Source organism: Balaenoptera physalus (assembly GCF_965194825.1).
Source record: "Balaenoptera physalus genome assembly, chromosome: 7".
NCBI lineage: Eukaryota > Metazoa > Chordata > Mammalia > Artiodactyla > Balaenopteridae > Balaenoptera > Balaenoptera physalus.
In genome coordinates, this window is record NC_138886.1 from 101,451,055 (window position 1) to 101,589,182 (window position 138,128).

The 138,128-nt window shown below is 42.8% G+C and overlaps 1 protein-coding gene and 2 pseudogenes across 3 annotated transcripts; 1 reads left to right on the forward strand and 2 right to left on the reverse strand.

Annotated features, from left to right (window-relative positions):
• Window positions 1-2,691: 2,691 nt before the first annotated feature.
• LOC309664207 (synaptosomal-associated protein 23 pseudogene) lies at window positions 2,692-4,808 on the reverse strand (annotated as a pseudogene). The gene has a single exon. The product of its transcript is annotated as a synaptosomal-associated protein 23 pseudogene (transcript).
• Window positions 4,809-31,949: 27,141 nt separating this feature from the next.
• LOC309665229 (NUT family member 2G-like) lies at window positions 31,950-61,282 on the forward strand (the record flags this gene model as incomplete). Its single annotated transcript, XM_082471420.1, has 8 exons — window positions 31,950-31,953; window positions 32,526-32,962; window positions 56,026-56,303; window positions 57,257-57,359; window positions 58,438-58,578; window positions 59,082-59,351; window positions 59,757-59,873; window positions 60,395-61,282. The coding sequence occupies 8 exons, from the start codon at window positions 31,950-31,952 to the stop codon at window positions 61,187-61,189; spliced, it is 2,145 nt and encodes a 714-aa protein (XP_082327546.1). The 3' UTR covers window positions 61,190-61,282.
• A 10,310-nt stretch (window positions 61,283-71,592) lies between these two features.
• Window positions 71,593-91,061, reverse strand: LOC309665230 (V-type proton ATPase subunit B, brain isoform-like; annotated as a pseudogene). The gene is made up of 14 exons (XR_014268455.1): window positions 91,052-91,061; window positions 90,239-90,294; window positions 85,844-85,942; window positions 84,649-84,742; window positions 84,440-84,517; window positions 83,830-83,969; window positions 83,396-83,495; window positions 82,915-83,026; window positions 82,146-82,269; window positions 80,396-80,546; window positions 78,523-78,605; window positions 77,141-77,245; window positions 76,167-76,296; window positions 71,593-74,220 (listed from the first exon to the last, which is right to left on the reverse strand). The product of XR_014268455.1 is annotated as a V-type proton ATPase subunit B, brain isoform-like (transcript).
• Between the last annotated feature and the right edge of the window lie 47,067 nt (window positions 91,062-138,128).

Below are 138,128 nucleotides of genomic sequence, written 5' to 3' on the forward strand. Positions count from 1 at the left end.
TTTGTTATAAAGAGGCAGAAAACTTGGCTGAATTGTGTTCCTTCATTCTGGGTGGAAAATAGAACTTACACGCAATAAACTTGGATATGGAGCTGAAGAGATTTCCAAGCAAAGCTCCTTCCTGCTGATAGTAAAATGCCCGAGGAAAGAGAGAAATTGAACAAGGAACTACTAGGCAAAAAGGAACCAGCCCTTGATTATTTGGAAGGTTTCAAGCCAATCCAGATTACAAAGTATGAAGAAACGAGGAAATTCAGTTTTGGGAGGAAGTGTGCTGGGGAGAGAGGGCCAAGGTGTGGCTGGAAAACGTGTTGCAGAAGAGATTATGTAGGTGACTCCTGGGTCCAGTCAACCATCTCAGCAGAAGCCCGGAATAGAGATGGGGTTATACGGGGAGATTCAGTGAAGAACTCTTTTGCCTAATGGAGTAGACCCCCTTGACACACACCAAAGACCAATGTGGTTTTTGAGAATGTTACATCAGCAGAAACACTGCCAGCTTCGACTGAAGGGAACAGAGACAGGAAGAAATGAAGGGAGACTATTAAACTCCTGAGATTTTACAAACAGGATGTGGGACTGATAGAACTACTTGGCTACAAACATGGGCTGACCTTCAGGAAAAAGGATGAACAGTTCCAAAGACAGAGTGTGGACATGGAAGTAGAGCCCAGAGACACAGGCTTAGGGCCAGGGGCCAACAAGGCCACCACCATTGGCCCAAAGGACAGGGCATCAAGCCACAGAGAATCTTCTTTGAAACCTAATGGGATTTGTCCTGCTGGGCTTAGAGTTGCTTGGTGACCCCTTTCCATTCCTAGATGAAAACGAGAATGTCTGTTCTGTACCTGTACCACCACTCTATTCTGGAAGAGAAAGTGTTACCAAGTCTAAGACCATACTGCTTGCTGCACGACAGACCAATAATCAAGAGACGAGTTGTAGGGGCAAAGAATAACGACTTTATTTGGAAAGCCAGCAGACCGAGAAGATTGTGGGCTTGTGCCCCAAAGAACCATCTTGCCTGAGTTAGAATTCAGGCTCCTTTTATACTAAAAGGGGAGGGAGTAAAGTCAAACACTTCCTAGTTCCCATCAGCCTCTGGAGGGGATGTGTTAATATTTTCCTCCCTGCAGTCATTCACAGGTGGGCCTGATCAGGATGTTTCCTGTGAGCTAAACAAAGGTATTTTAGCTTAATACTCATTACCTGGAAAGCAGGGTTCCCAGAGATGGGCCATTATGTATAATTTAAGCTTATAGGCAACACCCCTTTAGTGATTAACTTGTAATAGAATACAAAAGATTCTTCCATATTACAAAAGGTTGTTTTCTAGTTTCACAGGTCCACAGGTGGGGAGACAGTTTTTCCAGGCATGGACCATACTACCCAGAGTCTCACCCATGCCTGATTTAGATGATGAGATTTGGGACCTTTTATGTTGATGATATTTAGGTGAGAGTTTGAGCTTAGAGTTGATGCTGGGATGGGTTAAGGTTTTGGGGGATATTAGAATGGGGTGAATGTACTGGGCACATGAGAGGGATGTGAATGTTTACTATCATGTAGGAGCCGTTACTCTTTATTGCTCTTTTATTCAGAGTTTTACTAAATTTTTTTGTTTATTTTTCATGTGAACTTTCGAATTGGTTTGACTAAAGCACCTCACCACTCACCAAAACAAAAATGAAAGCCAAAACTGTTGTTATTTTAATTGGGATCACATTGAATGTATACATTAATTTAGGAATAACTAATATCTTAATGATACTAGGTCTACTTAAAACCTATTGTTTAAGACTTATTTACCTGGCTAATTTATTATTGATTCCCTCTTCCCTTCTATCCATATTTCTTTTTTTTATTTATTTATGGATCTTTGCTTTATTCAGTTTGTCAAATAAGAGCTGACAAAATTATTGCTTTCCACCCCCCAAAAAGTAGTCACAGAAGCACATCACTTATTTGAAAAAACAGTTTCCTTAGCTACAAAATTTAATTGTAGGGATCAAACAGTGGTTATTGGTCAAACCAATCAACATCAATAGCTTTGAAGTGTGCAGAAGCTAGTTTTTAAATAAAGGTGACAAATACCAATCAAATTCTTATAACACTGTTCAAGATCTAAACAAATGTGATTCTGGAAGTTGAATACAAAAGGCTAAGAGAATGATAGTGCAGTCATCAATAAGTAAACAAAGACATAATTTTCTAAATCATTTTTAGTTAAACAGAATACATTCTAGTTTTAAAAAAAGTTTAAAGCTACATAAAACTCAGTAATCTAACTATTTTCTACCTGAGATCAAAACAAGTTTTTTTTTTCCTATCTAAACATAATTCTTGGCATTGAGGTAAATCTGAATTCATGTGATATACTTTGTCAAACTTTTCAAAAAATTTTAAGCCCTGCTGTAGAGAGAAATTCTCATATTATATATACATATTTACATATTTTTTCTTCAAAGACTAATGACACATTTATGAGGTTAATAGGTCTGTAATGGGACCATGATACTATTTTTTTTAATTAATTAATTTATTTTGGCTGCATCGGGTCTTCATTGCTACGTGTGGGCTTTCTCTAGTTGTGGCCAGCGGAGGCTACTCTTCATTGCGCTGTGCCGGCTTCTCATTGCGGTGGCTTCTCTTGTTGCAGAGCACGGGCTCTAGGCGTGTGGGTTTCAGTAGTTGTGGTGCATGGGCTCAGTAGCTGTGGCTTGCGGGCTCTAGAGTGCAGGCCCAGTAGTTGTGGCTCACGGGCTTAGTTGCTCCATGGCATGTGGGATCTTCCGGGACCAGGGCTAAAACCTGTGTCCTCTGCATTGGCAGGTGGATTCTTAACCACTGTGCCACCAGGGAAGTCCAAATGATAGTACTAATAATATGAAAATAAAAAGCCATTCATTTATACCATGTATTCCTATATGGTGCAAAATGAAATGGGATCGTAGAATTTATGTACATAAATGAATCATGAAGAGTTCAGAAATTAAGCTCACTTTAAGAAAACTCATTCTATTCTTTGTTGAAGCAGAGGTTGCACAATTGTGATGTATAACAAAAATGTTGTGTATATAGACTCCAAAACCAAGCATTGGCCTAAATTGGCAATAACTGCAACTTAAATAGAAATTAAACCCAACTAGATCTTCACTATGGTTATGCAACTTCTGGCTTTAGGGTCTGCAGGTTTTACTGAGGTAACAACCTCTTATCTCTTGCCTCTCCTCCTTGTGCCTGCCCCCAGTGCCCCCAGCTTCCTTTTACATGGCTGTCTTTGGCAATGCTTCCAAATTTTGAAAGCAGAAGAACCTGCTAAGTAAATGGAGAGAATGAAAAATAACACTATATATGATGTATGAAAACCAACCTAAGAGTATGGACTGAGAAAGAAAATACTAGAAGGAAAACGAAGCAGCAGTCTACCCTCAAGGGAAAAAGATAAAATAAAAGAATAAGGGGGCTGTTACTCCTAGATCTTCTTCCACATCATCTCCCAATTAGAAGAGTGTGGAAACAAAATTTCAAACTCTGGAAAGGTAATGACTTTGAAGGAGGAGCTAGGGAAATGAATAAATGATAAAGAAGTACAGGGCTTCCCTGGTAGCGCAGTGGTTGAGAATCTGCCTGCCAGTACAGGGGGACACGGGTTCGAGCCCTGGTCTGGGAGGATCCCGCGTGCCGTGGAGCAACCGGGCCCGTGAGCCACAACTACTGAGCCTGCGCGTCTGGAGCCTGTGCTCCGCAACAAGAGAGGCCTCGATGGTGAGAGGCCTGCGCACCGCGATGAAGAGTGGCCCCCGCTTGCCACAACTAGGGGAAGCCCTCGTGCAGAAACTAAGACCCAACACAGCCATAAATAAATAAATAAAAATTTTTAAAAAGAAGTACAGCAGTAGCTTTAGCTGTCAATGAGTTTCTTTGCTCTGGCATTGGCATTGTCAATACGATCTTTGTTGGTGTTAGCCTTTTCTGTGATCCGTTCTATTTGTCGATTTTGAGCCTCAATCTCATTGCCCACGTCCAGGGCCATGTTTTTTAGATTTCCTAGGATACTTCCCACTTGATTCAGGTTCTCTTCCATTTCATCTTCCCTGGCATCATTTGTTATACAATTACATGGGCATATACAAAGGCCACAGCACTAGTTTAGTTCTGTTAAAGTCTTCTCTGCTTCTCTCATGTCTTTGTTTATTTGGTCCATGCCTTCTTCTGTGTGTTTTAGTTGTTCCCCTTGTTCATCCAGCATAGTGATAGTCTTGATTCCTGCATCCTGAGACTCAATGTCTAAACCCAGGATTCTCCTCGTACTTTCCGGAGACTCATCAGTAACCTGGTTAGCCCTCAGCTGAATTTCTTCTGCTGACAGATTATCCATGATGAATTAAAACTCTTGATAGGTGCAGAAACTGAAATGTAGATATTCAAGCAGTTCTGGCCACTCCCTTCTGGCCGCAGCAGCTTGGACACCTGCAGGCCGGACTCCCACCCATATTTCTTGAAATCCTTCTCCTTTTTATGTCTAGTCTGTTCATTTATTATCTCAGTTCTAGATATTCTAAAAGATATAAAGTAGAATCATATTCTGCTCTCAAGCTGTCTATAATTTCATAATGAAGATAAGGTATCTGCATTTATAATTCAAATCTGAGAGATAAAATAGTAAGTATCCCACAAAACAGAAAACCTTCTTTAGAATCTAAACAGCCTATAATGAAAAGCAAAGCTCTCCACTCCCCTTTCCTATTTATTGGACTGTTTATTAGAGTAGTGCACCAATGGGCAGTGGAAAGTGGATGTGTATGAACTTTGGAATAGCCAGACCTGAATTAATTGCCTAAGGGGTAAGGGCTAGGTAAGGAAACTTGAGTCAAATTTTGGAACCAGTTCTCTTGCTTTCATAATGGACATCCCCATATCTTCTTTTTAGAGCTGTTGAGGGATGAAAAGAAATACACTTTGTAGCATATCTATTATATAATGCATGCCCTTTAAGTCATACTGTCTCCTCTGGTACACTTCTCATCTAAATTCAATGAGCCCACTGCAATGGACACAGCCCATCAAGGAAAAATGTTTAATTTAAAGGTACCCTGAGAACTGTATATCTGTGTGTTGTTTGTATATCCTTCTTTAAAGCTATAAAAAAAACACTTGAAATTTCAAAACATTAAGTATCATGACTAAAAATAAAGTAAATAGAACAAAAAAGACTTATGTTCTATCAAATACAAGTTTTCTTCATGCAGGTTTTGTACATTGCTTTAAACATTCGTCATACTTTTGATTTTTTTGCTATTGTTCTTTTATGAAAATGAAGTGATTTCTTCCATGTATCTTCTCAATTGTTGTTGATTACAAATGTATCTTTTTATAGTGCAAGTCTGTCTAGAATAGAATTCTTTAGCACAGGCAAAAGTGACACAAGTATAAATGCAGATTTTCTTCTGCAACTCAGCCTAAGTTAATGTAGACTATTAATCCATAGCTTCTTACCAGAAGTGCATTAAGGGAGTATATGTCTAGGATATAATTATACTGCAGATCTGTTGATGATTGTAAAACTATTGATCTCCCTTCATTCATTTTATTTTATCTTCTTAAATTTGTGTGGATTTAACCATAAATCCAAAAGAAAAGTTATTGCTGTCAGGGTTGGGGCTGTGTAGTAAGTATATAATAAATTGTTCCTGTGGACCACAAACTTCTTGAGACTTGATCTGCTGAAGTGACAAATGGAAAGATAGCATCTATTTTAAATATTAGCTGCTAGTGGGAGAGGCAGGATCAAAACCACAATGTCCACTGTGTGTGGGGGGGGCGGCCTTTTTAACAGCTTTACTGACATATAATTCACATACCATAAAATTCACTCATTTATTCAATGTTTTTCAAGTACAGTAACAGAGAGTGCCAACGTCATGATTAACTAGTTTTAAAACATTTTCATCACTCTCCCAAAGAAACCTATACTCACCATCCAGCTACTCTATATCTGCTATTCCCTGCCCAGCTCTGTCCCTACTTATGCTAATTAGTAATTATGAATACACTTTCTGTCTTTAGACATTTGCCTTTTCTGGAAATTTAATATAAATGGAATCATCTGTGTTCTTTTCTGACTGGACTCTTTTACTTAGAATAATATTTTCAAAGGTTCATCCATGTTGTAGAATATATCAGTACTTCCTTATTTTGCTGATTATTTCAGTGGATATACCATATTTATATGTCCCTTTGTCAGTTGATGGACATTTGGTCGTTGCCATTTTTTTGGCTCTGATGAATAATGCTGATATGAACATTCATATGCAAGTTTTTTCTATGGACATATGTTCTAACCTTTCTTGGGTGTGTATTTATGAGTGTAAATTGCTGGATCATATAGTAATTCTGTGTTTAACATTTTGAGGAACTGCCAAACTCTTTTCTAAAGCAGATGCATCGTTTCATATTCTCATCAGCAATATATGAGGATTCCAATTTCTTCACATCCTCACCAACATCTGCTTTTGTCTTTTTTATTTTAGCCATCCTAATGGGTGAAAAGTGGTATCTCATTATGGTTTGAATCTTCAGTTCCCTAACAACTGATGATTTTGAACATTCCTGTGTGCTTGTTGCCATTTTTATATTTTCTTCAGAGAAATGTCTACAAATACTTAGTCCATTTTTAACATGAGTTATTTATCTTATTACTCAGTAGTATAAGATCTTTATGCATTCAGAATATGTCTGCTATCAGATATATGCTTTGTAAACATTTTCTCCTCTTCTGCAGTTTGTCTCATTATTTTTTTGATAGTACTAATTATTTGATAGATAGAAGCACAAAGACTTTTAATTTTGATGAAATCTAATTTATCTTTTTTCTCTTTTCACTTTTTTGTGGTGTCCCATCTAAGAAGTCATTGCTTGACCCAGTCATAAAGATCTATTTCCATGTTTTCTTCCAAGATAAAAAACTCTTTTTGAAAAGGAAACAAATAAAATATTCTTTTATATACAAATAATAAAATAAACCTCATTCAAATTTAACTTGAAATTTTCTGAAGTAGGAATTTGAGGTTACAGTTATTGGCTTAACATTTACAGAACAAAGGGAAATTCTCCATATTTAACTTCTTTAAAATGGTCCAAACTTTCCGATAAACCTAAAATGTGAAGTTGTTCTTCTTGATAAAGTAGACTGGTGAATTATTGATGTATAAAGGACAATAGAAATCATGTATTGTGTATTAATTTACTCTACTTTGGAAAAGTCATTATAAAGAATTCAAATTTGTAAAGTACTCTGCAAACATTACTCAGATCGCTTTAAACCTTTGTAAAGCCAATGTCTCTCATTTCTGTTATTGCTCTGACTTGAGTACTGAGGTAAGGAGACTGAACACCACATGCAAAAATATAAAGTGAGTCTGCCTTTACAAATCAAGAGCGTCAGCCCTACACTGGTCAATGAGTGATGACCACAAGAATGCTTTAGTTCTTAGAATTGATAAATTTTGACTCACTAAATAGAGAACCAGTTGAATGAACATGAATGAGGCTCCTGGCATAGTACGTCCTTGGATGTAGGTTGATCATTGGGAGGGGGCCTTCCAGGAGGAGGGAATCAACCTTGGGGTAGGGAACTGCATCAGTGCAGGGGTGGGGGTGGAGGGAAGCCCTCTTAAGTGACAGGAGCAGAGGCAGGGGTGAGGAGAGAGGTAGGGAATACAACTAGGCTGGGCACATGTCAGAACCACCACGAGACACAGTCTTAAATTTTATGAAGGAAGAATTTGAAGGCTACGTTTGCTGACTCACCATTTATTGAGCAGCCCCAAACTCCCTTGGTTAAATAATGTGCTGTGACCCAACTTGATAGTTTTCTCTTCAATAGGCAACTTAGGTAGAGGGATCAGTAATTTCCCATCAGTGGCAGGAAGTGCCCACCCCAGGGAGACACGGAGTTTGGGAACAAAAAGGGCAAGCATGTGGTGCTCCCACTTTCTTCACTGCCCCCAGGGTGCTCAGTACGCAGTGTCCTCACTGAGCCCCAAGAGCCTGTCCTTAACCCAGGTGTTCAGGCAAAGGAGGAGTGGGATAGATGGTCCCCTGAGACCCCCTGGTTCCTCCAGCGCACACAGAGGCCCACCTGCACAAAACCAAATCACTGTCACGCTTGAGACTTTGGTGGTATTGATTATGAATATACCTGATGCAGAATGCTATACTAAAATGGTAAAGAAATGAATTTGAAGCACTTTAGAAGTAAATGTACTAAAACATTAACCTCATTTATGGGAGCAGGGTTTTCAAAGGACATGTTTCCGTTTAAATACATTTTGTATTTTCCAAATATTTTATAATAAGCATGAATTACTTTTATAATTAGACAAAGTTAGTTTAATAGTTTAAAAATTATAATTTAGGAGGGAAAAATTAGGAGGTTGGGATTAACATACACACATTACTACATATAAAATAGATAATCAACAAGGACCTACTGTATAGCACAGGGAACTCTACTCAGTACTCTGTAATAACCTATATGGGAAAAGAATCTGAAAAAGAATAGATATATGTATATGTATAACTGAATCACTTGTTGTACACCTGAAACTAACACAACATTGTAAATCAACTATACTCCAATATAAAATAAAACTTTAAAAAAATTATTACAATTTAATAGTTACATTTAGTATATAATTAGTATGGTTAGAAATATAATTAGTGTAGTTAGAAAATGTTAGCTTTTAAAATAAATAGGCAAGGAAACTCTATGTTATTTCAAATTTCCCGAACTTTTAGCATATAATAACCCATGTGAATAAGTTCCCACCCATGGCTGAATTAGGTATATGTTCTGATGTTTGCGGCATTTCACTGTTAGTATTCCCAGACTCTACATTGTCCAAGATATCATCATTAGTGAACTGCAAAACTAGAAATTGAACCCCATTTTCTGATTCTAGATCCCATTTGATAGACTTTCCTGAGTCAATACTTGTATCCTGATTCAGATATGTTTTATTCATCTGTTGGAATAGGCTGAATTAAATTGCTGCTGGTGATGGGGATTTATTGTCACCTAGTAACACACAGGTATCTAAGACCACGGGCGTTATTTATTGAGTCAGGAATAACTGAAAGTGAGGTGATGCTGGTGTTATATGAAGAATATAAAAGTGTAAGGAAATTACTCTGTATTGATTGCACCTTGGGGAGACACAGACTGCTTCACTATTTCAAATCGTTATTGCTGAAACAAGACTCCAGTTCATTAATGCCCTACTGCTTGCTAGATTTCTTCTAACCAGGGAACTATTTGAGCATCTCCCAGGCAGGACTCCCACATGCTGCAGTGTTAAATAATGAACACACAAATGGTTTTATCTTCCCATTTACTAAAGATTTTATGTTCTTTCTTACAGTAAATATAAAGACATACTTTTTTTACGCTTCATAGCTTAAAAATATGTTGGTATAGAGTAGACAACAAGATATTGTTATTATTGATCCCAATTCTTGTTATTTATGATATTTGCTTTTAAACTAGCAATGCTTTACTAATCAATATATGTGATACATAAAATAAACTATTTCAGCTTATATTATTTTCTCTAGTACTTCAATTAGATAATTGGAGTTGTGAGTAGCTCATATTATACTTTTAATATCCTGTTTTTTCTCACTTTGATAATCTGATTTCCAATTATTTAGCTAATTTAGGAAATTTTCTATGCTATTTTCAAAATACATTAATAAATAACTGCTAATCACTTTTTCCATCGACCAGTATTTTTCATTAATTGGGATTTCTGAATAGTACAGTGCCAACTGAGGTACTAAATAAAGCATTCAATAAATATTCATTGTATAAATGAATAACTTGATTATTCTGAGGTACTAGAGTGCCATCTGAATAATCAACTTTTCAAAATTATTTTCTTTTGAAAAAATATTAATTTCTTTTCAAAATTACTTTCTTTACATTTCAATGTGTATTTTGTGCAATCTAACTTTCACGTATTACTTTATTTTTTAATTAAATGTATTATACTAAATGTTGAATTTTTCCAAGCGATTATTCACCATGCATTGAACCTGCTTACATCAATAAAATAATACAACTGGAACAGTCAATAAATTTGGGAGTCATTTTTACATTAAAAGATTTCCATATATTTCTAAGAAAGTGAATGCAGCCATACTTTCTTTGTTCACAAGTCATAAGAAACATAGTAATAATTTACTTATGAAACTAGAATCTCAGGCTGTAAAGATGCCAAAGAGCATGGTATGACTGTGGCTTGTGAAACCATATCCAGGAGGAATCAGTTATGACACTCTCATACCTCTCCTCTTCCCTGTGCCCAGGACGGAAGTGCTGCAGTTTGAGAGAAATGTGAGAAGTCCAGGAAACAGTGCAGAAGAGAAGCTAATCCACTTAAAGTCTCCACATCTAAATAATGAACAATCAAAAATAAGAATAACCTCAGAAGTATTTGAAGAGATTGAGAATTTCTTTAGTGTGTTTTTTAAAGAATTAGTAACTGCAAATCATTGGGAAAATATGGAAACAATATTGTTATCAAAAGAGAGGCTCCATGTTTTGATGTAAAACTTAGCCCTACTTGAAAACAATTAGGGAAGAAATGTCTCTTCCTGGCTGAGAGTGGAATGCAGTTGGTCACGGCAGACCAATGGCCCCAGTAACAAAAACTAGTAAAAGTAGAATAAATTATAAAAAAAGAATATGTATTTAAAAGCATCAGAGATATACAGAAGCAACAGTACTGAATGAACTAAAATTTCAGAAGGCAAAAACTTCCAGAGGCGAGCCGACGATAGGCAGTGTTTCCCCTGTTATCAGGGTTTGGCCGAGCAAAGGGCTGGGCTGCTGCTGGAGAAAACAAAAACTAACAAAGATTTTAGCGGTCACATGGAGCTGCAATAAAATAATTGGAGACTCTGGGGACCTCAAACATATGAACAATTTTCCTAGAAAACATTTACTGATTTCTACATGAGAGGTGAAAAGGCATATTATAAAAACTTATAAAAGGCAGAGTAAAATCTCCACTAGTTTCATAATCTTTAGGAAAAAAACATTTCCCTGTGCCCTCCATCCTAGTGAAGGTGAACAGACCCAGAAAATAAAACAGACTGGGAAGAAAGTTCTAGAGAGTGGTGAATTGACACTGAGGAACACAGCTGTGTTTCACTTGGACATATTTTGTGCTTTTGTCAGAAGGCATCTTCCGAGGGACAGAGTAGTTGGGAGAGATTCTGACACTTAGCAAAATGCCTTTCAGATTCATCCATGTTATTATGTGAATCAACAACTCATTGTTTCTTATTTATGAGCGGTATTCCATTGTACAGGTGGACCACAGTTTGTTTAGTTTCTCATCTCTTCAAGGATATCTTGATTGTTCCCAATTTTTGGCAACTGTAAGCAGTCATGTACAGGCCATTTTTGTGTGAATATAATTTTTCAATTAACTTGAGTAAAGCATAGGAGTGAGATTACTGGGTTGTAACATAAGCATATGTTTAACTTTACAAGAAGCTGTCTTCCAAAGTGGCTCTGCCATTTTGGATTCACATCAGCAGTGAATGAGAATTCCTGTTCTGCATACTCACCAGTATTTAGTGTCATCATTTTATTGTTTTAATTTTACTAATTCTAACTGTGGTATCTCATTCTGATTTTAATTTGCACTTCCCTAAAACCAGTGATGTTGTGTTCCGTTGATATTTTTATTCCAGGCTGGTTAGTGTGGTGCTTGGGATGGAGGTTGGATGATCGTTGAATTCTCTGATTATTTAATTAAACCTCAGTTTTAAGCAGTCACTCTGAATCTGGGTCTTGGGAGATGGACCTCACTCGTGTTCTTGTCCCTCCTCCAGGTTCCGTGGATTTCCATCAGCCCCCTCCCCTATGGTTTGGCCACTCTTCCCTCTGAAGATTGAGGTTTTATTCATTTGGAAAGATAGGGGAGGTGGATCTGGGTAGATTTTCAGTGGTGGCCTCCATTGTTCTTCCCCAGCTCCCCAGACTGCACGTTTAACTGATCTTCCTCCTTTAAATTAAGATCTTTGTTCTTTAGGATAAATAAGGAGGGAGGGGTCTGGGTGGGGTTTTGGCAGTGGCTGCTGTTCCCTCTGCCAGCCAGTACCTTTCTCAGCATTCTCCCCATCTTCCCTGTGGTTGTCTGGCGGGGTTTCCAGAGGGAAAAGACTGCAAGACGGCAAAATCCCACCCTCATATCAGCGGCTTCACACTCTCAATATAGCCCATGCTTCGACAATTTGTTTAAAATGTCTTGTTTAACATTTCTACCTATTTATATGTTATTTGGCAACTTCTGTCTCAGGTAAGCAAATGTTCTGGTGCTGTTCTCCCTACAGATTCTCGTCGATCAGCTGTGTCTTCAGTTCTCTTATAGTCTCATGAAAATTAGTTAGCTTCCAGTTTTACAGCTTTTTTCTTGTTTTAAGGATGGGGGCAATCCTCTTTCTAACTCCTTACATCACCAATCTAAAACCGAAGTCCAGTTTTCAAATTTTGAAGCTGTTGGCTGATAGACTAAGCTACAAATCTTTAAAGGGCAAAAATGAGTCTCTCTTAAACCCATCTTTTGTGTTTTATTTTAAATAATGTACTTTTAAATTCGAGAATATCTACTTTAGGGCTATGTTGTTTGGAGAATCTAACAATCTGTCAATTGAAAGCTATTGAGGGCCCAGCCTTAGAAAGAAGGATGAGGGAGAGGTAAACGAAATCTTACCCAAACTGAAATTTACTAATTGGATGGAAGCAACCAGACACTTATGGTTTCTGTCTAATAGAAGAAATGGATATGTAATAGAAGGTACCATCTAGATCCTCAAATGTTCTTTTATCCAAAATCTGTGACATGCGATTAAAAATTACAAGACATGCAACAAAGTAACATGGTGTGGCTAAACCCACAAGAAAAAAGAACAGATAGTAGAAAAGTTCAATGGATGATCCAAAAGGTAACCTTAGCAGACAGGACCTCTAAGTAATTATGATTAATATGCTAAAAGAATAGAGAAAAAGACACAAAAATGATTGAATGGATGATTTTATCAAAGAATTTAGACATTCTATAGAAGTAAAACCCGTAACTTAAAATTGAAAAATGTGATATCTAAAATTAAGAACAAAATGGATAGCTTTAAGAACAGATTGAATAGAACAGGATTACTGAACTGTTCGATAGAAAATGCCCAAAGTATGGCATTTCTTGAAATGAATTCAGGAGAATTTTTTTTTTATTTTATTAAGCCAAATGATAACTCTTTTTAAAAAGTCTGAAATACCTATCATGAAACGTGATGATAATTACATCTAAAACTTTTATCTATTTCCTAGTAAGTATTATGATTAAAGTAATCCACAAACCCATACTGACAGTGTTAAATTAGTTATAAGTAAAAATATGATTGAAGAATCATTTAGCTTAGAAACCTTAAAAACAGCAATAGTATAATACAAAAAATTACACTTGGTAGAAATAATCAGCACAAAATAATATTGATGACAGGTAAAATTTACATGGTAAGATTTTAATTTGGTAAAATGTTGATAAATAATTAAAAATTCTGACAATGTTTAAATGTTTAAAATGTTTTTAAATTAAATTAAATTAAATTTTTTTATTTTTAATTTTTTTAACGTCTTTATTGGAGTATAATTGCTTTACAGTGGTGTGTTAGTTTCTGCTGTATAACAAAGTGAATCAGCTATATGTATACATATATCCCCATATCTCCTCCCTCTTATGTCTCCCTCCCACCCTCCCTATCCCACCCCTCTAGGTGGACACAAAGCACCAAGCTAATCTTAAATAATTGCACTTAGTTAACAACTACAGACAAAACAAAATGCACATTGAGATAAGATAGACTTAGTAAACTTTGGTCATTAAATTAAATTTTTTTCTATAATAGTAATTCACGAAGGAATTGGAACCAGTGAAATTACTTTTAATGCAATTTTTAAAATGCAGAAATTAGATTTTATCTACAGTGGAAATACATTTAAGGCAGACAATATTAATTGAATATTTTAAATGAAATAAAATGTCAATTTTGATATGATTTTGATTAAAGTTTTGTATTCTTTTGATAAATATGAAAGTAGTGGGGTCAAAATATGAATTGCATGAAGATGACAGGAGCAAAGCTACGGAATCAAGATATTTTATAATATCAGGTTTTCTAATCTTTTGCCTTGAATTTTGGAAGGCTTTCATCCTTCTCTGAGAAGCAAACAGACAGACAGTTCACTTACTTTTGAACCCTAGCTCTGAGTACAGGAAAGCCACTTTATTTCAGAAGAAACAACAACAGCACACTTCTCCAATTTCCTTTTCCTTTAACAATCTTTTAAACTCTCAAATGATTTAAGTAATTTCTTCTAATGTCAATAAGTTACTGTGAAATGGCCTCAATTCCAAAACTTCTGTATACTTCTCTAGGTTTGAGGAAATCTCGATGTATATTCTGGTATTAAAAATGACAAAATTGGTGAAACTTATTTTATAAAGTAATTATATATCTCACTAGTTATATGATCTTAAGCAATTATTAAAACCTCTTGAGCCTCTATTTCTTCATTTGTAGTACAGACTGAATAATACTTAGCTCATACATTTCATGTGAAGATTAACTAGAACATAATTTGTAAGTCACTTGGCATGTAAATATTTGATAAATTATCATTTGTCTTCTTTCCAGTAAGAAAAATTGTGAACCAAAACTAGTTCATTAATTTTTTATTTAGATCAACTTCTATTCAATTTTGCACTCAAATGATCTTTATATTCAAACTCCAAATTCAGTATTTAACTCAGGTCCCATTGATAAGTTACGTGGTATACTATACATTTAACCCTGAGTCGGGTGGGCTCTTTAACTTATAAGGAGTGAAGTCAGTCTTGCTATTTCAGTGAGCATTTGTTGTAGGACACATGTGTCAAGGAGGGAGACAAAACTCATGCCAGCAGAAGGATAGCATGTCCACATGGAGACTGGTTGTTTAATGAGGGAACTGTGGGGATCCAACAGAGCTTAACAGACCTGGGTATCTCATTGTCCCTTCATGGTGGGAGACATTTTCCATAGTGTACAGCCTTCAATCTCTACAGTCATATAATAAACTGTTAGCATGGTTGTTCAGTCCACTTTTTCAGTATAGAATGTGCTAAATAATGTGACAGGTTGAAACAGAGAAGTAGATTTTTATTTCAGAGAGGTGTTTTTTTTAAAAAACATTCCTAAGAATAAGATAGAATACATGAAAGAATATGGGAGGTGGGAAATAAGATTCTCACACCTCTTAGGAAAAGCATTTTCTGGTGAGAGAATTGTGTGGATGTGATGACTGTTTTTCCTGAGTGGCAAGATGATAGCTGTTGCTTCAACAATGTCAGGCATCAATGAAAAGGTGGCACTGATGTGTGGATCACCGTCACTGTTGAACAACTATTTCAAAAAATTGTAAGAGGCAGCAAACTCCAAAACAGTATTATTAGCAACACATTATAGCTCTTAAATTACAAATTTTGATGACAAAATTTAGGGCAAAGACAAAGGAAAATGAAATCCAGAGACTGGAGTTTTGATTTTAGCTATATCATCTTAGGTTAGTCTCTTAAACACACCGGCTAATCTTCTTTATCTGACTAATAAAGGAATTAGAGCAGACTCAGTTTGCAAACTCAAATAATTTCAAGTTTCAGGCAGGTAAAATCAGCAATTGATAGTTATTTGACAGCCAAGGTGAATTTTCACAAACATAGAAAAAGCCAATTTCTATACCTGTTAGGAGTCAGAATGGTGACTGGGGTTACCCTGGTGCTTGCATAGTCAAAATGCATTTAGAAGTGTGTGTCTTTGTATGTGCGTAACTAATTAAGATATCTTCAGGGGCATAGCATTTTATGATAAAATCCTCTTTAGAATAAATTTAAGTTTTAAAATTCTATGATTTTTGTAATGTTATCTCTAATTTGAACATCATAATCAGAGGAGCTTTTTTTTTTTATAATTAACTTTATTTATTTATTGTTGGTTGTGTTGGGTCTTCGTTTCTGTGTGAGGGCTTTCTCTAGTTGCGGCGAGCGGGGGCCACTCTTCATCGCGGTGCGCGGGCTTCTCACTATCGCGGCCTCTCTTGTTGCGGAGCACAGGCTCCAGACGCACAGGCTCAGTAATTGTGGCTCACGGGCCTAGTTGCTCCGTGGCATGTGGGATCTTCCCAGACCAGGGCTCGAACCTGTGTCCCCTGCATTGGCAGGCAGACTCTCAACCACTGCGCCACCAGGGAAGCCCCAGAGGAGCTTTTAAGCTGACTTCTCTTGTTTCAAATTTCATAACACTCAGTATTTTAAGATTTTCCTCTTTCATGGAAATGATAAACAACAAACAGATATTAGAGGACTTTTGGAACAGCTGTATGCAAAATCATGCTGCCTCTTTATCTAGAAAAAAATCAGGATCAATGTGAATACTGCTATGCCTGATTTTATTTCATTTTCTAGGAATTAATTTTTAACAGGTTTTTTAAGATATAATTCACATACCATAAAATTCCTCCATTTAAAGTACAAACTCAATTTTTTTTTAGTGTAGCATCAGAGCTGTGCAATCATAACTACTGCCTCATTTTAGAATATTTTCATCACCCCCCCAAAAAATACCCGTATCCATGAGCAGTCATTCTCCATGCCCCACCCCTAGCATGCCTAGCATCTGGCAAACACTAATCTACTTTCTGTATCTATAGATTTCCCTATTCTGGAAATTTCATATAAATGGAATCATATGGTAGGTGGCATTGTGTGTCTAGTTTCTTTCACTCAGCATAATGTGTTCAAGGTCCACCCACGTTGTTGCATATATCAGTATTTAATTCCTTTTAATTGTAGAATGATATTCCTCTGTATGGGTATATCACATTTTATTTATTCATTAATCAATTTATGTTTCCACATTAGTTATATGGGTAATGCTACAATAAACATTCATGTACAAATTTTTGTATGGATGTATGTTTTCATCTCTCTTGGGCGTATACCTAAGTGTAAAATTGCTAAGTCATAGAGTAACTCTATGCTTAACATTTGAAGAAACTGTCAGACTGTTTACCAAAGTGGCTATACAATTTCACAATCCAACCAACAATATACTAGGCTTCTGATTTCTCCACATCCTTGCCAACACTTGCTTTTTTTAACATCTTTATTGGAGTATAACTGCTTTACAATGGTGTGTTAGTTTCTGCTTTATAACAAAGTGAATGAGCTATACATATACATATATCCCCATACCTCTTCCCTTTTGCCTCTCCCTCCCACCCTCCCTCTCCCACCCCTCTAGCAGGTCACAAAGCACTCAGCTGATCTCCCTGTGCTATGTGGCTGCTTCCCACTAGCTATCTATTTTACATTTGGTAGTGTATATATGTCTATGCCACTCTCTCACTTCGTCCCAGCTTACCCTTCCACCTCCCCGTGTCCTCAAGTCCATTCTCTATGTCTGTATCTTTAATCCTATCCTGCCCATAGGTTCTTCAGAAACTTTTTTTTTTGATTCCATATATATGTGTTAGCATATGGTATTTGTTTTTCTCTTTCTAACTTACTTCATTCTGTATGACAGACTCTAGGTCCATCCACCTCACTACAAATAACTCAAATTCGTTTCTTTTTCTGGCTGAGTAATATTCCATTGTATATATGTGCCACATCTTCTTTATCCATTCATCTGTCAGTGGACACTTAGGTTGCTTCCATGTCCTGGCTATTGTAAATAGAGCTGCAGTGAACATTGTGGTACATGACTCTTTTTGAATTATTGCTTTCTCAGGGTATATGCCCAGTAGTGGGATTGCTGGGTCGTATGGTAGTTCTATTTTTAGTTTTTCAAGGAACCTCCGTGCTGTTCTCCATAGTGGCTGTATCAATTTACATTCCCACCAACAGTGCAAGAGGGTTCCCTTTCTTCCACACCCTCTCCAGCATTTGTTGTTTGTAGATTATTTGATGATGGCCATTCTGACTGGTATGAGTTGATACCTCATTGTAGTTTTGATTTGCATTTCTCTAATGATTAGCAATGTTGAGCATCCTTTCATGTGTTTGTTGGCAATCTGTATATCTTCTTTGGATAAATGTCTATTTAGGTCTTCTGCCCATTTTTGGATTGGGATGTTTGCTTTTTTTGATATTGAGCTGCCTGAGCTGCTTGTAAATCTTGGAGATTAATCCTTTGTCAGTTGCTTCATTTGCAAATATTTTCTCCCATTCTGAGGGTTGTCTTTTCATCTTGTTTATGGTTTCCTTTGCTGTGCAAAAGCTTTTAAGTTTCATTAGGTCCCATCTGTTTATTTTTGTTTTTATTTCCATTTCTCTAGGAAGTGGGTCAAAAAGGATCTTGCTGTGATTTATGTCATAGAGTGTTCTGCCTATGTTTTCCTCTAAGAGTTTGATAGTGTCTGGCCTTACATTTAGGTCTTTAATCCATTTTGAGTTTATTTTTGTGTATGGTGTTAGGGAGTGTTCTAATTTCATTCTTTTCCATGTAGCTGTCTAGTTCTCCCAGCACCACTTATTGAAGAGGCTGTCTTTTATCCATTGTATATTCTTGCCTCCATTATCAAAAATAAGGTGACCATATGTGTGTGGGTTTATCTCTGGGCTTTCTATCCTGTTCCATTGATCTATATTTCTGTTTTTGTGCTAGTACCATACTGTTTTGATTATTGTAGCTTTGTACTATAGTATGAAGTCCGGGAGCCTGATTCCTCCAGCTCCGTTTTTCTTTCTCAAGATTGCTTTTTCTCTTAGGGGTCTTTTGTGTTTCCATACAAATTGTGAAATGTTTTGTTCTAGTTCTGTGAAAAATGCCATTGGTAATTTGATAGGGATTGCATTGAATCTGTAGATTGCTTTGGGTAGTATATTCATTTTCATAATGTTCATTCTTCCAAACCAAGAACATGGTATGTCCTTCCATCTGTTTGTATCATCTTTAATTTCTTTCATCAGTGTCTTACAGTTTTCTGCATACAGGTGTTTTGTCTCCTTAGGTAGGTTTATTCCTAAGTATTTTATTCTTTTTATTGCAATGGTAAATGGGAGTGTTTCCTTAATTTCTCTTTCAGATTTTTCATCATTAGTGTATAGGAATGCAAGAGATTTCTGTGCATTAATTTTCTGTCCTGCTCCTTTACCAAAATCATTGATTAGCTCTAGTATTCTAGTAGCATCTTTAGGATTCTCTATGTATAGTATCATATCATCTGCAAACAGTGACAGCTTTACTTTTTCTTTTCCAATTTGAATTCCTTTTATTTCTTTTTCTTCTCTGATTGCTGTGGCTAAAACTTCCAAAACTATGTTGAATAATAGTGGTGAGAGTGGACAACCTTGTCTTGTTCCTGATCTTAGAGGCAATGGTTTCAGTTTTTCACCATTGAGAACGATGTTGGCTGTGGGTTTGTCATATATGGCCTTTATTATGTTGAGGTGAGTTCCCTCTATGCCTACTTTCTGGAGGGTTTTTATCATAAATGGGTGTTGAATTTCGTTGAAAGCTTTTTCTACATCTATTGAGATGATCATATGGTTTTTCTCCTTCAATTTGTCAAAGTGGTGTATCACACTGATTAATTTGCATATATTGAAGAATCCTTGCATTCCTGGGATAATCCCACTTGATCATGGTTTATGATCCTTTTAATGTGCTGTTGGATTCTGTGTGCTAGTATTTTGTTGAGGATTTTTGCATATATGTTCATTAGTGATATTGGACTGTAGTTTTCTTTTTTTTGGCATCTTTTCTGTTGTGGTATCTGAGTGATGGTGGCCTCGTAGAATGAGTTTGGGAGTGTTCCACCCTCAGCTATATTTTGGAAGAGTTTGAGAAGGATAGGTGTTAGCTCTTCTCTAAATGTTTGATAGAATTCGCCTGTGAAGCCATCTGGTCCTGGGCTTTGTTTGTTGGAAGATTTTTAATCACAGTCTCAATCTCAGTGTTTGTGATTGGTCTGTGTATATTTTCTGTTTCTTCCTGATTCAGTCTCAGAAGGTTGTGTTTTTGTAAGAATTTGTTCATTTCTTCCTGGTTGTCCGTGTTATTGGCCTATAGTTGCTTGTAGTAATCTCTTATGATCCTTTGTATTTCTGCAATGTCACTTGTTACTTCTCCTTTTTCATTTCTAATTCTATTGATTTTGAGTCTTCTCCATTTTGTTTCTTGATGAGTCTGGCTAATGTTTTACCAATTTTGTTTACCTTCTCAAAGAACCAGCTTTAATTTTATTGATCTTTGCTATTGTTTCCTTCATTTCTTTTACATTTATTTCTGATCTGATCATTATGATTTCTCGGAGGATTAACCAAGATGGCGGAGTAGAAGGACGTGCTCTCACTCCCTCTTGCGAGAGCACCAGAATCCAAACTGGCTGCTGGACAATCATTGACAGGAAGACCCTGGACTTCACCAAGGAGGATACCCCACGTCCAAGGGCAGAGGAGAAGCCACAGTGAGATGGTAGGAGGGGCGCAATCAGAGTAAAATCAAATCCCATAAATGCTGGGTGGGTGACTCACAGACTGGCGAACACTTATACCACAGAAGTCCACCCACTGGAGTGAAGGTTCTGAGCCCCACGTCAGGCTTCCCAACCTGGGGGTCCGGCTACGGGAGGAGGAATTCCTAGAGAATCAGACTTTGAAGCCTAGTGGGAATTGATTGCAGGACTTTGACAGGACTGGGGGAGACAGAGACGCCACTCTTGGAGGGCACACACAAAGTAATGTGTGCATCGGGACCCAGGGGAAGGAGCAGTGACCCTGGGGGAGACTGAACCAGACCTACCTGCTGGTGTTGGGGGGTCTCCTGCAGAGGCGAGTGGTGGCTCTGTTTCACCGTGGGGATAAGGACACTGGCAGCCGAGGTTCTGGGAAGTTCTCCTTGGCGTGAGCCCTCCCAGAGTCTGCCATTAACCCCACCAAAGAGCACGGGTAGGCTCCACTGTTGGGTTGCCTCAGGCAAAACAACCAACAGGGAGGGAACCCAGCCCCACCCATCAACAGTCAAGTGGATTAAGGTTTTACTGAGCTCAGACCGCCACAGCAACAGTCAGCTCTACCCACCACCAGAGCCTCCCATCAAGCCTCTTAGATAGCCTCAACCACCAGAGGGCAGACAACAGAAGCAAGAAAAACTACAATCCTGCAGCCTGTGGACCAAAAACCACAGTTACAGAAAGATAGAGAAGATGAAAAGGCAGAGGGCTATGTACCAGATGAAGGAACAAGAAAAAAACCCAGAAAAACAACTAAATGAAGTGGAGATAGGCAACCTTCCAGAGAAAGAATTCAGAATAATGATAGTGAAGATGATCCAGGACCTCGGAATAAGAATGGAGGCAAAGATTGAGAAGATGCAAGAAATGATTAACAAAGACCTAGAAGAATTAAAGAACAAACAAACAGAGATGACCAATACAATAACTGAAATGAAAACTACACTAGAAGGAATCAATAGCAGAATAACTGAGGCAGAAGAACGGATAAGTGACCTGGAAGACAGAATGGTGGAATTCACTGCTGCGGAACAGACTAAAGAAAAAAGAATGAAAAGAAATGAAGACAGCCTAAGAGACCTCTGGGACAACATTAAACGCAACAACATTCGCATTATAGGGGTCCCAGAAGGAGAAGAGAGAGAGAAAGGACCAGAGAAAATATTTGAAGAGATTATAGTCGAAAACTTCCCTAACATGGGAAAGGAAATAGCCACCCAAGTCCAGGAAGCGCAGAGAGTCCCATACAGGATAAACCCAAGGAGAAACACGCCGAGACACATAGTAATCAAAGTGGCAAAAATTAAAGACAAAGAAAAATTATTGAAAGCAGCAAGGGAAAAACGACAAATAACATACAAGGGAACTCCCATAAGGTTAACAGCTGATTTCTCAGCAGAAACTCTGCAAGCCAGAAGGGAGTGGCATGATATACTTAAAGTGATGAAAGGGAAGAACCTACAACCAAGATTACTCTACCCGGCAAGGATCTCATTTAGATTTGATGGAGAAATCAAAAGCTTTACAGACAAGCAAAAGCTAAGAGAATTCAGCACCACCAAACCAGCTCTACAACAAATGCTAAAGGAACTTCTCTAAGTGGGAAACACAAGAGAAGAAAAGGACCTACAAAAACAAACCCAAAACAATTAAGAAAATGGTCATAGGAACATACATATCGATAATTACCTTAAACGTGAATGGATTAAACGCCCCAACCAAAAGACATAGACTGGCTGAATGGATACAAAAACAAGACCCATATATATGCTGTCTGCAAGAGACCCACTTTAGACCTAGGGACACATACAGACTGAAAGTTAGGGGATGGAAAAAGATATTCCATGCAAATGGAAATCAAAAGAAAGCTGGAGTAGCTATACTCATATCAGATAAAATAGACTTTAAAATAAAGAATGTTACAAGAGACAAGGAAGGACACTACATAATGATCCAGGGATCAATCCAAGAAGAAGATATAACAATTATAAATATATATGCACCCAACATAGGAGCACCTCAATACATAAGGCAACTGCTAACAGCTATAAAAGAGGAAATCGACAGTAACACAATAATAGTGGGGGACTTTAACACTTCACTTACACCAATGGACAGATCATCCAAAATGAAAATAAATAAGGAAACAGAAGCTTTAAATGACACAATAGACCAGATAGATTTAATTGATATATATAGGACATTCCATCCAAAAACAGCAGATTACACGTTCTTCTCAAGTGCGCACGGAACATTCTCCAGGATAGATCACATCTTGGGTCACAAATCAAGCCTCAGTAAATTTAAGAAAATTGAAATCATACCAAGCATCTTTTCTGACCACAACGCTATGAGATTAGAAATGAATTACAGGGAAAAAAACGTAAAAAAGACAAACACATGGAGGCTAAACAATACGTTACTAAATAACCAAGAGATCACTGAAGAAATCAAAGAGGAAATCAAAAAATACCTAGAGAGAAATGACAATGAAAACACGACGACCCAAAACCTATGGGATGCAGCAAAAGCGGTTCTAAGAGGGAAGTTTATAGCTATACAAGCCTACCTAAAGAAACAAGAAAAATCTCAAGTAAACAATCTAACCTTACACCTAAAGAAACTAGAGAAAGAAGAACAAACAAAACCCAAAGTTAGCAGAAGGAAAGAAATCATAAAGATCAGAGCAGAAATAAATGAAATAGAAACAAAGAAAACAATAGCAAAGATCAATAAAACTAAAAGTTGGTTCTTTGAGAAGATAAACAAAATTGATAAGCCATTAGCCAGACTCATCAAGAAAAAGAGGGAGAGGACTCAAATCAATAAAATCAGAAATGAAAAAGGAGAAGTTACAACAGACACTGCAGAAATACAAAACATCCTAAGAGACTACTATAAGCAACTTTATGCCAATAAAATGGACAACCTGGAAGAAATGGACAAATTCTTAGAAAGGTATAACCTTCCAAGATTGAATCAGGAAGAAACAGAAATTATGAACAGACCAATCACAAGTAATGAAATTGAAACTGTGATTAAAAATCTTCCAACAAACAAAAGTCCAGGACCAGATGGCTTCACAGGTGAATTCTATCAAACATTTAGAGAAGAGCTAACACCCATCCTTCTCAAACTCTTCCAAAAAATTGCAGAGGAAGGAACACTCCCAAACTCATTCTATGAGGCCACCATCACCCTGATACCAAAACCAGACAAAGACACTACAAAAAAAGAAAATTACAGACCAATATCACTGATGAATATAGATGCAAAAATCCTCAACAAAATACTAGCAAACAGAATCCAACAACACATCAAAAGGATCATACACCATGATCAAGTGGGATTTATCCCAGGGATGCAAGGATTCTTCAATATACGCAAATCAATCAATGTGATACACCATATTAACAAATTGAAGAATAAAAACCATATGATCATCTCAATAGATGAAGAAAAAGCTTTTGACAAAATTCAGCACCCATTTATGATAAAAACTCTCCAGAAAGTGGGCATAGAGGGAACCTACCTCAACATAATAAAGGCCATATATGAGAAACCCACAGCAAACATCATTCTCAATGGTGAAAAACTGAAAGCATTTCCTCTAAGATCAGGAACGAGACAAGGATGTCCACTCTCACCACTATTATTCAACATAGTTCTGGAAGTCCTAGCCACGGCAATCAGAGAAGAAAAAGAAATAAAAGGAATACAAATTGGAAAAGAGGAAGTAAAACTGTCACTGTTTGCGGATGACATGATACTGTACATAGAGAATCCTAAAACTGCCACCAGAAAACTGCTAGAGCTAATTAATGAATATGGTAAAGTTGCAGGATACAAAATTAATGCACAGAAATCTCTTGCATTCCTATACACTAATGATGAAAAATCTGAAAGAGAAATTATGGAAACACTCCCATTTACCATTGCAACAAAAAGAATAAAATACCTAGGAATAAACCTACCTAGGGAGACAAAAGACCTGTATGCAGAAAACTATAAGACACTGATGAAAGAAATTAAAGATGATACCAACAGATGGAGAGATATACCATGTTCTTGGATTGGAAGAATCAACTTTGTGAAAATGAGTATACTACCCAAAGCAATCTACAGATTCAATGCAATCCCTATCAAATTACCAATGGCATTTTTTACGGAGCTAGAACAAATCATCTTAAAATTTGTATGGAGACACAAAAGACCCCGAATAGCCAAAGCAGTCTTGAGGCAAAAAAATGGAGCTGGAGGAATCAGACTCCCTGACTTCAGACTATACTACAAAGCTACAGTAATCAAGACAATATGGTACTGGCACAAAAACAGAAACATAGATCAATGGAACAAGATAGAAAGCCCAGAGATTAACCCACGCACCTATGGTCAACTAATCTATGACAAAGGAGGCAAAGATATACAATGGAGAAAAGACAGTCTCTTCAATAAGTGGTGCTGGGAAAACTGGACAGCTACATGTAAAAGAATGAAATTAGAATACTCCCTAACACCATACACAAAAATAAACTCAAAATGGATTAGAGACCTAAATATAAGACTGGACACTATAAAACTCTTAGAGGAAAACATAGGAAGAACACTCTTTGACATAAATCACAGCAAGATCTTTTTTGATCCACCTCCTAGAGTAATGGAAATAAAAACAAAAATAAACAAGTGGGACCTAATGAAACTTCAAAGTTTTTGCACAGCAAAGGAGATCATAAACAAGACGAAAAGACAACCCTCAGAATGGGAGAAAATATTTGCAAATGAATCAACGGACAAAGGATTAATCTCCAAAATATATAAACAGCTCATTCAGCTCAATATCAAAGAAACAAACACCCCAATCCAAAAATGGGCAGAAGACCTAAATAGACATTTCTCCAAAGAAGACATACAGACGGCCATGAAGCACATGAAAAGATGCTCAACATCACTAATTATTAGAGAAATGCAAATCAAAACTACAATGAGGTATCACCTCACTCCTGTTAGAATGGGCATCATCAGAAAATCTACAAACAACAAATGCTGGAGAGGGTGTGGAGAAAAGGGAACCCTCTTGCACTGTTGGTGGGAATGTAAATTGATACAGCCACTATGGAGAACAATATGGAGGTTCCTTAAAAAACTAAAAATAGAATTACCATATGACCCAGCAATCCCACTACTGGGCATATACCCAGAGAAAACCGTAATTCAAAAAGACACATGCACCCGAATGTTCATTGCAGCACTATTTACAATAGCCAGGTCATGGAAGCAACCTAAATGCCCCTCAACAGACGAATGGATAAAGAAGATGTGGTACATATATACACTGGAATATTACTCAGCCATAAAAAGGAACGAAATTGAGTCATTTGTTGAGACGTGGATGGATCTAGAGACTGTCATACAGAGTGAAGTAAGTCAGAAAGAGAAAAACAAATATCATATATTAATGCATGTATGTGGAACCTAGAAAAATGGTACAGATGAGCCAGTTTGCAGGGCAGAAGTTGAGACACAGATGTAGAGAATGGACATATGGACACCAAGGGGGGAAAACTGCGGTGAGGTGGGGATGGTGGTGTGCTGAATTGGGCGATTGGGATTGACATGTATACACTGATGTGTACAAAATTGATGCCTAATAAGAACCTGCAGTATAAAAAAACAAACAAAACAACTAATACTAAACTTTCATTGGGTTATTTGTATGGAAATATGTTAATATAAATGTTTCAGACATTACATGAAATTTCTAAAAATCTTATATTTGTATTTGTATGGAAATATGTATGGAAATATGTTAATATAAATGTTTCAGACATTACATGAAATTTCTAAAAATCTTATATGTTCTGGTATAATGTTATAAGTAATAATCCTAGTTATTACTTTAAAATGTATATCTCAGAAATAACTAATTTTCTTGTCAACTGCATTATTATGAACTTTCATCAAATCTTTTACCGTGGTCATTTTTAAGTCTTTTGTCATTTACAGACAGTTGTGGGTGTACTCTGATGATTTTGCAAATATGTTCCTATAAAAGGGTTTCATCTTCAAGAAATTCATGGTAAAGACTCTGACAAGTACAGGTTTCTGGTAACTGACTGTACTGCTGAACTGAATGAATAAGCATTTTCAGAACGCTGATGAAAAACTGATGAACTCATAAAAGTGCCAACAAAAGATCAAGATGAAAAAAAACAATTACATGGGACTGAGTGAACTGATGAGGATGAGTATAATTTTTGTGACTTTCTGTCTGAATTTAAAAAAAAAAAAAAAAAAAAATCCCACAAGGACTCAGAGGCAAAGAATATACAAATCAATTTTCACTGCAAAGTAAAGGAGCTGTTACAGTGGAGGATTACTGGACTGAACGTCAATATTATGACATAGTATGAGTGTGTTTCATGTTTGGTAATTGCAATCATTGTTGCTTTTGTTGTGGTCATCCATGTACAATGCTTGGTGTCAGTCTATTTATCTCTTGTAAAAATAAAAAAAAAAAAAAAACAGTAGGTCCTTTTTCCTAGCAAGCCTGAAGTTTCCTTTAAAGAAAAATTCTAGCAAAGAATTCAGACCTGGGAAACACTCTTAAGATACTGTCTCCTGACTCCGTTCCTAGAGTTTTTCCAAACGCATTTACTCTACTAGAATATTTTTTCTCAGTGTATTTAATACATGGAGGTTTTTCAATAAATGTTGATTCACAGGTGTTTCCTTTGTACGTTTTTTTTTTTTTTTTTTAATAACTTTGAGAGAGAGTGGACAATCTGGGTCAATTTCAACACAGCAGGTAGTATGGGAACAATTTCACTTTCCCTCCCTCCTTTTTTGTAATATCTTGCAGACTTTCAGTTGGCATTAAAAACAACAACAACAACAAAAATAGTAGCGGGATCAACTTACTGACCTGACTTTGTAATACTTCCCAAAGAAACTTCAATCATCAGATCCTCTTTCTGGTCAATTGCAAGATTAGAGCATTTCTCACTCAACAGGATGCCTCTGAAGACCCCTCACATCTAACAGCACTAAGCGCCTCCCAAGTGCCCAGACTTGAAAACTCCACAAGACACAAACATTGTATCTCTTTGTTTCTTTAACGTTTCCTGATTGAGTGGAAGATGAACTGTCTTCTGAGGCTTGTGATGCATGTCCAGAGTTGTTTTTTCTCAGTAGTCAATGCCTGCCCGCAGCCTCTGTGCAGGAATAGTCAGAGACCATGATCCAAAGGACTTTTAGATACTCCCTTCTGTGACTGCTCTTCCCAAATTACATTTGGGCTAATTTGATTCTCTCTGTCTCTCGGGTGTAGGATTTTGAAGTATTACAAAAGTGATTGCAGAATTGGGACTGGCTAATTTTTGCACAGTGCAATTTTTGTATCAGGGGCCTTGAGAAGAGTCCTTCAAATACTGTATCAGAATTATGAGTGAGAATCTTGTAAATAATTGGTTGAATGACTGAACAAAGGGAGGAAGCAACAAGGAAGCCTGCCTTTCTCGAGTGCCTGGGTACAATATTTTGCCTCACCATCCCTCTAGTATGAAGTTATTGGTTGAAAATCATCTGAGTTTTCCTTCATTGTAAAAGCTCCAGTACTGAGCGATATTCCCAAACTGTTTATTTTTTTCAGTCCCCGACAGGAGTTTCTTTAGATATAAAGTTCACCATGATGTTGCTTGAAATATTCTCACCTTATCTTCTCATCTTCTTCTGAGTCAATTTTTCCTGACAAGGGGCAAGGAACTTCTTAAGCACCAACAGGAGTCTTTTTCACACTGTGGAACAGTCCTTCTAAACCTCTGTTTCCTTCCCCAACACCCCACAATCAGTTGGAGTTCTACTGCAGCTACAGCAGTGAGAGAATCTCATCTCGCAAGAGATTTGGTTGCCATCCTCTGAGGTTTTCAGCCTTCATCTCCCTTGACAAGTTTCCTAACAGTCCTCTCTTCTCACAACACAAAACACGAATACTCTTTCATATCATTTTGATAGTGGTAAACTGACTGACATGGATTCTCAATATGAAAATCATAATCAAACAAGTTTTGTAAAAGGAATGCTACCATGATTCCCATGCAGATGGGGCCATATGCAACGATGAGCCTAGACTGTAAAGAGCAAGTGTATGTAATGCAGACAGGAAATTAACAAACTTGTAAGCAGGGCTTGCAGGCTAGGATTTAGATGGAAGTGGGCTTGTCTGAATGGGGATTGGACACTGGTGGATAAACTCTTGGCATTGTGTCAAGGTGCACATCCATCTCATGGGTAGTGGACTTTTAACACCTAGAAAAACCAGGGCTCTAGGATGTTTAGTCCCTTTAACATAAGGAAAGAGAAGATTTTCTGCCTTCTTGTTCCTTACTTCTGTCCTTACCCCTACTAAGCCAAGATGTTCAGTGCTATATGATGGCTCTTCCAAATCCATTTCCTCCAAAGAGCCTGCAGATTTTGTGTATGTTTACAGTTGTGTTTTCTGTTGGAGCCAAGGTGCACACTTGAGTCTCATCACTCCAAGTTCTCTTTCTCATAAGGATGAGTAACTGATAATAGCTTAGTATGTTCTGATTTTTTGGTAGTGTTGCCAGATAAAATACAGATTTCGAGTTAAATGTAAATTTCAGATAAACAGGGAAAGAATTTGCAGTAAAACTATGTCCAAAATGTTGCATGGGACAAAGTTGTACTAAAAATGAATTCATTGTTTATGTGAAATTCAAAAGTCAAATTCAGTTAGGCATTTGTTACTTTTCTTTACTAGATCGAGCCACCCTATTCTTTCAGGTGCTTTGAAATTTAAGAGACTAGAAATTCTTGTTCTAGGAATCTAGTGCAGAAACAGAGGAGCCACGATACCCGTACAAAGACAATCATTGGAAATATCCTCAGATATATTGGAACATATATGAATTTTCAACTAGAAAAAAAATGAAGGCATTTTAAAAACTGAAAACAGATTGCCTTCGTTTTTAGTTGCATGACGTATCTCTGGGAAGATTTTAGTGAAAGAGATAACACTGGTTTCCTCCGGGAAAGAGGATTGGGTTGACAGGGGAAAGAGGTGGGAGGAGGACTCGCCACTGCATATTCCATTTTGCACAATTTAATTTTGAACCATGAGAAGGTGTTGCTCGCTTAAAATATTATACTAAAATCATTTAAAAGGTAAAAAACTAAATGTTTTACAACCATGGAATACTATGAGAAAGACATTTAGTGAATTCTGGTCTTGGACATGGGGGCTGCATGACGGTTTTTTGATGGACGGGGGCTTTCCAGCACAAAGGCTCATTAGTAAGGCTGGTCCTGCTGGATGTTGGTTGGAGCACAAGGACCACTCCCTTAGGAGTGATGTACATACAGCAGTCAAAGACACTGGATCTGCTGAGACAATCCTAATTTCAAATACTCAGTTCCATGTGGCCATAAATACCCAAGTGTTTATCAGACTAACAGTTCTGAATTTTGTTCAGAAAGTCTAGTCTCTGTTGAAGTAAGTCAAGAGCCAGGTAGGAAGCAGAGTGTGTTGAGGGACACAAAACTAGGTTGATGGAAAAAGAAGTGAAAGGAAGGGACTGTCAAGTCCAACCTCGGTGCCGTGAATCAAGAAAACAGTCTATAAACTGCGTAAAGAGGCACAAGCCAATTGTGTTGCCACTGTGTGAGGTGGAAGGAACTTCCGGTTCTTGCCTACCTGCCAGAGCCCTCGTGGAATGTCTCCCCACCCCCACCCTACCCAGACCCACGTGCCCTCTGCCCCTCCCCCACTGCAGAATGTTTCAGCCACATTCTACTGTTATGACTCAAACCTGCCCCTCCTTCAGTTGGATCCTGAGCGTCGTTGAAGCAGGTCACTCTCTGGGTCCTGGTCTTGACTTTTCTCATTGAGGCTACCAGGCAGCAGTAGTCCGTGCCCAAGCATGCAGGATGGCTTCAGAAGGAGGTAAGCCTATAGTCTGGGGGTGTGTTCTCAGAGACCCTGCCATCCCTCACATCCTTCGGGTTCACAAGTGACACTTCACGGTGGGCACACAGTTGGACTGAAGTAGAGGGAGAAGAGAGCACTGGACACACGAGGACATTTCACCTGGGGAGACTGGGGAGCCTGAAGAAACCTGAGACTGCACTGGGGAGGAGGGGTCATTGGAGGCGGATCAAGAGGAATTGCCCTGGCTATGGAGAAAGGATGGCAGCAGGCAGGTTAATTCTTTCTAGAAGGGAGACAAGCCACTTTGAAACGTGTGTGTAAGGATGTGTGTGATGTCCTGGTGGTGACACAGGGAGGGTCATGAGGAAAGCCTAGACCTGTCTTGTGTTCCTGAGGCACCTGAAGCTTGCCTCACCATATCTTTCTAAGGGATTTGAACAGGAGCATACTGTATCTAAGGGGGCCGTGGGGAGAGATGGTCTTGGTGAGAAAACTATTCAGTGGGGCTGTGTGTGGCCACACCTGCAGTGAAGTGCCCTCTCCGAGAGCTAGGCAGGAGGTTACTCTAACTGCCGCAGCCCACACCTCGTCCACTGCTTCCAGCCCAGAGCTCACTTCTCAGTTCAGGCAACTGTTGCTTGGGATTCAACAGGGGATGGGCAACCGTGTAACTTCAGCCAAGAGAGGGCTCAGGTCCCTGAGTTGTTCTGAATTGTTCTTCCTTTTGTGGAATCGCAGTTCTTCAGACTTACTTCATCTCATCCAGTATCTCATGGTGGACCCTCAGGCTGCCTTGAGAGGAAGAGTTTGTTCATATTTCCTGTCACTCCTTCATGGACAGGGGACAGATGTGGAGTGGGGTTGTTTCGGGTGGAATGTGTGTGAAGGCTGCTTCCTCTTTTAAAGGGGGAAGGGGCAGAAAGAAGATCTTCTGTGTTATTATTACACGTCCTATGACACCTGTTCTGATTAATTAGGTGCACCGTTTTGTGTACCTTGTTCTCCTGAACAGGGATGTGTTCCAGACAATTTGATCGCCATGGCAACTGGCTTATGCCTGCTTCTCAGATTTTCTTTCCGTTATTGGGAGCTGGAAGGGGAAGGACCACAGGCGGTCTGTACTCCCATGACCAATGTAACATGACAATTCCCTGGCCCTTGTTTAATCCTCTGCAGCCATCACTGGCTGTGAAATGACAGAATCTAAGGGACACGTGCCTACCTCTCACACACCACCACCCCCACCCCCGCCTCCTAGGAACAGAACTCCTGAGTGATGACAGTGACTCTGGGCACTGGGGAGGGGGTGGCAGGACGTGGCCCATGTTACGTGTCTGCTGTGGGTTGTTCTGAGAGGCAGGTGCATTCTGGGCCAATGTTATGGGTTTGTATCGGGATTCCATTAGAGAGATATTTTCCAGCATTTTGTTTTGTTTTGTGAGGCTAGGAAAGAAAGAGGGGATTTATACTGAGCATCAGGAAAAGGAGGACTGAGGAGGAGGTGGGGCCCTAATATTTTACACAATACCTGTCCACAAAGGGCCTTTGGGTGCCTAGAACTTACCTTGGAGAAGGTCCCTACCTGCTAGTACGCCGGCTGAGGGGCATTTCTCACAGAGCGGATGTCCACCCAGTTCCAGGTCTTAGGAGACAGCCTGTGAGGCTTAGGTGCCAGGGGGTGCCTTAGGGAGGCTCTCCAAGTCAGTGCTTGCTGAGGCGATTTCTTCTCGGCAGACAGGGGTCAGGGACCTTGGTGGATGGGCGCGGGGTCACCAGTGGAATAATTCTCAACTGGAGGTCAGGGCATGAAAATCACTTGAAGACAATTGCACGCTGCACAGTTTCCCTTGCCAAGTGTCCCTCACCTGTGGAGATTTACACTCTGATGCCACAGAAAGCCTCAGTCCCACTTGCCCATTCTCCTCCTCCATTCACTCCTTTCCTTTGCCTCAACAGGATGTCCAGTGCTGGGAACGGATGTGACCATGAACCCCGGTGCCTCCTTGTCTACTTTCACGGCAGTGCCCTTCCCTCCACCCATTCCTGGCGCCCAGCACCGGCCACCCTGGCAGCAGCACCTGCCACGTCCCATCACCCCAGCATTCCCTCCTGGCAGCAGCCTGCTGCTGCCAGCTTTCACCAGGACGCCTTTGGTGGCTAATGGTGGCCGTGGCCCCAGTGCCCCTGGGGCTTGCAACCTCACTGTCCAAGTCAGGTCAAAAGGGAGGACAGTGGAGGCCCCCCAGACTCAGACCTTTGTCGTTGCTCAGGCCCTCCTCAACTGGAGCGCTCCAGGGGCCCTTAGCAGGAGTGCTGAATGTCCTGCACCCGTATTCTTAGTAACCCCTGTGATGGGGACCGTTGTGACTGCTCCAGCTGTTGGAGGAAGTCAGGCTGGCAAGGGAGGCTGGACCCCAGGCTTTCCTCCTCAAGCTCCACCACCAGCTGCCCAGCTGGCCCCTATCATTCGCCCAGTGAAGTCTGGGCCATGGCCACATGGCACTTCCAGGGAGGGCCGCCTGGCCACCAACCAGTCCAACGCCTCGCAGGATGGCTCCTCTAACACCCAGAGCGAGTACAGTAACTTCGTACGTAGGCAGCACATCAAGCCCCTGGCCCGGAGACACCTTCGCCTGAGTCCTGATGCAGAAGCTTTTTCCTGCTTTCTCATGTGAGTGAACGCTCAGGGGGTCCTGAGCTTATGGGAGCTTTTAGATAAAGAGGAACTGGGGATGGACTCGCACGTTAGGTTTCTAGGGCTACTGGAAGGAAGGTGTGAGGGCGATGTCCATGCTATGAGAGGGCACATTGTCGGTCACATGGGTGGGCCTGCCAGTCCGTGATATCAGGACTGAAATGTGCCCTATCTCAACGGGCCCCACCACCCTGTGAGTCTGGCCAGCTTGCTCTTCCATGATTCTCATGGTAATATGGACTGAAGACTTGCAGTCAGAGAGGGTCGTGGTGTAAGGTGAGGAGCCAAGGAGTGGATGCCGCACTCTCCTGTGGTGCCGTGTGCTTCATACAGGACTTGAGTGTACATGGCCAGGGGAGGTCACTTCAGAGGAGGGGGAGGAGCACGGGGCCCAGGAGAGCGCTTTATGCATGCCTCCACTTCGTTGTGGAGAATTCCACTAGGAACAGGGTGATGGTAGAGCTCTCCTAAGGGCGTGGGCTCTCTCCCACTAGAGTTGTGAGCCTGGCAAGCCTTTCCATCCTAAACCTCCGGACCCTCGTAAAAAGGGGACAATTACACTTCACTCAGAGGACTGTGCCGAAGAGTCCTTGGGCTAATCTATGAAGTGTTAGCAGATTGCTTGGCACATGCCACGCCTCATTGATGATGATGATTTTTCTGATGAAAATGCAGCCTTGAGGAGGAAAAGAGCTCCCCAAGGCACAATGTCCCAGCTCTAGCCTGGGAGTGGGTGGTCGTCCTTGAGTGAGTGTGAGGCGGTGACAGCAGTGGCCGGGAAGGCTTGTCTTTGCCCTCCCAGACGCCCGCCTCTCACCCTCCTGTTGCTCAGTCATTCTGGGTTGAGTGATGTGTGGTCCACATGGGCGGGTGGGGTCAGGCAGGTGGGGGCTGGGCTGGGCCGGGAGACTGACCCCGAGGGCTTACAGCTCAGTGCTTCGATCCGTGGACCGTCTGAATCCCACCGTGCTGCTGGAGGAGGGACTGCGGAGGGCCGTGCAGGAATGGCGGCGCTTGAGCAACCTTGACCGGATGATCTACTACGACAGGGCGGAAAAGTGAGTCAGCGTCCTGGGCCCAGGGGCTGCGTGGAGGGTGAGGCGAGTGGGTGAGGGCAGGGTCTGGCCGTGGCGGTGCTCATCAGAGAGGACAGAGGAGAAGGGCTGTCACCCAGCACAGGGGCCCCGCAGCCCAGGGGCCCTACTGTCCTCCAGAAACCCCTCCCTCACCTTGAGAGTTTGAGACTTCTGTCCTTCCTCCACCAGGAGCTCTGCCCTCCCCTGATTTTGACCTACCCTTGCCTTGACATGAAGGTCTCAGGACGGGGCAGGGTGAAGCTGTGAGTCCAGTAGGGGTCCCACTCCGGCCATATGGGCTGGGCCGGGGAAAGAGCTCCACCCGCCAGCCTGCTGCTTCCTTAGTGGTGGGTGGCTGGCGGCCACTAACATGGATTTGGGACCACCTCTCCTCATGAAAAGTGCCCTGAGTGGGTACCCTAGCATCCCTGAAGAGGCTGGGGAAGCCAGCTGTCGTCGGCCCAAGGGTCTCCGGCCCTTCCAGTGTTTGCTCCATGGTAATCCCCTTGGTTTAAGAAACAAAAGCAAACAAACGAGCGCCTCTCAGAGGAAGGGAAGGCCTCTCCTCTAAGCTCAGCATCCACATCGTCCAGCCTCTCCTGGGCCCTGTCTCCAGGTCTATGTTGCAGGACTCTCAGTCCTAGCCCAGGGTCCTGGATTCGGGCAAGGACCCCTGTGGGGAACACATGCCTGTTCCAGCCTCTGGCTGTCAGCCCTTCATGTGGTTCTGGATGGGGACGGGGGCATGAGGAGGGTGCCCCCTGGGTCAGCCATGTGTCCCGTTGACCTGGTTCAATTCAGCGACCTGGGTCTATGCTGTTGAATGCCCTCCAGTGCTGGTGAGGCAGGAAGGGTCCCAGATCTTGTTATCACTTCCAGGAGCAGCTCTCTGCTGTGGACAGCACCTCACAGGGCCTTGACGGCCCCAAGGCACATCCTGTCCCAGTGCCTCATTCTTGGCTGCCTTTGTTGGGCTCCAGAACCGAGGCCTTTTTCTCAGGGTGGCCTGTGCCTCCGTCACCCCCCAGGTTCATGGAATTTGCGGCCGAGGAGGAGATGCACATTCAGCATTTGCAGTGCATGCAGTGCGCGCAGGACCTGCCTCCTCCAGCCCCACCGAAGCTGGATCCTCGGGGGCCCCCAGCCCCGAAAGTGCACCTTCAGCCAGGCACCCAGGTTCCCACTGGAGCTGAAGGCACAGGTAACAGGGGCCTAGGGTTGGCCACCGTCCCCATGTGGATCCTTTTCTTTCAAGACAGGGGCATTGGTCTTTCAACCAAAACAGCCACCGAGGCGGGGTGTGGGGAGGTGGGGTCTCAGCTGCCCTTTGTCACTACGGGGTATTGACTTGGTCAGTTTTGTAACTCCTCTCACACCTCCCTGTCAAAGGACCCCACACGAAGTCTGCCTAAGAAGTGGGCTTGATGGGGAGACCCCTAGAAAATTGGAGGTTCCCCACTTCCTTACTTGTGACTCTCTTAGATGACCCCCTAACCTCCCCTCTCCAACTGTGCATGAGGCTTCAGATGGTCCTGACCCCTCCCACACCCACATCAACGTCCCCCAAACAATGCCCTCACCAACGTGCGCTCGGTGGTCAGGAGGTGGACCGGGAGTCCCTCACCTTCCTTCCCTTCCTCCTGCTCTGCCTCAGCCTGTGCTCCCAGGATGTCCGGCCCCAGGGCCCAGCCCTCGCACCCGAAGCCACACAGATCCCAGCGGACCCCGGAGCCCAAGGCGCCCAAGGAGATTCCCCCTGAGACTGTGAGGGAGTATGTGGACAGGATGGAGGCGCTGGTGGGGACCGTCCACTCAGCCAGAGGCAAGTCACATGCAGAATGTGGAAAGGACGGAAATGAGCTGAAGCAGGAAGAGGACGACACCTACTTGGACCCGTGTCTCTTGAGCTACATTGACGAGCTGCGTTCCCGGGAAGACTCTGTCACCAAGGTAGGCTGGGCCTGGAGCCTGGGGTCTACAAGATGCCAGGGCATGGAACTCTCAGCACCCAAGATCTGGGTTCTGCTCAGGCCGATGGGACTTAAGCTCAGCTCCTTGTTCCTGAGCCCGGTGTTAGGGGAGGTTTACGCAGATGTATGTGTGTATATGTTTGTGTCTGTGTGTATGCCTTTGTGTGTCTGTGTATGTGCATCTGTATATGTGCTCTTTTGTGTGTGACTGCGTATGTGCATGTGTGAGTGTGTGTGTGTGTGCTGACCATCCCCGCCTTGTGGAGGAGAGTGGGGGTGGGTCTCTGCTTTTCACTTTCCCTCCTGGTCTTCTTGTGTCACAGGCCACTCCTGGCCAAGGATGCTCACAGCCTCTTCTTTCTGTCCGAGGTGGAGAAAATCATTCAACCTCGATTCCTGGCAGAATTGTTTTCCCCAGACCCACAGCTGGATCTCTTGGCCCTTGCTGAGGAGCTGAAGCAGGAGGAAGGACTCAGCCCTGAAGAAGTGAGCCAGGGGAGGGAGAGGGACACTTAGGGAGCCAGGGGACTCCAGGGGAGGGGGGACCCCAGGTGATCCAGGGGACAGGGGAAACCAGGTGGCCCAGGGGAACCAGAGGAGGGGGGGATCGCAGGTAGAACAGGGGAGACAAGGGACACCCAGGAAGGCCAGGGCACGGAGGGACCCCAGTGAGCAGGGGAGAGGTAGAGCCCCAGAACAGGAGGCCCACATGGCTCTGTCCATCCCTTCCCTGCCTCGGAGGCCTGGCATGGGGAAGGGCCCTCTCTGGGGTGGGTGCAGCGCAAGGTGATAGGAAGGAGAGGATGGGGAGCCGGGAGCGGAGGGAAGGACACACAGCTGGGAATAAGGTGCAGGAGGATGGCAGGAATGCCACCGTGTCTGTATTTGGAGTCTAGTCCTGGGGTCACCCGTCCCCTCCTCCCCCCCAGGGCCATTGTCCCACTGCCCAGTGCTCCTCCTCTCACTCGTGCGCGTGGAGCCGTCACGGTCCTCCTCCCTCCTACCAGCTGGTGCAGAAACAACTCCTGGACTTGAAAGAGGACGAAGGTGGGCCGGGAGCCCCGAGCCACAGTGCACCCGGAATGGGCTCAAGTCCATCTGAGTCCCACGCCGGCCAAGATGCCCAGAGGCACGACCAAGACCGCCATCTAGGGGTCAGTGATGAAAACTGCCCACCAGAGATTGATGTTGAGGCTCTTCATAGGCCCATCCGAACAGACACTGGCCCGTTCGTGCTCAGAGTCTTTGTTCCCTGTCGAGGACGTCAGGCTGGCAAGGGAGGCTGGACCCCAGGCTTTCCTCCTCACGCTCCACCACCAGCTGCCCACCTGGCCCCTATCATTCGCCCAGTGAACTCTGGGCCATGGCCACATGGCACTTCCAGGGAGGGCCGCCTGGCCACCAACCAGTCCAACGCCTCACAAGATGGCTCCTCTAACCCCCAGAGAGAGTACAGTAACTTCCGCCATTGGCAGCGCTTCAAGCCCCTGGCCCGGAGACACTTTCGCCTGAGTCCTGATGCAGAAGCTTTTTCCTGCTTTCTCATGTGAGTGAATGCTCAGGGGGTCCTGAGCTTATGGGAGCTTTTAGATAAAGAGGAACTGGGGATGGACTCGCACGTTAGGTTTCTAGGGATACTAGAAGGAAGGTGTGAGGGCGATGTCCATGCTATGAGAGGGCACATTGTCGGTCACATGGGTGGGCCTGCCAGTCCGTGATATCAGGACTGAAATGTTCCCTATCTCAACGGGCCCCACCACCCTGTGAGTCTGGCCAGCTTGCTCTTCCATGATTCTCATGGTAATATGGACTGAAGACTTGCAGTCAGAGAGGGTCGTGGTGTAAGGTGAGGAGCCAAGGAGTGGATGCCGCACTCTCCTGTGGTGCCGTGTCCTTCATACAGGACTTGAGTGTACATGGCCAGGGGAGGTCACTTCAGAGGAGGGAGAGGAGCGCGGGGCCCAGGAGAGCGCTTTATGCATGCCTCCACTTCGTTGTGGAGAATTCCACTAGGAACAGGGTGATGGTAGAGCTCTCCTAAGGGCGTGGGCTCTCTCCCACTAGAGTTGTGAGCCTGGCAGGCATTTCCATCCTAAACCTCCGGTCCCTGGTAAAAAGGGGACAATTACACTTCACTCAGAGGACTGTGCCGAAGAGTCCTTGGGCTAATCTATGAAGTGTTAGCAGATTGCATGGCACATGCCATGCCTCATTGATGATGGTGATTTTTATGATGAAAATGCAGCCTTGAGGAGGAAAAGAGCTCCCCAAGGCACAATGTCCCAGCTCTAGTCTGGGAGTGGATGGTCGTCCTTGAGTGAGTGTGAGGCGGTGACAGCAGTGGCCGGGAAGGCTTGTCTTTGCCCTCCCAGACGCCCGCCTCTCACCCTCCTGTTGCTCAGTCATTCTGGGTTGAGTGATGTGTGGTCCACATGGGCGGGTGGGGTCAGGCAGGTGGGGGCTGGGCTGGGCCGGGAGACTGACCCCGAGTGCTTACAGCCCAGTGCTTCGATCCGTGGCCCGCCTGAATCCCACCGTGCTGCTGGAGGAGGGACTGCGGAGGGCCATGCAGGAATGGCGGCGCTTGAGCAACCTTGACCGGATGATCTACTACGACAGGGCGGAAAAGTGAGTCAGCGTCCTGGGCCCAGGGGCTGCGTGGAGGGTGAGGCGAGTGGGTGAGGGCAGGGTCTGGCCGTGGGGGTGCTCATCAGAGAGGACAGAGGAGAAGGGCTGTCACCCAGCACAGGGGCCCCGCAGCCCAGGGGCCCTACTGTCCTCCAGAAACCCCTCCCTCACCTTGAGAGTTTGAGACTTCTGTCCTTCCTCCACCAGGAGCTCTGCCCTCCCCTGATTTTGACCTACCCTTGCCTTGACATGAAGGTCTCAGGACGGGGCAGGGTGAAGCTGTGAGTCCAGTAGGGGTCCCACTCCGGCCATATGGGCTGGGCCGGGGAAAGAGCTCCACCCGCCAGCCTGCTGCTTCCTTAGTGGTGGGTGGCTGGCGGCCACTAACATAGATTTGGGACCACCTCTCCTCATGAAAAGTGCCCTGAGTGAGTACCCTGGCATCCTTGAAGAGGCTGGGGAAGCCAGCTGTCGTCGGCCCAAGGGTCTCCGGCCCTTCCAGTGTTTGCTCCATGGTAATCCCCTTGGTTTAAGAAACAAAAGCAAACAAACGAGCGCCTCTCAGAGGAAGGGAAGGCCTCTCCTCTAAGCTCAGCATCCACATCGTCCAGCCTCTCCTGGGCCCTGTCTCCAGGTCTATGTTGCAGGACTCTCAGTCCTAGCCCAGGGTCCTGGATTCGGGCACGGACCCCTGTGGGGAACACATGCCTGTTCCAGCCTCTGGCTGTCAGCCCTTCATGTGGTTCTGGATGGGGACGGGGGCATGAGGAGGGTGCCCCCTGGGTCAGCCATGTGTCCCGTTGACCTGGTTCAATTCAGCGACCTGGGTCTATGCTGTTGAATGCCCTCCAGTGCTGGTGAGGCAGGAAGGGTCCCAGATCTTGTTATCACTTCCAGGAGCAGCTCTCTGCTGTGGACAGCACCTCACAGGGCCTTGACGGCCCCAAGGCACATCCTGTCCCAGTGCCTCATTCTTGGCTGCCTTTGTTGGGCTCCAGAACCGAGGCCTTTTTCTCAGGGTGGCCTGTGCCTCCGTCACCCCCCAGGTTCATGGAATTTGCGGCCGAGGAGGAGATGCACATTCAGCATTTGCAGTGCATGCAGTGCGCGCAGGACCTGCCTCCTCCAGCCCCACCGAAGCTGGATCCTCGGGGGCCCCCAGCCCCGAAAGTGCACCTTCAGCCAGGCACCCAGGTTCCCACTGGAGCTGAAGGCACAGGTAACAGGGGCCTAGGGTTGGCCACCGTCCCCATGTGGATCCTTTTCTTTCAAGACAGGGGCATTGGTCTTTCAACCAAAACAGCCACCGAGGCGGGGTGTGGGGAGGTGGGGTCTCAGCTGCCCTTTGTCACTACGGGGTATTGACTTGGTCAGTTTTGTAACTCCTCTCACACCTCCCTGTCAAAGGACCCCACACGAAGTCTGCCTAAGAAGTGGGCTTGATGGGGAGACCCCTAGAAAATTGGAGGTTCCCCACTTCCTTACTTGTGACTCTCTTAGATGACCCCCTAACCTCCCCTCTCCAACTGTGCATGAGGCTTCAGATGGTCCTGACCCCTCCCACACCCACATCAACGTCCCCCAAACAATGCCCTCACCAACGTGCGCTCGGTGGTCAGGAGGTGGACCGGGAGTCCCTCACCTTCCTTCCCTTCCTCCTGCTCTGCCTCAGCCTGTGCTCCCAGGATGTCCGGCCCCAGGGCCCAGCCCTCGCACCCGAAGCCACACAGATCCCAGCGGACCCCGGAGCCCAAGGCGCCCAAGGAGATTCCCCCTGAGACTGTGAGGGAGTATGTGGACAGGATGGAGGCGCTGGTGGGGACCGTCCACTCAGCCAGAGGCAAGTCACATGCAGAATGTGGAAAGGACGGAAATGAGCTGAAGCAGGAAGAGGACGACACCTACTTGGACCCGTGTCTCTTGAGCTACATTGACGAGCTGCGTTCCCGGGAAGACTCTGTCACCAAGGTAGGCTGGGCCTGGAGCCTGGGGTCTACAAGATGCCAGGGCATGGAACTCTCAGCACCCAAGATCTGGGTTCTGCTCAGGCCGATGGGACTTAAGCTCAGCTCCTTGTTCCTGAGCCCGGTGTTAGGGGAGGTTTACGCAGATGTATGTGTGTATATGTTTGTGTCTGTGTGTATGCCTTTGTGTGTCTGTGTATGTGCATCTGTATATGTGCTCTTTTGTGTGTGACTGCGTATGTGCATGTGTGAGTGTGTGTGTGTGTGCTGACCATCCCCGCCTTGTGGAGGAGAGTGGGGGTGGGTCTCTGCTTTTCACTTTCCCTCCTGGTCTTCTTGTGTCACAGGCCACTCCTGGCCAAGGATGCTCACAGCCTCTTCTTTCTGTCCGAGGTGGAGAAAATCATTCAACCTCGATTCCTGGCAGAATTGTTTTCCCCAGACCCACAGCTGGATCTCTTGGCCCTTGCTGAGGAGCTGAAGCAGGAGGAAGGACTCAGCCCTGAAGAAGTGAGCCAGGGGAGGGAGAGGGACACTTAGGGAGCCAGGGGACTCCAGGGGAGGGGGGACCCCAGGTGATCCAGGGGACAGGGGAAACCAGGTGGCCCAGGGGAACCAGAGGAGGGGGGGATCGCAGGTAGAACAGGGGAGACAAGGGACACCCAGGAAGGCCAGGGCACGGAGGGACCCCAGTGAGCAGGGGAGAGGTAGAGCCCCAGAACAGGAGGCCCACATGGCTCTGTCCATCCCTTCCCTGCCTCGGAGGCCTGGCATGGGGAAGGGCCCTCTCTGGGGTGGGTGCAGCGCAAGGTGATAGGAAGGAGAGGATGGGGAGCCGGGAGCGGAGGGAAGGACACACAGCTGGGAATAAGGTGCAGGAGGATGGCAGGAATGCCACCGTGTCTGTATTTGGAGTCTAGTCCTGGGGTCACCCGTCCCCTCCTCCCCCCCAGGGCCATTGTCCCACTGCCCAGTGCTCCTCCTCTCACTCGTGCGCGTGGAGCCGTCACGGTCCTCCTCCCTCCTACCAGCTGGTGCAGAAACAACTCCTGGACTTGAAAGAGGACGAAGGTGGGCCGGGAGCCCCGAGCCACAGTGCACCCGGAATGGGCTCAAGTCCATCTGAGTCCCACGCCGGCCAAGATGCCCAGAGGCACGACCAAGACCGCCATCTAGGGGTCAGTGATGAAGCCTGCCCACCAGAGATTGATGTTGAGGCTCTTCATAGGCCCATCCGAACAGACACTGGCCCGTTCGTGCTCAGAGTCTTTGTTCCCTGTCGAGGACGTCAGGCTGGCAAGGGAGGCTGGACCCCAGGCTTTCCTCCTCACGCTCCACCACCAGCTGCCCACCTGGCCCCTATCATTCGCCCAGTGAACTCTGGGCCATGGCCACATGGCACTTCCAGGGAGGGCCGCCTGGCCACCAACCAGTCCAACGCCTCGCAAGATGGCTCCTCTAACCCCCAGAGAGAGTACAGTAACTTCCGCCATTGGCAGCGCTTCAAGCCCCTGGCCCGGAGACACTTTCGCCTGAGTCCTGATGCAGAAGCTTTTTCCTGCTTTCTCATGTGAGTGAATGCTCAGGGGGTCCTGAGCTTATGGGAGCTTTTAGATAAAGAGGAACTGGGGATGGACTCGCACGTTAGGTTTCTAGGGATACTAGAAGGAAGGTGTGAGGGCGATGTCCATGCTATGAGAGGGCACATTGTCGGTCACATGGGTGGGCCTGCCAGTCCGTGATATCAGGACTGAAATGTTCCCTATCTCAACGGGCCCCACCACCCTGTGAGTCTGGCCAGCTTGCTCTTCCATGATTCTCATGGTAATATGGACTGAAGACTTGCAGTCAGAGAGGGTTGTGGTGTAAGGTGAGGAGCCAAGGAGTGGATGCCGCACTCTCCTGTGGTGCCGTGTCCTTCATACAGGACTTGAGTGTACATGGCCAGGGGAGGTCACTTCAGAGGAGGGAGAGGAGCGCGGGGCCCAGGAGAGCGCTTTATGCATGCCTCCACTTCGTTGTGGAGAATTCCACTAGGAACAGGGTGATGGTAGAGCTCTCCTAAGGGCGTGGGCTCTCTCCCACTAGAGTTGTGAGCCTGGCAGGCATTTCCATCCTAAACCTCCGGTCCCTGGTAAAAAGGGGACAATTACACTTCACTCAGAGGACTGTGCCGAAGAGTCCTTGGGCTAATCTATGAAGTGTTAGCAGATTGCATGGCACATGCCATGCCTCATTGATGATGGTGATTTTTATGATGAAAATGCAGCCTTGAGGAGGAAAAGAGCTCCCCAAGGCACAATGTCCCAGCTCTAGTCTGGGAGTGGATGGTCGTCCTTGAGTGAGTGTGAGGCGGTGACAGCAGTGGCCGGGAAGGCTTGTCTTTGCCCTCCCAGACGCCCGCCTCTCACCCTCCTGTTGCTCAGTCATTCTGGGTTGAGTGATGTGTGGTCCACATGGGCGGGTGGGGTCAGGCAGGTGGGGGCTGGGCTGGGCCGGGAGACTGACCCCGAGTGCTTACAGCCCAGTGCTTCGATCCGTGGCCCGCCTGAATCCCACCGTGCTGCTGGAGGAGGGACTGCGGAGGGCCATGCAGGAATGGCGGCGCTTGAGCAACCTTGACCGGATGATCTACTACGACAGGGCGGAAAAGTGAGTCAGCGTCCTGGGCCCAGGGGCTGCGTGGAGGGTGAGGCGAGTGGGTGAGGGCAGGGTCTGGCCGTGGGGGTGCTCATCAGAGAGGACAGAGGAGAAGGGCTGTCACCCAGCACAGGGGCCCCGCAGCCCAGGGGCCCTACTGTCCTCCAGAAACCCCTCCCTCACCTTGAGAGTTTGAGACTTCTGTCCTTCCTCCACCAGGAGCTCTGCCCTCCCCTGATTTTGACCTACCCTTGCCTTGACATGAAGGTCTCAGGACGGGGCAGGGTGAAGCTGTGAGTCCAGTAGGGGTCCCACTCCGGCCATATGGGCTGGGCCGGGGAAAGAGCTCCACCCGCCAGCCTGCTGCTTCCTTAGTGGTGGGTGGCTGGCGGCCACTAACATAGATTTGGGACCACCTCTCCTCATGAAAAGTGCCCTGAGTGAGTACCCTGGCATCCTTGAAGAGGCTGGGGAAGCCAGCTGTCGTCGGCCCAAGGGTCTCCGGCCCTTCCAGTGTTTGCTCCATGGTAATCCCCTTGGTTTAAGAAACAAAAGCAAACAAACGAGCGCCTCTCAGAGGAAGGGAAGGCCTCTCCTCTAAGCTCAGCATCCACATCGTCCAGCCTCTCCTGGGCCCTGTCTCCAGGTCTATGTTGCAGGACTCTCAGTCCTAGCCCAGGGTCCTGGATTCGGGCAAGGACCCCTGTGGGGAACACATGCCTGTTCCAGCCTCTGGCTGTCAGCCCTTCATGTGGTTCTGGATGGGGACGGGGGCATGAGGAGGGTACCCCTGGGTCAGCCATGTGTCCCGTTGACCTGGTTCAATTCAGCGACCTGGGTCTATGCTGTTGAATGCCCTCCAGTGCTGGTGAGGCAGGAAGGGTCCCAGATCTTGTTATCACTTCCAGGAGCAGCTCTCTGCTGTGGACAGCACCTCACAGGGCCTTGACGGCCCCAAGGCACATCCTGTCCCAGTGCCTCATTCTTGGCTGCCTTTGTTGGGCTCCAGAACCGAGGCCTTTTTCTCAGGGTGGCCTGTGCCTCCGTCACCCCCCAGGTTCATGGAATTTGCGGCCGAGGAGGAGATGCACATTCAGCATTTGCAGTGCATGCAGTGCGCGCAGGACCTGCCTCCTCCAGCCCCACCGAAGCTGGATCCTCGGGGGCCCCCAGCCCCGAAAGTGCACCTTCAGCCAGGCACCCAGGTTCCCACTGGAGCTGAAGGCACAGGTAACAGGGGCCTAGGGTTGGCCACCGTCCCCATGTGGATCCTTTTCTTTCAAGACAGGGGCATTGGTCTTTCAACCAAAACAGCCACCGAGGCGGGGTGTGGGGAGGTGGGGTCTCAGCTGCCCTTTGTCACTACGGGGTATTGACTTGGTCAGTTTTGTAACTCCTCTCACACCTCCCTGTCAAAGGACCCCACACGAAGTCTGCCTAAGAAGTGGGCTTGATGGGGAGACCCCTAGAAAATTGGAGGTTCCCCACTTCCTTACTTGTGACTCTCTTAGATGACCCCCTAACCTCCCCTCTCCAACTGTGCATGAGGCTTCAGATGGTCCTGACCCCTCCCACACCCACATCAACGTCCCCCAAACAATGCCCTCACCAACGTGCGCTCGGTGGTCAGGAGGTGGACCGGGAGTCCCTCACCTTCCTTCCCTTCCTCCTGCTCTGCCTCAGCCTGTGCTCCCAGGATGTCCGGCCCCAGGGCCCAGCCCTCGCACCCGAAGCCACACAGATCCCAGCGGACCCCGGAGCCCAAGGCGCCCAAGGAGATTCCCCCTGAGACTGTGAGGGAGTATGTGGACAGGATGGAGGCGCTGGTGGGGACCGTCCACTCAGCCAGAGGCAAGTCACATGCAGAATGTGGAAAGGACGGAAATGAGCTGAAGCAGGAAGAGGACGACACCTACTTGGACCCGTGTCTCTTGAGCTACATTGACGAGCTGCGTTCCCGGGAAGACTCTGTCACCAAGGTAGGCTGGGCCTGGAGCCTGGGGTCTACAAGATGCCAGGGCATGGAACTCTCAGCACCCAAGATCTGGGTTCTGCTCAGGCCGATGGGACTTAAGCTCAGCTCCTTGTTCCTGAGCCCGGTGTTAGGGGAGGTTTACGCAGATGTATGTGTGTATATGTTTGTGTCTGTGTGTATGCCTTTGTGTGTCTGTGTATGTGCATCTGTATATGTGCTCTTTTGTGTGTGACTGCGTATGTGCATGTGTGAGTGTGTGTGTGTGTGCTGACCATCCCCGCCTTGTGGAGGAGAGTGGGGGTGGGTCTCTGCTTTTCACTTTCCCTCCTGGTCTTCTTGTGTCACAGGCCACTCCTGGCCAAGGATGCTCACAGCCTCTTCTTTCTGTCCGAGGTGGAGAAAATCATTCAACCTCGATTCCTGGCAGAATTGTTTTCCCCAGACCCACAGCTGGATCTCTTGGCCCTTGCTGAGGAGCTGAAGCAGGAGGAAGGACTCAGCCCTGAAGAAGTGAGCCAGGGGAGGGAGAGGGACACTTAGGGAGCCAGGGGACTCCAGGGGAGGGGGGACCCCAGGTGATCCAGGGGACAGGGGAAACCAGGTGGCCCAGGGGAACCAGAGGAGGGGGGGATCGCAGGTAGAACAGGGGAGACAAGGGACACCCAGGAAGGCCAGGGCACGGAGGGACCCCAGTGAGCAGGGGAGAGGTAGAGCCCCAGAACAGGAGGCCCACATGGCTCTGTCCATCCCTTCCCTGCCTCGGAGGCCTGGCATGGGGAAGGGCCCTCTCTGGGGTGGGTGCAGCGCAAGGTGATAGGAAGGAGAGGATGGGGAGCCGGGAGCGGAGGGAAGGACACACAGCTGGGAATAAGGTGCAGGAGGATGGCAGGAATGCCACCGTGTCTGTATTTGGAGTCTAGTCCTGGGGTCACCCGTCCCCTCCTCCCCCCCAGGGCCATTGTCCCACTGCCCAGTGCTCCTCCTCTCACTCGTGCGCGTGGAGCCGTCACGGTCCTCCTCCCTCCTACCAGCTGGTGCAGAAACAACTCCTGGACTTGAAAGAGGACGAAGGTGGGCCGGGAGCCCCGAGCCACAGTGCACCCGGAATGGGCTCAAGTCCATCTGAGTCCCACGCCGGCCAAGATGCCCAGAGGCACGACCAAGACCGCCATCTAGGGGTCAGTGATGAAGCCTGCCCACCAGAGATTGATGTTGAGGCTCTTCATAGGCCCATCCGAACAGACACTGGCCCGTTCGTGCTCAGAGTCTTTGTTCCCTGTCGAGGACGTCAGGCTGGCAAGGGAGGCTGGACCCCAGGCTTTCCTCCTCACGCTCCACCACCAGCTGCCCACCTGGCCCCTATCATTCGCCCAGTGAACTCTGGGCCATGGCCACATGGCACTTCCAGGGAGGGCCGCCTGGCCACCAACCAGTCCAACGCCTCGCAAGATGGCTCCTCTAACCCCCAGAGAGAGTACAGTAACTTCCGCCATTGGCAGCGCTTCAAGCCCCTGGCCCGGAGACACTTTCGCCTGAGTCCTGATGCAGAAGCTTTTTCCTGCTTTCTCATGTGAGTGAATGCTCAGGGGGTCCTGAGCTTATGGGAGCTTTTAGATAAAGAGGAACTGGGGATGGACTCGCACGTTAGGTTTCTAGGGATACTAGAAGGAAGGTGTGAGGGCGATGTCCATGCTATGAGAGGGCACATTGTCGGTCACATGGGTGGGCCTGCCAGTCCGTGATATCAGGACTGAAATGTTCCCTATCTCAACGGGCCCCACCACCCTGTGAGTCTGGCCAGCTTGCTCTTCCATGATTCTCATGGTAATATGGACTGAAGACTTGCAGTCAGAGAGGGTTGTGGTGTAAGGTGAGGAGCCAAGGAGTGGATGCCGCACTCTCCTGTGGTGCCGTGTCCTTCATACAGGACTTGAGTGTACATGGCCAGGGGAGGTCACTTCAGAGGAGGGAGAGGAGCGCGGGGCCCAGGAGAGCGCTTTATGCATGCCTCCACTTCGTTGTGGAGAATTCCACTAGGAACAGGGTGATGGTAGAGCTCTCCTAAGGGCGTGGGCTCTCTCCCACTAGAGTTGTGAGCCTGGCAGGCATTTCCATCCTAAACCTCCGGTCCCTGGTAAAAAGGGGACAATTACACTTCACTCAGAGGACTGTGCCGAAGAGTCCTTGGGCTAATCTATGAAGTGTTAGCAGATTGCATGGCACATGCCATGCCTCATTGATGATGGTGATTTTTATGATGAAAATGCAGCCTTGAGGAGGAAAAGAGCTCCCCAAGGCACAATGTCCCAGCTCTAGTCTGGGAGTGGATGGTCGTCCTTGAGTGAGTGTGAGGCGGTGACAGCAGTGGCCGGGAAGGCTTGTCTTTGCCCTCCCAGACGCCCGCCTCTCACCCTCCTGTTGCTCAGTCATTCTGGGTTGAGTGATGTGTGGTCCACATGGGCGGGTGGGGTCAGGCAGGTGGGGGCTGGGCTGGGCCGGGAGACTGACCCCGAGTGCTTACAGCCCAGTGCTTCGATCCGTGGCCCGCCTGAATCCCACCGTGCTGCTGGAGGAGGGACTGCGGAGGGCCATGCAGGAATGGCGGCGCTTGAGCAACCTTGACCGGATGATCTACTACGACAGGGCGGAAAAGTGAGTCAGCGTCCTGGGCCCAGGGGCTGCGTGGAGGGTGAGGCGAGTGGGTGAGGGCAGGGTCTGGCCGTGGGGGTGCTCATCAGAGAGGACAGAGGAGAAGGGCTGTCACCCAGCACAGGGGCCCCGCAGCCCAGGGGCCCTACTGTCCTCCAGAAACCCCTCCCTCACCTTGAGAGTTTGAGACTTCTGTCCTTCCTCCACCAGGAGCTCTGCCCTCCCCTGATTTTGACCTACCCTTGCCTTGACATGAAGGTCTCAGGACGGGGCAGGGTGAAGCTGTGAGTCCAGTAGGGGTCCCACTCCGGCCATATGGGCTGGGCCGGGGAAAGAGCTCCACCCGCCAGCCTGCTGCTTCCTTAGTGGTGGGTGGCTGGCGGCCACTAACATAGATTTGGGACCACCTCTCCTCATGAAAAGTGCCCTGAGTGAGTACCCTGGCATCCTTGAAGAGGCTGGGGAAGCCAGCTGTCGTCGGCCCAAGGGTCTCCGGCCCTTCCAGTGTTTGCTCCATGGTAATCCCCTTGGTTTAAGAAACAAAAGCAAACAAACGAGCGCCTCTCAGAGGAAGGGAAGGCCTCTCCTCTAAGCTCAGCATCCACATCGTCCAGCCTCTCCTGGGCCCTGTCTCCAGGTCTATGTTGCAGGACTCTCAGTCCTAGCCCAGGGTCCTGGATTCGGGCAAGGACCCCTGTGGGGAACACATGCCTGTTCCAGCCTCTGGCTGTCAGCCCTTCATGTGGTTCTGGATGGGGACGGGGGCATGAGGAGGGTACCCCCTGGGTCAGCCATGTGTCCCGTTGACCTGGTTCAATTCAGCGACCTGGGTCTATGCTGTTGAATGCCCTCCAGTGCTGGTGAGGCAGGAAGGGTCCCAGATCTTGTTATCACTTCCAGGAGCAGCTCTCTGCTGTGGACAGCACCTCACAGGGCCTTGACGGCCCCAAGGCACATCCTGTCCCAGTGCCTCATTCTTGGCTGCCTTTGTTGGGCTCCAGAACCGAGGCCTTTTTCTCAGGGTGGCCTGTGCCTCCGTCACCCCCCAGGTTCATGGAATTTGCGGCCGAGGAGGAGATGCACATTCAGCATTTGCAGTGCATGCAGTGCGCGCAGGACCTGCCTCCTCCAGCCCCACCGAAGCTGGATCCTCGGGGGCCCCCAGCCCCGAAAGTGCACCTTCAGCCAGGCACCCAGGTTCCCACTGGAGCTGAAGGCACAGGTAACAGGGGCCTAGGGTTGGCCACCGTCCCCATGTGGATCCTTTTCTTTCAAGACAGGGGCATTGGTCTTTCAACCAAAACAGCCACCGAGGCGGGGTGTGGGGAGGTGGGGTCTCAGCTGCCCTTTGTCACTACGGGGTATTGACTTGGTCAGTTTTGTAACTCCTCTCACACCTCCCTGTCAAAGGACCCCACACGAAGTCTGCCTAAGAAGTGGGCTTGATGGGGAGACCCCTAGAAAATTGGAGGTTCCCCACTTCCTTACTTGTGACTCTCTTAGATGACCCCCTAACCTCCCCTCTCCAACTGTGCATGAGGCTTCAGATGGTCCTGACCCCTCCCACACCCACATCAACGTCCCCCAAACAATGCCCTCACCAACGTGCGCTCGGTGGTCAGGAGGTGGACCGGGAGTCCCTCACCTTCCTTCCCTTCCTCCTGCTCTGCCTCAGCCTGTGCTCCCAGGATGTCCGGCCCCAGGGCCCAGCCCTCGCACCCGAAGCCACACAGATCCCAGCGGACCCCGGAGCCCAAGGCGCCCAAGGAGATTCCCCCTGAGACTGTGAGGGAGTATGTGGACAGGATGGAGGCGCTGGTGGGGACCGTCCACTCAGCCAGAGGCAAGTCACATGCAGAATGTGGAAAGGACGGAAATGAGCTGAAGCAGGAAGAGGACGACACCTACTTGGACCCGTGTCTCTTGAGCTACATTGACGAGCTGCGTTCCCGGGAAGACTCTGTCACCAAGGTAGGCTGGGCCTGGAGCCTGGGGTCTACAAGATGCCAGGGCATGGAACTCTCAGCACCCAAGATCTGGGTTCTGCTCAGGCCGATGGGACTTAAGCTCAGCTCCTTGTTCCTGAGCCCGGTGTTAGGGGAGGTTTACGCAGATGTATGTGTGTATATGTTTGTGTCTGTGTGTATGCCTTTGTGTGTCTGTGTATGTGCATCTGTATATGTGCTCTTTTGTGTGTGACTGCGTATGTGCATGTGTGAGTGTGTGTGTGTGTGCTGACCATCCCCGCCTTGTGGAGGAGAGTGGGGGTGGGTCTCTGCTTTTCACTTTCCCTCCTGGTCTTCTTGTGTCACAGGCCACTCCTGGCCAAGGATGCTCACAGCCTCTTCTTTCTGTCCGAGGTGGAGAAAGTCATTCAACCTCGATTCCTGGCAGAATTGTTTTCCCCAGACCCACAGCTGGATCTCTTGGCCCTTGCTGAGGAGCTGAAGCAGGAGGAAGGACTCAGCCCTGAAGAAGTGAGCCAGGGGAGGGAGAGGGACACTTAGGGAGCCAGGGGACTCCAGGGGAGGGGGGACCCCAGGTGATCCAGGGGACAGGGGAAACCAGGTGGCCCAGGGGAACCAGAGGAGGGGGGGATCGCAGGTAGAACAGGGGAGACAAGGGACACCCAGGAAGGCCAGGGCACGGAGGGACCCCAGTGAGCAGGGGAGAGGTAGAGCCCCAGAACAGGAGGCCCACATGGCTCTGTCCATCCCTTCCCTGCCTCGGAGGCCTGGCATGGGGAAGGGCCCTCTCTGGGGTGGGTGCAGCGCAAGGTGATAGGAAGGAGAGGATGGGGAGCCGGGAGCGGAGGGAAGGACACACAGCTGGGAATAAGGTGCAGGAGGATGGCAGGAATGCCACCGTGTCTGTATTTGGAGTCTAGTCCTGGGGTCACCCGTCCCCTCCTCCCCCCCAGGGCCATTGTCCCACTGCCCAGTGCTCCTCCTCTCACTCGTGCGCGTGGAGCCGTCACGGTCCTCCTCCCTCCTACCAGCTGGTGCAGAAACAACTCCTGGACTTGAAAGAGGACGAAGGTGGGCCGGGAGCCCCGAGCCACAGTGCACCCGGAATGGGCTCAAGTCCATCTGAGTCCCACGCCGGCCAAGATGCCCAGAGGCACGACCAAGACCGCCATCTAGGGGTCAGTGATGAAGCCTGCCCACCAGAGATTGATGTTGAGGCTCTTCATAGGCCCATCCGAACAGACACTGGCCCGTTCGTGCTCAGAGTCTTTGTTCCCTGTCGAGGACGTCAGGCTGGCAAGGGAGGCTGGACCCCAGGCTTTCCTCCTCACGCTCCACCACCAGCTGCCCACCTGGCCCCTATCATTCGCCCAGTGAACTCTGGGCCATGGCCACATGGCACTTCCAGGGAGGGCCGCCTGGCCACCAACCAGTCCAACGCCTCGCAAGATGGCTCCTCTAACCCCCAGAGAGAGTACAGTAACTTCCGCCATTGGCAGCGCTTCAAGCCCCTGGCCCGGAGACACTTTCGCCTGAGTCCTGATGCAGAAGCTTTTTCCTGCTTTCTCATGTGAGTGAATGCTCAGGGGGTCCTGAGCTTATGGGAGCTTTTAGATAAAGAGGAACTGGGGATGGACTCGCACGTTAGGTTTCTAGGGATACTAGAAGGAAGGTGTGAGGGCGATGTCCATGCTATGAGAGGGCACATTGTCGGTCACATGGGTGGGCCTGCCAGTCCGTGATATCAGGACTGAAATGTTCCCTATCTCAACGGGCCCCACCACCCTGTGAGTCTGGCCAGCTTGCTCTTCCATGATTCTCATGGTAATATGGACTGAAGACTTGCAGTCAGAGAGGGTTGTGGTGTAAGGTGAGGAGCCAAGGAGTGGATGCCGCACTCTCCTGTGGTGCCGTGTCCTTCATACAGGACTTGAGTGTACATGGCCAGGGGAGGTCACTTCAGAGGAGGGAGAGGAGCGCGGGGCCCAGGAGAGCGCTTTATGCATGCCTCCACTTCGTTGTGGAGAATTCCACTAGGAACAGGGTGATGGTAGAGCTCTCCTAAGGGCGTGGGCTCTCTCCCACTAGAGTTGTGAGCCTGGCAGGCATTTCCATCCTAAACCTCCGGTCCCTGGTAAAAAGGGGACAATTACACTTCACTCAGAGGACTGTGCCGAAGAGTCCTTGGGCTAATCTATGAAGTGTTAGCAGATTGCATGGCACATGCCATGCCTCATTGATGATGGTGATTTTTATGATGAAAATGCAGCCTTGAGGAGGAAAAGAGCTCCCCAAGGCACAATGTCCCAGCTCTAGTCTGGGAGTGGATGGTCGTCCTTGAGTGAGTGTGAGGCGGTGACAGCAGTGGCCGGGAAGGCTTGTCTTTGCCCTCCCAGACGCCCGCCTCTCACCCTCCTGTTGCTCAGTCATTCTGGGTTGAGTGATGTGTGGTCCACATGGGCGGGTGGGGTCAGGCAGGTGGGGGCTGGGCTGGGCCGGGAGACTGACCCCGAGTGCTTACAGCCCAGTGCTTCGATCCGTGGCCCGCCTGAATCCCACCGTGCTGCTGGAGGAGGGACTGCGGAGGGCCATGCAGGAATGGCGGCGCTTGAGCAACCTTGACCGGATGATCTACTACGACAGGGCGGAAAAGTGAGTCAGCGTCCTGGGCCCAGGGGCTGCGTGGAGGGTGAGGCGAGTGGGTGAGGGCAGGGTCTGGCCGTGGGGGTGCTCATCAGAGAGGACAGAGGAGAAGGGCTGTCACCCAGCACAGGGGCCCCGCAGCCCAGGGGCCCTACTGTCCTCCAGAAACCCCTCCCTCACCTTGAGAGTTTGAGACTTCTGTCCTTCCTCCACCAGGAGCTCTGCCCTCCCCTGATTTTGACCTACCCTTGCCTTGACATGAAGGTCTCAGGACGGGGCAGGGTGAAGCTGTGAGTCCAGTAGGGGTCCCACTCCGGCCATATGGGCTGGGCCGGGGAAAGAGCTCCACCCGCCAGCCTGCTGCTTCCTTAGTGGTGGGTGGCTGGCGGCCACTAACATAGATTTGGGACCACCTCTCCTCATGAAAAGTGCCCTGAGTGAGTACCCTGGCATCCTTGAAGAGGCTGGGGAAGCCAGCTGTCGTCGGCCCAAGGGTCTCCGGCCCTTCCAGTGTTTGCTCCATGGTAATCCCCTTGGTTTAAGAAACAAAAGCAAACAAACGAGCGCCTCTCAGAGGAAGGGAAGGCCTCTCGTCTAAGCTCAGCATCCACATCGTCCAGCCTCTCCTGGGCCCTGTCTCCAGGTCTATGTTGCAGGACTCTCAGTCCTAGCTCAGTGTCCTGGATTCGGTCAGGGACCCCTGTGGGGAACACATGCCTGTTCCAGCCTCTGGCTGTCAGCCCTTCATGTGGTTCTGGATGGGGACGGGGGCATGAGGAGGGTGCCCCCTGGGTCAGCCATGTGTCCCGTTGACCTGGTTCAATTCAGCGACCTGGGTCTATGCTGTTGAATGCCTTCCAGTGCTGGTGAGGCAGAAAGGGTCCCAGATCTTGTTATCACTTCCAGGAGCAGCTCTCTGCTGTGGACAGCACCTCACAGGGCCTTGAAGGCCCCAAGGCACATCCTGTCCCAGTGCCTCATTCTTGGCTGCCTTTGTTGGGCTCCAGAACCCAGGCCTTTTTCTCAGGGTGGCCTGTGCCTCCGTCACCCCCCAGGTTCATGGAATTTGCGGCCGAGGAGGAGATGCACATTCAGCATTTGCAGTGCATGCAGTGCGCGCAGGACCTGCCTCCTCCAGCCCCACCGAAGCTGGATCCTCGGGGGCCCCCAGCCCCGAAAGAGCACCGTCAGCCAGGCACACAGGTTCCCACTGGAGCTGAAGGCACAGGTAACAGGGGCCTAGGTTTGGCCACCGTCCCCATGTGGATCCTTTTCTTTCAAGACAGGGGCATTGGTCTTTCAACCAAAACAGCCACCGAGGCGGGGTGTGGGGAGGTGGGGTCTCAGCTGCCCTTTGTCACTACGGGGTATGGACTTGGTCAATTTTGTAACTCCTCTCACACCTCCCTGTCAAAGGACCCCACACGAAGTCTGCCTAAGAAGTGGGCTTGATGGGAGACCCCTAGAAAATTGGAGGTTCCCCACTTCCTTACTTGTGACTCTCTTAGATGACCCCCTAACCTCCCCTCTCCAACTGTACATGAGGCTTCAGATGGTCCTGACCCCTCCCACTCCCACATCAACGTCCCCCAAACAATGCCCTCACCAACGTGCGCTCGGTAGTCAGGAGGTGGACCGGGAGTCCCTCACCTTCCTTCCCTTCCTCCTGCTCTGCCTCAGCCTGTGCTCCCAGGATGTCCGGCCCCAGGGCCCAGCCCTCGCACCCGAAGCCACACAGATCCCAGCGGACCCCGGAGCCCAAGGCGCCCAAGGAGATTCCCCCTGAGACTGTGAGGGAGTATGTGGACAGGATGGAGGCGCTGGTGGGGCCCGTCCACTCAGCCAGAGGCAAGTCACATGCAGAATGTGGAAAGGACGGAAATGAGCTGAAGCAGGAAGAGGACGACACCTACTTGGACCCGTGTCTCTTGAGCTACATTGACGAGCTGCGTTCCCGGGAAGACTCTGTCACCAAGGTAGGCTGGGCCTGGAGCCTGGGGTCTACAAGATGCCAGGGCATGGAACTCTCAGCACCCAAGATCTGGGTTCTGCTCAGGCCGATGGGACTTAAGCTCAGCTCCTTGTTCCTGAGCCCGGTGTTAGGGGAGGTTTACGCAGATGTATGTGTGTATATGTTTGTGTCTGTGTGTATGCCTTTGTGTGTCTGTGTATGTGCATCTGTATAAGTGCTCTTTTGTGTGTGACTGTGTATGTGCATGTGTGAGTGTGTGTGTGTGTGCTGACCATCCCCGCCTTGTGGAGGAGAGTGGGGGTGGGTCTCTGCTTTTCACTTTCCCTCCTGGTCTTCTTGTGTCACAGGCCACTCCTGGCCAAGGATGCTCACAGCCTCTTCTTTCTGTCCGAGGTGGAGGCAGTCATTCACCCTCGATTCCTGGCAGAATTGTTTTCCCCAGACCCACAGCTGGATCTCTTGGCCCTTGCTGAGGAGCTGAAGCAGGAGGAAGGACTCAGCCCTGAAGAAGTGAGCCAGGGGAGGGAGAGGGACACTTAGGGAGCCAGGGGACTCCACGGGAGAGGGGACCCCAGGTGATCCAGGGGACAGGGGAAACCAGGTGGCCCAGGGGAGCCAGAGGAGGGAGGGATCGCAGGGAGAACAGGGGAGACAAGGGACACCCAGGAAGACCAGGGCACGGAGGGACCCCAGTGAGCAGGGGAGAGGTCGGGCCCCAGAACAGGAGGCCCACATGGCTCTGTCCATCCCTTCCCTGCCTCGGAGGCCTGGCATGGGGAAGGGCCCTCTCTGGGGTGGGTGCAGCGCAGGGTGATAGGAAGGAGAGGATGGGGAGCCGGGAGCGGAGGGAAGGACACACAGCTGGGAATAAGGTGCAGGAGGATGGCAGGAATGCCACCGTGTCTGTATTTGGAGTCTAGTCCTGGGGTCACCCGTCCCCTCCTCCCCCCCAGGGCCATTGTCCCACTGCCCAGTGCTCCTCCTCTCACACGTGCGCGTGGAGCCGTCACTGTCCTCCTCCCTCCTACCAGCTGGTGCGGAAGCAACTCCTGGACTTGAAAGAGGACGAAGGTGAGCCGGCAGCCCCGATCCACAGTGCACCCGGAATGGGCTCAAGTCCATCTGAGTCCCACGCCGGCCAAGATGCCCAGAGGCACGACCAAGACCGCCATGTAGGGGTCAGTGATGAAGCCTGCCCACCAGAGATTGATGTTGAGGCTCTTCATAGGCCCATCCGAACAGTGCTCAGAGACTTTGTTCCCTCTCGAGGACGTCAGGCTGGCAAGGGAGGCTGGACCCCAGGCTTTCCTCCTCAAGCTCCACCACCAGCTGCCCAGCTGGCCCCTATCGTTCGCCCAGTGAACTCTGGGCCATGGCCACATGGCACTTCCAGGGAGGGCCGCCTGGCCACCAACCAGCCCAACGCCTCGCAGGATGGCTCCTCTAACCCCCAGAGAGAGTACAGTAACTTCCGCCGTTGGCAGCGCTTCAAGCCCCTGGCCCGGAGACACTTTCGCCTGAGTCCTGATGAAGAAGCTTTTTCCTGCTTTCTCATGTGAGTGAACGCTCAGGGGGTCCTGAGCTTATGGGAGCTTTTAGATAAAGAGGACCTGGGGATGGACTCGCACGTTAGGTTTCTAGGGATACTGGAAGGAAGGTGTGAGGGCGATGTCCATGCTATGAGAGGGCACATTGTCGGTCACATGGGTGGGCCTGCCAGTCCGTGACATCAGGACTGAAATGTGCCCTATCTCAACTGGCCCCACCACCCTGTGAGTCTGACCAGCTTGCTCTTCCATGATCCTCATGGTAATATGGACTGCAGACTTGCAGTCAGAGAGGGTCGTGGTGTAAGGTGAGGAGCCAAGGAGTGGATGCCGCACTCTCCTGTGGTGCCGTGTCCTTCATACAGGAAGTGAGCGTACATGGCCAGGGGAGGTCACTTCAGAGGAGGGGGAGGAGCACGGGGCCCAGGAGAGCGCTTTATGCATGCCTCCACTTCGTTGTGGAGAATTCCACTAGGAACAGGGTGATGGTAGAGCTCTCCTAAGGGAGTGGGCTCTCTCCCACTAGAGTTGTGAGCCTGGCACGCATTTCCATCCTAAACCTCCGGTCCCTGGTAAACAGGGGACAATTACACTTCACTCAGAGGACTGTGCCGAAGACGCCATGGGCTAATCTATGAAGTGTGAGTAGATTGCTTGGCACATGCCATGCCTCATTGATGATGGTGATTTTTATGATGAAAATGCAGCCTTGAGGAGGAAAAGAGCTCCCCAAGGCACAATGTCCCAGCTCTAGCCTGGGAGTGGATGGTCGTCCTTGAGTGAGTGTGAGGCGGTGACAGCAGTGGCCGGGAAGGCTTGTCTTTGCCCTCCCAGACGCCCGCCTCTCACCCTCCTGTTGCTCAGTCATTCTGGGTTGAGTGATGTGTGGTCCACATGGGCGGGTGGGGTCAGGCAGGTGGGGGCTGGGCTGGGCCGGGAGACTGACCCCGAGGGCTTACAGCTCAGTGCTTCGATCCGTGGCCCACCTGAAGCCCACCATGCCGCTGGAGGAGGGACTGCGGAGGGCCGTGCAGGAATGGCGGCGCTTGAGCAACCTTGACCGGATGATCTACTACGACAGGGCGGAAAAGTGAGTCAGCGTCCTGGGCCCAGGGGCTGCGTGGAGGGTGAGGCGAGTGGGTGAGGGCAGGGTCTGGCCGTGGGGGTGCTCATCAGAGAGGACAGAGGAGAAGGGCTGTCACCCAGCACAGGGGCCCCGCAGCCCAGGGGCCCTACTGTCCCCCAGAAACCCATCCCTCACCTTGAGAGTTTGAGACTTCTGTCCTTCCTCCACCAGGAGCTCTGCCTTCCCCTGATTTTGACCTACCCTTGCCTTGACATGAAGGTCTCAGGACGGGGCAGGGTGAAGCTGTGAGTCCAGTAGGGGTCCAACTCCGGCCATATGAACAGGGCCGGGAAAGAGCTCCACCCGCCAGCCTGCTGCTTCCTTAGTGGTGGGTGGCTGGCGGCCATTAACATAGATTTGGGACCACCTCTCCTCATGAAAAGTGCCCTGAGTGGGTACCCTGGCATCCCTGAAGAGGCTGGGGAAGCCAGCTGTCGTCGGCCCAAGGGTCTCCGGCCCTTCCAGTGTTTGCTCCATGGTAATCCCCTTGGTTTAAGAAACAAAAGCAAACAAACGAGCGCCTCTCAGAGGAAGGGAAGGCCTCTCCTCTAAGCTCAGCATCCACATCGTCCAGCCTCTCCTGGGCCCTGTCTCCAGGTCTATGTTGCAAGACTCTCAGTCCTAGCCCAGGGTCCTGGATTCGGGCAAGGACCCCTGTGGGGAACACATGCCTGTTCCAGCCTCTGGCTGTCAGCCCTTCATGTGGTTCTGGATGGGGACGGGGGCATGAGGAGGGTGCCCCCTGGGTCAGCCATGTGTCCCGTTGACCTGGTTCAATTCAGCGACCTGGGTCTATGCTGTTGAATGCCCTCCAGTGCTGGTGAGGCAGGAAGGGTCCCAGATCTTGTTGTCACTTCCAGGAGCAGCTCTCTGCTGTGGACAGCACCTCACAGGGCCTTGACGGCCCCAAGGCACATCCTGTCCCAGTGCCTCATTCTTGGCTGCCTTTGTTGGGCTCCAGAACCCAGGCCTTTTTCTCAGGGTGGCCTGTGCCTCCGTCACCCCCCAGGTTCATGGAATTTGCGGCCGAGGAGGAGATGCACATTCAGCATTTGCAGTGCATGCAGTGCGCGCAGGACCTGCCTCCTCCAGCCCCACCGAAGCTGGATCCTCGGGGGCCCCCAGCCCCGAAAGAGCACCGTCAGCCAGGCACACAGGTTCCCACTGGAGCTGAAGGCACAGGTAACAGGGGCCTAGGGTTGGCCACCGTCCCCATGTGGATCCTTTTCTTTCAAGACAGGGGCATTGGTCTTTCAACCAAAACAGCCACCGAGGCGGGCTGTGGAGAGGTGGGGTCTCAGCTGCCCTTTGTCACTACGGGGTATGGACTTGGTCAATTTTGTAACTCCTCTCACACCTCCCTGTCAAAGGACCCCACACGAAGTCTGCCTAAGAAGTGGGCTTGATGGGAGACCCCTAGAAAATTGGAGGTTCCCCACTTCCTTACTTGTGACTCTCTTAGATGACCCCCTAACCTCCCCTCTCCAACTGTACATGAGGCTTCAGATGGTCCTGACCCCTCCCACTCCCACATCAACGTCCCCCAAACAATGCCCTCACCAACGTGCGCTCGGTGGTCAGGAGGTGGACCGGGAGTCCCTCACCTTCCTTCCCTTCCTCCTGCTCTGCCTCAGCCTGTGCTCCCAGGATGTCCGGCCCCAGGGCCCAGCCCTCGCACCCGAAGCCACACAGATCCCAGCGGACCCCGGAGCCCAAGGCGCCCAAGGAGATTCCCCCTGAGACTGTGAGGGAGTATGTGGACAGGATGGAGGCGCTGGTGGGGCCCGTCCACTCAGCCAGAGGCAAGTCACATGCAGAATGTGGAAAGGACGGAAATGAGCTGAAGCAGGAAGAGGACGACACCTACTTGGACCCGTGTCTCTTGAGCTACATTGACAAGCTGCGTTCCCGGGAAGACTCTGTCACCAAGGTAGGCTGGGCCTGGAGCCTGGGGTCTACAAGATGCCAGGGCATGGAACTCTCAGCACCCAAGATCTGGGTTCTGCTCAGGCCGATGGGACTTAAGCTCAGCTCCTTGTTCCTGAGCCCGGTGTTAGGGGAGGTTTACGCAGATGTATGTGTGTATATGTTTGTGTTTGTGTGTATGCCTTTGTGTGTCTGTGTATGTGCATCTGTATATGTGCTCTTTTGTGTGTGACTGTGTATGTGCATGTGTGTGTGTGTGTGTGTGTGTGTGTGTGTGTGCTGACCATCCCCGCCTTGTGGAGGAGAGTTGGGGGGGGGGGGTCTCTGCTTTTCACTTTCCCTCCTGGTCTTCTTGTGTCACAGGCCACTCCTGGCCAAGGATGCTCACAGCCTCTTCTTTCTGTCCGAGGTGGAGGCAGTCATTCACCCTCGATTCCTGGCAGAATTGTTTTCCCCAGACCCACAGCTGGATGTCTTGGCCCTTGCTGAGGAGCTGAAGCAGGAGGAAGGACTCACCCCTGAAGAAGTGAGCCAGGGGAGGGAGAGGGACACTTAGAGAGCCAGGGGACTCCAGGGGAGGGGGGACCCCAGGGGATCCTGGGGACAGGGGAAACCAGGTGGCCCAGGGGAGCCAGAAGAGGGAGGGATCGCAGGGAGAACAGGGGAGACAAGGGACACCCAGGAAGACCAGGGCACGGAGGGACCCCAGTGAACAGGGGAGAGGTAGGGCCCCAGAACAGGAGGCCCACATGGCTCTGTCCATCCCTTCCCTGCCTCGGAGGCCTGGCATGGGGAAGGGCCCTCTCTGGGGTGGGTGCAGCGCAGGGTGATAGGAAGGAGAGGATGGGGAGCCGGGAGCGGAGGGAAGGACACACAGCTGGGAATAAGGTGCAGGAGGATGGCAGGAATGCCACCGTGTCTGTATTTGGAGTCTAGTCCTGGGGTCACCCGTCCCCTCCTCCCCCCCAGGGCCATTGTCCCACTGCCCAGTGCTCCTCCTCTCACACGTGCGCGTGGAGCCGTCACTGTCCTCTTCCCTCCTACCAGCTGGTGCAGAAACAACTCCTGGTCTTGAAAGAGGACGAAGGTGGGCCGGCAGCCCCGAGCCACAGTGCACCCGGAATGGGCTCTAGTCCATCTGAGTCCCACGCTGTCCAAGGTGCCCAGAGGCACGACCAAGACCGCCATCGAGGGGTCAGTGATGAAGCCTGCCCACCAGAGATTGATGTTGAGGCTCTTCATAGGCCCATCAGAACAGACACTGGCCCGTTCGGGCCTAAAGTCTTTGTTCCCTCTCGAGGACGTCAGGAGGTCTCTTCATTCCGGGCCGGACGGCCCTCCCCTCCCCAGGGTCAAAGGCGCACTGGCCCTCTACTGGGACCCAGGGATGCGTCTGTTCTCAGAGAGGCGTCTCCTGTTCCGGAGGCCCGAGGGCCCAGGGACGCGTCCAGTGAGGACGAGAAGGCGATTACCAGCCTGGCCTTCCTCTTTGCCTCTCCGCAGAGCCTGCCGCCTTGCGGGCTGTCCCAGACACCTGCCCCTGCCTCAGGCCTGGCCTCCCCTGGAGGTTGGGGGGCCCAGAGTGCTCCCCAGGCCCCCTCCCCTCAGAGAAGAGGCCCCAGCCCAGCTCCACCAGCCCCTCCCAAGTCGAGGAAGCGGGCTCTGTGTGGGCGCCCAGCCGCTGCTGAGAAGCTGCCCATCCCTGGGGCTGGCCACGGGGTCTCTGCGAGGCCAGCCTTGGCTCTGGGGCTGGCTCGCCCCTCACAGCCGAGAAAGAGAAAGCGTGACCCGTTTGTCACAGGGAAGAGGAGGAAGAAGACGAGGAAGCACTGCAGCCAGTAGGGAACAGCCGGGCCGGCCCTCCAGGGCGAGCCCCCCAGGGCGGCCCCCAGGGGAGCCTAGGGGCTCCTCCTCACCCCAGTGCTGATCCTGGGATTGTGGGGGGTTAGGGAGGTGGGGGAGGTGGGTGTGGGCAGGACCTTCGGAGTGATGTATGAAAATTGTGAATAAAGATAGTTTTGGTGGGAAATGCTCTCAGGCCACTGTCATCTTCTTCTTGTGGAGCTGCTCCACAGAGAGCGATTCTGAGAGGTAGGAAGGGTGAGGGAGGTCACAGGAGCTATGGATCTACAGGTGGCCAAACCTTTCCTCCACATAGACAAGGACTCCTCAGGCTGCCCCTGGGAACGCACAGCTCTCACTTTCCCCAGGGACCCCCTCATCATCCCCTTCTCTAAAGCCTGCTTGGCTAGGGGCCTTCTGGGGCATCTGTAGCATCTTCTGCATCCCTGAACCGTCTGGGGAGGGAGGGCTGCTTTTGTGCCTCTCAGCCCTCTGGACACTAACCAGTTTCTAGGACGGAGCCTGGAGACGGCCCTTGTCTTTATGGAGCTGCTCTCTGCTTCCCTGAAGTGGCCAGGCGATGGCGCTGGGGTGACCCTCCGCTCCTCCAGGGTTTCCTGTGTGGGTGGCCTGACCAGACAGGAAAAGTCTTGGCCATGGGGACAGGACTGTCTGCCTCGTCATAGCGGGAGCGTTCTCTAGTCCCACTGGGATTGTTGCAATGTGAAGACTGGTTGAGGCAGCTACCTCTTAATCCCAGTGAGGAAGCAACGAGGGGAATGGGCGCAGGGAAATTCATGGGGCACCTGTTACAGGTGTGTCTAAGGGAAACGACAGTTGGGCCCCTTTGTGGAACTTGTGGGATTTCCGTGCAGCAGCATCTCGTTCAACTGAGGGAGGAGGACCCATCTGGCTGTGGCTGTGGGGACTGGCCTTAGGGGCCTAGGGCTGTGCAAAGACACCCCAGAACTACTGTCCCTTCCCTTTCCACCCATGGCTGGACATGTGTGTGTATCGGTATCAACACTGATTTGTATTCCCATAGAAAACAGTTCCTCCTGACAAACTATGACGGTGTTTCACAAGAACAGCTTGCTCACAGGGGCAGCAGGGGTGGGGGAGAGGTGTCTGTGGCCCCAGATCTGGGTGGGAGCTGGGATCCATGCTGAGGAGTGTGGAGGCCTCAGTCACCGTCCTGCGGTTGCCGGCAGAGACTTTGAATCATCAGAGCAGGGGAAATGACCCGCTCATAAGGGTGAGACGAGCAAACAATGAGGGGCAGGGAGCAGACCCCTGCTGTTTCCCTGAACTGCCCCCCCTCGCAGCCTGCTTAGCCCCCGTCATGGCCTGTGCTGGCCCACCTCTGAAGCCCCTTCCTCCTAATGCACTCAGATGCTCTGATCCTTTGTGGACCCGCCCTCGGCCTCACCCCCCCCCCCTTCCCTGCTGGCCAAAGCCTCTTCTCCCGGTTCTGAGTTCTGATTCCTTCCCCAGGACCCAGGCGGGGGTTGGGACAGCAGAGACTCCCTAATTCTCCCTCCTCCTCCCTGAGATCTTGACAATCACCTTGGTATGTTTCTATGATTTTAACTACTGTAGCTACTTCATGTGAGTGGCTATGATATGTCCTTTGATGAGTGGCTTATTTCACTTAGCATAATGTCTTAGAGGTTTATCCATGTTGTAGCATGAGACATGGTTTCCTTTTATTTCAAGGAAGGAAATATTTCCTTGTGTTTATAGACCCCATTATCCCTTCATCTGTTGATGGACATTTGGGTTTCTTCACGTCTTGGGTATTTTGGATAATGCTACGACGAATGCGGGTGTGCAAATATCTCTTTGAGATCCTGCCTTGAATTCTTTTGGATACATACCCAGAAGTGGGACTGCTGGATCACATGGTAGTTATATTTTTAATTTTTTGAGGAAACTTCATATTGTTTTCCGTAAGGGTTGTCCCATTTTACACCTCTCACCAACAATGAGAAAGATAGCCACCATCAAGAACTTGGTATATATCCATCTTATAAAAATGTTTATGCTTTTGGCAGAGCTGTAGATAATCAAAATTATGTATAATAACAATATTTTTGGTTATATATGGTGTCATGTAAATCATATTGCCTTTGGCTTCTTCTTTCAACATTCTTACTTTAAGAAAAATGGATATATTAGATGTTCTTTAATTTTTTAATTTATAATTTTGCATTGTATGCATACATTAAAAATAATTTATCAGTTCCCTCGTTGGTGAACTTTTATAAATTATAATGTGACAGGGTAATCAGTTCCAGAGGAAAAGTTTTTCCTTTCAGAACTTTGAGTATTTATTCCATCGAATATGGTTTTTGTTACTGTTTTTTTCAAATTATGCCATCAATACACTCTTTCAAGGTGGGTGATCAGTTTCCTTGATAATTGTTTTTTGGAAGACTGTCTGTTGTCTTTTGTGTTCTCCAGTTTCTTGACCTGTGATTAGTTTCAGGTTAAAAAAATGTATCCTCCATGTGATCTATTTTGCTTCATTCACTGATAATACACATTCTTCATCTCATCTAGAACATAATATTATCTTTTTCATATGTTACTTCTACTCATTCTCTCCTGTCTCTACTTCTAGAACCCTGGATATATGTATATTAGACCATCTTATAGATTCTCTGTGTCTTCATCAGCTTGGACGGCTATAACAAAATGCCATAGACCTGGTGGCTTGAAAAACAGACGGTAATTTCTTAACAGTTCTGAAGGTTGGAAGTCCAAGATCAAGGTGCCATATTCAGTTCCTGGCGAGAGCTCTCTTCCTACTTTTCAGATGGTTGTCTTCTTACTGCGTCCTCACGTGGCAGAGAGAAAGAGGGATCTCTCTTGTGTCTTTTCTTTTAAGGGCACTAAACCCATTATGAAAGCTCCATTCCCATGCCCTAATTACCTCCCAAAGGCCCTATCCCCAAATACATTGAAGGGTAGGGCTTCAACATAAGAATTGGTGGGGGGGATATACGTCCATAGCATTCTGCCCCTGCTACCCAAAATTCGTGTCCTTATTGTATGCAAAATACATTCATTCTATCCCAACAGCCTCAAAAGCCTTAACTCATTCCAACATCAACTGTAAAATTTAAAGTCCAAAGTCTGATCTGAACACCATCTAAATCACATATGGGTGAGACTGGAGGTACTATTCATCCTGAGGCAAAATTCCTCTGTAGCTGTAAATCTGTGACCCAAACAAGTTAAGTGTTTCCAAATACCATGTTGGGACTGGCATATGATAGACATCCCAACTCCAAAAGGAAGAAACAGGAAAGAAGGAAGGGGTGACAGTTTCCAAGCTAGTCCAAAGCCTAGCAAGGCCAATCCCATTAGATCTTAAGGTACGAGAATAACCCTCTTTAGTTTGATGCTTTGCCCTCCAGGCCTGCTGCGGTGGCAACATCATCCCCACAGCTCGGTGGGGCAGCCCCACTCCTTCAGCTTGGTGGGGTGCCACCCACACTGCAGCTCTCTGTAGGGCCTCCACCTACACCATGACTCTCTGTGAGGGCGACAATCTCACACTTTGAAACTGAGGCCCCCTGGGCCTGTGGTGGGATTGACAGACCCGATGACCTCGGAATCACCTTTGGGGTCCTTCTTCCCTTTTCGTCAAGAGGAGTACACATTCACAGCCAAATTGCTCTAGTCTCCCATTCTGTAGAATCCAAGAATTCTGACAGCCTTCCTCATTCTGCCTGGCTTTCTCTGTCCCCTTTAGTTCAAACTGGAAGTGTCCCTTCTCTACTCCTGGCCTCTGCTGAGATGACTAATTAAATTAATATCACACCTATGATCTCTTCTTCAAAGGGTTGCTCAGCTGCACCCTTAGAGTTTCTTCAGAACAAGCTTTCTCACTTTCAAATATGGATAGGCTAAGAAGTTTCCGAATCTCTAAGTTCTGATTTCTTTTTGCTTAACAATTTGGTCTTCAATTTATCTTTCTCCTGATGTGTTTTACTAGGAGCAGTGATGAGGAACCAAGCTACTTCTTCCAAACTTTGTTCAGCGATCTCCTCAGATGAATATTCAATTTCATCACTTACAAGGTCTACCTTCCCCAAAATGCTAGAATACAGTTCAGTCAAGTTCTTTGCCACTTTATAATAAGAATTGCCTCTCCTCCAATTTCTAATAATGTGTTCCTCATTTCTGTTGGACACCTCACCAGAATAGCTTCTAACGTCCATATTTCTATCTGTTCATGATTATTTCTGTATTCTCTACAAAGATGGAGACTTTCTCTCCAGTGTGCCTCTTTGCTTTCTGAGCCATCACCAGAATCACTTTTAATAGGTATAGGCTGAAAGGACTTTATGGTGATTTCAGCTCTTTTTTAGCATGCACTTCAAATCTCTTTCAGCCTTTACCTACTATCCAATTCCAAGGCCACTTCCACATATTTAGGTATTTGCTACTTCTTGGTACTAAAATATGTCTTAGCTCAAAGGGCTATAACAAACTACGACAGACTGGGTGGCTTAAACAAAAGACGTATATTTCTCACAGTTCTGGAGGCTGCAAAGTCCAAAATCAAGCCACCAGCAGACTCTAGGTCCATACATTTCTCTTTCATAATTTCTGACCGTTTCCTTTCTGTGCTACATTTTAGCTAATTTTTCACATCTATCATCCATGTCATCCACTTTCTCTTTATCAGTATCTGATCTAACTTTTTCCCACTCCCTTTGATATACAGATGTGTGATGTTTGTATGTTGAATTTCAACATCCACTATAAAATATTCAATTTCAATGGTCAAGATTTACTAACATCAATCATTTTTACTGTTGAAGACAGAACATTCTTAACTGGAACTGGCACTGTTAATACAAGTGTATGATAGTGAATACAAGCCCAACTAGTACAGTTTGGTGCTACGCCTTGATTTGGGTTAAGGTGCCAGCACTTCTGCCACCTTTGCTTTTGCACCATCAGTACCTATGTCAACACAATTGTTCCAGAGTAAATCATGAGATTAAAAAAGTTTCACCAACAGTTTGAATATTACAGCATCATGTTGTTTGTGATCAAGCGTGAAGATCGTCAATATTATCTAGTGCTAGTACTAGACAAATTCAAGGAAAACGGCAAACCCAGTCACTTTTTGTTTTCTTTTCCATGTGAAAAGCTGTAAGCAACATGTTTTTGCCCTTTAAAAGGCTCATATGTCTCTGTTTAAAATATTCCATTCCTCTCTCTCTTTTTTCAAATTCATTAATTGATTTATTTGTTTTTAGCTGCGTTGGGTCTTCGTTGCTGTGTGCAGGCTTTCTCTAGTCGCGGTGAGCAGGCTTCTCATTGCGGTGGCTTCTCTTGTTGCGGAGCACGGGCTCTAGGCGCGCGGGCGTCAGTAGTCGTGGCATACGGGCTCAGTAGTCGTAGTTCGTGGGCTCTAGAGCGCAGGCTCAGTAATTGTGGAGCACGGGCTTAGTTGCTCGGCGGCATGTGGGATCTTCCCAGACCAGGGATCAAACCCATGTCCCCTGCATTGGCAGGCGGATTCCCAACCACTGCGCCACCAGGGAAGTCCCAATTCCTCTCTCTTTAAACATAAAGTGATTGGACTTAAAGCAGTGCTTAAAGTTTACTGGTACTCTAATCCTTGTTCAAAATTGCTCTGTGGCATAAGCCACAGTGCAGTGAATTGTTGACACCTCCAAATCCCAGGGAGGCCCCTGAGTGCTCTCTCAGGAGGAAATTGAGGTCAGGTGTATCTGATGGCCTGTGTGCTCTCTGTGCTCCTGGTGATATGTGGGGGCTTTCAGGTGAGTGCAGTGGGTAGACTCATGGACTCTTAGTCTTGGCTGGGGGAGACAGCACTCTCGGGTTTATGTTTCCACATTTGCCTCCTTTTGTGTTGCCTTTCTCCCAGTTGCATTTAGCCTGATGAGAGGGAAGGAGGAGATGTCGGTAGCTGGGCAGGTGGTTCTCCAGGAGCAAATGTCAGGGACGGTTGTGTGGGCAAGATCCCTAGGCCCCGTCCTGGCAATCTTGCTGTGCACTGAGCAGTCCAGATGAATCGGGTCCTTGACCAGAAATCCATGAAACTTTTGGCAATCTGGGCAAAATTGGGGATCTGAGGATGGGCTCAGAAATTTCAGCAAGGATTTGGCGGTATCTTACCCTCGGGCTGTTTAAGAGCCCCTGGTTTTGAATGGCATGAAGCACCAGAGAGCCTTTGATCACATTCTATACAGCTGTCCTGTGTGTGGCCCTCCAGCAGCAAACCTTCTCTGCTGTGACCTCAGGGCAGGCCCCATCCCCCCCCCCCACCCCGAGGCTCCTGCCCTGTGAAACATGAGGGTGTAACACAGGCTGCTTGTCAGTGCTTGGCTCCTGGCTTGCCTGACGCAAAGGATGGAGCATCTGTTCACCTTGTGCTGGTGCCCTTCCCAGAATCAATGGGCTCACAGCCCAGACATTTATGCTGAGTCTGGGGGCAGCTGTGCCCTGAGAAGACATGTCTTGTCACTTGGCCCAGGGAGCACCTCCTCAACAGACCACACTTATCATATGGACCTCCTGCTCTTGTGTCCTCTTGTGTTGTTCTGAGGCAGGTGGTTGTGATGGCCAGTACTGTGGGGTCTTGTGATCTCAGAGCAGACACTGGAGGCTGACTGACCCCACAGAGGTGGACAAGGATGTGGGCTCAGGCGATGGGTCCGTTCTTGGGTTTCTGCCTCTCCTCCCTGACTCCTGACCCTTGCTCTCAAAAGCTCACCTTTCTGTTGTAGTTGCTTCACCAGGGGGCAGTGACGGGCTTTGCCCCGCTGAACTATACCCTCGGGGTAGGTGGCCACAGCCTGGCTTGTCACACACTGGGGAAATCCTACACTGGGGAAGTCAGGATTGTGCCTTGCTGGGCTTGGAACCCAGGTAGAAAGGTAGATGGTGTGGGTCTGAGGGACTGATGCCCCAGCCCCAGGGCAGGTGACTTCTCCTGGGAGAGGTTGCCCATGGCCCCCTTTGGCCCCTCAACCCTGCAGAGGTGCTGATACACGCCCCCTGCAGGCCACAGCCTCTGTGCATAGGATCTGCCCCAGTATCACATGAGAAGCCGGGCCCAGGAGCCTCGCTCTCTCTGAGAGCAGCTGGTCATCCCACACTGAGGGGCGTCTTCTCGGACACAGGGCACATAGCTGACCTGTAACTGACATATGGACTCTTCCCTGGGCTTCACCCCTTAATTTACCTCCATTCTTGTCTCCTGTCTCACGGCCCCTGCCTTTTCCCCCAGACACCGGAGATCTCCAGGCTTGGGTGGAGTATGGCATGTTGTCAAGCTCAGTGGTGTCCACCTCACCAGCCCACTGGAATCAAGCCCCAGGGAGCCTTTGAGAGAGCAAGACCAAGGACTTTAAGAAGACTACGGTTAATGTTAAGGAGCATAGATTGTAAGATGAGGAATTTCACTAGTGTTTTTCAATCCGTAAGAAGAATGAAATAGAAATTGCAGAATTGAAACTTGCACAGACATCAAGAAATAATAGTTTACAGGCCTCAAGAAATAATAGTTTAACAAATGACCCATTTACAGAATCAAGGAAATGAGCACCATCCACAGGGTGTACAAAGGAGGTGCCTAATCCCAGGAGCAGCATGGCCACGGCTCGTCTGAGAGCGAGGCATGTGCTGGGCAAGCTTTTGTATGTAGTGTTCACCAAAGGGAACCTTGGCCAGTGATACCAGGGAAAGGCTATCATGGTGAAGGCCCACTCATCTCCACCACCCTCAACTTGAATCAAAGTATTGGCTGAAGAAACAGACTTGACAGAGACTTTGGCCACCTGGCCTGGGTTCTCCCTACAAAATGTCATGTTCCTCCAAGAACAGGGCAAGGAGTCACAGTTGTCCGAATCACAGACGGCATATCTTAACGGTACAGCTATTACAAATTTGCACCTTTGTTTGAAGGGAATTGTTAAGTGGTGGGTAGGGAGTGATGTGTTCCAGGGAGGATTTGGGCCCTCTGGCTTGCAGGTGACCCTCTTATCAGACAGGGCAATTCTGCCAATAACTCATCACTGCCTTCATTCCTCAGGTGGTAGGGATACAAAGGGATTAAAAGGGGTGCGGGCAGAGGACAGCCCTCACTGACAGCACAGAGCCATCACCTACTGTCTCCTCAACTCCTCTGCCCATATAGCCACTGAGGGTGCCAGCTTCTTGCTTTCACAGCAGCTGTTGATAGCACACCATCATCCAAGGAGTTCTTGAGCACCAACTTTGCACTACTCAGCAGCATAATGGAGAAATCAAGGATGGTCCATGGAAATAGCTAAGGGTCTTGTTTTAGGGCAAATGAGCTTATTCTGCAATATGTGCTTCTTAGTTAATTGGGGTTCGAATGTCCTTTCTTGTATGAAATGATGTTGATAATGTTTGAAAAATAAAAGGTTGGCCACCCCATGAGAAACTATGCTTTTATCTGAGTGGGGTTGGGGAGCAAGAGGGAGTAATGAAAATTTTGGTTGTTGAAGTAGTGACAGGGCAGGGCTAACTTGTTCAAAACTGCCTCCCTGCAGGAGGAAGGCCGGCCTTCCTCAAGACTTCATGGACACTACCCATAGCCAGGGCTTAAGGCTGTCATAGCTGGTGACTCAGCCATGGGCCTACTGAGCAATACAGCTGCAACCGCAGCTTGGCTCAGCCCTGACCAGCAGGAGAGAGGCTGGGCCTCCCTCAGCCTGAGTGCTCGTTCCATGGAGAGGGACTGGACCTGGGTCCTGTGTGTCCCAGTGCTGGTCCTAGTTCCTGCCCACACGGGACCTGGGCTTCCCTGATTCTGCAATATAAACACCAGAGCCCAAAGTTTGGGTCCCTCTCCTGGACCCTGGATCCCTACTGGATCCCTGTGTGCTGGCCCAGAACAAAGTGTGCAGTGGGGACCCACAAACTCCCCACTATTCCTGTGACTGTGAACTGCCCCTGATAAACATGGCTCCAGCAGCCAGGGTTACATATTTTTAGGGAACTCTCTTATGGTTACAAGTGCAAAAGACTGAGAACTACTATGTAAAACTAATACTTGAAAACTTCACTCCAGTGATATTTGAAGAACCTCTATAAAATAACTAAACAAACACAATCGCATTTTATTCCACTGTGTCCACAGTCTAAGCTTTAAATTGTATAAAAATGAGAACAAGAAGTAGAATGCCTCCAAACATTTGGAAATTAAGATGCACACTTCTAAATAATCCATGGTTAAAGAGGAATTTCAAGGAAAAATTTTAACATAAATAGAACTGAGTGAAAATGAAAATACAACACATAAAATGTGGAAGGATCCAGACAAAACACTATTAAGAGGGAAACGAATGGCACTAAATGCTTATAATAGAAAAGAGGGAAGGTCTCAGATCAATAATCTAAGCTTTCACACACGGAAACGGGAAAAAAATTGCACAATAAAATCAACACATGAAGAAGGAAGCAAATAACAATACACTCTGATCAAATGGAGTCTATTCTCGGAACACAAGCTTGGTTTACTATTCAAAAATCATCAGCGTAATTTGCCATATTAATAGATTGAAGAAGAAAATCTACATGGCCACATCAATTAATGAAGAAAAAGCATTTGATGAACTTCAACACACATTCATGTCAGAAGCTCTCAGAAATCAAGGAATAGAAGGGCTCTACTTCAACCCAGTAAAGAATATCTACAAAAAACCGACAGTGAACATCATACTTAATGGTGAGAGAATGAATGTTTTCCTCCTAAATTCAAAAGAAGGTCAGAATGTCCTCTTTCATCTCTCCTTTTCAACTTAGTACTGTAGGTACTAGCCAGTGCAACATGGCAAGAAAAAGAAAGAAAGACACACAGATTAGAAAGGAAGAAATATTACGGTCCATACTCATGGATAGCATGACTGTCTGCATAGAAAATCCCAAGGAATCTCTAAGAAGCAATTAATAAGTGGCAATTATTTTAACAAAGTCTCAGGATACAAGATCAACACAAAAACATTAGTCATATTTCCAAATATTAACAATGAACAACTGGAAACCAAAACTAAAAACACAATGCCGGGGCTTCCCTGGTGGCGCAGTGGTTGAGAATCTGCCTGCCAATGCAGGGGACACGGGTTTGAGCCCTGGTCTGGGAAGATCCCACATGCCGTGGAGTGACTAGGCCCGTGAGCCACAACTACTGAGCCTGTGCGTCTGGAGCCTGTGCTCTGCAACAAGAGAGGCCGCGACAGTGAGAGGCCCGCACACCGCGATGAAGAGTGGCCCCCTCTCGCCACAACTAGAGAAAGCCGTCGCACAGAAACGAAGACCCAACACAGACAAAAATAAAAAAAGAAAAATTAAAAAAAAAAACCAACACAATGCTTCCAAAACATGAAATATTTGATTATAAATATTTTAATAGAGGATCTGTATGATACAACCAAACAAGACCTAAATCAATGGAGAGACATATCGCATTCATGGATTGGAAGACTCAACATAATAAAAGGTCAACTTCCAACAGAATTTTTTTGTCAACATGGACAAGCTTATTCTAAAATGTATGAACAAAAGGTAAAGGCAAAGGAACCAGAATAAGTAAAACAATTTTGAGAAAGCAGAATATAGTTAGAGGATATTAAGACCTACTGTAAAGCTATAAGTAAGACAGTGTGGTATTGGTGGAAGGATAGATACATAGTTCAATGAATAGGATAGAGAATACAGAAATAGACACATGCCAATACAACAAACTGTTTTTTTTTTTACATAAGTTAAAAAGCGATATAAAAAGCAAAATCTCTAGTCCTTATAATAACCTAAAAGGAATACAAATCTGTTAAATGACTAAGCAAGACCATACAGTTAGTGGCAGCACCAGAATCAGAACACAGGTCTAACTACTCTTGCTATGACTGAGCCTCTTCCTCTACATCTCCTAAATGTCACTCTGAGTTGAAGAGGGGAAAGAAATGGGAGACCACCGTGATGCCACATCCCTGTGCTTTAACAAGTATGTTTCCTTTATATACTGGACCATCTATTTCAGATTTTATTTGAAGCAAGTTTTGGCTTGCTTCAGTATGTATTTCATTTTCCATTTATTACCCTCTTTCATTCATGGCAGACAGGCTCTAGAGGTCCTGAGAATGTCTGAAACAAAGAATGCTATAAAACACCTTAGTAACTCTCGAAAATGCTAAGTGGACCCTGAATCAAAACTTCAAGTTTCAGAGAACTTACAGCCACTAACGATCTGCAAAACAAACAAATAAACAAACAAACAACCCCACACCCTAGCAACTCTCAACCTTGGATCAAACTATAATATGTTGGAAGAGGTATTACTGAAAAGAGCTTGAAAGGGCAGCCTAAAAGGCAGAGAGTACAGAACATGGGCCATGTCCCTGTAAAGGGGACATGGTTCATAATATTGTGAATCAAGGGGTTGGTTCACAATACTGGTTATGATGTTCAAAACTGTCAATCAAAGAGAGGTGCATTATTATATATTTGCTTGTTGCTATTGCTTTTCTGATTAGAAGATACAGAGTCACTTTAGGTAACTTCCATTTAATTTAATATTTATCTTCATTTTATATCCAGGTCACATTTTCTACATCAAAATATAATCATGCTGACTCCCCCCACCCCCTACACCCTCAGAGAAAAAAAGTGAAGAACTTTACACAACTTGAAAGAAAGATGGAATGCACAGAGAAGTTGCTACTGCACCCAAGTAACAAAGAACACAGAGAGACCAAACAGTAGACATGTCAGAAGTGCACAGAAGACAGCTCAGGGCTCGCAGCAGGAAGGAGGAGGAATTAAAAGACTAAAGCTTTTAAATGCTATCACTTGTGCCACAAGATTACCCTGAAAAGGCAGATAGGTCAGAAAGCAGGACCAAATAGGGGATTTTCCAAAGGCTGCTATCTAACAGAGTTTAAAATATCCATAGATTATATATATATATATATAAAAGATTCCATACACAGAAGAGATTTCTCTTCCCCACCTTGCCTTTAGCATCCGGTCAACACTTTAGAAACTTAAAACCACTGTTAGCATGTCCGAATGTAGAACCGATATAGGTTTTTTCTTTCTTAAAAAATTGTATCCCAACTCTTTCCAACCAAGAATTCTATTAATTATTTTCATTATGATTCCTCTGCATGGAAACCCAGTAAGGGATCATCAAGACAGGGCATCTCACTACTATCAGATCAATGCCAGTTGGGCAAAAGCTGCATGATTCTGTGTTACTCAGAGGGAGGGAGAACAGTAAGACACAGGAGTTGAAACTTATCCCCACCAAAGAGGAAAAGGAAACTCCTTTTCTAACCTATTCATTAAATAGGAAACAGCAGGTGGACAGGAAAAGCCATCTGCTTAGAGCAGACCCAGAGGCACACCAAAGTCTAAAAACAAGCGCTCAGGAAAGCGTCTCGGCTCGGAGAGGAAGCGTCTTTCAGACCCTATCTTGTCCCTAGTTTGGAGATCAAAGCATTGTAACTTCAGATAGTGATACTCTGGAGGGGGTGGACGGGGAAGGTCTGAGAGACCCAAATAATGAGGACACTAGGCAGCTAACTACACCACTACGTACAAATACACACATCAGTAAGAAAACCTCACCTCCAACCCTCAGCTACTTTAAACAAAGCACTGCAGTTCCAGGTTTTCGGAACAGGGGATATTTTAAAGTCTGCTAGCAGTTTAAAACATTGCAACACTGGCACAATATGTTACCTATTCTTTGTTTTTAATTACAGGGTAACACAGTAAACTCCAACACAAAGGTGGGGATGGGGGAGTGCAAAAGGAATAAAGAAAACAGAACCAGTATTTCACAAGAGCATCAAGCCAGTGATGAAGTAGCAGCTAATGCTTTGCAGAGTCTCGAGGGTAGAATTCGCTCAAGGTGCTCTGAGGGATTCTCTTCAGCATTTCTTTGGGGAAGATTCGGAGCAGTTGCCAGCCAATGTCCAAAGTCTCATAGACAGTGCGGTTTTCGTAAGGACCTTACAAAAAATTGAGATTAGATGAATAAAGGCCAAGTACTTCCAACTTATCAGCGTTATTCAAAATTTATTGTTATGGGTCTAGCACTGTGAGCATGAAGTATAAAAAAGAGATACAAAGCAGTCAGGTCTCCCAGGACTGGATGTGACCAAATGTGGAAATGAGGGTCTAGACAGTAAGTACCCCTGGGAATCAGAGAAAAGGGAGAAAGCCCGCAGGCGAGACGTTGGGCGCGTGCGTGCGTGCGTGCGTGCGTGTGTGTGTTTAACAACGGGTGGGATCTAAAAACACTCCACGGAATAATGGAAACTAGACCCAGAGTTTTGTCCAGAGAGTAGTGAGAAAAGCAGTTTCCCAGCAACACAGGCTGACCTGAAGGAGGCTAGTACAGATACTTAGAAGGCCTTAAATGCCAATGAAGCACCTGAATAGGTCCACGTGAAAGTTTTCAAACTTGCTATTGCTATTATTATTTTTAATAGCAGAATCATTCTTATCCTGCAAATAAATCTCATTTTTTAACTAAGGAGTTAGAGTGGCTAGAGTTCTGCATTCTTTTCTCGACCAGAATAATTTTTATCTTTTTAAGATATTAAGGTTCTGCATAAATTTTTTTTTTTTTTTTTTTTTTTTAGAAAACCCAACAATCATATGTTCTGGGGATTTTAATGGTACTTAAAAAATGTATCACACAAATAGAAAAGTGCACAAATCCTAAGTGTGCAGCTGATGCATTATTCCAAAATAAACACATCGTTTGTAAGTATCACTGAGGTCAAAAATAGAATTTACCAGCATTAGCAGGGGTGGTAGGGAAGAGACCAAACAAAACAGCTTGAAAGCCCTACACATGCTGTGTAATAAAAACCATTATAGACTTTTTAACAGAAGGACAATCAATAAAATTAATACTAAATTTACCCCGGCAATGGCACATAGAGAGTCAGGGAGACTGGTGAAGATGCTGGCACTAACGGCCAAGGATGATGGGACAAAGGTCTGGACTAGGTCTTGGGACACAAAGAGTGGTCAGAGATCAGCAGCTTCAACATCGCCCAGGAACTTGTCAAAATACAGGCTCTCTGGCCCCACCCACACCTACCGAATCACAATCTGCACTTCAACAAGATCCCTGGTAGATTCAAAAGCATATTCAACTTTGAGAAACACTGGCCTAAGTTTTTTTAATAGGAATGAAAAGAGAACAGGATAAGATGTTTCAAAGGAGAACAATGGAAATTAGCAAATATTTGATGACTGGAGAATAAATGAAGAGGGTTAAGAATGCCCAATTCCTGAGCTTGGGCTAACTAGGGTAATGGTCATGCCAGAGGTAGACAGACATTGAAAAGGGAATTGCTAGGCAGGTGGTCAGTTGGGAAAAGACTTTGGTTCTCACCACGCTGAGCCAGAGAGGATGGTGGCATAAACACAGGCTTCCTAGCTGGAGATGTGGGATTAGAGCTTCAGAAAGAGGGTCAAGGCTCATACATAGCAAGTTAGTCATCAGCATAGGGGGAAAAAGCACAGAAAGAACAGGTAATTAAGCCTTTGGGAACATTAACAATTAAGAAGCAGGAAGATAAGAAATCAGGAGGATGAAAACAGAGGGACTGGGAAAGTCCAAAACCCCCAAAGCCAGAGGAGAGCATTGCAGAGAGGTTAAGAGCGAGGAGAAGTGGCAATGGAGGTAGGAGAGCAGAAGGCCGGTTGTAAGGAAGATAAAAAATAAGACAGGAGCTAAATAAATGGATAAAGAAATTGAAGGTAGAGGGGAAGGAACCAGAGGGCTAAGAACAAAGACATGGCAGGCGGCTGGAAGAACCTCTTCTCTACTCAGAAGGAAAATTGTATGGAGACCAATGTAAATTCTCTCAGACTAGGAAAGAAGTCCTCAAAACTACATATGATGCTGTTTCTATTCATAGGAAAATAGTAATCTTACCCTGAGCAATGAAGTTCCTCCCAAACTTCTGCAGAAATTCCAAGTAAAGCACATCATCTGAGGTAAGGGCTTCTTCTCCAACTACGGCTTTCATGGCCTGCACATCCTTACCAATAGCATAGCATGCATACTAAAGAGAAAAAAGGTTTACATGAACCTTTATAAATGGTAACGGTACTCTGGGCATTGTAAGTGTATTGCTGTAGCTATCTTCACAGTATTTCACATTATTTCCAAACATAATTCACATATGCAAGTATTGGAAAGACTTTATTATACAGCAGTCTCACTAAGGAAGGAGTCTTCAGGCATGCAATACATAGACATTACTAACACTCTACAAAAAATACACTCCCTCAATATATCAATGAGCTTCCATTTTGTAGAGCATTTAAAAATCACAACTTACACAATAGGAGAAATCCATCTCTAAATTCTATTCAAAAAAAAAATATCTGTGTTATCAGTAGGTTTATTTATCATTTCTACTTTAAGGTCAAATGTATTTTTCTTTAATTATGCTTGGTATACAATCTCAGGACTATAGAAACCAAGGATTTCATAGAATATACACAGCTGTATCCCTTAGCGTTCTGGTGATTGCCTAATATGTTAAACAAAAAATTAGTTAGAATAGTCTTTCAGAAATACTCTATAATAAAGGTTACTAATAAAAACAAAATCGTCTTATGCCTTTTTTATTTAAAAACTACCTCATACAGCATTAGAGGTGGGTTTCAAGCATGTGATCTTTAATCTTTGTCATGAGCAGTTATCCTTATGAAAAAGACTGTTTGGCTCTAATGAATGTTTCTGTATTCCAGTATTCTATATTATATATTCTATATTAAAATTCTACTTTGATGGGGGGAGAAGAAAAGTGATATGGAAGAAAGACAAGAGGTATAAGACAGCAGCATGAACTGAGAAAGTATTCATTTCTTTAAACACAATCCTGGAGAAAACATACGTACCAGCTGGTTAGATACATCGGCGTGATCCTTTCTGGTCATACCTTCTCCAGTAGCAGACTTCATTCACTGAGACAACGAGGGCAGCACATTAATAGGCGGGTAAATCTTGGGTAAAAGGGGAAGGGGGAAAATATTATATTTAAGTACAAAATTCAAGCTTTACTGGTAGTAAAGGAGGATTTTGAAACTCATTTTTATTGCTTAAATTGCATAAAACTGCTACATTTGTTTCCTAGGTGATTCCTAATATCTCTTCCTGGTAAGAAAAGGAAGTAAGAAACATTTTACAGGTTAAGATTTCTTTTTGAGAATCAAATCCAAAAAGTAAAATCTACAAAACAGTACAAGAGTCTATTAAAAAACTGAATTTTCAACATCTGCCTACAATAGCAAATCCAAATGGTCTTCTGAACTCTGACTCATAAAATCACACATAAAAAGATTAACAATAATTTCACCTAAAAGCTGATATCAGAAGCTGGCATCTACTAAAGAACCAATAAAAAATCTGTTTTTGATTATTCAGTCATAAAAAAGAATGAAATCTTGCTGTTTGCAACATCATGGATGGACCTTTAGGGCACTATGCTAAGTGAAATAAGCCAGACAGAAAAAGATAAATACCATATAATCTCACATATATGGGACCTTAAAAAACAAACAAAAAAATGTCAAGCTCACGGATAGAGAACAGACTGGTGGCTGCCTGAGGCAGGGGATGAGTGAGCCAAATGGGTGAGGGAGGTTAAAAGGTACAAACTTCCAGTTATCAAATGAGTAAGTCATGGGGATGGAACTTTCACAGCATGGTGACTATGTACGTTAATAATACTGTATTGCATACTTAAAGGTAGCTAGAAGAGTGGCTCTTCAAAATTCTCATCACAAGAAAAAAAGTGTTGTAACTATGTGAGGTGGTGGATGTTAAGTGGACTTATTGTGGTGATCACTCTGCAACATATACAAACATCAAATCATGACATTGTACACCTGCGACCAATGTAATGTTACGTCAATTATACCTCAATTAAAAAAATTTTAACAATAAAAGACAAAGAAGAAACTCTGAAAAATCTGTTCTTGTATTAATAACAAAAGTGGTAGATTATACCGTTATGGAACAGAAGACCCAAAAAAGTTCTTTGAACAACTCACTCCATTTTAAGGCATAATAAAGAAAGTGGAAATTTAATTCTTAATTCTGGCACTCTTTTCCACACCAGGATTTTAGTATTACAGAAATGACAATTTTATAGCCATATTAAAAACAATTCAATTTGATATTTTCTAAATAAATAATTCCTAAGAGCAACGTCAGAGTCACTAAAGAATAACTGAAGAATAGATCTGTAGGCTTAGAGCATCATTCAACTCTCAAATACCTGTCTGTTGTGTAGCTGTCTGTCCACATAGATCTGCCCCTCTGTAATATATCCAGTCAAGTCAGGGATGGGGTGAGTGATATCTACCAGAGAAAGACACCTGATGTTAGTTAAAGTGTCCATCTCATATAAACAAAACCACAGGAAGTCAATCTGCACTACTTAAAACAGTGCTATAGAAAATAGTTTCCTGTGATGATGGAAAAGTGCTTTATCTGTGCTGTCCAATATGGCAGCCACTGGTCAAATGTGGCTACTGAACATGTGAAATGCGGCTAATGTGACCGAAAAACTTTATTTCAAGCTTTATCTGATTTTAATGAACTTTAGAACTTAAACAGCCAAATGTGGCTAGAGGTTACCGTATTGGCCAGTCTCACTTATTTGGTTGCAGCACAGTTAGACATGTGTTGGCACAAGTTAAATTAGCTATCTTCATAAAAAGTACTATTTCTCCTAGTTATGCTCTCTCTCCCCCAAATATAAAGTTCCATTTTAAACACAAAGTTCATTTGCAGAGATTTGCCAATTTGATGTACACTGAGAGAACATTCTCAGTCCATAAGCTATCCCAGAGGGATACACAACATTTCAACATGGAAAATACGGAGAGGCTCAACAAGTTAAGCAACACTACACAGGCAGCACCACGCAGGTCCTACAGAGCAAGACATCTCTAAGTCTGTTAAATTACAGAGAGTAATTTTGTAGCTACTTCCTTGGAACAAATCATTTTCACATCAGAGGTAGTATTCAGACTGCCTGGGTTTTTTTGTTTTGTTTTTTTTTTTTAATTTATTAATTTATTTACTTTTGGCTGTGTTGGGTCTTCGTTGCTGCGCAACGGCTTTCACTTGTTGCGGTGAGCGGGGGTGGGGGGGCTACTCTTCATTGCGGTGCGCGGGCTTCTCGTGGTGGCTTCTCTTGTTGTGGAGCACAGGCTCTAGGCATGCGGGCTTCAGTAGTTGTGGCGCACGGGCTCAGTAGATGTGGCGCACAGGCTTAGTTGCTCTGCAGCATGTGGGATCTTCCCGGACCAGGGCTGGAACCCGTGTCCCCTGCATTGGCAGGCGGATTCTTAACCACTGTGCCACCAGGGAAGCCCCTGCCTGGGTTCTAAAGCCGCCACTTCCTAACTGTGACACTGTACCTCCCTGTGCCTCACACGAGAGCATCTAAAAAGTCGCTATGAAAATCAAATGAGTCAAAACTTACAAAACACTTAGAACAGTGCTCAGTTATAATGAGTTATTACTGTTTCTGAAAATAGTTTGAAAAAGTGTTTTTAAAAGACTGAGATAAAGACAAAAAGACACTAACATAAGGGGAATGCTGCAAGTCTCACCCGGGAGCTGCTGGGCATACCTCCAGGCAGGCACTGCACTGTGCACTTACACACACATGATAAAACCAAGTAATTTTTAGCAAGTCTTTGATGATCGTTCTATCTCTAGAGTCTCGTGGCATTTACCATTTGTGCTCCGTATCTGGCACTTTGGCTACCTTAAATTACTGATGCACAGACATTTAAAAAATATCCAACTAGAATGAGAGGCTTACATTAAGTAGAGCCCATACATTTTTTAAAAATTCATTTCTTTCATCTAGACCAGTGTCCTGCAAATAGTAGACACTAAATACTAGCTAATAAATAAAAATTAAAATTACAAGAAAATTTTTCTACAAAAGAATAATAATTATGGGTAGTTTTGAAATGAAAAATTTTATTAGAAACAAATCACTAAGTAAGGTAAACTTCTGGAGGATAAACTCTCAAAAGAATTTCAACTCAAAAAGATAGATGGTCTTCTCTCTTCAAATCAAAGTCCTTACAACGATTAGGGATGCTATAATCCAAAGACCCAAAACTTACCATCGTTAGGCATGGTGATAATAGGAATTTGAGTAATAGAGCCATTTCTACCTTCCACTCTACCAGCGCGTTCATATAGTGTGGCTAAATCTGTATACATGTAACCTGGGAAACCTCGTCGACCAGGAACCTCTTCCCTGGCTGCTGAAACCTGACAGTGAGTCAAGGAGAACAGTATCACATACCAGAAAATGAAAATTAAAGCTTGGTTAGAAAACATTTGTTTGAACATGCCAAATTACAAAGTTGGAAATATCATCTTATTCGTTTTAAATATCACCTCTAGAAACGATTTAGAAAAATCTAGCAACATAAATTCAGATTATTCTGCAACAAAAATGTTGACAATTGGGGACCAGAAGTTTTTTTGCTGAAATCATACTGCCATAACACAAATCTTCAAATAGCTGGCTAGAAGAAAATCTGCTTGCAATTTTATAAATCAAAGGTAGTACATTTTAAAACTAAGAGAACAGTCTCAGTTCACAAGGTTTCCTTCATGTTATGGATCTTGCCAGATTTACATAAGCTAATCCTGAAAAGATCAAAAGGGAAGGAAATACATATATCAGAAATCATCTGATGCACTTTACATACATTATTTAATTTAATCCTCACAACAACCCTATGAGGAAGTTAATGTTATTAACCCCAACTTACAACCGCAATCAAGGGCCAGATGATTTCCCTGGATCACCGCACAAGACAAGAATAGTAATAAATGGTCTTTCTCTTAGAGACATGCACACTAGAATATATGCATACATTTTAATCTACAGCCAACAAGAACTGTGAGTCATTAAGCCCAACTTCTAACCGCTACTTTGGTTCCTCCAAGAGTATGCTCCAGCAGTGCTACTCAAAGCGTGGCCTGCCTGCAGACCAGCTTTTATCAATGTGAAAGGAGATAATACAGAAAGCAAGATAAACATATAGAAAACTTTAGTGGCAATTTGATAGAATAATTGTCTGTCGAATCTAATAATACTAATAAAAGGGTTTGTAAATTGTTTTTTTTTTTTTAATTTTCACTTTTCTAATACTTATTTTTACTGCCTTTTAGAAAAGTATCTGTGATGGATGGGAGAAAAGAAGTCCTTCGATGAAAAAGCACTGTAGCCGAGTGAGATATGATGATGGATCTTAGGGAATCTTAAGCTAGATATTTATAAAGCCTGTCTCTTCAAAAGTCTTCTTCCCTTTTTTGCACACTTAAAAGAGCAAGTCACTCAAAATTTCAGTAACTTGCATTAGAACAAACACCCCACACTTCTGGATGGTAAGTGCTAGAATCTTATATTGTTTCTAAATAATCACTGAGTTTTCTAAAGGAAAAAAAAGTTCTGAAGAGGGTTCTGCCACAGTATAGTCTTTACTTATGTAAATAAATAAAAACTTACATCATTAAAAATGGAATTCTTGAAAAGGGCTAAAAACTACAGTCTGGACAGAGACAGAACTACCTGGGAGAGTAACTGATTAAATAGCTTGCATCATTTACTCTAAGAATCCAGTCTTAACCAATGGAGACAGTGAGAGTATGATAAATAGGCTAATAATTTAAATCTCGTCCTCTAATCATTTCAACTAGGTTGACAAAAGTAATATTTTCTTTTCTGATTAATTAAGGTATTCTACTAATATATGAGCAATGCATTTTAAAAAACATGATTTTAAAAAAAATGAAAACTTGCAGAGGGACAAGATAACCCTGACAAGATAATCCATTTTAATTAAGAAAAAAAATTACCTCTCGAAGTGCTTCAGCATGAGAACTCACGTCTGTTAGGATAACCAATACATGTTTCTCACACTGATAGGCCAGGAAGTGGGCCGTGGTTAGAGCCAAGCGAGGAGTGATAATTCGCTCAATACTGAAATGAAACATTAAGTCCTACGTCACTCAAACAAAAAGGCCAAAAAAAACACAAAATGATTCCAGAAATAATAGTACAGTCTCCCTTTTAAAGTTTCACATAAATTGAGGAAGGTTAAGCAATTATTACTTTAAAAGTTCTTAAGTAAGGCAGAGTTCTTTTATGCATTTACATAATAAGAATTACTTAGTGTTACACAGCTAAATTGATTTATTTGATAAATGCCCCATAATTTCTCAGAACTATATAGTTCTCAAAACTGAGCAAGAAAGGAAGAGAGAGAGAAGGAGAAAGGGATGAAAGAAGTAGGGGCCAGATTTTGCAGGTAAGAGGAAAAGGTCATTTATTGAGTATGGACTGTGTGCTAGGTAACTTACATTATTATCTCATTTCATATGCACAACAACTCTGTGAGACAAGTATTATCACATTTTATGAAAGAAGACACTGAGCTTCACAGCCTAAGTGACTTACCCAAAACCAAATAACTTGCAAGAAGCAGAGCTGGAATTTAAATACGGTTATCTCATACCTAGGCCTGTGCAGCTTTCACTCTAATGTTCTACCTCCTTAGTGTAATGTGACATTTTTGACCAGAAGGCTGCATGAATAGGGGGAAAACAGCTCTATTTGTTTACTTACGTTGGGTCGTTAGCCAAGTTCAAAAAGAGGCAGACGTTGTCCATTGAGCCATTTTCTTCAAAGTCAGGTTTGAAGAACCGGGCAGTTTCCATGTTTACCAAAATGGCAATGACTTCATCAGTGCTGGGAGAAGAAAAATTCTCAATATTTCTTTCTTTCTCTTTCCCTCCCCCCCCCCATATTTATTTCTGATGAAGGCCAAGCTATAGATCTGCACTGCTCCTTCTTTTAAAGGTTCAAGTACCCCCAAAACGTTCACAAAAGCCAACAGAGTAAACAGCTTGCTTTGGGCACAAAGGGAATTATTTTTACATTCCACAGTCAAATGCTAAATACTAATCCATGGTTTGCCCAAAATGCCAACTTGCAACTTCTCTGCCTAGAGATAAATCGAATAATATATGTGTAGTTTTCTACATTGTTCTAAGAACACAAGCACTTTTACATTTCATACTAAAACAGAAAAAGATAATACTTACACCCATAGCAGCAAATACAATCGCAAAATTTTCCTCACTGTAGTCCACTACATCTTTGGATTTTTTTACCAAACCAGCCTGGCGACAGATTTGAGCTGCAATCTGATGAGGAGTACAAAAGAACCAAGTTAAAATCTAAAATAATATTTCTACAACAAAATAATTTTACCCTAAACTTTGGGGAACTGTAATCATAAATGAAACTGGGTTGTCTTAAAGGGCTTTACCCAATGAAACTATTTTGTAATTTTTGCAGATTCCTAAGAGTAAGCAAGAAGTCAGATATGTGTAGATAAAGAGTCAATGTAATTGGATTATATAAACAGTAACATTGGGCATTTACCTTGAAAATCCTATATTTGGTTTCTCACTAAGAGTGAAGCACTCGGAAATTCTTTCTCCTTAAATTTCATACCAAACAGATTCTAGGTCTCACCGCATTGTGCGGTAAGCCAGCAGCAGAGAAGATAGGAATTTTCTGCCCCCTAGCAATACTGTTCATGCCATCTATGGCCGAAATGCCGGTCTGAATCATCTCCTCTGGATAGATCCGACACTGAGGATTGATTGGCTGGCCTAATGCATTTCCAAAAGGGAAAATTTTAATATGTCTCTACATTAAGACTACAACCATATAAAGCATATAAAGCATTTCTTTCTACTCTTAAAAAATCAGTTATTTTTGAAATCTGAAACTGTTTAAATATTCTTTTCCATTAATCTTTTGTAGATTCACAAATTATATGGTAGTAAAGTGAAATGTAATGTATAGCAAATAAGAGAGAAATCCTAATTTCAAAGCCAGTATGGCTTTTACATCTCAGATATATCCTGGTGATATTTTACAATAAATAAAATATAAAAATTTAAGATAACCTCAAGGAAAAATAAATTTATTAAATAATAAACAAAACATAATTAATCAAACATGGAGTATGTTGGTTATCTACTTAAAGTATCATAAAAATCACCCTTTCTCTGACAAAGGTATAAGATAGGTAGATGCTATTTTCCCCAAAACACAGAAACCCATTTTCTGTCCCTACCCATGATATCAAGGAAGTCTTCAGCCAGTACAACAGGACCTCTGTCGATGGGTTTTCCTGAGCCACTGAATACCCGACCTGGTAAACAGTAACGAGACAGTACAGAGTGGACAATGACTCAAATCTTCACAATCTTTAAAAAGACTTCCTGCAAAGACGTTAAAAAGGAAGCAGATCTCTGCTCAGCATGAATAATAATATCCGTTTACCAAGCATATCCTCAGACACTGGCGTTCGGAGAATATCCCCAGTAAACTCACAGGATGTCTTCTTGGCATCTATACCTGAAGTCCCTTCAAATACCTATCAAGAGAGAAAAGTAAACAGAAGGGTAAAGGAAATTTAGATCATAAGCGCTTAAGATTTATTTGTCAGCCCTTATAAAGTAAAATACATCAACGTATATACTACTTGTAGCCTCATGACTGAAGACGTGTTCATGGTGGACGACGAACCAAACTGTCAACCTCTGACCCAGAGTCATGCCTGCAGCCAAATCCATCAAGCAAGCTAAGAATGGTTTTTACATTTTTAAAGGGTTGTTTTTTAAAAAAAAAGGAAAAGAAAGCATAAGAACATGCATCAGAGACCTTAGGCACAACCCTCACAAAGTCTAAAAAATTTACTATCTGGCCCCTTACAGAAATTCTGCTGACCTCTGCTCTAGATTACTTTTTAGGGCAATATGTTATTTGAGAAAACTGGCACTTCCTATAATCAGTAACATTAAAAACTAGGAATTATCAGAGACAATTTAAAGGAGTAGACTCAGATCTCATTTTGGTTTCAGCCCATAAGCTCTGAATTCTACTTTTCATCTCTCCCCTTCTATGTGACTGTTTCATTTTATCCATTAAAAAAATTTTTTTAAAAAGCCATTTTACCAGTGGAGCTATTGGGCTAGAATGGATATTGGTGGCTGGCATTTAGCAAGAAAACATGAAAAAATACTTTTCTTCCCTCACAGCCAGTAAACAGTCGGGTCCCTGGCTTAAGATTTTTCACCTTCATGATGGTGCAAAAGCAATACACATCTGGTAGAAACCGTACTTCAGAAAAATCACATGAGAAAAAAAAAAATCACATGAGATATTTAACATTTTATTATAAAATAGGCTTTGTGTTATATGGTTTTGTGCAATCGTATGCTAATATAAGTGTTCTGGGCACCTTTAATGTAAGCTAAGCTAAGCTATGATGTTCGGTAGGTTCTGTGTACTAAATGCATTTTCAACTTACGATATTTTCAGCTTATGATGGATGTATCAAGATGTCACCCCACCTATAAGTTGATGAAGATCTGTATACTTATGTGATAATTACTAAAAAGAACTATTGGTGTTTCTTATGTTTGTTGTGATCAGAAAAACGTTCAACTGGCCAGGTTTTGAAAGCGATGCTTACCTGAACCACTGCTTTGGAACCACTAACTTCTAGAACTTGCCCACTCCTCTTCGTGCCATCAGGTAGTGTTAAGTGCACAATCTCAGCATATCTGGGAAACTAAATAGGAAAAAAATAAAGGCTCAATAACCAACATTTTAAAAGCTCCTCAAAATACTCTATATGCTCTGTCTTTCACAGCACGTATGCACATGCAGACCCCACACCTCCCCGAAGCACACAGGTATACATCCAGAGTTTAGAATATCCTCAGGTAGTGTAAGTCCTTAGAACACTGATCACTGGCACATATACTGGCAAACACAGCATAAGGTACAGAGAGAAGGATCTTAAATCTATGAAACCACGGCAATTAAATTCTTTCCTTCTGTGTGTATGTTTTTAAGCTTTGAGACTACAGAAAGTTAAAAAACTATGTTCCCACTACTCAGAAATGATGTTTGCTTCTGGGCTGTGTAATCACCTTGTGCCTTGGGAGGACAGGAATAAAATGCAACTGAACAATAAAATAATTACTATTATAATAAATAATGCTAATATTCCCTCCTCAATCTAATTCTCCTAACCAGAAATGTATTCCTCTAATCCATTTTTAATATTTTAAATTGCATGTTTCCAAAAATATACTGTAGTGTTTCACTTACCTAAATGGCAACATACTAAATGTATCATCCTGCAACTCGTTTTTTTCCCACTTCACCGTATGTTTTGGATCTGTCATAGTCATATTTACCTTATTTGATGAACAGAATCTTTTGAAAAATGCATCACTACGTTGTGTGATGTGAAGGAAAACATCTGCCAATGCATCTGTGAATCAACACTGACTGTAGGACACTTATTCTGGCGATGCTAATATGAATAAATGGGCATCTAGAATCAATGTTAGAACAGATATAGCTAAAATAAAATCAAGTGACACTACATTTTATTCAGCTGTTCTTCTACCACTGGTGTTCAAGGTTGTTCCAAATTTAAACTACTACAAACATGCTGCAATGAACATTCTCACATGTGGGCCCAAGTTTCCCTAAGGTAGCTGGTTCCGTAGTGGTGGGCTATAGGCTGTGTCCATTGTTATGTGAAATTACTCTGCAAAGGAACCTTTTACTTTACAAACTCCCTAGTAGGATAGAAAAGTATCTTTTCCCTACATCTTTGTCAATCTTACATTATTAAACTTTAATTTTTACCATTTTGATAAAATAAAAAATAGTATCTTTCAATTTGCATTTTCCTGATTCTACTAATATTGAGCATCTTTTCATGTTTACTGACAATTCAGACTTCATTTCCTATAATGGCCTTATTAATAATATCTTTTCCTCACTTTTCAACTACATCTGCTTCTTCTTATTTACTTTTAGGTAAGTTTCATAGATTCTGGATATCAATCCTTTTGCGAATATCTGCTCCCAGTCTTCCTTGTCTTTTAATTTTGTTTATGGTATCCTATCATACAGAAGTTTTTGCAATAAAATGACTTGTTTTCCTTTATGATTTGTGTCTTTTGTGTAGGAAAACCTTCCAATCTGAAGTCATAAAAATGGCCTTCTATACTGTCTTCTAATAGGTTTTTCATGTTTTGGTCTTTAATCCATCTGGATTTATTTTTGGTATGTAATTTTATTTTTCTCATTTTTATCTTTATTTTTCATACAGGAAGCCAAATACCCCAACAATATTTACTGAGTAGCACAAATGTAATTTGTGCTACAAGTAGCACGACTTGTAATGTAGCCTTTATCATTTACCAAGTCAAATTCTCAGGTGTGAGGAGAGTTGGTTTTAAGAATTTTAACTTTGCTCCACTGAACTATCTGCTTACTCCCTCACCAAATCTTTATTCTTACTGTATTTCTAACTGATTTTGTTACCTGGAGAGAATCAACATCTTTTCTATTCTGAGTCTTTCCATTCATGAATGTGGAATCTCCAGTTACTTGAAGTCTTCTTTTATGTCTTTCAACAAAGTTTCACAGTTTTTTGTAAAAAGTTCCTAATTATTCTAGTAGTTACTTCTGGCATGCAAAACACTACTGATTTCTATAGACATCCTCTGTATCCGGCAACACTGTTTTACACCATTGTTTCTAATAGTTTGTCCACTGAATGACTTGTGTTTTCTGTTTAGTTAATCATACCGCCGAGAAATGCTGACAGCTGTGCCTCTTCCTTGTGATCCCTTCTCCGCACAGCACTGATCAGGGGCCAAGCGCAGAGACAGAACACAGACGGACAGTGGTGCTGACAACAGCGGTCCTCACCTTGGTCCTGATTTAAATGGGAAGGTTGCTAGAGGCTCTCCTTAAGTACGCTGTTTGCTGTAGGTTATGGTGGATATCCTTAAAGAGGTTTGAAAAGTTTGTTCTAGCCCTTATTTCTAAGACCACCTTCTTCTTTTGTTTTGTTTTGTTTTTTAGAAACAAGTAATTTTATCAGGTACATACTCCGTATTTACTGAGAAGAGCATAAGCTTTTCTAGCTTAATCTATGAATGACCTGAATTATACTGACATTTGCTAATATCAAATCATCTTTGTATTACTGGAATAAATTCTACTTTGTCATAATCCTGTTGAGTTTTAAAGTGTATTTTTGCTAATATCCAATACATGAGAACATTTTTATTAAGAATTTTGGAATCTGTGCTTGTAAATGAGACTAGCTACATTGTTTCTTTTCTGATACTAGCCTTTGTCTGGTTTGGGAATCAAAGATGTGCTACCTTCAGAAAATGAGTTGGACAGCAGTCTCCATCATCATCTATTCTGATACAATTTGTATAAAATTATCTATTCCTTGATCCTATGTGTATGTTTTAAGTTAAAAACAGGAGCCAAAAACTAAAAACAAACAAAAAACACTCTAAATCTGGTGGTATAAAGCCATTCTTACAACTACATAAACTTTATTTACCAGTTTTTCCTCAGCTGGAGTTATACCCCAAACAAACATTCAATAAAACTTTTTCAGCTTTCTTAAAATTACTTCCCCCAAGATGTTTTCTAAGTCCTTCCCATTATTGACTCTCATAGCATCCTGCACTCACCCTTCATAGCACTTACCAATTAGACACTTAACGTATTTGTATTGTGTATTTTTGGTGCTGAGTTCAGCGCTTAACATAGTTGAAGCATGAATATTTTTAACTGTTTTTGAAAATATATTTACTAATATAAAAGCTCCATATTTTTAAAATATGAGTCAACAATTTTATCCAATAAAAAGTATATAAAAAAGAAGAAATAAAGGACAAAAAAGCAAATAATGCTTTCAATACTTCCCCCAAAAATAAAAGTGTATGCTTCATCCTTTCACAAAATATTAACGGGCTCCTGCCTAAACCCTGTACAACTTGTATACTGAGGCTTTGAATCAAACTGCAGACTAGTATGAAACTGTGGCCAGGAGTAAGCTATATGCTTAATCTTGCAATTAATTTGTATAGGTACCTTGTCATGCACAAAAATATCTTAGAGATAAAGCTGAAGAGACAGTGCACTTTGCCCTTTCCTTTAAGAAATGGTTTTCATTTTATTTTCTGCTTCCACAGGGGCCACATGCCAAACATACTTCTGCCATTACTTCTCTCCACAAACTCATAACTGTGTACCTTTCCCCCTCATCCACTCCCAACAACAACCAATGCAGAATTACTGTTCTACAGAGCATATTATACAAATTATCTCCTCTGAAGATATTTTAATCACTGAACTCAGGCAGGCGGCTTCACCCAGGGTGAAGTCTATTCAATTATAGACTATATTCTATGCCTCTTTTTCTAAGATAATTCTTATGTATAGGTGTGGCTAAAAAAAACCCATGTAACTAAAGAGTCTTTCAACAAACTGAATAAGTAAAAACTATTCTCTGCTTTATGGTTTTAGTCACTGTTGAGATAATCTGTTGTTTATTCATTACTTGAATACCAGTGTCAGGCCCTCAAAGACAAAAGTAACATTGTTTACTCACTCAAAGACCTTAAAACTTAGTAGAGAAGACAAAAATGTAACAAGTAGTTAGAACACACAGTAGTCTATGACAAGAGCCACAAGATACAGTATATCTAAATAATATCCTACAAGTCATAAAACACACAAATATTACTGTTGTTTTCCTAATAAACCTGTGAGGTATGATTAACAAACAAATAAAATTTTAAATTTTACAGACAAGGGACTCAAAGCCACAAAGAGAATCCACAACAGATCCAGTACTAGAATCCCATCTTCTGACTTCGGACCTAAAATTCTTGTCTCCATATAGCACTGACATTCCGACCAAGGAATGGCTTAAAAGAATCATAACAAAAAACTTAAAGTGTACTAAACAGTACTTAATACTATGCTTTTAACTTCTTAAATGGTTAGACGATAATGATAGTGGTATTACCTTAACATGATCTAAGATCACTAGTAGACCATTAACTCCCGATACTGTCTTGTATGCTGGAAAGAAACACAAAAAAGTCAGTTCTTGTCAAACAGGACAACAGTCGAAATGACCTCTCTGGTACTACCAAAAAGAACCTCTCTCTACTTTATCGTATCTATTATTATATGGAACACTCAAAAAGTATGAAATTTTTCATTGAATTGATAAAATATGCCTGCATCTGTACAACTTCTCATAATCCCCTTCATCAAACCAAAAACATGTTTAATTCTTACTATAAGTCACATTGTTTCAAGGACCCAGAATACAAAAACAAAGGTAAAGAGGGAGAGTTCCCACAAGAGTTCACAATTTTATATGGAGAAGGGGGAGGTAAGGGCTCTACCAGAGGTGTGCTGAGGGTCTGTGGGAGCACAGGAAAGACCCTGCAATGGTTCTCACTTAGAAGAGAAAAGAAAAAGCTTTACAGAAAAGGTAGCACTTAGCAAAGTAGATAGAGAAGGAGAAGGGAATCCTTAACTTTAAGCAGAAGTGACAAAACTCACAAAAGAAATCTGACAAAATGTAGTCTGTTAAGATAAAATGCCATGATTAAATAGTATCATAAAAACTATGAAAAAAAAAGGAGTTTATGAAGGGGGATGGAATGAAAGGTCAGAGATCATATAAGTATCCTTTAAAAAAAAAAAAAGTCAAACGTTACTGTCATTGTAGAAGCTTTTATTTTCTACTGCAAATTATGCCCTAGCAACAAACTACCCAAATCTCTCATTTTAGAAAGGAGGTAGCTGTCATTGAATTGTATCACACCTACATACATGCCGAATATAATGAATGGTAATCAGGTATAAATCAGAACAGTCAGGAAAGCAATTCTAACAATGTCAGAATTAACTAAATTTCATGATCAGAAAAGCTGAAAAAACAAATGAAGTGTTTACAAGACCTAAAATAATGTCTAAGAAGCTGTCAACCAACTGGGAATTTTTCACTTGCTTGATTTCTTATGATGTCTTAGACAGAAATTTCTGGCATGAATGTAGACTCCCAAGAATGAGGAAACCATTTAATAACCAGTCTTCAGAATAAACCGGGCTTCAGAATTTAAAAACATAACTTCTTTAGCCAGGAAGCAAGTGCCCTGGTAGAAACACTGAGACAGGGCAGGCGAGCACTGTCACGAACCCTAGTCTTTCATACTGAGGACCTTTAAATCCTCACACTAAATATTTGCTTGAAGACATTTGTAATTGTAATGATCAACAGAGGCTCCTAATTACTTCTTTTTTTTTCAACCTTAGATAAAAAGCAAGTCACAAATTTTAAATGTTAAGTTACTTAAATGGATGGCAATGTAAACAAGTTAATCATGCCTCCAAGATTATTAGAAATATCCCAGTTGTTGGGGCTTCCCTGGTGGCGCAGTGGTTGAGAATCTGCCTGCTAATGCAGGGGACACAGGTTCGAGCCCTGGTCTGGGAAGATCCCACATGCCGCGGAGCAACTAGGCCCGTGAGCCACAACTACTGAGGCTGCACGTCTGGAGCCTGTGCTCCGCAACAAGAGAGGCCACGACAGTGAGAGGCCCACGCACCGTGATGAAGAGGGGCCCCGGCTCGCCGCAACTAGAATAAGCCCTCGCACAGAAACGAAGACCCAACACAGCCCAAAAAATAAATAATTAATTAATTACAAATAAATATCCCAGTTGTCATATATTCTGCTACTTTTATGTTAATCCTCCCCATTGTTTTAAAATAATCTAATACTCTTAAAAATAAGTCCTACCCCTAAAACAATTTCTTCATTGTTCTCTTTTATTTTATTTTTATTTTTGGCCTCGCCACACGGTTTGCAGGATCTCAGCTTCCCGACTGGGGATTAAACCCACGCCATGGCAGTGAAAGGGCCAGGCGAGTCCTAACCACTGGACCTCCAGGGAATTCCCTCATTGTTCTCATTTTTAAATAATCCAAATATTTTTTCAATTACTTTCTAAAATTGCTATGTGGATATGCAAAGTGAACTACATTAGAAACATGTTTTCTTTAATTTTTGCCACTTTGATTACTATGTGTCTCGGCATGTTTCTCCTTGGGTTTATCCTGTATGGGACTCTCTGCGCTTCCTGGACTTGGGTGGCTATTTCCTTTCCCATGTTAGGGAAGTTTTCAACTATAATCTCTTCAAATATCTTCTCTGGTCCTTCCTCTCTCTCTTCTCCTTCTGGGACCCCTATAATGTGAATGTTGTTGCATTTAATGTTGTCCCAGAGGTCTCTTAGGCTGTCTTCATTTCTTTCCATTCTTTTTTCTTTAGTCTGTTCCACAGCAGTGAATTCCACCATTCTGTCTTCCAGGTCACTTATCCGTTCTTCTGCCTCAGTTATTCTGCTACTGATTCCTTCTAGTGTAGTTTTCATTTCAGTTATTGTATCGGTCATCTCTGTTTGTTTGTTCTTTAATTCTTCTCGGTCTTTGTTAATCATTTCTTGCATCTTCTCAATCTTTGCCTCCATTCTTATTCCGAGGTCCTGGATCATCTTCACTATCATTATTCTGAATTCTTTTTCTGGAAGGTTGCCTGTCTCCACTTCATTTAGTTGTTTCTCTGGGGTCTTTTCTTGTTCCTTCATCTGGTATATAGCCCTCTGCCTTTTCATCTTGTCTGTCTTTCTGTAAATGTGGTTTTTGTTCCACTGGCTGTAAGACTGTAGTTTTTCTTGCTTCTGCTGTCTGCCCTCTGGTGGTTGAGGCTATCTAAAGAGGCTTGATGGGAGGCTCTGGTGGTGGGTAGAGCTGACTGTTGCTGTGGCGGACAGAGCTCCGTAAAACTTTAATCCACTTGACTGTTGATGAGTGGGGCTGGGTTCCCTCCCTGTTGGTTGTTTTGCCTGAGGCAACCCAACACTGGAGCCTACCTGGGCTCTTTGGTGGGGTTAATGGCAGACTCTGGGAGGGCTCACGCCAAGGAGTACTTCCCAGAACCTCCTCTGCCAGTGTCCTTGTCCCCACGGTGAAACAGAGCCAGCCCCCACCCCTGCAGGAGACCCTCCAACACTAGCAGGTAGGTCTGGTTCAGTCTCCCCCAGGGTCACTGCTCCTTCCCCTGGGTCCCAATGCGCACACTATTCTGTGTGCGCCCTCCAAGAGTGGGGTCTCTGTTTCCCCCAGTCCTGTCAAAGTCCTGCAATCAATTCCCACTAGGCTTCAAAGTCTGATTCTCTATGAATACCTCCTCCCGTTGCCGGACCCCCAGTTTGGGAAGCCCGACGTGGGGCTCAGAACCTTCACTCCAGTGGGTGGACTTCTGTGGTATAAGTGTTCACCAGTCTGTGAGTCACCCACCCAGCAGTTATGGGATTTGATTGTACTCTGATTGCACCCCTCCTACCGTCTCACTGTGGCTTCTCCTCTGTCCTTGGACGTGGGGTATCCTCCTTGGTGAAGTCCAGTGTCTTCCTGTCGATGATTCTCCAGCAGCCAGTTGTGATTCTGGTGTTCTCGCAAGAGGGAGTGAGAGCACGTCCTTCTACTCCGCCATCTTGGTTAATCAATATATATACATATACATACATACCACATCTTTATCCATTCATCTGTCGATGGGCATTTAGGTTGCTCCCATGTCTCGGCTATTGTAAATAGTACTGGTATGAACATTGAGGTGCATGCATCTTTTCGAATTAGAGTTTTCTCTGTATATATGCCCAAGAATGGGATTGCTGGATCATATGGTAACTCTATTTTTAGTATTTTAAGGAACCTCCATATTGTTTTACATAGTGGCTGTACCAATTTACATTCCCACCAGCAGTGTAGGAGGTTTCCCTTTTCTTCAAAACCTTTCCAGCATTTATATTGGTAGACTTTTTAATGATGGCTATTCTGACTGGTGTGAGGTGATTGTAGTTTTGATTTGCATTTCTCTAATAATTAATGATGTTGAGCATCTTTTCATGTGCCTGTTGGCCATCTGTATGTCTTCTTTGGAGAAATATCTAGTTAGATCTGCTGCCCAGTTTTTGATTGGGTTGCTTGTTTTTTTGTTATTGAGTTGTAGGAGCCATTTGTGGATTTTGGAAATTAAGCCCTTGTCAGTCTCATCATTTGCAAATATTTTCTCCCAGTCCATAGCTTGTCTTTTTTGTTCTGTTTATGTTTTCCTTTGCTGTGCAAAAACTTTTAAGTTTGTTTTGTTGTGTTTTAACTTGCACAAGTTCCATCCTCCACTCTCCAGATCCATGGTAGCTTTGAAAACTAACAGCCCCCAATCACAGTGAAAAGCAGCAGCCTGCCAGCCACTGGAAGGATCAGAACAAGTTTGGAGATTTTTCAAAGCTCCATTACCAGAGAATTATCATGACATGATCTGACCAGTGGTTCCCTGGGAACCCTGCTTTGAGGACTAACTTTATTTGACCTTAGAGCTCAGTGTGAAAAGCCTTCTTTGGGGGTGTTTGTCAAGAACAATTACAGGCAATTGTTTACATTTGCAGTGACCTGAGGCAGTGAATAATAGTGGGGGCAAACAATAGACCAGCCAAATAGTGTAAAAGGAAAAACTGGGTAATGAGATGTTCATAAGGGTTTGAAAAGTTGCTAGGAAGCTAAAAGTCCCCTAATGCCTAAGAATAAAAAGAGGAAAATAAAAACTTCTCCCAGTTTTCTCAGATTGATTCCGTGTTTAGGCACTCCTTTATTGCATAGCCAGGCCAATTACAACTCTGCCTTCACCTTCACTTCCTGTTTGTGCTGAGCCTAGAGATCAGCCAGAGATGAAAGCTCAGAATCTTCTCAGGTCTTTTCTGCGCATGTGCCACGCCTAGGTTATATGCATGTCTTTCCAAATTACCCACTATACACAGGCACTTTTGAAAGCCCTAATGTCCCAAAGGAAGTCTTTCCCTAGCTTTTCTTCCCAGGCTTTTGCGTATTTATTATTTTCCTCAACTGTAATCCTTTGCCCTGGGCTGAAGAAGTTTGTTCATTTGCCTTACAATGTTTCTGAGGAATGCCATCTGTGTAGTCAATTTTTTGGCCTGAGAGAATTCCAAATTAGATGAAACAGACAGGCACCTTCTACCAGTCTTTCAGGTAGTATCCAAGACAGGTCAAAGCAGACAAACACAATTCTTTGCAAATAAGGGCTTCTCTGCTCCCTCTAGAACCAGGGACCAGGGTCCCATGCTGGGAATGAAAGCTTCTTTTCTCAAGACCGCTGCCAAGCTGATGAAGGGTGTAGGTCAAGTACAAGTAAAAATGTTGCAATGCTTTCCTACCATTTTAAAGTTGACTTTCTCTTGAGTCAGCCTTCTCTTGGTTGCTATAAACCTGTTTTCAACAATTCTGACTAAGTTGATTCTTATCACTTTTACTCGGTTTTTCAGTGTTTCTATTGAGGGGTAGGCCCCTGGAACTATCTACTCTGACATTTTTGCTAATGTCACCCCTTTAGTGAGGTAGGTCTGTTACCAATGAATTCTTTGTTTTTGTATAGCTCAAAATATGTTAATTTTTCTTCATCTTTGAAGGATAGTTTTGTTGGATATAGAATACTTCATTTGACAAGCTTTCTTTCCTCTCAGCACTTGAATATATCCTCATACTGAGACAAGATGGAAGGAGGCAGGGCACAACCATTAAAAGAATGACATAGCCATTGAAAAGAATGGGATACGACAAAACATGGTTAGAACTGATTAGGTCCAAGATGGCAAAAGGTTCAACTTCCAGTAGACCTTGAGCCTCATTATATGCTCATTGTAATACATTAGCATGCTAAGTGACACACCCACAGGTGCCATGACAGTTCCAAGACTGACCATAAAAAGCCAAAAAGTGGGCAGTGGCCCATGTCATGGAAATCCCTGCCTCTTCCTCAAAACAGTTGGAATAATCCTCCCACTTGTTAGTCTATGAAATTACCCAGCCCATAAAACTAACAATCCCATACCTCGGGGCCACTCTCACTTTCTTAGATGGCCTGCGTTCTGTCTGTTGAAGGTGTATCACTTTAGATAAACTCACTTTCACTTTACGATGGCTTGCTCTTGAATTCTTTCCTGCGTGAAGCCAGGGACCCTTTCTTGGCAGCCCATCCCAGGAACTCACCTGAGACCCGACCATCCTCTTATGCCCCATTTTCCTGCAATACTACTGCATCTGGCCTCCATGGTTTCCGATGAGAAATCAGCTGTTAATATTATTGAGGATGAAAAAATTGGACTTCATCAAAATTAAAAACTTTTGTGCACCAAATGAGATTATCAAAAGGTGAAAAGAGCACCGTGATGAAGAGTGGCCCCCACTTGCCGCAACTAGTGAAAGCCCTCACACAGAAACGAAGACCCAACACAGCCTAAATAAATAAATTAATTAATATTAAAAAAAATGGAGTATCATTAATAATAACTAAGTATTAAATGCTTATTCTTGAAAAAAAAAAGGTGAAAAGATAACCTTATAGAATAGAAGGAAATATTTGCAAATCACATACCTGATAAGTATTTGGTATCCAGAATATATAAATAACTTTCATAACTCAACAACAAAAAGCAACTCTATTAAAAAGTGGGCAAAAGACTTGAATAGACATTTCTCCAACATGAAAACTGTTCAACATCATTAGTCATTAGGAAAATGGAAATGAAAACCACAGTGAGATACCACTTCACACGCGCTAGGATGGCTAAAATTTTTAAAAAAAGAAAGAAAAAAATAACAAGTGTTGGTAAGGATGTGCAGAAATTGGAACCTTTGTACATTGCTGTAGGGAGTAGAAAATGGTTCAGTCATTGTGTAAAAACAGTTTGACAGTTCCTTGAAAAGTTAAAAACAGAACTCCATACAACCCAGCAATTCCATTCCTAACTATAGACTCCAACTAATTGTAGACAGGGGTTCAAACAAAAACCTGAGCACAGATCTTTACAGCAGTATTATTTATAATAGCCAAAAGATGGAAACAACCCAAATGTCCATCAACAGATAAGTGGATAAACAAATTGTAATATATACATACAATGAAATGTTATTCAGCCATAAAAAGGAATGAAGTACTCATAAATGCTACAATGTGGGTGAATAGTTAAAAGCTAGCTAGGGCCTTCCCTGGTGGTGCAGCGGTTAAGAATCCACCTGCCGATGCAGGGACACGGGTTCGAGCCCTGGTGCAGGAAGATCCCACATGCCATGGATGCAACTAAGCCTGTGCACCACAACTACTGAAGCCTGCATGCCTAGAGCCCATGCTCCACAACAAGAGAAGCCACCACAATGCAAAGCCCCTGCATTGCAACAAAGAGTAGCCCCCACTCGCCACAACTGGAGAAAAGCCCATGCACAACAACAAAGACCCAATGCAGCCAAAAATAAAAATAAACAAAATAAATCAATAAATAAAAATAAAAGCTATGCTAAATGAAAGAAGTCATACACAAAAGATGATGTAGTTTACAATTCCATTTATATGAAATATCCATAGGTAAACATATAGACACAGAAGACGGATGGTTATGAGGAGTTAGAATAGGGGAGAATGGAAGTGACTGTGCAGTGGGTATGTGGTGTTTTTTGAGGTGATGAAAATGTTTTGGAACGTATAGGTACTGGTTGCACAATATTGTGAATGTACTAAAGGAAACTGACACATGAGACCACACAGACTTAATTGATATTTATAGAGCATTCCATCCAAAAGCAGCAGGATACACATTCTTTTCAAGTGCACATGAAACATTCTCCAGGATAGATCACATGCTGGGCCACCAAGCAAGTCTTGGTAAATTTAAGAAAACTGAAATCATATCAAGCATCTTTACTGACCACAACACTATGAGGCTAGAAATCAACTATAAGCAAAGAAACTGCAAAAAACACAAACATGTGAAGGCTAAATGACATGCTAATAAACAACCAATGGATCACTGAAGAAATCAAAGAGGAAGTCAAAAAATACCTAGAGACAAATGAAAATGAAAACATGATGATCCAAAACCTATGGGACACAGCAAAAGCAGTTCTAAGAGGGAAGCTTATACTGATACAAACTTACCTCAGCAAACAAGAAAAATGTCAAATAAACAACCTTATGTTACAACTAAAGCAACTAGAGAAAGAACAAACAAAATCCAAAGTTAGTACAAAGAAAGAAATCATAAAGGTCAGAGCAGATATAAATGAGACTAAAAAAACAATAGAAAAGATTAATAAAACTAAAAGCTGGTTCTTTGAAAAGTTAAACACACTGACAAATCTTTAGCCAGACCTATCAGGAAAAAAAAGGGAGAGGGCCCAAATCAATAAAATTAGAAATGAAAAATACACAGAAGTACAAAGGACCATAAGACACTACTACAGGCAACTATTCAATATATGCCAATAAAATGGACAACCTAGAAGAAATGGACACATTCTTAGAAAGGTACAATCTCCCAAGACTGAACCAGGAAGAAATAGAAAATATGAACAGAGCAATCACCAGTAATAAAATTAAATCAGTAATTTAAAAACTCCCACCAAGCAATAGTTCAGGACTAGGTGGCTTCACAGGTGAAGTTTACCAAACATTTAGAGAAGACTTCACAGATATCCTTCTGAAACTATTCCAAAAAATTGCAGAGGAAGAAACCCTTCCCAACTCATTCTATGAGGCTACCATCGCCCTGATAGCAAAAACCAGACAACGATGTCACAAAAAAAGAAAATTACAAGCCCATATCACTGATGAACATAGATGCAAAAATCCTCAATGGAATACTAGCAAACCAACTCCAACAATACATTAAAATGATCATACATCATGATCAAGTGGGATTTATCCCAGAGATTCAAAGATTTTTCAATATCCACAAATCAATCAATGTGACACACCACATTAACAAATTCAAGAATAAAACCCATATGATCATCTCAAAAGATGCAGAAAAAAATTGACAAAATTCAACAACCACTTATGATAAAAAACTCTTCAGAAAGTGGGCATAGAGGGAATATACCTCAACATAATAAAGGTCGTATATGACAAACCCACAGCTAACATCATACTCAACAGTGAAAAACTGAAAGCATTCCCTCTAACTTCAGGAACAAGACAAGGATGCCCACTCTTGCCAATTTTATTCAATATAGTATTGGAAGTCCTAGTCACAGCAATCAGAGAAGAAAAAGAAATAAAAGGAATCCAAATTGGAAAAAGAAGAAGTCAAACTGTCGCTGTCTGCAGATGACATGATGCTATACATAAAAAATCCTAAAGACACAGCCAGAAAACTAGACCTCAGCGGTAAAGTGCTGGATACAAAATTAATATACAAAAATCTGTTGCATTCCTATACACTAACAATAAAATACCAGAAAGAGAAATTAAGGAAACAATCCCATTTACTATTGCATCAAAAAGAATAAAATACCTAGGAATAAACCTACCTAAGGAGGCAAAAGACCTGTACTCCAAAAACTATAAGATGCTGATGAAAGAAATTGAAGATGACACAAACAAATGGAAAGATCTACTGTTCTTGGATTGGAAAAATCAATATTATTAAAATGACCATACTACCCAAGGAAAGCTACAGATTCAATGCAATCCCTATCACATTACCAATGGCATTTTTTACACAACTAGAACAAAAAAAATTTTAACATCTCTGGAAACACAAAAGATCCTGAATAGCCAAAGCAATCTTGAGAAAGAACAGAGCTGGAGGAATGACACTACCTGACTTCAGAAAAGCTACAGCAATCAAAACAGTATGGTACTGGCACAAAAAACAGACATATAGATCAATGGAACAGGATAGAAAGCCCGGAAATAAACCCATGCACTTATGATCAATTAATCTATGACATGGGAGGCAAGAATATACAGTGGAGAAAAGGCAGTCTGCTCAACAAGAGGTGCTGGGAAAACTGGACAGCTACATGTAAAAGAATGAAATTAGAACATTCTCTAACACCATATACAAAAATAAGCTCAAAACAGATCAAAAACCTAAACATAAGACTGGATACTATAAAAGTCCTAGAGGAAAACATAGGCAGAACACTCTTTGACATAAATCACAGCTATATTTTTTTAGATCCCTCTCCTAGAGGAATGGAAATAAAAGCACAAAGAAATAAATGGGACCTAATTAAACTTAAAAGTTTTGCACAGCAAAGGAAACCATTAAATAAGTTCAGTGAAGTTGCAGGATAAAAAATCAACACAAAAATCAGATTTCTCTACACTAACAATGAACAATTTGAAAGATAATTGAGAAACAATTCCACTTACAATAAATAGCACCAAAAATAGTAAAATATTTAGAAATACACCTAATTAAGGAGGTGAAGGACTAGTACACTGAAACTATAAAATATTGATGAAAGAAATTAAAGAAGACACAAATAAATGGAAAGACACGCTATGTTCATGAATTGAAAATTTTAATGTTGTTAATAGGTAAATGCTTGCCAAAGAGATCTATAGATTTTATGCAATCCCTGTCAAAAACCCAACAGAGGTTTTTGCAGAAATAAAATTCATATGAAATCTCAAGGGACCCTAAATAGCCAAAAAAATCTTGAAAAAGAAGACCAAAACTAGAGAAATCACCATCCCTGATTTCAAAATATACTAAAAAGTTACAATAATCAAAACAGTGTGGTACTGGCATAAAGATAGATATATATATATATATATATATATATATATATGGAACAGAATAGACAACCCAGAAATAAGCCCTCACATATAGGATCAATTGATTTTTGACAAGAGTGCTGAGACCATTCAGAGAGGAAGGGCCAGTCTCAAGGACCCAAAAAGTTGGAGGACTCCACATTACCACATTTCAAAATATACCATAAAGCTACAGTAATGAAGATTCTGTGGTATTGGCATAAGAATAGACATAGAGATAAATGAAATAGAATTAAGTGTCCAGAAAAAATTCATACATTTATGGTCAATTGGTTTTCAACAAGGGTGCCAAGAAAATTCAATGGGCAAATAGTGCTAAGAACAATTGAATAGCCACATGCAAAAGAATGAAGTTGGACCCTTATCTCATGGCATACACACAAATTAATAGATCATAGGCATAAATGTAAGAAGTAAAACTATAAAGCTTTGAGAAAACAGATGTAAATCTTCAGATTGGGCACTGTTTTCTTAAATAGGACAACTAAAGCACAAGCAACCAAAGAAAAAAATTGATAAATTGTACTTCATCAAACAAAAGTAAAAGCTTTGGGTTTCAAAAGACACTATCAAGAAAGATAAAAGAAAATGCACACAATAGGAATTTTTTTCAAATCCTGTATCTTAGGGATGTGTATCTGGAATATATAAAGAACTCTCTTACAAATCAATAACAAATAAATAATCCAATTTAAAATGGGCTAAGGATCTGAGTAGACATTTCTCCAAAGAAGGTATACAAATGGCCAATAAGCACATGAAAAGATTCTCAACCACAGCAGACATTACGGAAATACAAATTTTATTCACATATTATTTAATTTTGGCTGCATTGGGTCTTCGTTGCTGTGTGCAGGCTTTCTCTAGTTGCGGCGAGCGGGGGCTAAACTTCGCTGAGGTGCACAGGCTTCTCATTGTGGTGGCTTATCGTTGCAGAGCACAGGCTCTAGGCACGCAGGCTTCAGTAGTTGTGGCACGCAGGTTCAGTAGTTGTGGCTCACAGGCTCCAGAGTGCAGGTTCAGTAGTTGTGATGCACAGGCTTAGTTGCTCTGCGGCATGTGGGATCTTCCCAGACCAGGGCTCGAACCCACGTCCCCTGCATTGGCAGGCAGATTCTTAACCACTGTGTCACCAGGGAAGTCCCAAGGAAATAAATAATTTAAAAACCAATATGACACTGATGAACATAGATGCAAAAATCCTCAACAGAATACTAGCAAACAGGGCTTCCATGGTGGCACAGTGGTTGAGAATCTGCCTGCCAGTGCAGGAGACGTGGGTTCAAGCCCTGGTCCAGGAAGATCCCACATGATGGAGAGCAACTAAGCCCATGTGCCACAACCAGTGAGCCTGCACTCTAGAGCCCGCGAGCCACAACTACTGAAGCCCGCACACCTAGAGCCTGCGCTCCACAACAAGAGAAGCCACCACACTGAGAAGCCCGCGCATCGCAGCGAAAAGTAGACCCCCTCGCCACAACTAGAGAAAAGCCTGAGCACAGCAACAAAGACCCAACGCATCCAACAATAAATAAATAAATTTATTTTTTAAAAAAATATTAGCAAACAGAATCCAACAGCACATTAAAAGGATCATACACCATGATCAAGTGGGGTTTATCCCAGGAATGCAAGGATTCTTCAATATATGCAAGTCAATCAATGTAATAAACCATATAAACAAATTGAAAGAGAAAAACCATATGATCACCTCAATAGATGCAGAAAAAGCTTTGGACAAAATTCAACACCCATTTATGATAAAAACCCTCCAGAAAGTAGGCATACAGGGAACTGACCTCAACATAATAAAGGCCATATATGACAAACGCACAGCCAACATCATTCTCAGTGGTGAAAAACTGAAAGCATTTCCTCTAAGATCAGGAACAAGACAAGGTTGTCCACTCTCACGACTATTATTCAACATAGTTTTGGAAGATTTAGCCACAGCAATCAGAGAAGAAAAAGAAATAAAAGGACTCCAAATCAGAAAAGAAGAAGTAAAACTGTCTCTGTTTGCAGATGACAGGATACTACACATAGAGAATCCTAAAGATGCTACCAGAAAACTACTAGAGCTAATCAATGAATTTGGTAAAGTAGCAAGATGCAAAATGAATGCACAGAAATCTCTTGCATTCCTATACACTAATGATGAAAAATCTGAAAGACAACTCAAGGAAACACTCCCATTTACCACTGCAACAAAAAGAATAAAATACCTAGTAATAAACCTACCTAAGGAGACAAAAGACCTGTATGCAGAAAACTATAAGACACTGATTAAAGATGATACAAACAGATGGAGAGATATAGCATGTTCTTGAAATGGAAGAATCAACATTGTGAAAATGACTATAATGACCAAAGCAATCTACAGATGCAAAGCAATCCTTATCAAACTACCAATGGCATTTTTCACAGAACTAGAACAAAAAATTGCACAATTTGTATAAAAACACAAAAGACCCCAAATAGCCAAAGCAATCTTGAGAAAGAAAAATGGAGCTGGAGGAATCAGGCTCCTGGACTTCAGACTATACTACAAAGCTACAGTAATCAAGACAGTATGGTACTGGAACAAAAGCAGAAATATAGATCAATGGAACAGGATAAAAAGCCCAGAGATAAACCCACACACCTATGGTCACCTTATTTTTGATAAAGGAGGCAAGAATATACAATGGAGAAAAGACAGCCTCTTCAATAAGTGGTGCTGGGAAAAATGGACAGCTACATGTAAAAGAATGAAATTAGAACACTCCCTAACACCATACACAAAAATAAACTCAAAATGGATTAAAGAGCTAAATGAAAGGTGAGACACTATCAAACTCTTAGAGGAAAACGTAGGCAGAACACTCTATGACATAAATCACAGCAAGATCCTTTTTGACCCAGCTCCTAGAGAAATGGAAATAAAAACCAAAATAAACAAATGGGACCTAATGAAACTTAAAAACTTTTGCACAGCAAAGGAGACCATAAACAAGACGAAAAGACAACCCTCAGAATGGGAGAAAATATTTTCAGATGAAGCAACTGACAAAGGATTAATCTCCAAAATGCACAAGCAGCTCATGCAGCTCAATAACAAAAAAACAAACAACCCAATCCAAAAATGGGCAGAAGACCTAAATAGACATTTCTCCAAAGAAGATATACAGATTGCCAACAAACACATGAAATGATGCTCAACATCACTAATCATTAGAGAAATGCAAATCAAAACTACAATGAGGTATCACCTCACACTGGTCAGAATGGCCATCATCAAAATATGTACAAACAATGAATGCTGGAGAGGGTGTGGAGAAAAGGGAACCCTCTTGCACTGTTGGTGGGAATGTAAATTGATACAGCCACTATGGAGAACAGTATGGAGGTTCCTTAAAAAACTAACAATAGGGGCTTCCCTGGTGGCGCAGTGATTGAGAATCTGCCTGCCAACGCAGGGGACGCGGGTTCGAGCCCTGGTCTGGGAAGATCCCACATGCCGCAGAGCAAGTAGGCCCGTGAGCCACAACTACTGAGCCTGCGCGTCCGGAGCCTGTGCTCCGCAACGGGAGAGGCTGCGATAGTGAGAGACCCGCGCACCGCGATGAAGAGTGGCCCCCGCTCGCCGCAACTAGAGAAAGCCCTCTCACAGACGAAGACCCAACACAGCCAAAAATAAATATAAATAAATAAATAAATAAAATTAAAAAAAAAAAAAAAAAAAAAACTAACAATAGAACTACCATATGACTCAGCAATCCCACTACTGGGCATATACCCTGAGAAAACTATAATTCAAAAAGAGTCATGTAACACAATGTTCATTGCAGCTCTATTTACAATAGCCAGGACATGGAAGCAACCTAAGTGTCCATCAACAGATGAATGGATAAAGATGTGGCACATATATACAATGGAATATTACTCAGCCATAAAAAGAAACAAAACTGAGTTATTTGCAGTGAGGTGGATGTACCTAGAGTCTGTCATACAGAGTGAAGTAAGTCAGAAAGAGACAAACAAATACTGTATGCTAACATATATATGGAATCTAAAAAAAAAAAAAAAAGTTCTGAAGAACCTAGAGGCAGGACAGGAATAAAGACGCAGACGTAGAGAATGGACTTCAGGACAAGGGGAGGGGGAAGGGTAAGCTGGGACGAAGTCAGAGAGTGGCATGGACTTATATATACTACCAAATGTAAAATAGATAGCTAGTGGGAAGCAGCCGCACAGCACAGGGAGATCAGCTCAGTGCTTTGTGACCACCTAGAGGGGTGGGAGAGGGAGTGTGGGAGGGAGACGCAAGAGGGAGGAGATATGGGGATATATGTTTATGTATAGCTGATTCACTTTGTTACAAAGCAGAAACTAACACACCATTGTGAAGCAATTATACTCCAATAAAGATGTTAAAAAAAAACCCAATGTGATAGCACTTTACACCTATATGGATGGATATATTAAAAAGGCAGACAGTATCGAGTGTTGGCAAAAATGTGGACAAATTGGAATCCTCATTCATTGGTAGTGGAAATGTGGAATAGTGCAGCCAACTTGGAAAGCATGAAGTTACCACATGACCCTGCAATTCCATTCTTATGTGTATACCCAAGATTACTTAAAACATCTGTCTACACAAAAACTTATTGAATGTTCATAGCAGCACTACTCACAATAATCAAAAAGTTAACCCAAATGTCCATCAACACATGAATGGATAAACAAATTGTGGTGTTTATCCATTGTAAGCATACAATGGAATATTATTCAGCCCCAACAATAAGGGGGGTGGGGAGTAACTCCTCAGTGACTATGGGGTTTTCTTTTGGGGTGATGAATATGTGTTGAATGTTTTGATAGAGACAGTGTTTGCACAACATTGTGAAAATACTAAATGCCCCTGAATTGTTTGCTTTAAAATGGTTTGTTTTGTTTGAATTTTATGTAATGATGTATGAATTTTACCTCAACTTTAAAAGTAAGAAAATGAAATAAAATTGTAATGTGTCACCAAAACAATGAATAAATAGCCCTAAGCTTTAAAGAGAATATTGAAGTTTAGGAACTTAAAATGGAATACTTTGTTTATCATAAACCACCACAAAAAAAGTGATCAGCAGTTTACGCTGTAAGTATCAAACAGCTCATTGAAAGAATATATAAACAACTCTTGCAAATTAATGAAAAATAGGCAACATGGCAGAAAAATGGGAGAGTTGGACAAAAGTACAGATGAGTAACTCCTATCATGACATGGAGACTTACAATCTCAGATTCATAGCTCTAAAGGTATAGTAAAACATTCTCAAGGGCAGTATAATTGCTATCATAAGGAAGATAATGTTTAACCTGAAGTATTTTTAATACTGAGGTTCAGTAGCATGGAAATAACAAATAAAAATATAATCTTACCTCATTAACCTGTTCTTCACCTCTTTATTTTTTTATTTTCTCAAGTTCAGCAAGAAAAGCAGTTGTCATCATCACTCTCCTTCAGTACACTAATCATCCCTCAAAATAAAATGGTTATGGTTCAGGTAACTGTGGAAATAAAAAAAGAAAGATGTGTATTAACTTTTCTCTTTGAAAAAATCTCATGCAGTTTTACATATCTCTGGTGGGCTGGATAAATTTGTATATGGCAGGAAGAAAAGTGGCTTCCCATTTGCACAGCCCAACTGAAGAAAGAATGTAAATTCCTAAAGAATTTCATGAATAATAATGACAATAAGACATAGAGTACATTTCCAAAATCATGACAAAGGCAGTATACAAATGAAATGGTTTGATTCAGGAAAATTATTAACAACCTTAAATTAAGGAAATTAAATAACAAACCTCATACCACATACCTATCCTATACTGTACTCTATACTTCAGCACTTTCCAAAGTAAAAATAATTATACTTTTTAGGAATTCCAAGCAAGTATCATTAGAAACATAAAAGGCACGATACTCAGAAACAAGAGAATTCTTTCAAATGACCAATACTTAAAGCTTGTATAAACTGTTCACTTACTTTAGGTCAGCAAAATTCAAATTGCTCTACTAGAGCAGCCAACGAAGGGTCACATGGCGAGTTTTTCTATTTGGGAGAATGAAAACTAGTGATGTATATCAGAGTCCTGTGAATTGTTGACATTACTCCACCTGCAATTTCCTGAAACCCTAAGCCTGGGAAATATCCTTTCAGCTTAGTTCCTTAATGTCAGGGCTTCAGAAATGTGGCATCGACCAACTCTTGTGATTATTTCAAGTATGAAAAAAGAATTTGATAAATTATATGCTGGAATCCAAAGCTCTGCATTTGTGGGGAAATCTAATTTCTAAAAGGATGACTTGAAGAAATACTTTGATAGTGAGCAATTTTTAAACCTGTTAATGTGAAAAGAATGTTTGGTAAAACAGCACCATCCTGATCGCAGGTGGCGATAATAAGAGACAGAACAGCCCATTATAAGGATTATACATCACGACCAAATGGGATTTATTCTTGCAAGGCAATGTTGGTTCAACATATGAAAATCAGTCAATGTAGTATAGCACATAAACAGATTGAAGGGACTAAACTCCATGTGATCATCTTAATTGATGCAGAAAAAACATTTGACAAAATTCAATGCCATTTTATGATTAAAAAAAAAAAAAACTCAACAAACCAAGAATACAAGTTGATGACTTCAACATAACAAAGGTCACAGATAGAAAACCAACAGCTATTATATTCAGTGGTGAAATCTTTCTCCCTAAGATCAGGAACAAAGGAAGGATGCCTGTTGTCACCACGTCCATTCAGCAAATTACTGGAATTCCTAGCCAAATAAATAAGGCAAGAAAAAAGAATAAAAGGCATCTAAATCGGAAAGGAAGAAATAAAATTATATTTGTTCAGAGACAACACACATGCACCAAAAAAAACCTGTTAGAATTAATAAATGAATTTAGAAAATTTGCCAGATACAAAATCAACACTCAAAAATCAGTTGTTTCTCTATACACTAAGAATGAAAAGTTTGAAAAGGAAAGTTAAAAAAAATTACCATTTAAAATATCATGAAATATAGTAAAAGATGAGGAAAAACTTAACCAGCGGGACAAAAGACATGTACATTGAAAACTAGAAAACGTTGCTGAAGGAAATTAATGAAGACACCAATAAATGTAAAGGCATCTTGTGTTCACAGATTGGAGGACTTAATGTTGTTAATATGTCAACACGACTTAAAGGGATGTACGGATTAAAACCAATCTCTTTAAACATCACAGTGAGGTTTTCTCAGAAGTAGTAAAATTCATCCTAAAGTTCATATGGAATTTAAAGGGCCTGAATAGTCAAAATAATGTGTAAAAAGAACAAAATTGGAAGTTTCAAATTTCTTGATTTCGAAACCTACTACACAACCACAGTAATCAAAATAGTACTGGCATAAACACACATACAGGACGGAGAATAGGCCAGTGGAACAAAATAGAAACCCAGAACTAAACCCGTATATACATCACCAAATGATTTTCAACAGGAGTGCCAAGACCACCCAATGGGGAAAGGATAGCGATTTCAACAAATGGTACTGGAAAAACAATATCCACATTCAAAAGAATGACGGTAGACCCTTACCTTACACCACATACAGAAAGTAACTCAGTGAATCAAAGACCTAAATGTGAGACCTAAAACTATAAAACTCTTAGAAGAAAGTTCTGGGAAGAAAACCATGACATGAAATTTGGCAAAGAGTTCTTGAATATGATACCAAAAGTGGAGGTAATAAAAGAAATAGATAAACTAGGTATTCAAAATTTAAAAATACTTCTTTCATCCAAAAATAAAACGAACCTGCTGAATGGGAGAAAATATTTGCAAATCCTATAGCTGATAAGGTTAATATCCAGTAGTATGTACACACTTGTACACTGTTGGTGGGTATGGAAAATGGTGCACGCAGAAAGGAAAACAGTATGGTCGTTCCTCAAAACATTAAAAATAGAATTACCATATGATCCCATAATTCGAGTTCCTATTAAATACTCAAAAAGAATTGAAATTATGAACTCAAAGAGTTATGTGTTCACCATGTTCATAGCAGAATTATTCACTATAGGCAAAAGGTGAAAAAACTCAAGGGTCCATTGAGGGATGAAGGGATATACAAAATGTGGCCTATACAAACAACAAATCAATATTCAGTCTTAAAAAGGAAGGGAATTCTGACACATGCTACAACATGGATCAACCTTCAGGCATTACGCTAAGTAAAATAAGCCAGTCACAAGAGGACAAATACTGTATGATCCCACTTATATGAAATACATAGAGTAATCAAATTCACAGAGACAGAAAGTACAATGGTGGTTTCCAGGGGTGAGGGGGCAAGGGAAATGGAGAGTTGTTGTTTCATGAATACAGACTATTATAGTTTTGCAAGATGAAAAGTTCTGTGGATGGATGATGGTAATAATAGCACAGCAGTGTAAATATATTTCATGCCTCTGGCCTGCACTCTTAAATTGTTAAGATGATAAATTTTACGTTATGTATATTTTACCAGATTTTTTTTAAATAAAGGAAAATTAAGACATTCATATAAAGAAACACTGATGAAGTTCATTACTAGTAGATCTGCTCAATAAGAACTGTTAAAGGAATCCTTCAGGCTGAAATGAAACGCAACTTGAAACTATATGAAGAATTAAAGAACAATGGTAAAGGTAACTACACTAAGTTTAAAAGGCCAACACATTTGCAGTTAGGGTTTGTAACGCCTCTTTTCAAAATGTGATTTAAAAGACAAATATATAAAATAGTTATTATAAGGCTATTAACGGGCACACAATACATAAGGATGCCATTTGTGACAAGTGCAGTGTAAACGAGGATGCGGGATGTAAATAAGCAGAATTTGTGTTATTATTAAATGAAAATGTTATTACTTCAAATTCGTTTTTTCATAAAACTAAGATGTTTACTTTAACCCCTAGGATAAGCACTAAGAAAACTACCTCACAAATATACAGAAAAGAAATAAGAAGAGAATCAAAATGGTAAACTGGGAAACACATCAACCACAAAAGAATGTAATAATGAAGGAACTGAAGAACAAAAAGGATATAAGATATCTAGAAAATAAATAGTGTAGCAGTAGAAGTAAGATCAAAGGGCTCAATATAGGATCAACACAAAGAAGACTACACACAATCACGTTATCATCAACTTGTTAAATGTGAAGTACAAAGAGAGAATATTGAAAGGAACAAGAGAAAAGTGACTGGGCACATATGAAGGAACTCCCAGAAAACAATTTGTGAATTTCTCAGCAGAAACCTTACAGGCCAGGAGAGAGTTGGATGATATCGTCAAAGTACTGAAAAAAAAAAAAACACCTGTGAGCAAAAATGACCATACCTAGCAAAATTATGCTTTAAAAATAAAGGAGAGATAAAGTCAACAAAATCAAAGTGAGTTCATCACTACTAGACCTGCCTTATAAGAAATGCTTAAGGGAGATCACTTTGAAATGAAAACATGTGAACAGAAATGCAAAAGCAAACAAAAGCATAAATTTCAATGGTAAACTCATACACACACACACAAATATAGCATAATAACACTGTAATGGTGCTGTATAAAGTACTTTCACCCTGAGATAAAAGTTAAAATTTGTTAACAATATAAAAAGAAGGAAATTGACAATAAGGACACAAAGTTTGGGTGGGAGTAAAATAATAGATGTTTAGAACTACAAGGTTTCTATGTAGCCTTCAGCTAACCACAAAGAAAAGGCCTATTATAAATAAACAAAAGATAAAGAGAAAAGGATCAAAGTAAATCACTACAGAAAAACAATCAAACAACAATGAAATAAAGCTACAGAGAAAGAGGACAAAACAGCTGCAAAACACACATAAGGCAATTAACAAAACAGCAATAGTAAGTCCCTACTGATCTATAATTAGTTTAATATAAATGGATTAATCTTCCCAATCAAAAGGCGTAGAGTGGCTGAATGGATACAAAAACAATATCCAACCTTATGCTGTCTACAAGAGACTCATTTTAGATTAAAAGACACATATAGGCTCAAAGTGAAGGGATGGAAAAAGATACTCCATGCAAATGGCAACCAAAACAAAGTGAGAGTTCCTATATGCATAACAGACAAAATAGGCATTAAGTCAAAAATTGTATAGACAAAGAAGGTTTCTATATGATAATAAAAGAGTCAACTCAACAGGAGGATATAACAATTATATATGCATCCAGCATCAGAGCACAGAAAGCTCTAAAGGAAATATCGAAATTAAATGGAGAAATTGATTGCAGTACACGAATAGTAAGGGACTTCAATAACCCAGTTACAATAATGGATAGAACACCCAGCCGGAAAATCAATCAACAAACATGACTTGAACAGCACTATGGACCATATGGTCCTTACAGACATATACAAAACATTTCATCCAACAGCAGCACATACACATTCATTTCAAGTACACACACACCATTCTCCAGAATAGATAATATGTTAGGCCACAATCAAGTCTTAACAAATTTAAAAAGTCTGAAATAGTTTCAAGTATCTTTTCTGATCACAATGGTATGAAACTAGAAATCCCATAAGAGTAACAAAACAGGAATATCTGGACGTCCCTGGTGGCACAGTGTTTAAGAATCTGCCTGCCAATGCAGGGGACATGGGTTCAATCCCTGGTAAGCAAAGATCTCACATGACGCAGAGCAACGAAGCCCATGCACCACAACTACTGAGCCTGCGCTCTAGGGCCCACGTGCCGCAACTACTGAACCCGAGTGCTGCAACTACTGAAGCCTGCGCGCCTTAAAGCCTGTTCTCCGCAACAAGAAAAGCCACCGCGAGCTCTACCCACCACCAGAGCCTCCTATCAAGCCTCTTAGATAGCCTCAAACACCAGAGGGCAGACAACAGAAGCAAGAAAAACTACAATCCTGCAGCCTGTGGACCAAAAACCACAGTTACAGAAAGATAGAGACGATGAAAAGGCAGAGGGCTATGTACCAGATGAAGGAACAAGAAAAAACCCCAGAAAAACAACTAAATGAAGTGGAGATAGGCAACCTTCCAGAGAAAGAATTCAGAATACTGATAGTGAAGATGATCCAGGACCTCGGAATAAGAATGGAGGCAAAGATTGAGAAGATGCAAGAAATGATTAACAAAGACCTAGAAGAATTAAAGAACAAACAAACAGAGATGACCAATACAATAACTGAAATGAAAACTACACTAGAAGGAATCAATAGCAGAATAACTGAGGCAGAAGAACGGATAAGTGACCTGGAAGACAGAATGGTGGAATTCACTGCTGTGGAACAGACTAAAGAAAAAAGAATGAAAAGAAATGAAGACAGCCTAAGAGACCTCTGGGACAACATTAAACGCAACAACATTCGCATTATAGGGGTCCCAGAAGGAGAAGAGAGAGAGAAAGGACCAGAGAAAATATTTGAAGAGATTATAGTCGAAAACTTCCCTAACATGGGAAAGGAAATAGCCACCCAAGTCCAGGAAGCGCAGAGAGTCCCATACAGGATAAACCCAAGGAGAAACACGCCGAGACACATAGTAATCAAAGTGGCAAAAATTAAAGACAAAGAAAAATTATTGAAAGCAGCAAGGGAAAAACGACAAATAACATACAAGGGAACTCCCATAAGGTTAACAGCTGATTTCTCAGCAGAAACTCTGCAAGCCAGAAGGGAGTGGCATGATATACTTAAAGTGATGAAAGGGAAGAACCTACAACCAAGATTACTCTACCCGGCAAGGATCTCATTTAGATTTGATGGAGAAATCAAAAGCTTTACAGACAAGCAAAAGCTAAGAGAATTCAGCACCACCAAACCAGCTCTACAACAAATGCTAAAGGAACTTCTCTAAGTGGGAAACACAAGAGAAGAAAAGGACCTACAAAAACAAACCCAAAACAATGAAGAAAATGGTCATAGGAACATACATATCGATAATTACCTTAAACGTGAATGGATTAAACGCCCCAAACAAAAGACATAGACTGGCTGAATGGATACAAAAACAAGACCCATATATATGCTGTCTACAAGAGACCCACTTTAGACCTAGGGACACATACAGACTGAAAGTGAGGGGATGGAAAAAGATATTCCATGCAAATGGAAATCAAAAGAAAGCTGGAGTAGCTATACTCATATCAGATAAAATAGACTTTAAAATAAAGAATGTTACAAGAGACAAGGAAGGACACTACATAATGATCCAGGGATCAATCCAAGAAGAAGATATAACAATTATAAATATATATGCACCCAACATAGGAGCACCTCAATACATAAGGCAACTGCTAACAGCTATAAAAGAGGAAATCGACAGTAACACAATAATAGTGGGGGACTTTAACACTTCACTTACACCAATGGACAGATCATCCAAAATGAAAATAAATAAGGAAACACAAAAAAAAAAAAAAAAAAAAAAAAAAGAAAAGCCACCGCAATCAGAAGCCCGTGCACCACAACAAAGAGTAGCCCCTGCTCACTGCAACTAGAGAAAGCCTGCATGCAGTGACGAAGACCCAACACAGCAAAGAATTAAATTAAAAGCAAAATTTTAATAAAGAAAAGAAAACAAGAAAATTTACCAATATGTGGAAACTAAACAATATACTCTTTTCCCCTGCTCCACTTTTATTGAGATATAACTGCCATAGAGCACTGCATAAGTTTTAGGTGTACAGCCTAAAGATATGACTTATGTACATCAAGAAATGATTACCGGGCTTCCCTGGTGGTGCAGTGGTTGAGAATCTGCCTGCCAATGCAGGGGACACGGGTTCGAGCCCTGGTCTGGGAAGATTCCATATGCCATGGAGCACCTAGGCCCGTGAGCCACAATTACTGAGCCTGCGCGTCTGGAGCCTGTGCTCCACAACAAGAGAGGCTGTGATAATGAGAGGCCCACGCACCGCGATGAAGAGTGGCACCCACTTGCCACAACTAGAGAAAGCTCTCGCACAGAAACGAAGACCCAACACAGCCATAAATCAATCAATCAATCAATCAATCAATCAATCAATAAAATTAAAACTGTAGAGGAAAAAAAAAAAAAGAAATGATTACCACAGTAAGTTTAGTGAACATCATCTCATATGGCCACAAAATAAAAGAAAAAGAAAAAAATGTTTTCCTTGTTATGAGAACTCTTAGGATTTACTCTCCTAACCTTCATACGTAACACACAGCAATGATAATTATATTTATCATGTTGAATAATACAGTCTTGAGCAACCATTGGGTCAAAGAGAAAATCAAAAGGGAATTTTAAGAGAATCTTGACACAAACTAAAGTGAAACACAACACACCAAGATTTATGGGATGCAGCAAAAGCAGTACTACAGGAGAAGTTTGTAGTGATGAATGCATACATTAAAGGAGAAGTAAAACCTCAAGTAAACAATCTCACTTTATGCCTCAAGGAACTAGAAAAAGAAGAAAAAAGTAATCTCAAATTTGGCAGAAGGAAGGAAATAGTAAAGATTAGAGCAGAAATAAATCAAACAGAGAACAGAAAAACAATAGAAAATAGAAACAAAACTAAGTGGTGTTTTTCGGAAAGATAAATTTGAAAGACTCTTGACTACACGAATTAAGAAAAAAATTCAAAAGACAACTCAATAAAATCAGAAATGAAAGAGGAGACAATATAAGTGATGCCTCAGAAATAAAGGAATCATAAGGGTCCATTATCAATTATGCCAACAAATGTGATAATCTAGAAGAAATGGATAAATTCCTACAAACATACAACCTACCAACACTGAATCAAGATAACACAGAAAGTCTGAACAGTCCAATAACAAATAAGGAGACTGAATCAATCATTTAAAAAAAAGCAAAATAGAAAATCCAGGAACAGATGGCTTCCCCGGTGAATTTTGCCAAATATTTGAAGAATTACTACCAATCCTTTTCAAACTCATCCAAAAAATTGGATAGGAGGGAACACTTCCAAACTAATTTTACAAGGCTAGCGTTACCCCGATACCAAAGCCAGACACAGACACTACAAGAAAAGAAAATTACAGCCCATATCTTTGATAGACATAGATGCAAAAATCCTCGACAAAGTATTAGCAAACCAATTTTAACAATAAATTTAAATTATCATACCCCATGCTCAAGTCAGATTTATTCCTGGGATGCAAGGATGGTTCAACATACAGAAATCAAACAATGTGATACACCACACTAACAAAATGAAGGAAAAATCATATGATCATCTCAATAGAGGTAGAAAAGGATTTGACAAAATTCAACATCCTCTCATGATAAAAACTCTAAACAAATTAGGTGTACAAGGAATGTACCTCAACACAATAAAGGCCTATGAAAAAGAAAAGACCACAGCAAACACCTTACTCAACAGTGAAAAACTAAAAGCTGTCCCTCCAATATCAGGAAGAATGCAAGAATGTCCACACTTACCACTTCTATTCAACATAGCACTGGAAGACGGAGGAATTAGGCAAGAAAAAGAAATAAAATGCATCCAAATCAGAAAGGGAGAAGTAAAATTACCTGTTTGCAGATGACATGATCATACATGTAGAAAATCCTAAAGATTCAACAACAACAGCAATAAAAACTGTTAGAGGGGCTTCCCTGGTGGCCCAGTGGCCAATGCAGGGGACATGGGTTCGAGCCCTGGTCTGGGAAGATCACACATGCCATGGAGCAAATGGGACCGTGAGCCACAGCTACTGAGCCTGCACGTCTGGAGCCTGTGCTCCGCAACAAGAGGCCGCGATAGTGAGAGACCGGCGCACCGTGATGAAGAGTGGCCCCTGCTCGCCGCAACTAGAGAAAGCCCTCGCACAGAAACGAAGACCCAACGCACCCAAAAGTAAGTAAGTAAGTAAATAAATAAATAAATAAAAACCAAAAAACTGTTAGAACTCATAAGTGAGTTTCGTAAATTTGCAGGATATAAAATCAGCATATAGAAGTCATTATACAAAAGGAATGACCTACCCAAAAAAGGAAATTAAGAAAACAACCCCATTCTTAATTTCATTACAAAGAATAAAATACTTAGGAATAAATTTAGCCAAAGGGGTGAAAGATCTCTACATTGAAAAGTATAAAAAATGGATGAGGAAAATTAAAGATGACACTGATAATATGGAAAGACATCCCATGTTCATGAACTGGAGGATTTACTATCATTAAAATATCCATACTACCCAAAGTGATCCACAGATTCAATGCAATCCCTATTAAAATCCCAATGGGGGACTTCCCTGGTGGTGCAGTGGTTAAGAATCCGCCTGCCAATGCAGGGGACACGGGTTTGAGCCCTGGTCTGGGAAGATCCCACATGCCGTGGAGCAACTAAGTCCACACGCCACAACACCTGAAGCCCGCACACCTAGAGATCGTGCTCTGCAATGAGAGAAGCAACTGCAATGAGAAGCCCGTGCACCACAACACAGTAGCCCCCACTCGCCTCAACCAGAGAAAGCCCACGCTCAGCAACAAAGACCCAACGCAGCCAAAAATAAATAAATTAATTAAATAAATTTATTTTTAAAAATGGGCAAAGGACTTGCATAGACATTTCTCCAAAGGAGGCATATAAATGGCCAACAGATGTATGAAAAGGTGCTCAACATCACTGTCAGAGAAATGCAAGCCAAACCACAATGAGATATCACCTCACACCTATTACAATGGCGATTATCAAAAAGACAAAAGATAACAAGTGTTGATGAGGATGTGGAGAAAAGGGAACCCTCGTGCATTTTTGTTGGGTATGTAAATTGATACAGCCACTAAGGAAAACAGTATTGAAGTTCCTCAAAACATTAAAAATACAACTACCTTATGACTCAGCAATCCCACTTCTGGGTATACAGCAAAAGGAAATGAAATCGGTATCGTGAAGAGACATATGCACTTCCATGTTTACTTTTCACAGTAGCCAAGATATTGGATCAACCGAAGTGTCTGTAGATTCATGAACGGATAAATAGAGTGTGGTATATAAACAGGCATACCTCGTTTTATTGTGCTTTGCAGATACTACGTTGTCTACAGATTGAAGGTTTGTGGCAATCCTGCATTGAGTAAGTCCATTGGTGCCATTTTCCCAATTAGCATTACTTTAAAATTAAGGTAAGTCCATTGGTTTTTTAGACACAATGCTATCGCACATTAACACACTATAATATAGTATACACATAAGTTTTATATGCACAGGTAAACCAAAAAATTCATGTGGCTTGTTTTGTTGCAATATTTGCTTTATTTTGGTGGTCTGGAACCAAACCTGCAGTATCTCCAAGGTATGCCTGTATACGATGGAATATTATTCAGCCTTTAAAATGAAGGAAATGCTGCTATTTGTGACAACATGGATGAACCTGAAAGAGATTATGCTACGTGAAATAAGCCAGATACAGAAAGACAGCTACAAACACTTCAGGATGCTACTTTTATGTGGCATCTGAAATAGTCATAGATGTGGGGTGCAGAACAGTGGTTGACAGTAGATGAGGGGATGGGAAAATTGGCAGGTATTGATCACGAGGTACAAAGTTTCAGTTATGCAAGGTGAATAATTTCTGGAAATCTAGTGTACAACAATGTGCATACAGTTAACAATGCTGTATTGTGTACTTGTAATTTGCTAAGAGGGTAGATCTGAAGTGTTCTCACCATAAAGAAAGAAAAAAGAAAATGGTAATTATATGAGGTGATGGATATGTGAATTGGCTTGATTGTGGCAATTATTTCAAAAATGTATATGTATATCAAAACATCAAGTTGTATATCTTAAATATATATTTTTATTTCTCTATTATACCTCATTAAAGATGGGAAGAAGAAAGAAATGAGGTAATGATACATACTACAATATGGGTGAACCTTGAAAAGTATGCTATGTGAAAGAAGCCAGACATAAATGGTCACATACTGTATAATTTACACTTATATGAAATATCCAAATAGATGTCTCTATAGAGACAGAAAGCAGATTGGTGACTGCCCAGGGGTTAGGTAGAAGAAAGCATGGGTAGGTCTTCCCTTTAAAGCGATAAAAATATTTTTGAACCACATAGAAGTAAGGGTTGCACAACATGGTGACTGTACTAAATGCTATTGAATCGTGCGAGTTAAAACGGTTAATTTTATCTCCGTAAAAAGTAAAACTTCTCCCCAAGTTACGTTTAGTTAATTTACTGTGTCCTGACAAGTTTTAATATGAATCATATCGTTAAGAAGAAACAGCCTCAATTCACACCAAATAAACATTCAGTTTAGCGAGGTATCTGTTTTCTAATGGTTTTTTTAATGTCCTAACTTTAGCATACTACCCCATCCCTATTGTTGTGGTAGAGCAAATGGCATGAACCAGAGGCGGAAACCTAAATCAGACCTTAGAACTCTAACTGAATTTTTGAGACCATGCAACGGCGGGGTTTATGTGTTTTTGCTTCAACATGTTTGTACCTACAATTTCTTATCTTGTTCTACCTGACTTTTTAAAATCTTTAATTCATTTACCTTAAAATATGTAAATGGTTTATAACAAGCAAGTAAATATCTATGTATTGCTAGAAAAGAGATAATTTAACGATGAGCTTTCTTTATTCGTCATATTTTATACTGTTAGAAGAATGAGGCTATCAACTGAATTCTGTCCCCACTGATTCCTCATGTTTTGGTTAAGAGAGCACTTAGAAATATCTGTTTAAATATTGATCTTTGACATGATCACTGATTAGAAGTCTGCCTCTATCTACTACTGCACCAATGTATGCTCTCATTGTTTGGTTTGTACTATCAACATATTTATGGTTTATAATAATATTTTTATAGGTTTATTATAATATTAATTTTCTACAAACTCATCTTCCAGGATTTGTATTCAGTAATGATAATTAACTAAAAGTCTAATTTTATATGTTAGGTTCTGTTGGTTTTCCACTCATTTGTTACTGAATTTTAAATATCATATGTTGAAATAACTTTGGTAATTGCAGAACTACATTTTTCCCAAAGATACTTTGATATTAAACACTAATAATACATCTTCCCTTTTTTCTGATTCTGATGAAAAGTCCTATTGTTGAAAGGCTTAGTAAAGAAATTTCCAAATCAATGAAAAAACTTGTAACTGAAGTTTTAAAATTTAAGAAGTAATTTTCTGGTTTAATTGTCATTGTTCTTAACATAATATCTTCCTATCATTATTAAATTTATTATTTTAGGTGTTAATGTATAGTAGAAATTGACTTTCACATGGTTCTGAAAAGTCAAGTTGGCTTAAAATATCTATCATTACTATTATTATAATTTAAGTGCAAGTAGGTTAGGAGAACATGGATTCAATATCATATATATAATACAATTTAATTAGTGGGGAAATATTCGGCAAATACTTAACTAGTCACCTGTATTAACTCTTTTTTTAGCTCTGATATCCAAATGATATTTTTTGCTGGCTTTTCTGAAGAAAGAGAGAAAATCCTTAAAATGAAAAGCTTTTTTTTTTTTTTTCACAATGGTGAAGTACGCCATTTAAGAATTATTTTGACATTGAGGACTGCTTGATTTTAGGCAACAATTATACATTTTATTTGATTTTAATGTTATGAAGTGATATTTAAATTACTCATCAAAATGAGTACTGCACTGTACTGCAAAATGAGTACTGCACTTTACTGCACTCAGATGAAAAATGCAGCCGTGATATTCATCTGCAATGCAGACCTCTCATTTTGCAGAAGGCACAGCTTGCCGATACCGACTGGGTCATTTTTGGTTGTATCAAGACATAAACTTGACTGCAATCTTGATTCTGAGAAGAAAGGGAGAACACAGAGAAAACTGAGCTCAGTGAATCCTTTTTCCTCCCTAAAGGAAGAAAAACGTGTTGATTTCCAATCATTTGTAAAAGCAAATAAGCAAACACTTCTCATTTTACAAAGTGAAACTAGATGGACCTCAGATGCACATAGGAAAGGGTCTGATTTTGTGATAATTCCGGACCTTTAATCTAAAGACTTTCTTCTCTTTTCAAAGTAATCTCCTCAGTAGGCTACACATTATGCCAAATATTCTGCCACATCTCAGAACGCACTTTGTACACACAGGTAACAATTCAACTGTAAAATCTTGCATTGGTATATATTACTATTTCATATGATGTGAAAATGTTCCGAGTTCATGTACAGTTTTGAGGATTTGACCTGTCTCCTTTAAAAGTCTGTGAGGATTTTAAGAGGAACTCTGGGCCCTTCTTTACACACATTCTTCTGAGTGTGTTTTGGACACACAAGTACCACGCCGCCACAGGCCCACAGTTTCCTTCCCCTGACACGGTTTAGAGTCACCAGTTTATGCTGCATGTCTGGCCCCTGAAATAGTCTGAGTTTGAAATGAGATTGCCTTCAATCCTTGTATTTGACAGAGGAGAAAATTAAAACCAGATTGTTTAAGGGTTTTGCCTAAGTCCTGATAATAGGACTTTTATGACTTTCATAGGTTTATTAGTTTCCTTTGGCTACTGTAACTATTCTCGTAAACTTAGTACCTTAAAACAACAGAAATTTATTATCTTACAGTTTGGGGGGTCAGATGTCTGAAGTGAGTCTTCTGAACTAAAATCAAGGTGTCAGCAGGAGGCTCTGGGGAATCTATTTTCTTGCTTTTTCCAGATTTTGCTGAATGCCCACATTCCTTGGCTCATGGCCGCATCCTCAACCTTTGAAGCACATTGCTTGCACCTCTGCTCCTGTCATCATATCTCCTCCCTCTCTCGTTGACATCTGCTCTGTGTCATAAGTACCATGGTGATCACACTGGGCCCCCCAGATAGTCCAGGATCCTCTTTCCATCCTTAGATCCTTAATGTACAAAGTCCGTTTTGCTGTGGAAGGTAAAAGAGCCACTGGTTCTGGGGATTAGGATGTGGGCATCTTTGGGGCCATTATTCTCTCTAACATAATGAGCACTTTTGCCTTTTGGACCACTTCCTTAATTAAAAATATTAAAAATTAAATTGTAAGACTACCTTAGTATAAAGACTAATATAATTCAAGTTAATTTTTTATTATATACTCATTATTATTATATTCATTTTTTCTCCTGAAAGAGAAAGAAATTTTAAAAGAAATTAAAATTAAACCAGGCTTCCCTGGTGGCACTGTGGTTAAGAATCTGCCTGCCAATTCAGGGGACACGGGTTCGAGCCCTAGTCTGGGAAGACCCTACATGCCGCGGAACAAGAAGGCCCATACACCACAGCTACTGAGACTGTGCTCTAGAGCCCATGAGCCACACTACTGAAGCCTGCGTGCCTAGAGCCTGTGCTCTACAACAGGAGAAGCCACCACAATGAGAAGCCTGAGCACCATAACAAAGAGTGGCCCACGCACAGCTGCAAAGACCCAATGCAGCCAAAAAACAAACAAACAAACAAACAAATACATAAATAAAATTAAACCACTTCATTGACCTACCTTACCTCATGGATAAGTAGGCCTTGGATGAAAAATTTAAAAATGCAACACAGGTTTTTGAATTTCCATTTCCTTCCTCTTTACACTAAACCTTTTAGGCCTAATTTGGAATTTCAGAATAAACTGTGTTGTTAATTGTCCACTGATTTGGAATGTGCTGCCACTTATGGCTCTTGATTCACTGGGCAATACAATGTTTTGCCCGATGTCTGCTGTCACTGATGTAGCACTTAGACAAAATCCAGCAGCCACCCCGGAGAGATAGCCATCACATCCACACAATTCTTTCCTCACCAGAAAATGCTTTTCCCAAGAGGTGCGCAACTTAATTTCCTGCATCCCACATTCTGTTGTTCATTCTAGCTTATTCGAAGATCCAGGAAGAAATTTATTTTACTCTGAAGTAAAACTCTACCTAAAAGTCCCTTCTCCAAATTGCTGGTGCACTCTTTAGCACATGGCATGAAAGAAGAGTCTGACAGCTTATGCTTTAATTTTGGGACTATTAATGGTGGCACATTGATATCAATGTTCTCCCCCAGTGAAGGGGCAATGAGATAGTCCAAGGCGTCAGGGTGCATTGGGTCTCCTGAGCTCCCTGATTTAGTTTTTTTTTTTTTAATTTTTAATTTTTATACAATTTTTAAAGGTTACTTTCCATTTACAGTTATTATAAAATGTTGGCTATATACTCCCCCACATTGTACAATACATCCTTGAGCCTATCTTACACCCAATAGTTTGTACCTCCAACTTCCCCATTCTCTATTGCTCCTCCCCACCCCCACTGGTAAACACTAGTTTGTTCTCTATATCTGTGAGTCTGTTTCTATTTTTTATATTCACTGGTGTGTTGTACTTTTTAGATTCCACATATAGGTGATATAATACACTATTTGTCTTTATCTGTCTGACTTGTTTCACATAGCATAATGCCCTCAAATTTCGTCCATGTTGGTGCAATTGACAAAATCTCATTTTTTTTATGGCTGAGTAGTATTCCACTGTATTTAAATATACCACATCTTCTTTACCCATTCATCTGTTGATGGGTACTTAGGTTGTTTCCATATCTTGGCAATTGTAAATAAATCTGCTATGAACATTGGGGTGCATGTATCTTTTCAAATTACTGTCTTTGTTTTTTTCACATATATACCCAGGAGTGGAATTGCTGGGTCATATGGCAGTTCTATTTTTAGTTTTTTGAGAAACCTCCATACTGTTTTCTAGAGTGGCCACACCAATTTACATTCCCACCAACAGTGTAGAAGGGATCCCTTTTCTCAAAATCCTCACCAACTCTTGTTATTTGCAGACATTTTGATGATAGCAATTCTGACAAGTGTGAGGTGATATCTCATTGTGGTTTTGATTTGCATTTCCCTGATGATTAGCGATGTTCAGCATATTTTCAAGGTGCCTGCTGGCCATCTTCATTTCCTCTTTGGAAAAATGTCTATTCAGTTCTTCTGCCCATTTTTTAATCAAGTTGTTTGTTAGTTTGTTTTTGATGTTGAGTTGTATGAGCTGTTTATATATGTTCTATATTAAGACCTTATCAGTCATATTATTTGCAAATATTTTCTCCCATTTAGTACACTGTCTTTTTGTTTTGTTGATGGTTTTCTTTGCTGGGCAAAAGGTTTTAAGTTTAGGGCCTCCTGGGGAAGCAGGGGTTGGTTGTCGCTCACTGAGGGGGCAAGGACAATGATAGCAAAGACCTCAGGAAAAAAATTTTTTGTTTTTGTTTTGTTGTTGTTGTTTTTATTTTAAAAACAATTTTTAGATTTAAAAAAATGTTTTAGTATATTTTTTATTTTTCTATTTTTATTTTCCTTTTTTGTTTTTTTTCTATTTTTTGTTTTGTCATTTTGTGTGTTTGTTTTTTCTTTGCTTTATATTTTTAGTTTGCTTTCTGTTTTTGTTTTGTTTGTTGTTTTGTTAGCTTTGATTTTATTGTTTGTTTTGGTTTTGGGGTTCTTTGGTTTGTTTGGTGGTTTTCTTGTTCTTTCTTCTCTTTGTGTGTTTTGTTTGTTTTTTGGTTAGTTTTTGTTTTTGTTATTTGTCTTGGGTTTTGTTTGACTATTTGTTTTCTTTTCCTTTTTTTTTTTTTTGCAGAGCTGTGCAGATTGTGGGGTCTTGGTCCCATGGCTGGGGGCTGGGCCTGGAACCCCAGGGTGGGAGCACCAAGTCCAGGATGCTGGACCGCCAGAGAATTCCCGGCCCCATGGAATATTAATTGGCATGAGCTCTCCCAGAGTTCCCCATCTTGGCACTAAGACCCATCTTGGCACTAAGATCCGGTTGCACCCAACTGCTTGAAAGCTCCAGTTCTGGATGCCTCAGGCCAAACAGCCAACAACACAGGAACACAGCCCCGCCCATCAGCAGACAGGCTGCCGAACGTTGTACTAAGTTCATAGACACTTGAAACACACCCCCTGATGCTGCCCTGCCCATCAGAGTGACAAGACCCAGCTCCACGCCCCAGAGCACAGGCACCAGTCCCTCCCACGAAGAAGTATACACAAGCCCCTGGAACAACCTCACTCACCAAGGGGCAGACAGCAGAAGCAAGAGGAACAATGACCCTGCATCCTGCAGAAAGGAGACCACAAACACAGTAAGTTAAGCAAAATGAGATGACAGAGAAATATGTTGCAGATGAAGGAGAAAGGTAAAAACCCACAAGACAAAATAAATGAAGGGGAAATAGGCAATCTACCTGAAAAAGAATTCAGAGAGTTTGTGAGGACTATTCCAGAGTGTTTGGTCTGAACAAGGCAAAGTTTGCTGAAGTGAATAGCTCTCTGCAGACCTTGGAGCATTAGCTCCTGTCTAGGTAAAGCCAATCTCCACATGGCAGTTGTGAAAACCATAAGCAGAACTGCAAATTTTATCTTGTTTATCAACATCAGCATCTTTATTTCCCAGATACAGTGCTGTACGAACAAAGGAGTTTACCTTTGCACCGACAGCTGGATGTCAATTTTTGGGTCACTAAGCTGTCTCTCCTGAAAAGCAACTAGTAGAAAATTACACTTTGGCTAAATTTGGACTGTATTCCTTTCATCTCCCCTTACCTGGAAAAATACTGCAATTAATCCCTCGCTGGTTTGTAGTATGTTATTTCTTTATTGGCTTATTAAGAGACATTATCCTGTATGCTATTAGCCTGTGAAATGATTATAATTCCCAGAGTGAACCTGTGTTGAATAAAATAATGGCAAAGACCATCTCAGTCTGAGCACAATTTGCCTTGAAACAAAACAATATGTGAGTTTACAAATTTTAATTAATAATTTGTTTTATCTCAGAGACAGAAAAAATAATCAAAAAAGAAATTCTAACATGCTACAAGTTGTTCACAACAGCAGGAGCTCCTGTTTCTCATCCTGCCAGTAATATTATGATTAAAATAATTACATTCTTCTGTATTTCTCTATTTCTTCTATAGTTTTAATAACCTTATAAATTTATAATACTATTATTATTTTCCAAGACTAATATATATTCACTTAATTTTTCTTTGATGAAAATGATTGTTAATTTAGGATCACCCAATGTCATGATGAAAAATATAGGCATTTTAGTAGCCAGGTCATAATCATGTAATTATTTTTCTTGTAAAACATTCTAAAACCATGTGAAATATCCATTTTTATAACATACCTATAATATGAGACTAAGGAATTGGTACATATAGGTCTACAACAATATTTGTTTGTCTTTTTAAAAAGTACACATCTACAAATAAAAAAGAAAAGAGGTTCAATTCACATAAGAAAAAGAGATACTCAAGAAGATACTGCTGCATGCAATAATTTTCACAAATATTAACATGGATTAACACTTTTCTTTACATAAACTGTATTACAAAGGAACAAAGCAGACCATGGGAGGGAAGGAAAAAATATAGATCTATTAGAATGCATTTTAACTTACATGACTACCATATTAAAACAAGAAGATATAGTTATAGGTCAACATGGTAATTCCATGGTAATCACAAATCAAAAACTAACAATAGATACACAAAAACTAGAGAAAAAGGAACACAACTATCCTATTAAAGAAAATGATCAACTCAGGGAAGAAGCTAAAAGAAAAAGAAAACAACAGAGAAGAATTACAAAACAACCAGAAGACAACTAACAAAATGGCTAAAAGTACATACCTATTAATAATCATTTTACATATAAATAGAATAACTGCTCCAATCAAAAGATTTAGGGTGGCTGACTGGGTAAATAAAAAAAGAACCCATCTATATGCTGCTAACATCTGACTCACTCTGGAGGTAAAGACACACAAAGACTGAAATTGAAGAGATGGAAAAAAAATTTCATGCAAACAGAAACAACAAGAAAGCTGGGGTAACAATACTCACAGCAAACAGAAAAACAAAATATAATTTATAATAAAGTCTAAAACAAAATACAAAGAATTGCATTATGTAATGATGAAAGGATCAATAAAAAAGAGGATATAAAATTTGTTGACATATACGTACCTAATATAAGAGGACCTAAATATATAAAGCAAATATTAACAGGAGAAATGGACAATAATGGAATAACAGCAGATCACTTTAACATCCTACTCACATCAAAGGACAGATCATCCAGATAGAAAATCAGTAGGGAAGTTGTGGTCTTAAACCACATATACCAGTTGGACTTAATAGATAGCTATAGGACATTCCATCCAAAAACAGCAGAATACACATTCTTTTCAACTGCACATGGAACATTCTCCAGGACAAATTACATGCTAGGCCACAAAACAAGTGTCAACAAATTTAAGAGGATAGAAATTATATCAAGTTTTTTTTTTAACCACAACAGTATAAAACTAGAGATTAATTACCTGAAGAAAAATTGGAAAAAAAACAAACATATGGAGACTAAACAATATGATACTAAGAAACCAATGGGTCAATGAAGAAATCAAACAGGAAATCAGAAAATAACTTGAGACAAATGAAAATAAAGGTGTAACTTCCCAAAAATCTATGGGATGCAGCAAAAGCAGTTTTTAGAGGGAAGATTATAGCAATATAGGTCTACCTCAAGAAACAAGAAAAATTTCAAATAAACAACCTGACCTACTAGTAAGACACCAGTCATATTGGAGTAGGGCCCACCCTAATGACCTGACTTTAACTTGATAACCTCTGTAAAGAACTTTCCTCCCAATAAGGTCACATTCTGAGTTTCTGGGGGTTAGGACTTCAACATATCAATATTAACTTAAGGTTTGGGGGGGACACAATCCATCCCATAATAGGACATGACTCTGGAGAGATCCCCTCTGGATGATTAGTAAAATTTGTCACATCAAGAGGAGTAACAGGATTCTACCACACTACTTATATGATAACATCCTCTGATTGCCAAATCCCAGTCATTTATCGATCCAGTTGGTTTATACAGTTCTCCAATAGCTATGACAGGGAATCCTACTCTGATGTCACTCAAAGGTTCAGTTTGTTTCAGATCTTCCCCCAAAGGCTCAAACTTATCTTTTTCTGAACCATCTTTGAATTTTTCTGGTAAAGGAAACAGCTATATCAATGCATAATCAATATAGTGCACCAATGATTATTGGTGTCGCAATTGAACGTTTATGCTTAAAATGACACTAGATTGCGAAATTCTTTTTATTACACCTGCTACACTTTGTTTTCATTTCTATCTCAGTTAAAAATAAGAACATGTTTTTGAAATTTAAAACCCCAATTTAAAAATTTGCATGTTTGTTTGTTTGAAAAAGTTGACACTGTTGTAAATGTGCAAAAGTAGACCAGTTCAGATTTTTTGAGATCCTGCAAATGCATATTGCAGAAGGGCATAAAGAGCTTTAAAAAAAAAATGAAATTAAAGAAAAAACATTTTAGCAAGTTCTGGCCTCTGATGATTTGCTGTGGAGGTAGGATTGAAGGAATTTGTAAAAATTAGAGAAACCTTTGAAAATAATTACAAGAATTTTGCCTTCTGACTTGATTTGAAGTCACATCTGACCCAAGTCTACCTGATTTTAGAGCTGCCCTGTGTCCATGCCTCCGTGTGGGTGGCTGCAGGAACACTTCTGATCTCAAGAATTCCTCAAGGACTAGAACGAGCTCAAGACTATGGAGCCAGAGCTAAGAGGCTGGATGTCTGGGTGTCCACACCGAGGCTCCCTGAGGGCAGAACCAGCTCACGTTTGCCTCATGCATCGTGTTGGGCACTGTTCCAGCATCAGGACCACTGAATATGTGTTTACAGGTGACCAGGTCCAAAGATGGCAAAAAGCAGCTTTACAGCAGTGGATCACAGTGGGATTGGATTGATTCTTCCTGGTCTGAGACACAGAGCAAATGAAATAAAGGGCACATTGCATGGGGCTCACTCCACAAGGAGGGAGGAGCACTCAGAGGGACATCACAGGCAGATTCGTGCACGGTTGCATGGACCCTTCAGTGCTAAGATTCTGTGATCTCACCAAATCTTACCTTGAAATCCTCAAGATTTAGCTTTTCGTCCTTTTAAACACATTATTTAATAAACAGTAACTAGTTTAACTTTGAAATGGCTGATTACCCTTAGTATTAGGTAAGACATTCTTAAGAGGCTATTTAAGTGATTTTCACAGAGGGGAGCAGAGGAGACTGGTGTAAAAGCCATCTCTGCCCAGACGTAGCTCTCAATTCTTTTTCTATTTCATAGAATGTTCTACCCATATTACTACCCTAACTAATGCTCTTTTGTTTGAAAGCAATAAACATCCACTCAGAGTGACTTAATCCAAAACGGGAGAGATTTTCTGATGGCGTCATTCTAACGGCATGGAAGCTTCCAGAAGAGCCAGAATCAGAACCTGAAGAGCTCAGGATCTGATCCAGCCACTCTAAGTAAATCTCCCCTCAAGCCTCTGACCTATCCTCCCAGCTCCTCTCCCCACCTGGCTTTGCTTTTCTTTACAGACTGAATCTATCTACTTTTCTGAGTACATGGCAAATATGGCAGCCCAGAGGTTCCAAATTTAAATATTCTAAATTAAAGTAATCTACAAGGACAGACCAGCATCTCCCAATCCCAATTCCCAAGTTTTGGAGACAGAATGTGTTTGGCCCAGTTGGGGACAGCTGTTCCCCTTTAGACCCCACCTCAGCTGACGCAGGATAAAATAATACAAATATGGCCAACCTGTGGCAAGCCTCAGAGAAATTGGGGACAGAGCAAACATGCCCAAAGTATTTACTACAATTATCTCATTCCACTCCAGTCCTTTTTTGGGAGGGAGGAGCTGGTTTGTAGTATGATCAACTGACAGAAAAATGTGGAAAGCTCTTATCTATTACAGTGAGGGAAGGAAAATTAACCATCACGTCACGTCTGTGGTCCTCACAGCCCTTCCTTTGTAGTCAATTAGAAAGCTTATCCTTTCATGAACTTTAGAATTAAAATAAATAAGTAAATGTGTCTAGGGATAGTGTACAAACAGCTGGTGTTCCATCTGCCAAAGCAGGTGAGGGAAGCAGCGGGCAGGGTCACTGCCATGCGGGTCACTAGAGCCACCCCTCCCCCACCCCTATCCAGTCAGCAGTCCCCAACAGACTCGCTTCTCGAAGGTAAAACTACTCCGCTATTCCCTTTCCCACCCTCAGTCTTTTCTTTGGCTCAGGACCTCCTGTCTCTTGCCCAATTTGATGGAGATGTTTAAGACTTCAGGCTTCCAAAAATTAGTAAAAAAAGAATCAGATTTAGAGCCTAGATAGAGACCACATCTTTTGAAATTCAGCACTAAATTCACAACATGCATCCACCAGATGATTTATACATGGAAAGTGAGCCATAATATCATTAGTTCCCTTGAAGGGAAAAGTATAATCATTTCAAAAGGAATGAGAATGTGTGTGCTGTGGAAGAGAAAGCAAAGATTCCTGATAACCGTGGATCCTGGGGCAAGGTTTGTTCTCCATGGGGATATCTGCTCTGATCATCCCCAACCTTGTTGAGCTGTGAATCTCAGAGCTAACAATGGCAACAGTAATATGCCAGGAACACAAGGTCGAAAACACATACAAAATACTTTAGAGATCTGGCATTTCATGTCCACAGAGATGAGAGCAGAAGAAAACAGTCATTCTTGTAACACTTTCATCGTGAAGACTATGTGACCTGTGATCTCCACCACATTATCTGAGGTATTAAAAATGGAAGTGGGAGAAAAGCCAGCTATTGTACACAAGGTGTTAACAAACGAATGCAAACAACAAACAAATACAAAAAAAATTTTATTAATGGGTGAGATTTAAGGAAAGGCAAAAGTAAAACATGGGATAATGAAATAAACACATGCGGCAACACCTAGTAGTAAATTTATAGGGGACTAATTTATTTGGAGAAAATTATGAAAACCTGCTGGTCATCACTGATGTTAACAGCTTATTATTGGTAAATGGATAATAAAGCAATTATATTTTTCCATTCTGAAGATTATGTTTGATATTGTCATAAACTTAATTTCCTCATTTTGTTCAGTTCCTTTATTTCTTTGTTTCATGAATAATTTTCAGGAAAAACAAAGTCATTGGAGTACAATGTTTCTTTTCTTGAAATTGACATATTAAACTCCAGGCAACAATAGGAATGTTCCTGAATTTTCAAAAAACAGATACGTTAGTGAACATGGACTATTTTGAATGTGGATGTCAGATGCAATTTAAACCTGCTTTAGCAGGAGGGGCATCTCACCTTGTGTAACCAATATGCTCAATATCAAGCTTCAGGTACAGCTGTATCCAGGGGACAAACATTATCTTGGATCAGGTCTTACCTTCTTTATCCCTGTCTTCCTTGGTTTGGCTTCATTTTCTTCTGTTTTTTGTTTTTTGTTTTTTGTTTTTTTGCAATGGCTCTTTTCTTCTTTTCTTTGCATTGGTATTTCATAGTTCTTGTTTATTTTGTAGATGAGAGCCTTGGGGGAACCATGATTGGGAGCTAGCATCTGTCTCCTGAGCCCAGGGGAAAATCCCAATTCCCTAGAAGTGAATGTGAATTTGGACAACAGAATCCTAGCTCTGGTTGTTATGTGGAGAGTTTAGGCTGGGCAAGCTTTCCATCAGAGTGAGGGAAGATGGCTTTCCTCTTTTCAGAGTGTGGAAGCTTTCTGACTCCGTGGGTGTCATGAGTTACCTGCAGGTGCTTTCCTTTTCTAACCTGAGTCACCTTCCTGCTGCAGCACCCATCTCTCTCCCACTCTTCGCAGGCAAAAATTCTTGAAGAATTTCTCATTTCCCCACCTTCCACTCACCACTCCACTCACTCCCATTGGACTTCTGGGCTCCCCACTCCACTAAGCAGACCTTACGATGGTGCCCCTGGCCTTTGCCATTCCCAGGAGCTAGATTCCAGGAGGCATCGTGCTTGACTTCTCAGCAGCAGGGACAACTGTGACACCTCACTCCTTCTTAAAACAAGAAATTCCAACTCCCGCAGACCACAGAGCCTAAGTTCCCTACAGGCCTCAGTCCTGGACTCACTATCCATCCACACCCTTGCCCGGTCCCCTCCTCTGTATACAGAAGACATAAATGTGAGTCAAAGGAGCAGCTGGGTGAATGACTAAGGAATGAATGAACAAGCTTCCAGGCACTCCAGGACTCTGGGCAGCTCTTCCAAGCCTGGTGGGCATGGACTTCTGCAGCACCATTCAGGAGACCCCACCCCAGGAAGCTCCCCTGGCCATGGCTTTGTCCCTCTAGCCCTGGAGTACCAATTCCCAAAGCTTTTCTGAATTTGCACATCATAACAGATGGGGGTTGGTGAAGAAAGGCTCTCCCCTGGGGTCCTGTGCTTCCTGGGTAGTTGCAGAGAACCATTCTTCCCCCATTCTCCCTCCACTGACCCACTGACAGAGTGAGAATAACCTTGTTTGAGAAACGAAGCAGATTCATCCCTTCTCACATAAGTATCAGAGCTTTTCGTCCTGGCCCCAGACGGGTATCAGAGCAATGTAATCAGTGGTCCCCAAAGCCAGAGAAGGACTGCACCTATCATTCATTCCCTATTCAGGGAAATGGCACCTAAGAAACTGATTTTGCTTTACTACTTTAATAACTGCTTTGAATTCCCACAGACATATCATATATAGCATTTTCCTTAAAAATAAACATTGCAAAAAAAGTGTTTGATTTGGGGGGGTTATTTTTAACATAAATATACAAGCAAATAGATAATAATAAAATCTATTCAGAGCGAGTAAGATTTCAAATCGAGTGAATGGGTCTGCGAGGCCAAGCCTGGGATCATGTGCGGCTCCAAGGAGAGATGACTTCCACCACGGGAAAAACCCTGGAAGGTGGGGAACCTAATTAGTAGTATTCCTGGAGCACGATTTCTAAGCCCTCCATCACAAGAAAACTTTTAAGAATTTGTTATCTAAGAATGCAAGACTTGATCAGGAAACTTGCACAAGCCTCTTAGATAGCCTCATCCACCAGAGGGCAGACAGCAGAAGCAAGAAGAACTACAATCCTGAAGCCTGTGGAACAAAAACCACATTCACAGAAAGATAGACAAGATGAAAAGGCAGAGGGCTATGTACCAGATGAAGGAACAAGATAAAATCCCAGAAAAACAACTAAATGAAGTGGAGATAGGCAACCTTCCAGAAAGAGAATTCAGAATAATGATAGTGAAGATGATCCAGGACCTCGGAAAAAGAATGGAGGCAAAGATCAAGAAGATGCAAGAAATGTTTAACAAAGACCTAGAAGAATTAAAGAACAAACAAACAGAGATGAACAATACAATAACTGAAATGAAAACTACACTAGAAGGAATCAATAGCAGAATAACTGAGGCAGAAGAACGGATAAGTGACCTGGAAGACAGAATGGTGGAATTCACTGCTGTGGAACAGAATAAAGAAAAAAGAATGAAAAGAAATGAAGACAGCCTAAGACACCTCTGGGACAACATTAAACGCAACAACATTCGCATTATAGGGGTCCCAGAAGGAGAAGAGAGAAAGGACCAGAGAAAATATTTGAAGAGATTATAGTCGAAAAATTCCCTAACATGGGAAAGGAAATAACCACTGAAGTCGAGGAAGCACGGCGAGTCCCACACAGGATAAACCCAAGGAGGAACACGCCGAGACACATAGTAATCAAATTGGCAAAAATTAAAGACACAGAAAAATTATTGAAAGCAGCAAGGGAAAAATGACAAATAACATACAAGGGAACTCCCATAAGTTTAACGGCTGATTTCTCAGCAGAAACTCTACAAGCCAGAAGGGAGTGGCATGATATACTTAAAGTGATGAAAGGGAAGAAGCTACAGCCAAGATTACTCTACCCGGCAAGGATCTCATTCAGATTCAATGGAGAAATCAAAAGCTTTACAGACAAGCAAAAGCTAAGAGAATTCAGCAACACCAAACCAGCTCTACAACAAATGCTAAAGGAACTTCTCTAAGTGGGAAACACAAGGGAAGAATAGGACCTACAAAAACAATCCCAAAACAATTAAGAAAATGGTCATAGGAACATATATATTGATAATTACCTTAAACGTGAATGGATTAAATGCTCCAACCAAAAGACACAGGCTCACTGAATGGATACAAAAACAAGACCCATATATATGCTGTCTACAAGAGACCCACTACAGACCTAGGGACACATACAGACTGAAAGTGAGGGGATGGAAAAAGATATTCCACGCAAATGGAAATCAAAAGAAAGCTGGAGTAGCTATACTCATATCAGATAAAATAGACTTTAAAGTAAGGAATGTTACAAGAGACAAGGAAGGACACTACATAATGATCAAGGGATCAATCCAAGAAGATGATATAACAATTATAAATATATATGCACCCAACATAGGAGCACCTCAATACATAAGGCAACGGCTAACAGCTATAAAAGAGGAAGTCAACAGTAACACAATAACAGGGGGGACTTTAACACCGCACTTACACCAATGGACAGATCATCCAACATGAAAATAAATAAGGAAACAGAAGCTTTAAATAACACAGTTGACCAGATATATTTAACTGATATTTATAGGACATTCCATCCAAAAACAGCAGATTACACTTTCTTCTCAAGTGCGCACGGAACATTCTCCAGGATAGATCACATCTTGGGTCACAAATCAAGCCTCAGTAAATTTAAGAAAAGTGAAATCATATCAAGCATCTTCTCTGACCACAACGCTATGAGATTAGAAATGAATTACAGGGAAAAAAACATAAAAAACACAAACACATGGAGGCTAAACCATACGTTACTAAATAACCAAGAGATCACATAAGAAATCAAAGAGGAAATCAAAAAGTACCTAGAGGCAAATGACAATGAAAACACGATGATCCAAAACCTATAGGATGCAGCAAAAGCAGTTCTAAGAGGGAAGTTTATAGCTATACAAGCCTACCTAAAGAAACAAGAAAAATCTCAAGTAAACAATCTAACCTTACACCTAAAGGAACTAGAGAGAGAAGAACAAACAAAACCAAAAGTTAGCAGAAGGAAAGAAATCATAAAGATAACAGCATAAATAAATGAAATAGAAACAAAGAAAACAATAACAAAGATCAATAAAACTAAAAGCTGGTTCTTTGAGAAGATAAACAAAATTGATAAACCATTTGCCAGACTCATCAAGAAAAATAGGGAGAGGACTCAAATCAATAAAATTAGAAATGAAAAAGGAGACGTTACAACAGACACCACAGAAATACAAAGCATCCTAAGAGACTACTACAAGCAACTCTATGCCAATAAAATGGACAACCTGGAAGAAATGGACAAATTTTTAGAAAGGTATAACCTTCCAAGACTGAACCAGGAAGAAATAGAAAATATGAACAGACCAATCACAAGTAATGAAATTGAAACTGTGATTAAAAATCTTCCAACAAACAAAAGTCCAGGACCAGATGGCTTCACAGGTGAATTCTATGAAACATTTAGAGAAGAGCTAACACCCATCCTTCTCAAACTCTTCCAAAAAACTGCAGAGGAAGGAACACTCCCAAACTCATTCTATGAGGCCACCATCACCCTGATACCAAAACCAGACAAAGATACTACAAAAAAAGAAAACTACAGGCCAATATCACTGATGAATATAGATGCAAAAATCGTCAACAAAATACTAGCAAACAGAATCCAACAACACATTAAAAGGATCATACACCATGATCAAGTGGGATTTATCCCGGGGATGCAAGGATTCTTCAATTTACACAAATCAATCAATGTGATACACCATATCAACAAATTGAAAAATAAAAACCATATGATCATCTCAACAGGTGCAGAAAAAGCTTTTGACAAAATTCAGCACCCATTTACGGAACTAGAACAGCATTTTTTACAGAACTAGAACAAAAAAATCTTAAAACTTGTATGGAGACACAAAAGACCCCGAATAGCCAAAGCAGTCTTGAGGGAAAAAAAACAGAGCTGGAGGAATCAGACTCCCTGACTTCAGACTACACTACAAAGCTACAGTAATCAAGATAATATGGTACTGTCAGAAAAACAAAAACATAGAACAATGGAACAAAATAGAAAGCCCAGTGATAAACCCACACACCTGTGGTCAACTAATCGATGACAAAGGAGGCAAGGATATACAATGGAGAAAAGACAAGTGGTGCTGGGAAAATTGGACAGCTACATGTAAAAAAATGAAATTAGAACACTCCCTAACACCATACACAAAAATAAACTCTAAATGGATTAGAGACCTAAATGTAAGACCGGACACTATAAAACTCTTAGAGGAAAATATAGGAAGAACACTCTTTGACATAAATCACAGCAAGATCTTCTTTGATCCACCTCCTAGAGTAATGGAAATAAAAACAAAAATAAGCAAATGGGACGTAATGAAACTTCAAAGCTTTTGCACAGCAAAGGAAACCATAAACAAGATGAAAAGACAATGCTCAGAACGGGAGAAAATATTTGCAAACGAATCAACGGACAAAGGATTAATCTCCAAAATATATAAACAGCTCATGCAGCTCAATATTAAAAAAACAAACAACCCAATCCAAAAATGGGCAGAAGACCTAAATAGACATTTCTCCAAAGAAGACATACAGATGGCCAAGAAGCACATGAAAAGCTGCTAAACATCACTAATTATTAGAGAAATGCAAATCAAAACTACAAAGAGGTATCACCTCACAGCAGTTAGAATGGGCATCATCAGAAAATCTACAAACAACAAATGCTGGAGAGGGTATGGAGAGAAGGGAACCCTCTTGCACTGTTGGTGGGAATGTAAATTGATACAGCCACTATGGAGAACAGTATGGAGGTTCCTTAAAAAACTAAAAATAGAATTACCATATGATCCAGCAATCGCACTCCTGGGCATATACTCAGAGAAAACCATAATTCAAAAAGACACATGCACCCCAGTGTTCATTGCAGCTCTGTTTAGAATAGCCAGGTCATGGAAGCAACCTAAATGCCCATTGACAGATGAATGGATAAAGAAGATGTGGTACATATATACAATGGAATATTACTCAGCCATAAAAAGGAACGAAATTGGGTCATTTGTTGAGACATGGATGGATCTAGAGACTGTCATACAGAGTGAAGTAAGTCAGAAAGAGAAAAACAAATATCGTATGTTAATGCATATATGTGGAACCTAGAAAAATGGTACAGATGAACCGGTTTGCAGGGCAGAAATTGAGACACAGATGTAGAGAACAAACATATGGACACCAAGCAGGGAAAACGGTGGGGGGGGCGTGGTGGTGTGATGAATTGGGCAATTGGGATTGACGTGTATACACTGATGTGCATAAAATTGATGACTAATAAGGACCTGCTGTATAAAAAAATAAAATTAAATTGAAAAAATATTTTTTAAAAAGAAAAAAAAAATCTGTTCAGAGCAAAGGCTTTTTGAGTTCTGTATGACAACAGAATGATATTAACATGACAGAACTTTCAAAAGCCATTTTGACATGTAATTTTACCTTTCCTGATGGTCCAAGTTATTGATTTTGTAATCAGCAACTGTCTAGACAAAATAAATAAGTACATAAACTTCATTGTTACTTTTTTGGTAGCTGAGGAAAAGAGAAATATATGTGGAAAAATCAAATGCTGTTTAATGACAGAAAAGGTCATTGTTTCCTGCTGTAACTACAACAGTAAGATTTATATATTTCTGTGTATGTACATATATATAAACAGAAATTTGATTTTAGATAGTACAGAATTCTTTTAATATAATTTTCACATACTGTACATATACTTTACATGGAATTTGAAACAACAAATATTAAGCATTAACAAAGAACAATGAATAACTCCTAATGACATAATTGATTTTTTATTTTTATTTTTTGTCTTGTGTTTTGGTCGTATTTACTGCTCTAGAGCTTTAACATGGACATAGTCAAAGGAGCCTGTTTTTAGTCTCATCAGAACCTAGACCAGGTCTGCACTGTGTAACACCGCCACCTAGTGGCCAAATACCTTATTACACAGCAACCCCAAATTAAATTCATATTAAAGATACGATCTTTCAAAAATATCATAAACAGCAATTGAAGCAACCAGATATATACAACCCATAAGCAAAGACACAGGGACTAGGATATTTACATGTTTTTCACACATCAAATACATTTTAATATTTTGTGATGTGTGAATGTTTACATTCCTGAACATTGCATTTCCGGAAGTTAAATTCTGACAGGTTTTTAAAAGAACATTAACTAAGACACACAGAAAAATGTCAGATACCTCTTAACCTCCCAACCAACTCTGCTTTCCCAGGACTCATGGAACGCTATGTGTGTGGTGTGTTTTAATCACTGTTTTTCTGTTTATAAAGCTATACATGCTCATTTCAGAAAATTTAGAAATTACAGAATTTTATTCTTCTGGTTCCAAATCCATTGGGAGCATTTCTGGTATTGGCATTGGTGGGAAGGGATGATTTCAGGATGCCCTGGACACTGGCTTTCCTCCTGCACGTGTGGGTCTCAGGCCCCGGCTGGGCAGAGGGGACTGGACATGCTCCCCCGCCTCGGGCTCACCGCAGCCTCCACACTATCCTCTGCCTTCCCTCCTGCACCTGAGTCTGGACTGGGCTCCTAATAAATGAGGAGTGAGGGTGACTTCCAAAGCACAGAGGAGAGGCTGATCCAAATTTAGCCATTGGCCCCAGACTCAGACACCTGGGTCTCTGCAGTACTCAGAGAGAAAAGGCACAGACCACTAGCTGGCAAGAAGCTGAAATGGGATTCATTCACTCATTCAACAAATGTTTGCTGAGTTCCAACCAAACTGTGTCTAAGATACAGATGGATAAGATAGTTTGGGGCCTAGAGCTGTAATCACTAACGTGGTTCGATGATAATTAACCACAAGCCATCAGAGATAAAGTGAACACTAACATATGACAAAGCAAAAAGAAGAAGAAATATAAACACTGATTTATCTGTAGAAGTAACGTTACTCAGTGATTTGTGACATTTCCATTTGAGTGTCTAATTGCCATGAAACATAGGAATTACTATGCACGCCTACACTTTTACCCATTCCAAATTTAATTTTGCTGAAAACACTGCACAATGAATATTTCGTTCATGCCTACTCAGGCTTTACT